At 32.3% G+C, this 139,200-nt stretch overlaps 1 protein-coding gene and 4 pseudogenes across 1 annotated transcript; 3 read left to right on the top strand and 2 right to left on the bottom strand.

Moving 5' to 3' along the window:
• Positions 1 to 48,294: 48,294 nt before the first annotated feature.
• Positions 48,295 to 124,650, top strand: VWDE (von Willebrand factor D and EGF domains). The gene is given in 43 exon segments (XM_039862057.1): positions 48,295 to 48,383; positions 58,010 to 58,419; positions 59,865 to 59,878; positions 67,050 to 67,092; positions 67,095 to 67,228; positions 69,892 to 70,123; positions 72,355 to 72,418; positions 75,178 to 75,430; positions 75,976 to 76,065; positions 77,588 to 77,710; positions 77,712 to 77,736; positions 80,271 to 80,488; positions 80,720 to 80,793; positions 82,164 to 82,434; positions 83,487 to 83,580; positions 83,583 to 83,685; positions 83,836 to 84,097; positions 84,099 to 84,230; positions 84,233 to 84,513; positions 84,515 to 84,616; positions 84,618 to 84,784; positions 87,188 to 87,324; positions 90,928 to 91,083; positions 91,223 to 91,277; positions 91,280 to 91,326; positions 92,832 to 92,946; positions 94,890 to 95,136; positions 96,157 to 96,250; positions 96,614 to 96,833; positions 100,715 to 100,732; positions 100,926 to 101,048; positions 106,840 to 106,888; positions 106,890 to 106,933; positions 107,014 to 107,109; positions 110,116 to 110,211; positions 110,792 to 110,870; positions 112,440 to 112,552; positions 115,755 to 115,810; positions 115,812 to 115,851; positions 115,939 to 116,031; positions 116,749 to 116,840; positions 121,943 to 122,050; positions 124,608 to 124,650. Coding segments are annotated over 43 exon segments (5,274 nt in total). The 3' UTR covers positions 124,623 to 124,650.
• LOC120602583 (uncharacterized) lies at positions 85,358 to 85,474 on the top strand (annotated as a pseudogene).
• On the top strand, positions 107,241 to 108,132 carry LOC120601987 (ER membrane protein complex subunit 3-like; annotated as a pseudogene).
• Positions 116,308 to 116,445, bottom strand: LOC120602606 (uncharacterized; annotated as a pseudogene).
• Positions 118,623 to 118,741, bottom strand: LOC120602506 (uncharacterized; annotated as a pseudogene).
• Positions 124,651 to 139,200: the final 14,550 nt, after the last annotated feature.

Raw genomic sequence — 139,200 nt, 5'->3', positions numbered from 1 at the left:
GCTTTCATCCGCGGAAGAGAGCTCTGTAAATCCCCAGGGGTTCAGGAGCTGTGGTTAAGCTCTTTGCCGCCTGCGACCTTTGGCCAAGAGTTTCCGAAAAAGCAACAGCTGTCCTTCCGAGGTGTTCTCAGGTTGGGCTTTTGGTGGCGGTGATATTATGCTCGGCTTGCCTTGTGTGTTACCTCTTACCTGGCTTCAATGTGCTAATTTTCTCACTGTTTTCTCTACCATTTTTACTTTTCCAGCAAGGACAAAGCACTGTAAAATACGGATGGAGGTTTACTCTTTATTTTGCATTCATTTAACTGAAACTGATATGGCAAAGAATTTTGCTGTTATTGAAAAAGCAAATCTCTCACGATGTATAGAGTGAGAAAGATGATTTTTATGTATGTACAGTTAATTTCTGTCACTATTTCCCAAATTACAAGAGTCTCTGGAAATCTCTAATAATGTATGGATCTAATTTTTCCTTAATTAATTTTTTAAATATATTGCATTGACTATGGTAAAAAAAAATATCGAAAGCACATGGTGTACAATAAAATTTATCTCCATTTCACTTGCCACTTAAGAAAAATCTAAAATTTTCCTGTTGTGTGTGTCATTTGTCATCGGTTGAGATCCTGATTGAGAACTACATTCTCTTTTTCCCTCCTCACCCAGACAATGAAAAGCAGATGTGTAAGGCTCATTTTACAGATGAGGAAACTGAGACATTGAAACTTGTCAGAGGTCACTCAACTGGTGAGTGATCAAAGTGGAAATCAAGCCCATTTGTGTCTAATGCAAAAGCACATGCTCTTTACAAAAACTTATAATTTCAATCCAAATTATTTAGCCAAGATTTGTTCACATAAGTGCACTTTATATTTTCATTTTCTTCCAACTTTTTCCTAGAGAAGCTTCTGATCTAGTGTGTTGCATGCAGCACCAAGAAGTTTAGTTTTAGCATTACCACTGAGTCAATATACATTTTGGTTTCCTCATCCATTAAGTGGAAATCGTTTGTTCTCTACCTTTCTCTAGGGAAAAAATATGAGAACTGATATTCTGGGCTTAAGATAATTTGAAAATCATAGTTACCACAAATTCATTTTTAGGGATAATTCTTTTCCTTTTAGTGGAGGAATTCCTTTTAGGAAAGAAATAAAAATGAAAAGGAACGATTTCATTTAAGTAAAGAAATGAAGGAACTTCAGTATAGATAAGTGAAATCTCCTCGTGTTTAGGCCAGGACTAAGCGAGGCACATGCTTAGGATGCACCAGAAAACTGGGTAATCACTATCAATACTATTTTGAGGCAGTATTTTTTTTTTAAATCAAAATTAATCTGATAAATTATGATAAAAACAGCAAAATTTTGAACAAAGGCGGAACTGTTAATAACGCTGTATGAGATCATATTGGAGGCTGAGGCCTTAAAGGAAAAATACTAATCTTCCTTTACTTAAAATTTTGATATTTGGTTCATAATTTTGGGCATTAATTTTGACATTTCAAAACATATTACATTACAATATTATTGATCTTGAGTTTTTTTGTTTTTTTTTTCTTGCCACCGCCCTTAAATTTTATGCCTGAGGCATGTGCCTCATTCCTATCACACTAGCTCTGTCTTGGCTAAGAAACCTCTGGACTCAAATTTGCATATCCCTGCAAATTCGATCCTGCCAAGGTCAGGTTCAGCATGCTCAAAACAATCTCAGCATTGCCTCCACACATGCTTCTCCTAGTCTTCCTACTACTAACAGCATGATTTAATTTAGACTCAGCACTCTCATTTTATCTCCATGTTCATTCAACTAAGATGTCCAAAATGTTTCTCAAATCCATCCCAGCTGCCATTCCCGTTATTTCTCTGATTCCCATCTTCAGGAGAGACATGCATTGGAGTGAAATGGCCTAGTTTACAGTACAGCCTTGACCTAGGTTGAATCCTAGGCACTATACTTTTCAGCTGATTGAGTGTGAACAATTTACCAAACATTATTGTGTCTCATTTTTTTTTTTTTAAATTGTGGAATGGGAACTGATAGAAATTACCTCATAGGACTGTTGTATTAACTAAGTAAATAAATATAAACCTGAAATGGTGCCTGTATATACTAAGTGACAATAAACAACGGAAATTGATGAGTGGTTAATTCACTTCTTCAAATCTAATTGTGTAAGAATAATGTTTCTAAGTCTAGTTCATTTAAGAACTGCTTATTTCCTATTTAAAAAAAAAAGTCTGTAAAGCTGGATGCCAATTTCCTTTCTATGCCTTTTTTCTCTCTTTCATCTCCTAGGTTCTTATAAATAGATCATTTTCTTTCCTTCATATTATTACCTTTCTTCCATTATCTATCTGTTGAAGTTTTACCAATTCTTTAAGGTTTAACTAAAGATACATATCTTTATCATCGTTATTCTCCTGGCTTCACTAAATTTCAGCATCTTCTGTGCTCCCAGTGCTTTTGATATGCTCTTGCTTTATAGCAATTACCACACTCTGATCTGTGTTTTCTCTCACAAGCTTGTAGGCTGACTCAGAGACTTCTGTCTAATTGTTTTATTCCCTAGCTTTATGGTAATACATGTTGAAAAGATGTGGTTAAATAGTTGATTTTGGATTAAATTACATTAAAACAATCAATTTACCAATCTTCTCTCAGTCCAGGTAGAAATAGCCAAGGTGAATAAGTCTTTTCCCATGAGTCAGGAGGTTTGAGGTGTGGGGCCTGTGGTTGAATTCAAGGTAGATGTTCTTCTAAGATGTGAAGGGAACCAAAATTTTGCCCCCCCGAAGTTGCCTTTTGGGGATATTGATTTTAACCTGTTTATTAAGAAAGAAGACTCAGAAGGAAACTGACCCACTGCCCTTTCCTGCAGAAGAGACTCAGACAGAAAAATCTGCTTCAGGAAGGAAATTTTAGAATATTGACTTTAGCCTAATTTGAATTAAGTATGGTAAATAAGAAGGCTTCAGGCAGGCAGCCTGTTAACTACATACCCTCTGTGTCCCATTGATTCTGGGTAGCCTAGCAAGAGTTTGCCTGCCATGTACGTTCTGCTCTTTTTCAGTTACCTGCAAATTGTCCATTTCACCTCTAAAATCTGACACAATTCCCCACTCCTCCTTTGCCCAAATGTCATATATAACCAACGTTGCCTCACGGTCTTTGTAATTCTCATGCTTATCTGAATTCTCCGTGTGCACTTATTAAAAATTTGATTTTCTCCTATTAATCTGTCTCTGTTAATTTGATTATTAGCCCAGCTTTAAGAACTTAGAAGGTTGAAGGAGAAGTATTATTATTAATTTTTTAGCCACCACATTCTGCTAACTTATATTTGATTTGCGAAATGATTTGAGGGTTTAAGCATGGAACCTGGAATCAGAAGACTTGAGTGCTTTGAGGATTAAAAGATTTAATGTATGTCAAAGCCCTTGGGAACACAATCAATAATCAGCAGGGTCCCTTAGCCCCAGTACTTATCAAAGCTAAGTGATGATTAAAAGTGAAAATACACTCTAAGTAAGTGTATTTTCATCCTTCCTGTCCCTACTGGACAAATAACACTTATTTTTTTAAATTCACCTATTGTTTTAAAAAGCTTCAATCAAGATCTAGAACTGTCTCTTTCACTAAAGAGAACGTTATTTTAAAATTACACATACTATAAGTGTAAAGGTATTGTCCCATATATGAGTGAAATCATATGGTTCTCAACTTTTTCTGTCTGATTTATTTTTGCTTAGCACAATAATCTCAAGATTCATCTATGTTGTTGCAAATGACAGTATTTTAGCTTTTCTTGTGATTAATATGTGGGATAGAAAACTGAAAGCAACAAATGAACAAGAAAAACAAACAAAAACCCATAGACACAGACAACAGTTAAGTGGTTACCAGAGGGAAAGCAGGGAGGTAGAAAAGGGTAACAGGGGTCGAATATATGGTGATGGAAGGAGATTAGAATTGTATATTGTATTGTGAACACACAATGCAATATACAGATGAATTATTACAGAATTGGACATTAAAACCTATATAATTTTATTAATGTCACCAATATAAATTTAATAAAAAATTAAAACTGAGAAAAATTAAAATATATATATTAATTTATTAAAAAATAAATCTATTACTAGTTAAAAAAAATAAAAATAAAGGCATTGTCAGTGTAAGAAGTGTTCAAAACTGTAGAAAATTCTTTTGAGTTTACTTGAGCCCAACTGACAAATGCTAAGAAGTAAGAGCTTAACAGATTGAGAAAATGCTCTGGAGAATGGCAGTTTTACAGCTTAATTTATACATTAGAATCGAAGGAGGAGATGTAAGGAGGGTTATATGAAATCCATTGGTGCCAAATCAAGGGGGTGAGAGAAGGCAAAGTGGATAAATCTCTGGGACTGGAAAAAAAATAGAGACATGTACTTTGTTTGCATTGAGGGGTACGGGATAGTTAATAATAAACTTTTACGGCACATAGAGATGGTATGTGGAAAACAAGGTAACAGTGGAAGATTCTGTGGTTTCGTGCTCTGGTGCAGGTGGTTGTTCCTGGAGGGGTCTGGAAAAGGGATTACTCTGACACTCCATGGGTATGTTATTTTAGGTGCAAAAAAGACAATTGACAGGCTCACTTAAGGAAAAGATTAACTTTTGTCGAGGAAGCTAAGGCCTATGACATGAGTACTTGCTATGACAAACTTTTAGTTAGGAATATTTATGTTCAGACCATCCTATATGGTTACTTTTGGTCCTTGAATTTGTAGGGCCCGCCACGCTGGCCTCCCCTGAGCTTGTCAGAGTTGGTATGTGACCACTTTTTCGTCCTTAGCTTAGTAATGGCACAATACTAAAGTGAAGCTTTTATTCATCTTGAATGTTTGCTGTTTTGATAAATAATCCATATTTTGTAAATCTGCTTACCATAACAAGTTAATTCAATACTTTCTTATTAATATTTTTATTATATGTAAAATATTTATTATTATTACTGCCACTATATTATTATTATTATTATTATTATTATTATTATTATATAGGAACTAGCTAACCCTTGTGAGATTATTGAGAGAATACATAACCATTACTTTAGGAGTTTACATATTAGAGAATGCTTTTGACCAAAAGAAAGGTTGAGAACTCAAGATCTCATAGAGATTTATGTTTTAAAATGTAAACTTTTGCTTTAAGCTTATGTTTATGCAAATAGAGATCTGAGAAAAAATTCTGATTTAAAAATATAAAATTGAGATTAAAGCTGTTTGAGACTATAGCAGCTTTTTTGGTTTAATTTTTCTAAATGTATCTGTTAATTAAAAATCACAGTTAACATTCAGTTTTGTTTGCAGCCCTGACTCTACTAGCTTGTTCTCGAGAAATAACTTCAGGTTTTCAAAGAATATGTCAACAATACTAAGGATATTTGAATGTCGGAACTATGTGATGGAAATCAGACATGATCAGATCATTTTGTTGTGCAAATACTTATAAAAATAAGGTTCATTAATTCACCTAAACCAAATGGCAGGTTGTTTGAAAGAACTAAGGCCTGAAGATTTCCTTCTTGCTGACCAGAAATTACTTCCTTAGCCAATTCTCTTCTTGATTCAGCATCTCCTTATATGAGTTTAAATTAAGCAATTTGACTGGACTGGTACTTCTTTCACTCTTAGCTTCCTCTTATCTCAGTATTTTGAGGCTTCCCTGAAATCGTAGGTTTCTATGAACAAGTCACATTGATTGGAAGGATATTTGAAGATATTTTATTTAATATATTTCAGAGAGCTCTATAGTCTGAATCTGGCATGGGGAGAAAACTAGATAAAAGGAAACTTTCTTAATATAATGACATAATAAATTATAGCAATGACATCAAGTGGAAACTAGAAGGATTTCATTTAAGATTAGAAAAAAAAAATAGAAAAAAACAATAGGAGTCCCACTATCTCACTACAGTTCAACAGGGTACTGAACGTCTTGGACAATACAATAAGATCAGAAAAAGTAGTAAAATATATTAGGAATTGCTAGAAAACAATCAAAACCCAATATTTGCATACGATAGTCTTAAAATGAAAAGTCTAAGAATCTACTAACAAACTAATAGAACTGATAAGAAAGTTGAACAAAATTATCCATTGATTAAAATAATATGACATAAAATAAAATTAAAATTCAAAAGAACTAAAATGTTTTAAATTGTATGTGTTTATGATTTCAGAGTAGAAGAAAAGATTTTAAAACAATACCCAAAATAGCATGAAATATAAAGGGAAAAAATTGATATCTTTGACTACATTGAACTAAAGATACGGCCTCAAAACAAGACAACACAGACAAAATTAAATCATAGGTGGTAGACTGCATGAAAATCTTTTCAATGTCCGTAAATAACTAAGGGTATTAAGAATCTATACAAATAAAAAGGATGTGGCAAGAATAAAGTCAAGGAACTTTATAGGAAAGTAGCGTAAATATATAGAGTAATCTAGCCAGTAAATATGTGAACAGTACTCATTGATTTAGGCCTTACTATACATAAAAAACCAATATTCGAATGCTTTCTATGGTTAGGTACTATTCTAAGTGCTTTTAAAATATAACCGTTATGATCCTTACATCAATTCTATAAACTAGGTATAATTATTGTCTCATTTTGCAGATTAGAAAACAGAAACAGAAAGTTACACAAGTGTTAAGTGGTAGAGCTGGAATTTGAATCCAAGTAGAATGGCTTTGAATCTACACACCTAACCACTCCACCACTACAACTCTACTGCTTTTGTTACACTATTTTATAGCCATCAGATTTTCAGAAATTAGAAAAATAACATCAAAGGCTGGTGAGGATGTGAAGAAATTAGAAATCTCATATAATAGTGAGAGCGGCAGCTCTCCAGATGTAGCCATTTGGAAAGCAATCTGGCAGTATTAAGTGAAAATTGCAGCCATGTACTTTGCGTCCCCAAATTCCACTTTTGTGTTTGTATTCCAGAGACGCTCTTCAGAGATGCACAAGGAGACATGTACAATGATGTTCACAAAAGCTTATCATAGTAGAAAGAATTTATGGGCAACTTAGAAGTATAAAAATAGATAAATGTATAAGTAACATGTGGTATATAGACATACATGAGAGGAATATTATACAGTATCAGAGCCAATAAACAATATGGAAGGAATAGAAGTGTAAGTAGATTTCAAAACTACAAAGTTGAATAAAATAGTAAGGCCAGAATATGATACCATTTTTACCATTAAAACTACACATATATTAATAAAAACAAATTTCCTGGATGCACATATTTGCAAATTACTGTGAACCATGTGGAATGTGGATTAGAAGAGTGTACATTAACTGCTAGGTAGGGTGAGAAGGGAATTGATGATGGAAGAATTAATAGAAAAAATCAAGAAATAAAACAAAATAGGGAAGGTTCACTGGTTAACAATGAAAATTTGCCATGAACCAAGTAGTACAATCCATTTGATTTTGTGCAACTGAGATTCAAAACCCAAAAGCAAAACAAAATAAAAATAGCAAAATAAAAGAAATAAATTAAAAATCTATTATCTTTCTATCTATATCATCTACCTATATTTAAGTGAGTTTTTTTTTAATGTTGGCATATCAATATATAAATCTTAGAACTATTATAATAAACGATTATGTAGGGATTTAACTAAATTTAGGGGCTTTAAAGAATAGCACAAAGAGAATTATTGGAGAAGAACATGGTTCTAATTTCATTTTTTTTTTCTGTAGTATACTCTTCTAGCTTATGTGACAGAAAAGAAAAATCTCGTTTTACATGACTTGTAAACTCAGGAAGTGTTTCACATGAATTTTAAAATCTGAGTTACTGATTTACTATATTATTACCATCCGGTTTAAGAATGTGTAGACAAATACTTGTTTCTATGACCTGAAATCTTGCAGCCTTACACACTATCTTTACAAAAACATTCAAATAATCATTAAAGATGATATGCTTTATGTTGTATTTATATTAGCCTTTCTTTTTGCCTAGTTTTAATGCTTATTATGACCCAGTAAACATATTTACTTATTGAATCAAGGCAACAGCAAGGAGGAAAAAGCTTGGAGAGTAGTGAATGTTAAGAGAAGGCAGAAAAAATGGAGAAACTGTTTATTCCCTTTAGTTATATTTTTTCCAATGGTCTTAGTTACTATCCTCTTGCATGTATGGCCTTTATTATGTGATTGCAATATTTTATTATTTTAATAATGATAAAAATGCAATGTATTTATTTCTTTAAAATAAGAGGTAAAAAAGATAAATGCATTTCATTCTCATTTAGAGATAAAATATTTATGAATAAAATGACACAATGTCTGGGATTTACTTTGAAATACCCCAGGAAGAAAGTCGAGGAGGAATAAATGAAACGAAGTCGGCAAAGTTATATGATTGATGTTAAATGATGGGCATATAGGGTTTCACTATTTTCTTAGGCCAACTTTTGTATAAGATTAAAATTTCCCATTGTCAAAAATTTTTCTTAAAAATCATTTTACTATAATTGCCTTCTGAAGTATTTATGAATGAATAAACTTCTTAGAGCTCCATGGCTGAATACATTTAAAGAGTAGGTGATATCAGACCAAAAGGCCAGTCACATTCAGGATGAGAGATGGCTTGATCCATGGAACCCATTTCCAAAACAACTGGCAGATGGGGGCTGCTTTTCCATGTGTGGTAATCCTTGGAGAGTTTTCTTCCTCTACAAGTTTGCGTCGGGCAGCTCCTGTCTGTCTGTTTATAAACATTGCTTTCCTTGTCATTGAGCAATTTCAAAATTAAACTGTCAAGTAATGAATATTTATTATAATCAAGTAACTACGTAAAGGAAGAGAAAAAAGTTTTTTTCAATTTCCAAAAGACAGCACAGAGAACAATTAGAGAGTGACATTGGTTAATGTTATTGATAGGGTATAAATGAGGGAGTCATTCATTTTAGGAAGAATTTTCTATATTAAAATACTAGTTGAAAATTAGTAACATTTATTTTGAAAGTTCATGATGATTAAACATTTTAAATTATAAGTACTAAAATCTGAAGGCGAATGTCAAGACGCTGAAGAGAACAGCTCTGGATGTCTCCGCAGAGCAGGCTTTCTAGTTAACAATATAACTAGTTGGCTTCTTTCTCTTGTCATATCGAGTAAATTAAGCTTGTTTTTAAGAGAAGGGTGACATCTCTCAAAAAGTCATCAGAAAGTTAATTTTTTTGGTCATTTGGATGACCAGGGCAGATTTGTACTTTACATGGTCTTCAATTTTTCCTTTTGTGATTATGAGACTCAAAATAATCCTTTTCTACAGAAAGCACTCTGCCCATTTGCTAAGAGAAGGTTAAAGGTTTAGTGATGAAATTGAAATAGAAAAAAGTTTACAGTTCTACCTCAATAAAGGAAGATAGTTTAAAATTTGAATATTTTAACTTTGTATTTCAACCAGTAAAAAAATGGAATGTTTCTTGACAATCATTAAAAAATATGGCTGTTATCTTTTTATTATCTTAAAAAGAAAACACTGAGAAAAGTATTCTTCGACTTAGCTTGTTTTTGCATGTCAAATTTTGTAGATAAATGAACATGTCAAATACTTTGTAGTTTAGGAAATACAGTTTAGCCAAGTTGGTTCCAGTGATAAAATTAGAGATGAAAAGACACTTGAAATCTGTTTCCTGCCCTTTGCATGCCTATAACTCTTAGAGGAACTGAGTGTAGTAGTTAGAAATCTGGACTTTGCCTTTGATAAAAACTACCTGGGTTTGACTTCCAGATGCTCCATTTATAAGTGTGTAGCCTTTGGTAAATTAGTAACCTCCTCGACCTCACCATCTGTAAAATGTGCACATTGTTGTAAAGGTTAAATTGGATTCTGTATAAAAGGACATAACAAATAACTAGAACATTTATAGAATGTGCTCGATAAACATTAGTTATTATTTGCTATGGGATAGCATTTACCTTTAATTTAAAACATATAGCAATGATATGTATGATTGGCAAAATACTTGTTTCGAAAAGAAGTTTTAAAAACATATTCGTTGTACAGAATGAGGTAAAAATACAGCATATATCTGCAGAGTTGAATAATTCTGAAAGTTATCCTGAAATTCCCCGAAAGAGGCAAAGTTTTCTCTTGGAAAACTACTTTGAGTTTTAAACTGCATCTGGTTTGAATTAGCTTTGGAAATCACTGTTCTTTTTTTTTTTTTTTTTTGTAAAATAAGTGCTTGATAATCTCCACATAACCCTGATGATATTATTTTATTTATTTACTGCTTTCAGTTCTTAGTTATTAATATTCTCACCAACCTCAAAATTAAATCGATGTGATTGTTGCACCAATAAAAAGCTTCTTGTCATTCATAAGTGTCAGTAGTTTCTCCACACATGTTATTTCTTATCTAAAAGGACCTTAATATTTTAAATTCACTGACTCTTCTTTGTATTCCTTAGAGGCATTAATTGAGAGATCAGAGACAAAATTCAGCCGCCTATTGTTGAAGAAAAAGAGACAAATCCTTCAAAACAACAACAACAACAACAACAACAACAAAAATATCTTCACAAGTGCTCTCAAAATGGTCACGGATGAATCAGAGGAGAGTCTAGGATTCATGGGATCTTGAGAGGTTGGCAACACTAATCAGGCTGTAGGGTCATTTTACAGCTTTGTTTTAGCACTTTAGATATTTAATCTTCATATAAGATACTCTTGCAAATGGTGATTGTAGTTCTACAGCTTTCTATTTATTTAATAGCCAATTTCCTCATAGCTAAATAAATATGAAATCAGAGAAATTAAGAGGTGATGGGACTTTATTCAGTCACATCTTGCTATTCAGACGACTAAGGCTCAAGAAAAGGAAATGATGTAATTAACCCCAGCATTTAGGGTAATTTGATTTGAATGTTAAGGTTTGATTTCTGGTCTGAAATTTCTTCATTTTGATCAGATCCTCTCTTGCCATGACATCTCATGGGTCTGTATTGAGCAATTTGGCTGGTTCTATTTTCATGCTTAGCTTCCCCTTCTAGATATTTTTGCCCTTCCCTGAAATCATAGGCCTTTATAGCTTTATTTCAAGATAGATAGGAATAAATTTAAAAATATTTTCCTTTTAAGATATATATTTTTCAAAGTTCTAACAGAAAGTTTCTTTAACTTCTGGTTTGGCACGACACTTCTTCTGAAAATAATAATGTTTAATATTGAATTTATAAATGTCTACTACACATGAAGATACTCAATTTTGTAGGCCAGGCTCAGGTAGGAAAATGTGCAATTTGGATTTAAAAATATATATTGACACTTGACAAAAATGTTAAAAGGATAATCTGTGGTATAAATTGTTTTTTGAGAGAAATCGTTTTTAATTCGGTTTTAATTTTTATCAGCATTATTTAGCAACATTTATTGTTTCTTTTCTATTTGCTAAATTAATACAGATAACTGAAGAAAATTTAGAAAATATATAAAATTAACAGAAAAAAATCTATTTTATAGATTTAAATCACTTTAAATATTTTCATATATATTTTCCAATCTTTATAAGTATGTATGTAATTTTTTAACAATATTAATACATTGAACATGATTTTTCTTATTGAAATTTACTTTTATTATGTAAGTAATAGTTGAAAATTATGAGATGTAATGTTAAAATCTGAGAAGACTGGTAGCAACAACAATTTATAATTTGTTGTTGCCATTGGGAAGAATATATACCTTTCATGTGATTTTAAGTTTTGAAACTTCTCTCAATTTTTATCCTTTCTACTTTGTTCCTCACTCTTTGAGAAAGCTAAGTGAGTATAATGGCCAAATTGCCAAAGAAACTCAGCACTCTAGAAAGGATGTGCAGTATTTTGTTTCAAGAGGAGACTGGGATAATAATAAATAAGCTATATAATGAATTCAAGTTTTTGAGCAAATTTTCCCTATGGATAGACAAGTATTTGAAAGAAATAAAGAACATCAGACCAGTGCAGCAAGTAGAACTAAGAAAATATAAAGAAACATTGCAGAATGTGTACTGCTTATTCTAAGAGATAATTCAAAGCTAATACAGCAATGAATAGAGGTAAATATATGGTTTTGTAAACATTATTTAGAAAATAAAAAAGAATATTAATTATCTATACCTTCAAATAAAAAAGGTAGAAAAAGATCGACAGAATAAACATCAAAACATGTAACAAGGAAATAAAGATGTAATTAAAATGAAATGCAAGAAAGAGTTATGATTTATAGAACTGAAAGCTGTCATTTTTAAAGATTAGAAAGCCAGACATACACTTGAAAAAATGGATCATCAGTAAAAGAGTGTATATACAAACAAACAAAACACAGAATGAAATAGGCAAAAAAACTAAAGATATAAAAGATATATTGAAACTTATCAAATTATATTGTAAATAATAATTTCACAGTACATTAGGAAACCAAATTAAATGAATAAAACACCTAAAAATGTGAAGTTACAAAATTAGTAAAAGATGAAAAAAAACAACTTAAGATTAATAGCCACTATATAACTATAGTTATATTAATAACTATATTGTATTACTAATTGAAAGTTTTCTCTTAAAAAGTACCATACTAGAAAATTATTATAAAGTACAGCATGGAGAATATAGTCAATAATATTGTAATAACTACATATATCAGTTGGGTACTAGATATACATCATAGTGATTACTTCATAAGTTATATAAATGTCTAATCACTATATTGTACACATGAAACTAATATAATAGTGTTTGTAATCATAATTGAAAAATTAAAAAAATAATTCTATATGTAATTCCTACCACATATAGGGAAAAGTGCTAATTCCTAGTTTATATAAGCTAGACCAAAAATAGAAAAAAAGGAAAAATGCCAAACTATTATTATGAGACCACATTTTATTTCCCTTGGCTGCATTTCCTCAAGAAGATTTCTGCCTTTTAAAATTATTAAGGAACAAACGTATCCTAGTTCCATTTCTATTTCAATTGTTTATTTCCATTTCAATTTAAGTCTTCAAAATTTTATTTTGTGATACTGAGAATCGGAATCTCTTCTGCTTTTTACCTATCAAATTACAGCAGCTTATGAGCCAAATTTATAAAGGACTGAGTTAAAACAAAAGCATTTAATTTTATTCCACTACAAAAATTTTTCTATGAATGGAAAGTGGAATTTTATTCCACTACGAAAATTTTCCCTTATACAATTTTTTATCTAATGAAAAAATAGCATGTTCCTACAGTTACTCATAAAAACAGGCTTTGGGAGGTACAGTTTCTTCCTACTCTTTCTTTGTAGGAAAAAGAAAAATAATTTTCCCAGTGTAAAGAAAGAATGATGTATCTTTAATTTTAATTTGCATAGCAAATGTTTAGCTATTTAATTAATATAGTTGGAAGGGTTAATTTCGGAGTCATTTCTTCATATAGCATAACGGTTAATAGCTCGGGCTTTGCAGTTAAGAAGCCTGGATTTTATTACAGGTCCACCTTACAAGCTGTGTCACCTTTGTTAAGTTATGTAAACTCTCTAAAAGTGTAATATTTAAAGATTTTTTTAATGAAAATTAAATTAGATGCTAAATATGAAGAGATTTAGAGTAGCTGGCTCAATGGCAATTCTTTGTGCATCTTAGTTATTATCTGTGGTGTGATAGATTTTGATAGACTAGTTCGATTACAATTTAAAATAAAGCATCCTGAGCTAACATTTCAAGCAACATAATATAAGTAATGGACAAAAATGTCTTAAAATGATAAATGATCTTTCACCATCTTCCTGGGTCATTATTTTAACAAGCTCATTCAATGGTTATTTAAAATGATTATCTAAAGCTATACTGTCTAATACAGTTATTGAGCACTTGAAATGTTGCTAGTTGGAATTAAGATGTGCTATAAGTGTAAAATGGACACCAGATCTTGAAGACTTAGCATGAAAAAAGAAAAAGTAAAATATCTCATTAATAATTGTTATATTACATGTTAAGTTGATAATATTGATATATTGGGTTAAAAAAGTTTATTATAATATTTGTTTTTACTTTTTGTTTTAGTGTACCTATTGGAAAATTTTGAATTATATATGTGGCTGGTGTTTTATTTCTATTGGATGGTACTGACCTAAAGAATGTAGCTTTGTACAACCCACTATTTACTGTTAACTAAGGCCCGGACTCTGAAGTTACATGTTAACTGGTAGATTTAGTTCCAGGAGGGATGAAAATGATTTCTCTCTGGTAGAAAAGATAACTTCACAGGTTATGATTTTATTTTCCTAAAGGACAACAAGCAGTTTTGTTAAAAGAAAAAAAAAATAAGAATCTTACTACATTTAAAAAAAATGTGTACGAACATACCCAGAATCTCAAAATGGGCTTTCAACCAACTTTGGCATCTTCTTGATTCCCTCATTAATGAGTTAGTAAACCTTTTCAAGTATTCACTTTAGTGCATTTAATAATATGGCTTAGAAGAACTCATTTCCAACTAATAATGATAATATACATGAAAGAAAATCTTTTTTTTTTTAACTTTCTGAAACTTAGACAGGAAAAAAAGTTATGTTGTAGAACCTTTGAATTAGCTTGGCTTTTACTACCCTTCTTCAGTAAACTGGCTGCATCATATTTTTCTTAAAATTCAGGCATGACATAATTAAATATTGTTCTGAAAGTCACTTTATAATTCATAATTCACAAACAACTCACGAAGAAAAATATTACCAGAAGTTTATAGAATAACCTTTATCCACTGTCTACAAGGGTGTAAACACAGATATCATAAAGGTTTATGTTAATTAGACCATTTCTGTCATGCAGCTTTGAGCAGTTAATCATTAATGTTCTCAGCAAACCTTGACATTAAGCCTTTATTTGTCTGGTACAGATAAAAAGACATAGCAGTCATTTAAGTGTACTTTCCCTAAAAGCTTCATTTCTTCGCCCATGGGATGGTGTTTCCATTTAAATTTTAATATTCCTGACAGATACAAAACAGTGTAAGTATACACTAAGAGCACAATACTCCATAAAGGTATTCATTTAGAATTTAAAGTTAGTTTTCACCTACCATAAGCTAGAAAAGATAAATGGAATATGTACATATCCCATTACTCTTAAACTGCTATTAGATCGCTTTAGTTTCATTGGCTCCTAAGAGTGAGAATCAATAACTAAATTCTCTATGCCTTATGTAGCTCTCAGGTTATTTCAGTGAAGTTGTTCATTCAACAAATATTTAATAAACACTTACTATGCATCAGCTACTCTACTTGGCACTGAGACCCAACAGTGAACACATAGACAAAGTCCTTGCCTTCATGAAGCTTTCCTGTTAATAAGAGGACCCCAAAGCTAGAGAAGAATATATAAGGAGAGTAGCAGGAGATGAGCACAGAGAAGTAACCAGGACCAGATAGCAAAGGATCATATAGGTTATTGAAAGAACTTTGGCTTAAGATGTTAAGACACTGGAACAGAGGAATAACATAATAGGAACTGCATTTTATAAGAGTTAAACAACTCTGCTGTTTCATTGATAATAATAGACTGAGGTGGGTGGGGGTGAGCATCCAGGGGACCTCCGGATTGGAAGGTATTTCAATAATTCAGGCAAGAGAGGATGGAGATTTTGACTAGTGTAACTACAAGAAGTGATTAAATGTCGTTGGGTTCATGGTACAATGTGAAGGAAAAGGGGCAAGATTTGCTGATATAGGATATAAAATAAAGAATAAAAACAAAGATGATTCCAGTTTATTTTCATTTTTTATCTGAGGAAATGGAAGAATAGAGTTGCTCTTTAATAAGACAGGCAAGACTATGAGAGGCTTGGGGAAGATCATCAGCACTAAGTTTTGGATAAAGTTTGAGAGGACTGGTAAGGGTCGTGAGGTGAAGTCAAGTAAGTTGTCATACATAAGCCCCTAAGGGTCTGAAGTTCAGGAGAGATGCCAGGACTAGAAATATAAGGGAGTCTAAAGCATGTCGATGGCATTTAAAGCAACAAGAATGAGGGAGATCGCCAGTGGAGTGTGTATAGATAGGAAAGAGATGAGGGCCAAAAACTGAGTCCTGGAGCATTCCAACCTTTCTACTCATATGTCCTGAGTAAATTCACTTGTCTAATGTATTTAATCCAGGATTTGTTACATTTGTTTTTCTAAAGAATACATTTCTTTTTCATGGCTCACCTATTAAAATTCCAAAGAACCTGAGTTATGTAGAACATCCTTTGGAAAATGAGATAACTCATTGCCTCATCTTCCATTTAATGTTGCTTATGTAAACAGGGCTATTGAATTCTTATTTGACTTTATTCCAATTAGTTTTCATCACAAAATTGGAGAGAAGACAGGAAAATTCATTTGATAAAAATGTCACTGGCATGAGGTTCTAACTCCTTTTTGTTTTTTATTTAAAATGATAATGATCGAATCTTGATCAAAAATAAGAAATTTCAAGTCATTTATTTTCTTTCCCACAAGATTTTTAAACAAAATTTTAGAAAATTGTTTTAATATGTTCAAAGAAATACTTTTTCCCCTCTGGAACTATAAATTCTCCAAGCATCTGATGATTTTCACAAAGGACATGTTTTGTCTCTGTTAGTTGGAGATGTTCTCTCTTTTAATATATTACAGTGTTTCCAATAAGCTTTAAAAATGTATTGGAAAAAACTGAAAATAAAGACTAAGATTTTTGATTCAATATGCGGTAAACATACAAAACAAATTTTGATTGTTTTAGCTCATGTCACCTTGTAAATACAAACATAAAGTTCATACATATAATTCTTGAATTTTTTTGAGATATAAATACTATCCTAAGATCCCTGAAATAAAATTTACTTCTGGGAACAATTTAAACTTTAAGAAACAATGCTGAACCACAAATTAAACTTTCCTTTTTTTGCCTTTGGATAATACTGCCCCTCCCCCCTCCCCCGCCCCCGGAAAAGTGCCCTATTAGTATACTTAAACTTGGGTTGCTACATTGTTCTCTTTTTGAGGTCAAAATTTTTGACCTTTAACCAACTATATCCCTCCAAATAATATATTATTTGTCCTTTAATATATGTTATGTATGGGGGATTCCTCTTGTCACTATGAAGAATGAAAACAAATAAAATTTGCAATGCCTGCCTTGGAGAAGTTTGGCGGTCAAAATTAGTAAGCATTATTCTTATTCGCCTGCCTCTTCTCAGCTTAACCTGAGACTAGAGCATCATTTTAACTATGGGCATTAACAGAAAGTTCAAGTTTTATCGGCATATCTACTTGTAGTTGAAAGATGTTCCACAAACTAAATCAAACCCCTGATAACAGTATTCTTATCACTGTTACAACAAGAGAATTTCCATTTAGGCAACTTTAGTTTGAAAAGTTTGTTGTTTTAGAATTTGTTTGTGCCTCTGGGAGAGTGTGAATATTTCCCTAGAATCCAGGACAATGCCGAAATCCAAAATGTCAAAATGTTTTCTTAGGGAAATGCACACAAGATGAACATTCAGGAAAGATTTTTGGGAAGCCCTGTGTTGTTTTGGTCTGTCAGCTATCTAAATGAACAAAAGAGAAATGTGAGACTTGAATTTCCTGAGTCAACTTCTATAAAGGGTGGTGCTTACCTGATGTGTAACTTCTGGAACCAGAAACTTGACTGCAAAAGTTAGATATCATCTGCTCAGTCCTCTTATTTCATTATAAAGATATTCATCTAAAACTAAGCACGATAACAAAAACAGTCGAGCATAACCACAACTATGATATGCAATGAGAACTATATCATATTAGCCAAACACATTTTTTTGGTTATTTATCAGAAAGTATGCATATGCCACTGCAATCTGCAGCTCATTCGAGTGTTTTGGAATGTCATCCTGAATAAATGCTCTGAACATTAAATTTCTAATGAGGACTTCAGTTTCCTAGTTTGTAAAATTGTAATAATAATAATTATGATGGTAATAATAATCATGATGGTAATAGTAATACCTAACTAAACATCACATGCTCTGTAAAGAATTGAGTGAAGTTATGTCTGTGAAAATTATTTCACGCTGCTGAGTTTGATTTGTAAAGGACAGTTGAAGGATATAAAAATCAGACTCCTAAATACATTGTGTCACATATTTAAAATCTTATCCATCATTGACAGTAGGATGGAAGTGCTGAGGAGTGTTACAATGGACCATTTTATGTTCAATTGTACAGAAAGAGAAAAAAGGAAGATGATGCTTCCTTCCCCACTGTAAATCTCTTAGCTGCAGGGCAGGCTTTTGTTGAGTAGAGCAAAGAAATTTTGAAGTTAAAGTTTTAATTTAGAATGAGTGAGGCTTTCTTTTTCTTTCCTCCTTCCTTCTTCCCTCTCACCTCCCTCCCTCCCTCCCTCCCTCCCTTCCTTCCTTCCTTCCTTCCTTCCTTCTTCTTTCCTCATTCACGTTGTTGTATATACCAATACTTTGTTCATTTTCTTTTCTGTATAGTAATCCATTGTGTAAATATACCATACTTTTTTTCTCCAGTCTATTTATTGGAATTGGATTTGTTTCTGGTTTGAAGGTTACCACACATAATTCTATGATTAATATTCCTGTACATACTTTACAGTACATGTGTACATATCTTAGCTAAATATACTTAAGAATGGAATTCTGTATCATAAGCTATATACACACATTTGATTTTCATAAATTGCCAATGGTTTTCAAGTTACTTGTCCCAATTTATGCTCCTTCAAGCGGTGTATAGGAGTTCTAATTGCTTCATACCTTTATCAGTGCTTTTTGTTTCTATCTTTGTATTTTTTTTTATTTTAGCCATTCTGGTAGGTGTGCAATAGTATTCCATTGTGTAGCTCATTGCCTTTCCCTGATGACTTATGAAGGTGAGCACATTTTCGTAAGTTTGGTCATTTAGATATCCTTTTTTGTATGTAAAATCTGATATTTTTTATTAGATTGCTTGCCTATTCCTTATTTATTTGCATGAGTTCATAATATATTATTAATACATACCTTTTTCCCCCTCTGGTTATATGACTAGCAAATATTTTCTCTGAGCTCTGTGGCTGTCTTTTCACTTTCTTAATGATATCTTTTGAGGATTAGAAGATTGGATTTTTAATGCTTAAGTAGAACATTTGATAATTTTTTCTACGTGGATACTGCTTTCTGGGGGGGGAGGGAGGGTCCTAAGATCTCATTAATTTCCCAAATTTATTCTAGAAGCTTGATTTTTTCTTTCATATTAAATCTATAATCCATGTACATTGATTTCTTTATGCATGATGTGAGGTCAGACTCATGTATTTTTTATTCTAGCTTGAACTTTTCATGGTTGAATGTGAGTTTAAATTACAGAAATGACACCGCTAGTACAAGTGAAATTGTTAAAAAGCTATGAGATCTGTCAAAGATGTCCTCAAGCTGAGGGAAGAAAGACAACACAGCACATTTGAAAGTCATTGTTGGAGAAAATGTAAAGCCATTTTATTTGAACCTCATTTTATGTAGTATATTAAATATTTGTAAAAAGAAAAAAAGGAAACTGTGACTTTTGATTAAAACATTATTATTTTTAGAAGCCTGTGATATGAAGGTAGATTTTCTTTTGAAATAAATTGAAGAAGATGCTTCCCAGTGACTGCTAGGAAGGATAAGGCTCTGGCAGAGGCTGGAGGCCCTGAATTCATAGTGCTACTGTCAACAGTAGTTTATGATGTTCTGTAAGTACTTTAAGAAACTTGGTGATGGGTTATCATGTTATTTCCTTTGTAGTTGTAGTCTGTGGTCAGCTACTAGATAGTAGCATTTAGCCCCTGATTACTAAGCTCAAGTACAATATCATCTATAGAGGAGAAAATCCTGCTTTTGCTGTAGCAACCAAGAATTTCTCATATGTACAACAGGATCTTTGCAATTTGAAATGACCGTGCTGTAAATATTTTAAGGGTAAGTCTACATCCTAAGTCATTAGTGGAGTGACTTCATAACTATCACTTGTAAATATAAAATTAATTTCTGTCCATTTGAAGGCAGTTTCTGGTCATCTCTTTATTTATTCATTTGTAATTTCGTCCTCTTAGAGAGCTGTCTGCTGAAGGCTCACTTTCTGGATTCCCCTTATTTACACAAATCTGTAGACTAATCTTATTAAACACTCTCTCACACACACACACACACACACACACACACACACACACAAACATCTTTAGTCAATTCAACTTGGCTAGTCCTTGGACATTGTATATATTCATTTGAATGAATCATTTTTGAATTCTTATTTGTGAAATATACCAATACTGTCATGTGCTATGTTACAAGTGTCTTACAAATACAAATTTTTGGTGTTTCATAACAACTCTATGAGGTTGATACTATAATTATGGTCATTTTACAGATGAGAAAATTTGAGCCACAGAAAATTAAGTAACTTTTCTTTAATCTTGTGAAGCCATATCTCTATATTATTGTTAATAATAATAATCAATAACAAGTGAATCCAGAAGACGTAAGGGGCTTTGCTAGCAATTTATATACGCTATTACATTTAAATCTCCTAAAATCTGAGAAAGACTGGTTCAGACTACTTAAGTAAACATCTAAGATTATACAGTTATAGATAGTTTGGTTAGGATTTGAATCTATTTTGGCCAAACCCAAAGCCCAAAATCTATCCATTATATTAATCTGCCCTTCTACCCTCTTCCCATAGATGACATTTACTAGTGAATAAAGACAGGTAAGGGCAGTTATAAGACATATTGTGACTCAGATCCTCCTGTCTGTGTCAAAGTATAGTACACATTATTCTCATCTTACAGGTGGAGAACTGAGGAAGAGTTTGGTTAAACAATCTGCCCAGGATTGCAAGATAAACTGGGATTTGAAGCCAGGCTTCCTGCCTTCTAATATCATTATACTGCCTCCTGGTTCTCCAGAAGTGGACACTTAGGGATTCTAGTGAAACCAGAGGTGATCCCAAAAATGGAGATAAGAATGTGGGCAAGTGAGACAGAAAAAGAAAGAAAGTCAAAAAAGTGCAAATACCACTGGGGTAACTGGAGTTTAACTCCCATGGGGAGCCCCTGGAGAACACTGCAAAACAATCCCCTCAGTTATTGCTTGAGAACTGTTGCTGGGCAATGTTAAAACCTCGGCACTTCTGACTTTCTGTAGGCAGCACTAGCAGCCAGAGAAAGCTCTCGGGCAAGGAAAGAAAGTTAGGCATCAATGCTCTGGAATGATAAAGACTAAGGGGATGTGGGTGGCACCAACAGTGTCTGCCAAACCTAGAACTGGGACGTCATTACTGGTACTTTTCCAGAATATCACTGAAACCAAGAAAAAATAATAATTATCTGATCAAGAGACTGGTTTCTTTCCAACTCCACTAAAAATGGTGTAAGTGCCGTGCAAATACTTTATTTGCAGTTCTCACAACAGTAGAGTTTCTATAGAATAAAGTACATATTATTGAAAACATTTGAATAGTAATCTGAACAAGTTAATATAAGTGTTCAATAATGAATCTTAAAATTTTTGTCCACCTGTTCTTGCGTGTCTCGGAAAACTTTTACACTCTTCATAAATGCTCTATACACATCTCCTTTCCTCCTGTGTCTCTTAAAGAAGATGGTACAAAGGAAGTTAGTGAAAGCAAACACGTATTAACTTTAATTGTTGCTTATCTTTTTAAAATTGCTATTTAATAATCTTTACTTTAAAAGCTTGCTCTGAAGCCAGATAGAAAAAGTTTAAAATCATATGATATCACTTATATGTGGGATATAAACTTAAAAGCAATAAATGAATAGGACAAACAAACAGAGACTCATGGACATGGACTACAGACTAGTGGTTACCATGGGGTAGGGAGTGGGGGAGGAAAGGAGAGGTAGACGGTTAAAAGGAGTCAAATATAGAGGGTTAGGGGGAAGGTAAAGTGGGTAAAGGGGATCAAATATATGGTAGCTGAAGGAAACGACTTTGGGTGGTAAACACACAATAGAATATACAGATATCAAATTATAATGTACACCTGAAAATTATATAATTGTATTAACCAATGTAACCCCAATAAACTTAATTAAAAAAGCTTGCTCTGTATGCCAAATGCCAATCTTGGTCTGCTTGGACATACAAGGCTAGAAAGTAACCTTGTTAGTCCAGGGTAGCATTTGAACCATGGTAAAAGTATGTTTTTCAATATATTTTTACGAATGTACAACAGAGTCTCTTTGTTAGGCTTTCTTACTGAAGTGCAGTTCACTCAAAATGGGCTGCTCCAAATGAGGCTGGAGTAAATTTGGAGAAAATTCCTCACAATATTAAAGCTTTCATCCACCATACCAAGTATCTTTGTAATGAGAAAAGAAAATTCAGGATCTTCCAGTCAAGATGGCAGAGTAAGTAAAGGCTGTGCTTTCCTCTTCTCATGGCTACTACTAAACTACAGATCATCCATCATTGACAATCGTCTAGAGACTAGCTGAATAGAAGTCCTCTAACTAAGGACATATAGAAGACAACTTGAGACTTGTAGGAGGGGCAGAGACGCTAAATGGGCTGGTCCCACACTCACATGTAATAATTAAAAATCAAGAGAGGTATTGTGGCTGTAGAGGTACCCCAAGGAACAAGGGGTTCTATCCCCACTCGAGCTCCCCAGCCTAGGGTTCCAGTTCTGGGAAGAAAAGTCTTCACAACTTCCATCTGTGAAAACCATTGGAGATTGTGGTTGAGTGAGATGGAGGGCAGCTGGGGTCCCAGGAATCCTCTTAAAGGGCTTGCACGTGAATTTACTTGCTGATGAACTCACTCACTCTGATCTCCAGAGCTGGGGCAGCAGCTTGAAAGGTGCCAGGAACATACAGGGAGGAAATGAGATGTCTGGCTTTGGGGCAATAACTTAGATATCTGGCTTCAATGGCTTTCTCCCAAGGCAAAAGTGCTGGCAGAATCCATCATTTCTTTGTTGAGCCCTCCCCCGCCTGAATGCAGACACAGGTGGCTGCTGATTCTGAGTCTTCATCAACCTGGGTAACACAGACCCCCCACACACCCACCCAACTTTTGGGCTCACCCAAGCTGCTTCCAATGCCTTTTTCATTCAAATAGCCTGTCTTGGCTCATGCTGCAGACTTTCCTAACATTTCTCAAATGTTCACAAAAGCCAAACAAGCAGCATTTGGCCTCTGCATGCCCTGTATTTCTTGCCGAACAGCTCTAAGCCTGTCACTAGCAACAGCTGGCCTCGTTTTGTGGCTTGGCCTCTTGAAGCACCTAAAAGCCCAGTCAGTGCAGGTGGCGGCTCATGCCAGGTGGCCCTAGTCAGGGCACAGGTGGCAGTTGAACTTGACTTGAAGCAGGGCCCCTCCCAGAAGGCCCCGGGCTGGTATGTCCAAACCAGAATACTACCCAGGGCCAGGTCCAAGGATGACACATCCAAAGGGCAGACAGGGCAGGCACAAGAGCCCTGCTAAAGCGAATCTTGATCTGTAGGGTCAGCCCCTGTACAACAACCCCTCCACTGTAGTCACCAGCCAGTCTTCACAACCTATCAGCCCAAGGGTCAATCCCTCCTACTAACATGCAAATCTCAACCACAACAGGAGGGCACACACAACCCACACAAAGACGCACTACTCAGGTGACCTGGGAGATTGCACCACTGTGCCCCAGAGGATATCTACTACAGAAGACCACCTAATACCCAATATATAGAAACAAACATAGCGAGGTAGCCAAAATGGGGAGACAAAAAATATGTCCCGAATAAAAGAACAGAACAAAGCTCCAGAAAAAGAAGTAAACAAAATGGAGACAAGCAATCTACCCAATGGAAAGTTCGAAAAACTGGCTATAAGGATACTCAATGAATTTAAGGGAAAAGTAGACGAACTCAGTGATAACTTTAACAAAGAGATAGAAAACATAAAAATGGAGAGAGAAAACATAAAAAAGAACCAGTGAGAAATGAAGACTACAATAACTGAAATGAAAAATACATTATAGAGAATCAACAGTAGATCAGACAAAATAGAAGATCAAATCAGTGATTTAGAAGATAAGGTAGCAGAAAACACCCAATCAGAATAGCGACAAGAAAAAAGAATCCCCCCAAATGAGGATAGTTTAAGAGGCCTCTGGGACAACATCGAGCTTACCAACATTCTCATACCAGGGATGCCTGGAGGAGAAGAGAAAGGAATTGAAAACCTATTTGAAGAAATAATGATAGAAAACTTTACTAACCTAGCAAAGAAAATACACATACAAGCCCAGAAAGCAGAAAGAGTCCCAAACAAGATGAACCCAAAGAGGCTCACAGCAAGACACACCATCATTAAAATGCTAAAGGTTAAAGGCAAAGAGGAAATTTTAAAAGCAGCAAGAGAAAAGCAGTTACCTGCGACAGAGCTCCCATAAAACTTTTGATTTCTTAACAAAAACGTTGCTGGCCAGAAGTTAAATCGGGCTCACTCCTTAGTGAATGACTGTAGGTCTTGCCACAAGCCAATAGGAAGATATTAAGTCCCAAAAAAGGAAACTCTAATACAGGATTTTTTACTCCTTAAATACAATGTAAGGCCAAGTTAGTTTCAAGAGTCTTCAGTTAAGGTTCAATTTGTAACTATACTGACACCTGGTGGTTGTACAATTTATATCACGCTGTGTCCAATTCAAATAGAAAAAAATTAATTCAACTAAAATGTCCTCATTTCCTTGAACTTTTTTCACCCAAATCTTGTAATTCTACCTGTAACTAGGGAAATATTTAACTAAACTAATGACATCTGATATTTAATTGACCTCCCCTTATCTCCAAAAGGTAACGTATTTTATTTACCATAAATAGAAGTGATTAGATGCCCTGAACAAGTAAAGAAGATTATGGACTGAGGCTTTCTGTATTTTGCCTTTTATCCTAATAGCTCATAAGAGTTAATACTCACTAAATACCTTGATATTTTAGACCCTGTTGTAAGCACTTTGTATATAAGTGTCTCTTTCATTACCTAAAATAATCATATAAGTAGTATTGCTATGCCATGTTATCAATAAGGAAAGAGGTTTAATAACTTGTCCAAAATTATTAGAGTAAGAGAAAAGGGATCATCTGATTCCAGAGGCCACACTCTTAACCAATTTCTTATATTTTCCCATTATAATAAATTTATTCTTTTTTCTAGCTTTTCTTTTTGGTATTATCATTCCTATTGCTTTTCTCTTTACTTAGCAAGAGGCATATTTATGTGTTGAATTATGGGTCTAAGCATAGGATATATTCATTCAGAATTGCATAACAAATCTCCATTTTATATTTAAAAATGATAAATTTTTAGCCTGAATTCTTTAAATATACCTCTAACTTATCTCCCTCCATTCTTAATATTATTTTAATGCAGCATATCATTTTATCAGTAATTATTTTAAAATTTCCCCCTAAAAGATAAAAACACTTTTATTTTTAAACCATAAGCACAGCACCACTGTGACATCTAAAACAAATGAACATCAATTCATTGACATTCAGTATCCAGGCAAAATTTAAGTTTCCAGCTATTTGATAAATGTCATAAATAATTTTGTTCTTTTTTTTAATTTACAGTTTGATTTGGGCGAGTTATTTACTTTCATTTGTTCAAAATCTTCTACGACTTGAATATGAACTTCTCTTTTCCTCATATTTTTCTAATAGGGTACAAAAGTTTCTGAAAAAGATTTCTAATGGCTAGAGTCTTTTGACTGTTTTAACTATTATTTTATTTAAAAGGAAAGTTTGCCACTGGGTGGCAGTGCATTACTTATAATTTTATCCCAGTTTATAAGGTGAGACATGAAGATAAATTTGCCTGTATTGGTTCTTCTAGTGTTTGATTTTATTGTATTTTTTCCTCATGGAAATGATAGTAGAGTTGAGCTTACTCAATTTCTTACAGTTTTGGAAATAAAATTAATCTATCTTTATGCTCTCTGATCTCTCTCTCTCTCTCTCTCTCTCTCTCCCTTTCTCTCTCTCCGCCCCCCTCACCCCTCATAGAATTCATGTGATTTTTTTTCTCAAAAGCCTATGCTCAAGTGTCTATTAATGGTGAGTTCACTAATATTTAGTTGATTGGAATGTCAAAATACATATAACATAGTCCCAGATTTTAAGAAAATTATAAATAATTGTCTAGAAAACATACAAATCTATAAGAATACATCACAAAACGAGGTACTGAATGCCAAGTGATCAGTCCTGACAATTTCTTTCATGAGAAATTAAAGATCCCTGAAGTTCAAAAACATCTCTGAAGATTTCTTAAAGCAAATGAGATCAATTCTGATCCTTGACAATAGCGGAGTTCTTAACAAAAAGGAGGAGGGAAGGTGGTTTTGCTGGGTGAACAGCATAAAAATATCAGAATTCTTTTTAACACTTTCATGACTGCCTTTCCAGAATTTTATTATAGGGAAATATTATTTCATGGTAAAATGACTCAAGTTCTACATAGAACCATCCAAAAATCTACCCTCGGGTGATTTGACGAAGTATCTATGAGATAAGCAAGGATCTGATACTCAGTTTCCACAAATTTGGGAAGGTAATGTCTTATGGCAAATAAAAACCTCAACACTCTGAATTTTATATTTTCAGGTAATAAGGGATATGTACACTTTTGAAAAAGCTACTTGAATAACATATTTATACAAATAAATTAACTTAAAATTCATTGTAGCAACAATCTTATCATATGACCAGTAACTGTAGTTTGTAACACTCTATAAATTAATAATGAAGTAAAATCTGTTTTAAATTATGCCCAGAATAAGAAAAAAAGAACAAGAAAGTTTCTTTACTTGAACAGAAGGAATAACAGATGCCATAATGTAGCTAAAAAGCTTAGTTTCTATTTTATGTCCTTTTTTATGAAAGGGAACCATTTGCAAACTGAAAATAACAAAGATGATTACAAATGAATTGAAGCTTGAGATAAATGAGGAGATAATAAAACAACAGTTATTTTACATGAATTTAGTTCCATAAAACCGTATGAATTACATTTCAGAACAATGAGAAGACTGGCAGTGGGAAATGAGGTGGTACCTTCTAAAAACTTGTTGAAATGACAAAGCTGTAATATCTGGTAGCACATAATTGCTTTTCCTTTATGTAATTTTATGATGAAAATTATTACAGAAACTTTAACATTACATTGCACTTGGGAATACTGGTAGAACTACAGAAATTCTTATAAAACTTTTGAAAAGCAAAAACAAAATCTATTAATGATTTTAAGATGATTTAAAGAAAAAAATGGTTATTTTATTATACTATTATGAAACTAGGTGTTGAAAAACTTATAGTAGACCATATGGGGAAGTAAGATTTTTTAAAAGGGATATAAGCATAGAATAATTTAGAGATTTGTGAATTATTTCTTAGTCGACTTTCTAGGAACATAGAGGAAAAAGGTCACAGGATATCATAGGTCATAGGTTGAACGTCATTTTTGTCATGACTTTTAGAATCCAAAGTTGCTGTAAAGAATAATGGAAACAAACAAACAAACAGAGAAGATATTGGCTTTGGAGACAGAAGACTCAGATTTGAGTTCCAATTATACCACAGTGTAGCTGAGTGACGTTAGCCATGGATAATGACCTTTCCAAATCTGACTTTTCAACTGTAAAGTTGAGATAATTCTACTGCCTGCTTTATGAAATGTTCTGACAATGGGATACATACATACATGTGTGTGAAAATATTTTATAAAGTAAAAAAAAAGATCACACATACATGAACACACACACATCTAGTTTCTTTTTTCATTCTGGCAACTTCTAATCCACTGTAATTACAATTTATTTACAATTAAAATAACTACACATCTTTTTGTTTTGCTTAAGAGCCAATGGGAATTTCACAGATTCAAATACATATCCTGAGATGTGAAATATTGCAAAAAATATTTTTCTTCCCCAAAGCAAGACTATTCAAGATCTGTAAACAGGAGAAACCATTAAAATATAGCAACAAATGTCAAAGTTTTTCCCTAGATCTGTAAGTCATTTGCTGCTGTCAAGCTCCAGACAAGATTCCCAGTTGGAGGGAATTCAGACACCAGTTAAGAGGTTAAGACAACAGTTAAATGTTTTCCTGCTGGGTCTTCATTGTCAGCAACCTCCCTCAATTCTCTTTGGGCATGAGTTTAACACTGCATGGGGTTGAAAAATATGTCTTCATCTCATAAAGAATGGATTGTGTGTATATGCATATATACAGCTCTATTTGCACTTTAGCATTCTCCAAGCTAAACTTGTAATAAATCAAAAGCAAAATAAGACACCACCCTGTATATCTGGGCACATTGCCTTGACACACTCTTTCAACACATAATTTGCATTTTAATAATAATTACACTAATGACTCTTTGAAAAAGTTTCCAAAAAAATTTCAAAATTTTTTTGAAAATAGCCATATTATTTTATTGTTCCAAATAGCCATATTATTTTATTGTTCCAAGTCTTAGACTAAATCAATATGATTTTCCTCATCCCTAAACCAGAGAATTCTGTTAGCTGGGGAGACATAACAGAACTACATTGGTCAGCCAAATGAAGTCTTTGTATTTTATTATGATTTCTAACACAACTGCTGCTCCAATGAAAGTACTAGTTATATAAATGTGCTACCATCTTAATATTTTTAAGTACACAAGCCCTAGGAAACGAGATAGCCTAGCTATTCAACATAAAAATGAGTGTGTCACATGTCCTGGGGTGGAAGAAGGGCAGGACATTTCCAGAGAGAGACACATAAAATACATATAAAGTAAATAAAACTACATGTGAAGAAAATAAAAGTATTTTACGTTGGTCCTCCTTTTTTATTGATTCTTTTTGAGGCAGAGAAGTTTCCTGAATGGTTGTCGGAATTTAGAACTACTCAAGATTATTATAACAGAATGGCCAGAGGGATGAGCTGTCATTATGTCCTTCACCACAAAGAAGCGCTGACTTCTGCAAGGAATAGTGAATGTCGTTATTTGTTGTGAAGGTGGCAAAATAAGAAATAAAGAAGAAAAAGAATGTTACCATTGTTCTTAAGGCGTTTATATGGACATCTGTGCTGGTATTTCTAAAACCAAATCCGTTTTGCATACTAAGTATGTGCTTCTAGAGGGAAATGAGTAACATAAAAGTTCACATTGCAAATATGGCTAGAGGAAATACAAGTGTCAAGGTGACAAGAAGCACTTCGTTAATGGGCCTTATCTTGATTTTAGTCATTAGCATGGCATTTCTGAGGACATCATCTTCTTCGTTTTTAGGGTAATCTACGTAGAGACACAGAGCTGCAGTGCTCACGGAGGCCAGCAGGCTTCCCAGAAGCATCCAAGGCATTAACGCTGAGATCCTGTATTTCGGTCAAAGAAAATAGGACTGGGTGAAGCCTGAAATCTTGAGACAATAAAATACAGAAAGGCAGGTGGCAAACCAGAGACTGATAGAACTAAAAAAATCATCCAGAGGAATATCATTGCTGCATCATAAATTTTTGTCAGATAAAAGACTGGAAAAAACACAGAGAAAAAGCTTTGTACCATGAATACCACCTGCAGACAAAATCTAGACATCCCGATACATATTAAAGGGAGTTGTATTGGCGTTAGCCTTCTGTTTTTGATCAATTCATTCCAGTCGATGATTATAAGAAATCCATTTACTGTAATCCGTGTAATAAATTCTGCTGACATGATGGTAGCATGAGGAACAGCTGATAAAGAGAGGTTATATTTCCTACCACAAAGCTTAGAATTTCCTTGTGGATGGTGTTAAATACTTCCTCCAGATGATTTTGCAGATAGGAACATGTACTGAGAAATTTGATCTTTTGCAAAGTCTTGGATCATAAATAGAGTCTTACACTAGATTTTTCCCCTAAGGAAGAAAATCGGAGGTACTACTTTTCTAATCTGGTGTCCTTCAAATGAAACTGTGGGAATGCAAAGCCAAAGATTTGAATGATGGTTAGGTCTTCCAATTACATCCTAAGAAAACTTGCCTCATTGGCATTATTCAGTTCACTCTCTTATTCAGTTTTGCCAAAAATCTGATTATAAATCTGTATTAGGTTACTACTATTTCCTTTTTCTTTTTTTTTCTAATGGCAAAAGTCACATCCTTGCGACAGACAACTATGTTCTATTGTTGCCACAAATATCCAACCTCAGCTGTGGCTCTTTCCTCAGTACACTTCTTTCCTGATAATAATTCCAAGATACTTTAAAAATATCTTCCCTTCCTTCTTTATTACCACCCTCCCACCCCGAAGCCCCATTGAAGTCAATTTCTTTAGACTTGAACGTCATTTCCTGTGAACTAACTTTGTATAACCTTTATTCTCTAAGTGATCTCATATTTCCAAAGCCTTCTTGGTAGAATTCTGACCTGAGGGTCAGGAAATCACAGTGATAAAAGCAGTGCATAATTAATCCACATGTTTACATCATCGCTTCAAAAGGTGGGTGGTAAAGAAACTTCTAACCACCAGCAGAGGGCATAATTACCTATGTGTTAAAACGAGCTTCCTTTATTACAGAGAAATGTTCTCATAACCTTGCTGAACTTTAGTTACATCACAGGTAAATGTAAATAAATTGTTACTACTTCATAAATTAGATATGGTGCTCAAAGTGCTTAACTCAATGGTTAGGTTGCACTAAGCACTCAACAAATGTTGACTACTCTTATAACTATTAAATGTATGTCTTCATACTGTGTGTACCCCAGCAAGTAAGTAATGATTCTACTTAGACATATCTTCAATAGACTGTTGCAGTATTTTGAATAAGAAATAAGATTGTAAGAGTATTGAAAATAGAAAAAGCAAAGAACTAGATTTGCCATCCACTGTCCACACCATTCATAGTTTTTAAAGCCTCCAGCGTCATCTACAATCACTAGGCCATGAAAGCCAATGTCAGTGCTACCTGTGTGGCATTCCCCTGCCAGCTTCATCACCCTCCCACTCATCTTTTGCACATCACAGGTATCTAAATGCACGAGATTTATCCCATTTCCATCGCTTCTAAAATACTAGTTTTTTGACCTGCACATCAATTTTGCCTTTGGCTTCTGGAATTGTCACCTCTTTTGTGTATAACACATGACTTTGCCCAGTAAATGGACTTTGCTCCATGGCTTCTAAGAGACTATTTCCGTTCTAGGTACTGGTGAAGAAGCTTTGTCTCAATTCTAAATGCCATAAGCCAGTGCCATGACTCTGAGTGAGGGGAAAGAAAATGAGATTTGTACAGTTTATAGTTTAGTGTCTCAAGTTACCTCTCTGAGACTGAGTTATATATATTGAACGATGACATTTAAAAGGATCTGATAACTGAGTTTCCAAATACTGTAGACCTCTACAGAATCTGATTCTTAAAATAAAATTCAATTAGTCATAGTGTTCATTTTCCAAAAATTCTGTTTTAATAAATATTTTGTCATGATTGTGTTTCTCTGAATGAGCTTGTTGAATTAAAGATGCTTGAACAAATAATAGACAATAATTTGGCATACACATAACCAGCAAGATTATATTTACATGACAAATTTAATTGTGTAATGATAGACTAAAAATATTAAAAAGTATAATGACAATCATTTTTTTGTATTATCATAGATACTTATTGTTTTTTGCCTATGGTCTTGCAAAGGATGTATGAATATGCCCAAAATATATTCTGTTCTAGTGCAGCAATATGGATCTTTTTATATTTCAAATATTTTCACCATGATAACCAGTATTTGGGGAGACACATTCATATTATCTTCTTCATTCTCCATTATTCCTTTGCTACGGTCCTTTCTCTCAATTTTCCATGGTAAACTAGGGTAATAAACAATTGACCAATATATAAAAACTCTTGATGGCCAAAAAATTTTTTAATTGATTATAATCTAGATTAATTTCTCTGACCATTATATTTAATAAAAAACACTTCTCCTTATAAAATTGCATATTTATAACAGCTACCTCAGAAGGTGCATATGCTGTGGATACATAAAACATTAAGAAAATATAAAATCATATAAAACATTTTATAAGCAGTTATTTTGAATATCATTTGTTAGATAAAAGCAATTTATAAGCTGGAATCTATTCCCATCAAGTGTCCAAGAGCTTTAAAATTTTTTTGTTGAGTTAGTTTTAAACAACCTTGCATTTGTCACATTCATACAGGTGCTACTGGCAGCATGGTCCATGGATTATATGATTCTGCTATGAAATTTGTATTTATTCAGAACTGATTTCATTCTGAAATCCTGCATTCCAGCTCTCCTTTGCCCTCCCTTAGCACATCAATTAATTGAAGAGAAAGCCTGACCTTTCTAAGAACTATTCTAAAGGTGTTCATCTGCAATTCAGCTGGTTCATATTTGCATTTGTGATTTTCCTGTCATATATGAACTGTTTTGCATTTGCCTTTATTGAATCCCATTTTGAAAAAGGAATTTTAGTGAAGAGCACTTTCTCAGAGCTGGGAAAAGTTAACGGAGAGTGAGACAGTCTTGAAATTAACAATTCATAGGTTTGTTTAGAGATCTGGGAAAGGCAATTGTCAAAGGGAGAGATGATTTACAAATTAAATACTCTCTGAAAGCTTTACTAAAAATTAATTTCTTTTTAAAAAGAAATAACAGTTATCTACTAAGAGACATTGGATATTTATGATTCCATAAGCAAATTTCAGTTTAGTCATCTTTCAACCAATATATATTCTTCTAAATGCTCACATGAACTGAAAAGTAGCATACCCCCAGTGGTTTCTTGTTTGTTTTGTTTTTGCTTTGAACGATGTGGTTAGAGTTGCCTGATTCTAAGATGATGTTCATAAATTGCTCCAAAAATTAGAATGAGCTTTAAATATTGATATTATGACCAGGTGTTTTCCATGCATGGAGGTTAGCTTATTTGTCATTGGTTATAACTGTACAAATGGCTGAATTTTTAAAAGAAGCACACTGAATTGCTACTACTTTCTAGTGCTTCAGTACTTTATAAATCACAAAGAAGACTGAAGCTTGTTTTCCTTGTTTCTGCTGAAAATATTTTTTATTGCAATTTTTCCACTACTCTTGCTTTGGTATTGAAGTTTTGAAAAGAATTGACTCTAAAGACTGAATCTTTTATTGGTCCAAATTAATCCATCAGAATAGCTTATTTCTGTGATGAAAAAGCTCAAAATATTTGTTGGCTTTCTGTAAAGAGTTGACTCAAAAGTTTACTTATAATCTGTTTTGTCATTATATGGTTATAGGAGGTGAAAGAGATCCTGAAGCAGCTGAGTTGCCTTTGCTTGAGTTATGTCTTATCTAGGACAGATAAAGAACAGGATTTAATGAACCATCGATTAATATATTGGATTAATGTCCTGCTTACAAGCCACTCTTCTCAACTCCCCCAAACCCAGTTGATATCATAATGTTTATTATAATTCTACTTTGAAGGCCTTCCTATGTGCATATTTTAATTTGTATCTCAGAAAATCAGTGAATGGGAGGAGAGAGAAGAGCTGTTTCTCAGAGATTTTTTAATTAAGGACTTCATTATCTCCTTATAATATCACTAAAATTCAAATTTCATTATTCTATGAGACAGTTTAAACCAACAGGAAATTAAGGATGCAATACTTTGAAAATTACATAAAGATGCAAAATATAAATTATTGCTATGAGCTAGCTGAATATGACAGACGTGTATCTAAGATAACAGAAGAGAAGCAAATTTGGGGAAAGAACATTTTAATTTTTTCATTGTGATTGAGTAAATGTTAAATAATATAACAGAAGTAGATGAAAGACAAAAGGCTTAGTCCAAGAGTCAGAAGTATTTAGAATGATGTACTAACAAAGATAAAACATGCATCCTATTACATCTCCACAATGAATTGGACTGTAGCACCTTAGATGGATAGCATCCCTAAGTACAATGTATGTAATCAGAAAAAGTAGCTGACAGCAGAAAACGTGGTAATTAGTATAAGTGTACTCCCCCAATACAGACTTCATAAAATAATTTGTAGAAGAATAAGTAAATGGGGAATAATGAAATGATACATCCTCTACCCACATATCGAGTGTGAAAATCTCACTTAACTTTTAAAATTTTTCTGGTGTTTGTTGAAGACTTAACTCTTTTGTAGAGATTGGAAATTGTAGTCTTGAGATATTAGATGACTTGCCTACATTTAACTAGACAATTCATGACAAAAGTAGAATAAGTTTTGATCTCCATATATACAAACTGATACTTTTCGGGTACACAGTCACATTTTCTCCATAGTTGAGCTACTTCATATTTTGAAATATAAAAAAGTATGTAACTCCAAATCAGGGTTCAAAATATACATAATAACAATAAAAAAAAATCTTGAAAGGCTGCTATTATCTAGCCCGTTTTGAAGACCAAATTGTTTTAATAAATTTAAGTAAACATAAAATGTTTAGATATTTTCATAGTCATCTGTTTCTTCTTCAATGTGGCTTTTTTTTTTTTCCCACTATCCATTCCTTATATGAAGTGAATATATTCCAACATAAGACCCTGCTGTACCTTTAAATTTCTAGAGATGCCCTGGACTTGAAATAAAAAGAGAAAAATTTGTTGGAGAATGGTATATTTTTTACTGTTTTCCTAATCTGCTCAAAGATATATTCTTAGAAGGAAAGATTTGTAGCAGTTAGAAACCAATCAGCAACGAGTTAAAACTCCAACGCCATCATTTATCTTCTTTCGCTTTAGTATGATAGTTTGAGCTATCCATAATTCAAGATCAGTTTCTGTCCTTTATTTCCTATGTCTTTTGTTTTTGAGAGATTTAGAAAGCTTAATTAAACAATATTTTCCCTTGGCTAAGATACAGGTGATGTTACCTTAATGCAACATTTATGGAAATCAAAAAATTTCAGGCCCAGTTTTGGTGATACTGACATTTCAGAAGAAATCCTAATGAATTGAAGTGGTGATATATGAACCTGTCAGAAGATCTTCTAAAGCCATCCATCCACAAATGGAGATAAAGTGTACAATCCTTCTTTGATTTACATATGGATGTGGTCAGGTGGGCCTTCTGTGCTAACTCAGAGGGAAAAAAGATTATGTTCATAGCAGTGTGTGTAAATTGAGCTCAAAATGTATCCACATATAAAAAATGTATCCACATATAAAAAAATGCCAACACTTGTAGGAGACATAGTTCTTTTGAACCTTCTGAAATTTCAAGTGAGTATATTTATGACGGTGACAACTAAAAACTAGTGAATAGAGTAAAAATTTTTTCCTCTTTCAAGATTACATTTTTACACATGTGCAACAATATGTGTGCTTAGTACCATTCTGCCAATTTTGCCCTGGGAGATATTATATGGATTCTAGGGAATAGGTTAAATTTTGAGGATTGGATTTTTGGAATTCAATTTTTCATTTGGGTTAGATGTGGGTTATTATTTGAAATGTATATATTCTCATTCTCTTAACATTTTGCCTTTACTGGTAATAAGTAGAGGAAAATGGAGAAATTCTTGAGAAATTTTCCTTTATGTATTTGTGCTAGAGCAGTTCTGTCTCCAAGTGAAGAACAGTATGTGTCCATTCACTGCAAACTTTGCAAAATAACATACCCATGACTGCTGTATCAAATCACTCAATAGTTGTCAGTGATCGGTTAAATAAATATGACTCAAATTACAAGTGAACCTATTCTTCATTGGAAGTTTAAAAACATACGTTAAAAGGTAACTTAATATAACCATGGGTTTTGTTACACAGATTCCTCTACAAAAGTGAAAGCAAAGTCTATGGCTAGTGTCTCTTTCTCTATCATTTTCATTAAGAACATGGTCATTTGTATTTTAAATTTCATCCCTGAAGTTGCATCACAGCTTTGAAAATGTCTGCATCCAATCATTACATTTTGGGTTAAGGTCAGCACCACATTAGCTTAGGAAATAAACACCTAAACCTGGTTGTATCCATTATGTAGGTCAGCAGGTATCAGCATGTGAACTGGTATCGGCATGTTCTACTGCGTTCTGACTTCAAATTAGATTGTCTTCTAATCTGCTCTGTCTCCTCAATGATCAAAGGCATTGACAAGTTACTTATGAATAAATCTCAGTAGTGGTTAAGAGAACGCTTTTTTATTTTTCCAGCTGACAGTATCTCAAATAAAAAACTAAAATCTTTAGTCAAGTCTAATAATAGTTCTAAGAATGTAAGCCCTAATATTATTAAATATTTTTTGGTCAAATATAAATTAGTGATTAATCTGGGTCTAGAATCACAATTGCATGAACTTTCAATAATTTTACATTATTTTTCTTTTGAAAAGAATAAAGTTGTTATAATCATTCTATATATACTTGCTATAAAAGAGATTCCATGTGTATACATAGCACGTTAATCAACAATTTAACTCTTTGATGCAGCAGCGTATTCTTTTCCCATTATATTGTATTTTCTCATATTGTAAAATAATCTCATATTGTAAAATAATCCAAATTATTATCTCTAATAGGTAAATAAAATTCATAATATAGTCATACAATAATTGATTATTGTTAACTTGTTAGATATTTAAGTTGTTCTCAATTTTTAATAATGTAAATAATATTAAATAGAACATCTTTGCATATGATTGTTTAACTTTATTTCTGATTCCTTAGACTGGGACATAAAAATGGAATAAAGTCTATGACTATTTTTAAGTATAGAAAATACATTGCCATATTGTTTCTAGAGAAATTGAACCACTTTACATCCCATCAGTAGAACATGAGTTTCTGTTTACTGTACATCTGGCAGAATATGACCTTATTGCATCATTTGTAAACGCAGTTCTAATGGGAACTCTTTAATGAAGCTATTATGCTTTGGTTTTTAAAGTTGTTTCAATACCTTTTAATACACTGTCTGTAGATGGAGCTCGGGATATATTGGAAATCTGGTAAGTATGACAGAGGCACTTAATATTGGCAACATATTCTGCCAAGAGTTTAAGCTCCTCTTGCCTATTTGGTATACATTTATACAGAATATTGTAGACTGATGATGTGAGCAGTGCTTCATTCAGTTCTCTCAAGCTCATTTAACTGTTTGTTAATATCTCTACTATAAAATAGAGATTTTTTTTTAAAAGGTGGTATTTCAAACAATTCATTACATTTCCCTGTAATGTTATATTATTAGTTCCTTAGGTTAGGAGATATCTTCAAATTAGTATCTAAAATTAAGTTTCTTGAATTATCTATAGATTTCAATAAATTTCTTTTATTAAATCAAAAATTTATCATTGCTAAGTGAAAAAATACATTTAATAAACCAACATTTTTTAAATGCATCGATTTTTCTACTTCTCTTGAATTGTAAAAAGAGATACAACTTTGTACAAGGGGCCTTTCGGTGTTTAGTGTGTGTTTTATGGTGGGTAAAAGATTGGACTACTCCTGTCGAACTGCAAAACTGAAACCCTGGATTTCAAGGGAAGATGCCCTTCTGGTGATGTTACTCGAGATAATTTCCTTCCGAGGATTAATTTGCTTTACAGAAATCATGCTGAATGTCCATCAGAATGAGATCAATTTTGGTATACGTGCTGCCGAAGCAAGCACTCAGAATGAAGATCAAATTACAATCTTAGGAGGGGCAGTGAAGCCATTGGGCAAGCTCATGTCAAATATACTCTTGTTTTTCTGTGGATTTTATTAATAAGAAGGTGCAGGAACTCTTTTCAAGCTGATCTTTTGAAACATCTTACAGTAGGAACTTATTGAATTAAGTCATTGCAATATCCTCTACTCATTTCAAGCAGTGGATAATGAAGAAGTTACAGAGAAGTTATAAAATGCTCTTAGGTATTTCACGTGGTTTTAATCAGTCTTCTCATATAGCAGAGTTCAGACAATTTTTCAACATTAAAATCATGTATTGTTCAACACAATAAAAAAATGGACATACATTTTTCTCCCACTAAAACTACTTTTTAATAGGTTCTTCTTGGTTAAAGTATATACATATTTCATGAAGGGCAAAATTGCCAAACAAACTTGAAAGACTATCTTGAACTGCTGTTGGTGTTAAACATCTGAGACTTTCCATTGTTTTCCTGTGGATGTTTCAGTGTTTCAGTTTCCTGTGATGATTTTTCCAGGACTTATAATGTGGTCAATAATGTTTCTAAAAGCTTTATTTTTTATGTCCCAAATGAATTAATTCAGAAAATGAGTGGCTGATGAACAAAACCATCTGATAAGGATAGTATTACTAGAAAAGAACGACCTAGTAGGCACAACAAACTATTCTGTTGTTCATAAACAAAAAGATTTTGTCTACTTTGTACCCAATTCTGGCTATTTTAATTTAATTTTAAAAAATAGAGATATAATAAAATACATATATTTATGTTCTTAAGAAACTATATATATATATATATATATATATATATATAATGTATGTATAAACACACATACATACACACTCAACTCTGGATCCTATACCAAACTATTTGGAAGCCATTTAGAAAGCAAAACAAAGCAAAATAAAATAATAATTAAGGGCAATATCCTCTTCAATTAGGGAAATTAAAATGCAACACAGAAAGTTTTTGTTTTTAAAATAAATTTCTAAAAATAATATCTTAAAAGATGAAAACCTCCTTGTATATACAGGTGGTTTCCCAATCGTCAGTTTTAACAAGTTAATTATCAGTTGGACACCAACAATTAGTGTGCTGAAAACAGGATGAAAAGCAAATTATAATAGCTTTTTAAAAAGTGGGTAACGAAGTGATGAAATAGACTATGTAGTTACATAGGCTTTTCTCCGGCAAATGACATACACACATATACCTCACAGAAACAAAAAGTTGTGTTTATGTCACATTTTTTAAGTAGCCACTTATATTAATAATAAAATGAGTGAACCATTTTGGGATTCTTATTATTTACTTCGAACAGAAATTATAGTTCTTGTTATACAGTTATTTGGAACTGAAAAACATGTAGCTCTAGATGTTAGTAATTTTTACAAACAGCATGTGAAAGATTTCTGTAACACTTCATTTAAGTATTATCTGTAATGTGTGACTGGTTTGCAGTGAAAGAAGAGGGAAATCTATTTTGAGTGAAACAAATAATAGCTATACAGAAAATTAACTTACCGATATGAAAATTCAGTTGGATACAAACACTCAAACATAGTCTCTTGAGGGCTCCGATGACTTTCTGAGTTTCTAATTTTTCATTCTCTTACATCCCAGATGACAGTGATATCAATTAGGTATTAAGATCCTATGAATCACCAAGTATTTTAAGAGTCTGAAGAACATTATGAACCACTTTTCTTTAACGATTACTCCCAAAACACTCAAAATATGTATATAATTTCAGAAGTTTCACAGAATCTGAGGTTGATTCACAAATAATAGACCCAGATTAAGGTTTGTCCTAAGAAAACAAAGATTTATGTATTGAGGTTCCAGTCAAGATGGCAGAGTAGGTAATTGCTGTGTTTGCCTCCTCTCATGATTTCATCAAAATTACAACTGAAAAACAGGACAATCATCATTGAGAATCACCTGAAGTCTAGCTAAACAGAAGTCCTACAATTGGGGGCATGCAGAAGAGGCCACCTCAAGACTGATATGAGGAGACGAGACATGAAATGAGTTGATCCTCATGACACTCAATCTGAATTGCAACAAGAAAAAAGAATCCAAAAAACTGAGGCCAGTTTAAGGGACTTCTGGGACAACATGAAGTGTACCAACATTCTCATCACAGGGGTACCAGGAGGAGAGGAGAGAGAGCAAGAAATTGAAAACCTATTTGAAAAAATAATGACAGAAAACTTTCCTAACCTGGCAAAGGAAATAGACATATAAGCCCAGGAAGCACAGAGGCCTTCGCCAAGACACACCATCTTTTAATGCCAAAGGTTAAAGACAAAGAGAGAATCTTAAAAGCAGCAAAACAAAAGCAATTAGTTACCTACAAGCTCTCATAAGATTGTCAGCTGATTTCTTGACAAAAAATTTGCAGGCCAGAAGGGATTGGCATGAAATATCTAAAGTGATGAAGAACAAGGACCTACAAACAAAATTATTCTACCTAGTAGTGTTAGAGATTTAGAATCAAAGGCGAGATAAAGAGTTTCTCAGATAAAGAAAAGCTAAAGAAGTTCATCAGCACCAAGTCAGTGTTATAAAAAATTAGAGGGACTTCTTTAAGAAAAAGAAAAAAAAGATTAAAAATATGAATAATAAAATGGCAATAACTACATACCTATCAATAATTATTTTAATGCAAATGGATTAAATGTTTCAATCAAAAAAATAGGATGACTGAAAGGATAGGAAAACAAGATTCTTACATATGCTGCATGTAAAAGACTCACTTTATATCGAAAGACACACACACAGACTGAAAGTAAAAGGATGAAAAATTTAACTTCATGAAAATAGAAACAGCAAAAAAAGCTGGGGTAGCAATACTTATAACAGACAAAATAGACTTTAAAACAGAGGCTATAACAAGAGACAAAGAAGGACCCAGTAATTCCACTTCTGGTATTTATCCAAAGAAACTCAAAACACTACTTTGAAGGAACATGTGAATTCATGTGTTCATTGCAGCATTATTTACAAAAGCCAAGATATGGAGGCAACCTGGGTGTCCATCAATGGATAAAGAGGTGGTATGTATACATAATGGAATATTACTCAGTTATAAAAAACAATGAAATCTTGCTATCTGTAACAACATGAATGGACCTAGAGAGTATTATGCTGAATGGAGTAAGACAGAGAAAGACAAATGCCATATGATTTCATTTACATGTGAAATCTAAAAAAACAAAACAAACAAAACAGAAACAAACTTACAGATACAGGGAACACTTTTATGGTTGCCAGATAGGGGTGAGGGGAGGTTGGGGTATGCGTACACAAGGGGAAGGGATTAAAAGTACAAATTGGTAATACAAAATAGTCATGGGGATATAAAGTACAGCTTAGGAAATTTAGTCAATAATATTGCAATAACTATGTATGATGTCAGATGGGTACTAGACATATCAGGGTGATCACTTCATAAGTTATATAAATGTCTAATCACTATGTTGTACTTCTAAAACTAATATATTGTATGTTAATTAAAATTAAAAAAATAAAAAAATATTAAAAAAGAGTCATGTATTGAGAGGTCATAATAGCTAATTTTTAATAGAACTAGATTTTAATATGTTGGGCTTGGTAATAAAGAGATCTTTGGTAATTTATCTGTAAATTTTATCTTTTTATAAATTATAATAAATAAAATTCAGTGAAAATTTGAGTTAAAATCAGTGGTCAGAAGTGTATTTACTTATTTTCATGTTTAATTTTAAATCAAATAAGGTTGTGAGACTACTTAATTTAGTATTATTTGAATGAGATGTGATTGTGGCATTTTCTTTAGTGTATTAAAAAAAGGCATCAGTTGTGAATAGCAAGGCTGATTTCTATAGAATACCTTCTCAGATCAATTTTTATACAGGAAATCACCCAGAAACAATCATGTCCACTATTTGATTACAAAAAATAGCATTTTGGTGTCATATAATGTAGGTTCAGAATTTATCATGTTCTACAATCAGTATGAGATAGCTGATTTATTGTTCCCCAGTTAAAGTTAAAGCGGTATTCTGTTTTCTTTTTCTGGTTAACCAACACAGTAGTGATGTACATAAATAAAAATCGGAATGCTTACTGTATGTTTTACTTACAACAAATCTTATTTTCATTTTTCTTATATTTGTTACTTGAAAGAAAATTTTCTAATTGTAATAGTTTCTAGAATACAAATAAAAGGACAAAATATACATTTTCTTACCATTGAACTCTCTTTTTGATCATAATCCATTGTCATCAAAATATAGGCATTTTTATAATGAATTACTGTATTGTTCTTCCTAATACAAGAATATTATTTTAATTTTTATCATTAGCAATTGGGTCATAAAAATAATTAAATCTGTGATGTAATAAAAGAGATTACTACTTTTTAGTTCTCAAAATAATTCTTGAAATTGCAGCAATAACATATTTATAAAGATAAAATTATGCACTATGGCTTTTAATCTCAGTTATCTAACCTTTATTTTGTTGTAGAAGTACTTTGTATATACAGAATGACATATATTTACATGGGGGAGGGTTATGGTTACTGTGCTGTCTGTTTACACATTAAATCATCATCCTGCAGGTAAATGCAGGTTTTCTTCTATGTGAATAAGTGAAATTATGGGTCTTTTTACTAATCCTTATTAACATGTATTATCTGGAATTTTACTAGTGACAGTGAATCTAGTTAATAGCCATAGTGCTTTATGGAAATGTACGTTGAAACGTTAATGTCAGATGTAGCTTGAATTTCGACATTTTAGATGAGTTCAACTCAGTTCAAATAATATTTATTATCAATATTAAACACTGAATTAGGCACTGGACGTTCATAGATAAATAAGCAAGGCTTTATTCTCCAAGAAATAGTAGGTGAGCTAAACCTAGAAACAGATGAAATTTCAATACCATGAGATAAAAGAAAATGTGCATGAGACAAAAGCAGAATTCAGTTTTAATGTATACATGTAAAGCAGGAATTGTGAGTAGAGGCTGAGGACTTAGACACAGACCAGAAAATGGAAAATTGTGTGTTTTAAGGCAGAAAAAATATTTAATGTAAATTAATATAACATCAATGTATTTGTGTGTGTTGTGAGTGACATACAACTAGTTAAGTCTTGGATATGTTAGAAGATGTTGATTATATGTATCTGGAGCTCAGACGAAAGTTCAGGACTGGAGATTTACATTTATGAGTTGCTAGATATGAATAATAGATAAACCATGACAGAGAATGGATTATAAAATAATGCTATAGAGACAAATTGAGAAGAACAATGGGCAAAGAAGGGGATGAACACATTTTTAAGAGTTAGAAGAGAAAGAAATCTACCAGGAGATAGTTTATAATGGTGAAACCAAGAGACGCATAGGGCACTAAAAAAAGTTTAAAAATATTTTTTCTATGTCACAGGATTCTAAAAAAAATGTTTGATAAAAACCTGTGGATGCTTGTTCAATAAAATCAGAGTAAACCAACATTAAATAGAATATATAATGTTAACTAATAGCAATTAGTATAACCGATATAATCAATATTAATTTATGTAACTTAATATATTTCATACAATCAATTATAGAATATAAACCAATACTAATCAATAGATACATCCTTGTCCCTCTATTATTGTATTTCAAATATAGAAATAAAACATGGAAGTAAAGAAAAGCATTTTTTAGTGGAAAGGATGTTATTATTTGAGTTTCAATTTGCAAAGTCGACTTTCATACATGAAATATTTATATGTAGTATTAAATTAATATTTTAATTTTAATGATAACAAGTGCTGAAAATTTAAAATCATGAAATCATAGCTACATATAGGAAATAAACTATGAAGCCAGAATAAATTATACTTTGCCAGAAAAGTGTAGACATATGTAACGTAACATCGGATTTTTCCTAGACTCGGCATTGAATTCATTTCACATCATTGCCTTTGTCCTCAGATCAATGGTATAATCTTTGGCAAAGTCTGTCCTACTAAGAATATGTACTTGCCAGTTGGCAGCTGTTCTTACATCTAAGGGAGAAACTCCAAGACTCCTACTGCATCAATTTTTTAAAAATATCTGTTTGTCTTTAAAAATCTTGAAAACCACCGCTGATTTTTTTAAGTCTAAAAAGTTATTTTTTATTTAGATGTCATTAGAATATCTTGTTTTTCTAAAACACCCTATGTCAAATACACACACACACACACACACACACACACACACACACTCACACGCTCACGTTTTCGTTTTACTGATGGTATATTTCCTCATTTAGCCCACCCCACCCCCCATCATTTTATGACTTATTAGAAATTAGGTCATGGTATCACATCTCTTTGTCATTTTAGGCAAGAAATAATATGTCAATATTTCAGTTGCTGCTCTTTTACTGAATTTACTGAATTTTTACTGAATTCTGTGAGCTACTCAAAATTTACAGAATTATCTTAGAATTTGCTGTTTATTTGCTCAATATTTTACTAAACTTGGGTGTATTTTTCATAAGTTAATATTAAAGAATGAGATTAGTTTTTTTAAATTTTTAATGTCACATATAATGCACATACATAAAAATAAATAAAGCAGAAGCATCCAGTTACTTTTTGTGAGTAAAAAGTAATCTCTCTGTTAGAGCAGGGAATGAGCACTGGCAGCAAGTCCCCTCAATCTGTTTACCCCTTGAAGAGCTGTAAAGCTTAGCCACAGATAAGATTTTGGTTTATGAGTCTGAATCACCCATGTAGCTGCTACCCAATTTTTTTTCTTTTAAAATAACATAATTTCTATGCACTAAATGTACCCTCTGTGTAAACAGCGCTCAGAATTTTTGTAAACATAATTGGTGTGCCCCTACCTCTGTAAACAAGATATGGAATAGATATCTCTCCCCAAAATGTACCTCCTTGTCCACTTGAAATCAGCAACTGTCTCACCTGCAGCTCCTGGCAACTACTCTGTTCTCTGACCAGACAGTATTGCCTTACAGTAATGACATTTAAATGGAATCAATAGTATGTAGTCACTTAAGTCTGCCTACCTTTCACATAGCATAGTGCAACTGAGATTGATCTTTATAAACGTGCCATATTTGCTTTACAGCTCAAATATCACCTGTTCAGCAAAATTTTTTTTCCCTAAACACAACCTGCCAATGTCGCTTACTTACAAGAAATAAATTATTTTTAATGTTGAGGAGAGATATATAAAGTTTTTTTTTAAAATACAGCTTGACAATTACAATGCAGGTATAAATGAAGATTGATGAGTGCCGCAAGGAGGTGACATAGAGAGCAATGAATGCGAGTCTGGACGCGACTTACTTTTCTTAGCATGGAATTTATAACTCCTTTATCACTGGATTTATTGCAGCTAAATCATGAAGAGGATCTTTCTAGTATGAAATAGTGAGAAAGATAGTTTAGGCAAAGTGAACAGTGTGAACAAGGGTATGGTGTCGTGAGAGCATGTGGTACATTTTGATCACACCGTGTGAAACAGTGTAGTTACAGAAAGGAGTGTGTATCAATCTCAATTTCCTAATCCAACTACAAGACATCTTTATTCTGTAGTCTTGATATATACCACCAAGTTGTGTCATGCTCAGCAAGTGTAACTGTAATAGATTATATTGTGACTTAAAAAACAATACTAGGCAGATTCTTGAGCTATGAGTAATTGCTGAGCATTTTGTTGACCTGGTAGGCAACTAGAGGCAATTGGCAATGACTGTACATTAACTTAGGTTTGTATTTTACATATCTGAGGGGAAAAAAAATAGAGGACAAAGCAGTTGTTTTTAAGCGGGTTATTTGGTGCCCTCATGTATCAAAACAGGTCTCTGCTGGGGTTGCAGAAGCAACTCTGTCTTTCGATACCAATAAAGAAAGGGCTTTATGCCTAACTTCCTCATGAATGTACTGAATAACTCTGTCCACTCAAACCCTTGGCATACTTTTCCTTGTCAGCACAATTCATATTCTTACTATATTTAATTTAATCAGGCAAGTACTTTTTGAGTGTTATCAGTGTCTCAGTGAGACATCCTCTAGGGATAACGTGTTGATCCAGACAATCTTTACTTTCAAGGACTTCAGTCTGATGGGGTAGACAGGTGGGGAAATGGGAAATTCTATTCAGTGGGTAGGAAAGAGCAGTGAGAATGCTAAGTATATGGAGCTATGGGAATTCTTCTTGGTGCAGGAGCAACCTGCACCAACCTGATGCCAGTGCTGGAAACACTGCAGGAAGGAACGGGCACATGGGCATGGCTTCCAAGACCTGTGGATCTAGGTGGCAGGGAGCATTCACAAAGGAGTAGGACATGGACCGACATCTCTGTCCACAAGAAAAGCTGGCTGAGCCATGAGCGAGGACCCATAGCCAGCTCGAACGTGTAGCAGAAACAGGGACGTGCAGGGATGGCCCCATCCTCCCTGTCCCTACTGAGGGAGCTCTGTGACATCTTTGACTCCTACTGGCATCAGTAGTGGTGGCTAGCAGAGCCAGGACACTGGCTCTGATGCTTCTGGCCACCAGGAAAGTCAGAGATGAAGGAGGCTGGCGAGTGGGGGGAAGTGCGGAGATGAGAAGCTCTGACTCAGGTGACAAGAAAAGTGTCACTGAGCATTTTATGACTGGCCCTGACCGATGGCCACCCGGTCGGTCTCCTGCTTTTGCAGTGGTCACTTTGCTTCCAGTGGTTCTAGTTTTCCTTTTCGTAGTGGCAATTGTTGCCTCCACTCGGAGGTCCTATTTTCCTGCTGATAGCCTGCTCCTTAAAGTCCCTTTAATAGGCTCTAAGAAACTTCTACTAGATTCTGCTAGTCATCCTAGCAGGAAGGAAATTCTAATTAGCAAAAGGGATAATCAGACACTGATTTTGTAATAATCTCTTTCGCTATGGTAAATTAGATATCTATTAAGGAAGACCCTCCTGCCCCAACTCCTTTAATCTAGGCAAATAAAACACGGCTTAATATACAGTGCAGCCCAAAACAAACAAACAAACAAAACAGACAATAATAGCATTCATTAGTCATTTTTCTTTACTGTTCAGTATTCATACAGACAGGAATATTAAAGGAAAGGTAGTTTGTCCTTACTTTCCAAGAACCCTTATGTTTTACAGAAACCAAATGTCTTCATTTTTTACTATAAACTATGTATCTCCTTTTTAGCCTTCACATAAATAGCATTGGCATCTCTCTATGACAAATATTGTCACTTACCAGATTCTAAGCACCTATAAAAGTAAAGTGGATAATATCTTTATGTTTCGACAAGTACAGATACAGGGAGCAGTGAGAGGAAATTAATGTTTATTGAGCATCTTTTATATTTAGCAAACATTATAGGGGCATAAAATATTTAATTAAATAATCCTCATTAAATTGGAAGATAGTTTCAGTTGAAGTATGGTAGAATTATTTACAAGTCACTAGCACTGGAAATATAGATTTACCGGTAAGATATATTATTAGAGAATAACTTTGTTTTAGAGTGTATGCAACTAATAATGGAGTTAATGAATTTTAATACTGCAATAGTTACTTGCTAAACTATTATCATAAAATTATTACTATTTTAATATTAAAATAATAAAAATAATAGGGTCAATTTTCATTTGTGTGGGGAATAAGATATCTTATATCTGGTTCTGAAGAAGCTGTATAGAAGAATTAACAATAAGCCAAAATGGGAGGAGTCAATTTAAAATAGTTGACATATTTTTAAAATTGAGACATATTCAGAATACATACAGCAGGCACTGAGAAAAAATTTTCTTATACACTTAAGATTTTGTTTATTTTTTCACATGTAGGAGATAATAATGTCCTTTCTTTATTATGCATTTCTAATGTTTTTTTAAAGCACATAGCTGAACAATAATATACACCATTATTAAGTATTCACAATCTTCCAAACCTCTTAGCTTACACCACAAAACTACTCTAGAGCTTGTTCAAACATAGACAGAAAATAGACTTGAAAATAATCTTTGTTTTCCTCTACTCTATTCCATATCTACCATAACTAAGGTGCAGTTAAATATCACATATCTGATGCTTTACACTGGAACGTGAATGAAATTAGCACAAAGATATTAAGTAACAAAAGTCTTTTTTGCTCATCTGTTTTTAAAATAGTCTAGGTTACTTTGTACTATCAACAACAAAATATTCATCTCTCCCCCAATCTTTCATGTTTACACTTGGATGTTATTTATAATAGAATAAGAATTTATTGCCTTCAGTGAAAAGAGGAAGAGTAAAGGAGTGAGCTGCTGATACCAGAGATATTTCTTTCCTTGCTGCACCGAAAATATGTGTATATGTATATGCATATCTGTATCGTTTTTTCCTTCTTTGGAGCTTGGTGTTATGACTGCTCTTGATACATGTTTTTTGTTTTTTTGTTTTTTAATATATGAAATAGCTTATATCAAACATTCCCATAAAGAACATTATAATATAAAAGCTGAAAAAGTAGCTGCTTAAAGGCATCAGAGTACACGAAAGCAGTCGGAACATGAGGGACCAGGATCCCAAAGAGAAGGAAAGTGTATTGATAGGAACCCTGCATTCACAGCAGCTTTTCCATTCAAGGCAATACAACCGGTAATTGACCTTCCAATAGACATGATGAAAGCAAGTGACAACAAACAGTATCTTAAAAGTATTGAAAAAAACCCTGCATATATCAAGTGAAAATATCCTTCATAAATGAAGGCAAAACAAAATAATTTTAGTTGAACAAAATCTCAGAGAATTTTTCACCATTCAATACTTAGTGTAAGAAAAAAAAGGCAGAAAAGAAATGATTTTCCACGGAAGCATGAAATGTAAGAACAAATGAAGAGCTCAAAAAATAAGATCTATGAGGCCAAATATTAATACATGTAAAATGAAAATACTAAACAACAATAAAAAATGTAGGAATGAGAATAAGGAGTAAAAGTATTATAAGGTCCAAAAAATGATAAAATACAATTTAATGTAAAGCTTATTATGTTAAGGAATTATGCTGTAATTACTAAGACTACCATTAAAGGAATAAAAAAAGTCTGTATAATCCCAAAGTAATAAAGAGGGAAAGAATTTTAAAAAGTACAAAACAAAACATGACACTCAACAAACTAAAACAAAGAAGCAAACCAAAAACTGAATTAACTCAAAAGAAACCAAAAAAAAGTGCAAAAACCAAGATATAGTAACAGATAAAAAAATAGAAAACAAATTATAATTTGGTAGATTTAAACAAAGAATTCTTTGGGTAGTTGTCTGACAACAAACTAAATACCCATCAATAGAAGGATGGATAATTAAATTATGTTTAATTTACACGATAGAATTATGTCCTGCTAATATATTACCATGGATAAAGTTCACCAATATAATGTTGAGAGAAACAAGACTGAAGTCTGTACATAATGAGTGAGTTCATTTGAATAAAGTTAAAATTCAGAAAATAAATAATGCATAGTAAAATAAATCAGAAATCATTTAACTTTGCAGGGTAAGGACTGAGAGGAGGAGGCATGAGGGAGCTTTCTGGGAGGTGATAATGTAAATTTTGAACCGAGTGGTTGTTATGCAGGTATGTTTACTTTGAAAAAACTCATAAAGCTGCACATTCGAGATTTGTATTCTTCATGTATGCTTAATAGAAATGTTTATAAAAATAGAAATTATCAGCATAGGCCAACAAGAAAGTTTTTTGTTTTGCATTGTTTTGGTTCAAACAGTAGCAGAGTATGGTGTTGTAGAAAATACTTTGAATTAGGGAGCCAACAATCTTGTGTTCTAGTATTCATTCTGTCACTTATTGAATATTCTTCTTGGACATGTCACTTAACCTCCAAGAGTTCCAATATCTGCATCTATAAAATGAGTAATATATCCTTGATGATACATCTGTACCTGCCCTCACTTCCTGGTTGTAGGAATTAAATAAGAACATATTTGATAAAGTACTTACTCCTGAGGCTACGGTACTCCTTGCAAATTACTATTTGGGATCTCCAGAGAAACAGAACCAGAATAGAACAAATTTGATTGTTCTATTATTTACTAAACATTAGTTTAGTAAAAATCTAATGTATTTTGAGGAAAAAAGAGCTAGCTAGCCAAAAGATTTTCTGCCCAAGTTGAAGGATACGGCAATGTCAGTGAGATACAGTAGATCTTGAAAGAGAACAGAAGGGTGAGTCCTCTGAAATTTTATTTAATGGAATGTTGATGGCTCATTTTAGAGTACAGATATAATCTCTCAAAAAGGCATCAACATTCTTTCATTTGCAAGTGATTGGGGCCAAAAATATCTTAAAGGTATCTCAAGAACAGGAGATACTTGTTCAGTCCAGGTAATTCTAAGCTTCTTATTGTTCCTGGAAAGCTATAATATGGTATGATACTGAAGAGAAAGAAGGCTGGAGTTCCCCAACCTTGAAGAGTCCTGCAGATTAGTTTATGGACAAATGTAACTGGGAACCATTTTAAAGAGTTTAAAGAGGCACAGGAGTATGAATGAAGACCAAGAGGTGTTTTATTGTCCTCATCAACCTAATTTTTTTCTCAGCCCTTGCAATGATTTTATGAACATCCAATTCCTCCAGTAAATCCCTTTCTAATTTACATGTCACAATGTCATTTATTTTTAGCATCGCAACTTGACCGACACAGCTTTCTCACTATTTTCGAGGGACCTATTATTTAGAGTTGTTTCAGCTACAATACCCAGCAAATCATGGCCCACATAAATATTTATTTAAATAAAAAAATACAATAAATATTACCACTTCAATTTTTTTTATGACTATTTAGTGCAATTAGGAGATTTTAAAACACAATCATGCTGCCAGTTTGATACTCTATTGTTTTCAGAGATTATCATTAAGAATAAGTTATGCTGATTCATTCAAATAAGTTAATCAGTTTTAATAATGAGGTTTAAAGAGATCCATACAAAAGATTTTTCTGCAAAGACTTCCAGGAATCTTCTGGTTTTCCATCTTCCTGCTAATGGCAAGCTATGCACTTGATTTTAAGAAATGAAATCTGAATATAGTGATTTGTTTTTTAAAACCTTTATTTAATCAGATATTGTTCTCTATCATCTACAAAATTCTTTTATTACAGTGCTTTCATGTTACATGCCTATTTTATTCCTGCCTGGAGTCGAAACTGCCACTCATAGAAACAACTTGTGGCTCAAAGAAATAACAGACAGGAAATCCAGTTCCCTAAAGCAAGACTGGGGATTTTCTTTGGTACTTAAAGGGGAAGAAAGAAGTCTCTTTAAAGGCTTCATTTTATTGGAAATTTCTCATTAAAACCATTGTTCAACATGACGTAATTTATGAGAGGCCACATGTTTCCTCAACATGACAATTTTTGTCTCCTTTTGTGACTGTTTGTTTTGCTTATTCATTCGTTTGTTTATTTTGAGATGTAATTTCTTTCTCATCCAGATTAAATGTCACAAAATCAAGGGTAAAACTGAGATACATAATGTTTCGCTGTCACCTAGCAGATAGGCTCCCCTACATGACTTGTCAGTTACAAATGTGGAGAACTACGGTCTCATCCCATCCCTCCTTGCAAATTTCCATAGTCACTCACATTGTTCTTTCTTGATTGAACACTAATGTAACTAAAAATTTCTGACTTGTATAATAATTTTTAGAGATATTTATTCTATAGACCCCAAAAGACAAAAATACATATATGTGTCACACTTATCCAATGGCCTTCATTTGACCTGTGTTTTCTTAATACCACATATCGAAATTTTCATTACAACCTAAAATTGCATAATAGCTCAATTTCTCAAGTGATTACTATATGTCAGGAATGGGCTAAATGTTTTCTATTCACTATCCCATTTAATCCTTACCACTACCTTATGAGGTATGCATTTATACCCTCATGTTACAAATGAGGAAGCTGTGACAAAATAGGGTCCACAGGTGGGATTTCTAAAATAGATCAGCCCAACCATAAAGTTTGTACTCTTATCTGCTGCATGATCAGCCTAGTTGTCTTCTCAAATTAAAGATAATGTATTAGTAAAAAGTACATTTGGACACCGAAGTCAAAGAATGTATGCCAGCCCTACCCCCATCATAATTTGTTCTTCCATTCTCTTATCCATAAAATGAGGATCTTGATTCTCAGCAAAGGTTGTTGATTGGCAACTGTCCCCTAGAGTTGTTTTTTTGATCCGATGAGAAACATTTCTTTTTTGTTTGTTTTAAAATTGTAGTATTTTAATAAAATAAAAAAATAAAAAGAATAAAATAAGAAAGAATATTTGGCTTTTTTTAAATAAAGAAATCATCTGGCAAATTAGGCCCAAATTCTGTTAGTACAACAAGCAGCTACTTCCTCTATATGATCAATGCATTCTTTACACCGTTGTCCTACCTCTCCTGTTGTCTTGCACTAAACCATTGTCATATCTATACATGTCCTGATCTGTGATGTCCTCTGTGGACATCTGAGTCTGTACCCTGCCCTCAAGCGATAAGCCCCCAAACTATATGCCTCAGAGCCTGCAGGTGGGGCTCCGGGACTTCCACTCCATCGTCAATCAAAGCCTAATATAAAATATTATATTTTTTGAATGAATTGTTTGTCTTAAAATAAGCCTAAATACTCTTGATCAAAATTTTGGAAATGTTGGCAATATTTTCTGGTGCAATATTTATAAGAGTTTGAGAACCTTTTAGAAATGGACTTCAAAACTTGTCATCTCCATTTTAAACAAACATATCTTTTAGACTTTTCCAGTTCTAAAATTGGGTAACTTTTATTCAGATATAAGTAGAATATCTTTTTCATTATTTTTGTTATTATGCAGGTAAGAAAATACAGACATTCTAAGGTAGGTTTAAATTGTTTCAATAAAACATAAAGTAAAATTGTTTATTTAAAAATTAGGAAGAAAGAGATTCACTATGTGCAAGGCAAGTAGATGATAGTACATGTAATCTTTTAATTATCTGTGAAATATCTACAAACCATGGCCCACAGGTCAAATCTGACTGCAGTCTATTTTGGAGGATAGTTTCATTTGTAACACAGCCATACCCAATCATTTACGTATTGTTTATAATTATTTTTACTCTACGAAGTACACTAAAGCTTTTTTTTTTTAACGTTCTAAGCAGCATTTGGGGTCAAAGAGTTGCTAAGACAAATCGTTCGTTAAGAAAAGCTGCAGAAATTTTCAGAAATGTTGGCAACATTTTCAGATGCAATATTCATAAGAATTTGAGAAGCTTTTAGAGATGGACTTCGAAACCTGTCACTTCAATTTTAAACAAACAGATCTTTAAGAGTTTTTACTTTATTTCATCTAATATCAAATAAAATGCATTGCTCTATTTGAGGTAGTTTTCTAAAAATCATGACTTAAGGTATTTTAAAATTTTGCCAATAGAGTTTCAAAATTAAATCATGAAAATAAACAAGAGATCTAATTTTTTGATCAAATAATTTCTGAGGGATTTTTATTTTAGAGAAAAATAAATACATTCTAACAACACACTTATATACAAATTTACTTTCCTTCTTAAAGTAAGTTTGTTTGGAAAATAATACTGACATGTCTTTAAAAATGAAACATAGACATATATGGCCCAATAACTTTACTCCTAGCACTGTACTCCAAATAATGGAACATGCATGTACACACAAAATTTACACTTGAATGTTCGTGATAACGTTACTCACAATGACCAAACAGTGGAAACAACCCAAAATGTTCATTAACTGATGAATGGATAAAGTATGGTATATCCATACAATGAGATGTTATTTGCCAATCAAAAGGAATAAAGTACTGATAAAGTTACAATGTGGATGATTTCAAAAAGTAAATGAAGACTGTCACAAAAGAACACACGATTCTATTTTTATGAAATGTCCAAAAAAGCAAATATATAGAGACATAAAAAAGATTATTTGTTGCTTAAGATTGGAGATTGGAACGGAAAGCCACTATAAATTGGCATGATGAAAATGTTCTAAAATTAGATTGTGGTAATGACTGAAAACAGGTGAATTTTATGTTATGTAAATTACATCTCAATAAAGCTATTTTAAAAAATGACTGCATCTGGTAAAATTCTGACTTATTTCAAATTGAATTAGGGTGGGTTTTGGGGACAGTTGGACAAAAACTAAATTTACTGACATCTATTAGATCATTTTTTAAATCTAACTATTAATGTTATTGCTCCAAAATCATCAAACATTCCTTTATAGTCATAGAATTTAACTAATTATATATTACAAGTTATACTTGTGAGGCTCAAATACTTCATGATTTAGAAAAGGATGGTAACATAAATCATATAAACAAAAACAGAAATGTTGCACAGCTTTACCACCTGCTACAACATTTTATTGAAGGCTTCTAGAAGAATCTAAATAACATTCAGGTGTAATCATGATTCTAACTAGCTTAACATTTCAGTTATAAAGGTATTTTATAATATATACTTTAAATGCAAACAGTATCGCTTATGTCTATAGAGGGCCGATGAAAGGGAAAATACACATCTTTTCCAAATCCATTCAAAGGAACTTGAATATTCCAATCTCATTTTAAATCATATTGTGGAAAATATTAAGTTGAAACAAGTTAATTTCTTTATTAAAATGACTATCTTTAAATGTTGCTTTTATTGTATAAAAATAAAAACAAAATCTTCAAAAAGTTATTTCTCAGTCTTCTGTAAAATATTCTGATCTCTAAGACAGGAAAACTGCTTAGTTGGTAAAGTTTATATCACCATGTTGCAATCTATGTGGTTTGGCATGGCTAATTGATATATAATCAGTTTGTCATCTCTATAATTAGGAATTTATGTCCAAAAGTAAACTTAATCAGAGATCAAACTATTTCTACTCTACTGAACAGTTCCAAGAGACCTCTTTGGAGTCAACGATGTTGAGATTTGTTTATATAAAGGGCTTGCTTTCTGGCTCATGTGTGAAAGATTTATTTAAAAAATTATTTTTTCTATTGTGGCAAACTATACAAAACGTAAATTTACCATTTTAAGCATTTTAAAATTTACACTTCAGTAGCAATAATTACATTCACATTGTTGTGCAAACATTACCACCATCCATGTTCAGAACTTTTTTATCTTCCCCAAATGGAACTCTTTACCTAGTAAACAATAACTCACCATGGCCCTCACCCCATAGCCCCTGGCAACCACCATTCTACTTCCTATCTCTACAAACTTGAATGCTCTAAGTACTACATATAAGTAAAATCATATAGTATTTGTCCTTTTGTGACTGGCTTATTTTACTTAGCATAATGTCTTCGAGTTTATTCCACATTGTAGCTTGTGTCAGAATTTTCCTTCCTTTTTAAAGCTGAATAATATTCCATTATATGGATATATCACATTTTGTTTACCATTCATGTGTTAATGGACACATGGGTTTATTCCACATTTTAACTATTGTGAATAGCACTGCTACGGAAATGGATGTAGAAACGTTTATTTTTATAACCAGCTTCTTGCCAGTCATCCAGCTACCCTCTCCCACTTTATCCACATTGTTAGAGGCATTCCACAATAGACATTATAAAATTAACAGTTAATGAATATTCTCACTGAATATTCTTTACTATATCGAGTCTCTCGTTGACTCCTTATTAATAAAAGATAATTTGCAGTTGGGAGTAAAATGTCTGTTCCATTTAGTGTCTCTGTCTGGGAGCGATGATATTCTGAATATAAACTCAGAGCCAATACATTAATCTGTGAAGCTCAAGTATTGATTTGGTGACACCATCTTCTTCCCTGATAGTATTTCTATCAATCCTCCCTTCAAAAAAAAAAAAAAAAGATGTGTCAAAGAAATTTATATAAATCTGTTTTTCAATTAAGGTACTCCAAATTATACTGCACACTGTAGTAGGATCATGCTGAAAAATGATATACCTTTATATAAAAATGTTATAAAAAAGCATAATTATATAGTATTGCACCTTTGTTTTTCTAACAGTAAATTATTATATACGTTCATGTTATGTATTCTGTGCCAGACACTTATCTAAGTGCTCTTTCTGCAGACCTCTCCTCTGTACTCGCCCCCACCATACACGCACCTTTGTTTCTTAAACTATTGAGTAGTTATTATTACCATCATTCTCACTGTAAGAAAAATGAGGTTAAGAGGGGTTAAGTGTGCCATCTAAGGTTACACAGCTAGTAAAGAGGTAGCAGACCTAAGATTAGAACCCAGGTGTCTTGACCTCAGGATTTGTGCACTTAAGCACTATGTTTTTCTTGCCTTGAAATTGGGGTATTCACCCAGACAAGTTCACCATCACTTCAAAAATGGATCTGATAAGAGCTGAGTTATTTCCTTATACAAGGAAATCATCATTTGAAATCTTCTTTTGACAGGCTTTTCTTTTCATTCAACTTATATTGTACTCTTTTCATCTTCCCTCAGACCATCTATGTTATTTCTCTCTTGTCGATATTTACTGCATTTCACAAGAATCATTGGTATTCATAATTAGAATACTATGCATCTATTGTTTTTCTCCTTTTCAAAAATAAAAGTTAAAAATTTTGAATTATATACCAATTTTTCACGAACCTCATTAGATATGCTAAAACATCATTTAAATTACTTTTTGCTTTTCACACTGTCCTATAACTAATTTTTAATCAGTATATTCTTGCAGACCCAAAACTAGTTTACATAAAATTTCCACTGAGATTTGAAAAACAATTTCTTAATTTTGTTTTTTAAGTTTTTTTTTCCGGCTCAACTCACTTTTATGGAGGAAAACTGGTTCTTTGTTACAAGTCTATTGTAACCTCATTAACTGATATTCATCAATCAAAAATGGAAGGGAAAAATGAGACCTACTATAATTTAAACTGCATGCTCATCTTTTGTTAGAAGTTAGGTAAGTGATGTCCTCCAAGAAAATATAAAAGTTGATGGCATTTTTACAGATATTATTGAACAATGAATTTACAAACAACCCGTTAAGATTTAATCCTGATTATAGCCATTACTTTATTTCAAATAGGCTTTATAAGCTGAAGCAAAAGACATACACTAAAAATCTCTGTGATTTCATCCTGTTTATATTAAATTGTTCTTCCACAATTAGACTTTAAGATGAATACCAACTGCCCGCTCCCACCAAAGTTTTAATTCATTTTTGTTCTAGAAGATTGGGTGCCTCCTCTGCATATTAAAGGGGACTCTATACCAGTTTTGTACCACAAATGATTTTTTTACTTTTGAATACAGGTTTTGAATGGTAATTTCTCTTTCAAATAACAAAAATTATAAATGAATTTTAAAAGATCTTTTTTATGCGTTTGGGCACCTCCTGTCTTTATCAACATGCCTAGTCCAAGCCTCAGTCTTCCAAATCTATAGGTGGAACTGTGTCCTGAACCCTGGCACCCAGGAGGACTGCCTTCTGTTGATCAGTTTCTTCTTTCTCCTCAGGAATAGGTTTTGAGCGCAAAGTCCAGCATGATGGATAAGGGGACTCGAGAACTGAGACTGCCAAAGAAAAACTAGAAAAGTGAGGTTTCATTTAATAACATAAAAAAAGGTGGTAGAATAGGTTTTTTAAAAAAGTATGTGGGGGGTTGTGGGGTGGGGATTCCTTCTGCAGAGGCAATCTCACATCTGAAGATAACTTCTGATTGGAGACCATCCCCAGAGCAACCTTGGGAGTCATGTAACCATGTGCTGAAGAATCCTGGGTAACTGGGCCACTACTAGACAGCAAAGCTCTGGGAATCATCAGCAAATATGCAATGACCGACCTCATGTGTTTGGACAAAGTCTAATGTCCCCCCATTCACTTTTGAAAACATGTCATAGAGATAGAGGAAGAGAATGACTACCATTTCAACATTAATCTCTTCTCCCTCCTCCCATCCTTCGTCTCTAAGGCCTGAGGTGGCAGGAGCAACTTCTGAGAAGCATGTGATCCTTGGGGGAGCAAGCAAGCAACTCCGGTTATTGGGTTAAAAATCTATCTGCAGTTATGATCAGGGCACTGCCACTTTCAACAGAACTTTTCAAGGCTTCTTTATTGAGAGTGCATGTAAACAGTTTCTGGGATCATTACGTTTTCTTAAAGACTTTGTTAGAACATTGAGACTCAAGGTGCCAAGCTGTATCTGGGCACTTGATCCCTGGATGTGCGACTGCTGCTGACATCAAAGGTGCCACAACAGGACCTGCAGAGAGTACTGCCCTCTCCTGGGACAAGGTGGGCATGGCCTCCTTGCAAGCAGGCGGAGGGTTGGGAGGGCGGAGTCACCAGACTTGTGTCGCTGTCCCTGGAAAGGACCACTGCGCTGCGTCCAAGAGCGAGAACAGGCAGCGACCTTGAAAATCAGCGGGAGTGGATTGAGAAAGTCCTGTGATTCGAGGGCTGAGAGGCTGCGGTGGCCCTATCTTCCTTGCACCCATGGGCCAGGCTCAGCGACGCCTTCATTCCCTCCTGTGACAGCAGCGATGCCTGACAAAGTTTGTGCGCTGGCACTGGCACTGATGCTGCTGGCCCCAGGGAGAGATCGGCGAGGTAGGGCGCTAGCGGACGAGAGTGCAGAGGCGTCACCTGGGACTTTGGGTAAAGGGGGCTGACGTCCGGGATGACACGTAGAGAGTCCCTACTGTATGGCCGCATCTGATATTTGTCCCTCACTGGCCTCTGTGTCCTACTGCTGTCTTTGAATGGTCACTTTACAGCCTTGGTGCTCTTTAGTTTTCCTTAGCTCACAAGCGATTGTTGCCTCCTTTTCTTCTGCTTTAAGACTCTGTCCTGTTTTTGTTCCCTTTCCTGCTGATATCCTGCTCTTTAAGGTCCCTGTAATTTACCATAAGAACGTTTGCTGAATATGTCAGGTATCCTAGCCGCAGTGGAGCCGAATTACTCTAAGACTTCAGTTCCGAACTGCACGGTTTCTACCCCATTCCCACCCTACTGCCAGAAATGATTGATGAACATTTTATTCTTACAATAAATCAATGTTAAGTTTTGTGAATTTTTTTTTTGGTATATCTGTTAGAATTCATTTTCCTACTACAAAAGAGATCTCTATGGAGAGAACAGCGCCCCTCTCACTTCTTTAATCCACGACAAAAAAAGTTTAAAATACAATGAAGTTAGAACAAAATAACATTCATTAGCTCTTTCTGACTGTTTTTGTCTCATACATGTGAGAACATTAAATGAAAGATGATTTGTTCTTATACTGTAAGTTTCCTATATTTTTCGGAAATAAATCTGATCTGTGTACCACTACCTGCAACTTGAAAAAATATGTGCAACATTTATAACTGCTTATGTTATAATTTTATTTTATCATCCTGCTGATTCAATCTATTACTAAGGTAAACTTACCGTATTTTAAGGTAAACTTAAAAGATTGAAAACTAATTTATCATTTCCTGAAATGATACACCTTAACAGGTTTCATTAGTCTGTGCTTTCTTTGATTTACTTAAAGATTTACTAGATCTTCACAAAGAACTGTTAAAAGTACATGTGATAATATTAAATACACATTTATTACAATTAAATTATTCCAAGAAAAAATAACCAATATTTATAAAGGGCTTTGCTTCAATGTTTACTATAAATCACATGAGCCCTTCCTGCCTCTATATGATAGTCTTGTACTCTCCCTATGGCAGGCGAATATTAACCCTTACCAGGTTCTAAACTCATATCATGGTAAAGTTCATAACTTCTAATCACTAATCTACTTTCTACTCTATAGATTTGCCTATTCTGGATATTTTATATAAATGAAATCATGTAATAGATTTTCTTTTGTGACTAACTTCACTTAGCATAATGTTTTCAAGGTTCATCCATACTGTAGCATGTATTAGTACTTCTTCTCATTTCATGATGGAATAATCTCCCATTGTTAGTATATACCATGTTTTGTATTTACATTCATCAGTTGATGAACATTTGGGTTGTTTCCACCTTTTGGCTATTATAAATAATGCTGGTCTAAACAGCTGGGTACAGTTTTGTTATGAACTTGTTTTCATTTCTCTTAGGTATATACTTAGGAGTAAGTTACTGGATCATAGAGTTAACTGTTTAAATATTTGAGGAACAGCTAGAATATCTTCCACAGTGGCTGTAATGCTTTATACTCCAGTAGTATATGACTGTTGCAATTTATCCACATCCATGTCAACATTTATTATTTGAGATTTTGATTCTAGCCATTCTAGTCGATATGAAGTGACATCTCATTGTGGATTGATTGCATTTGCCTGGTGGCTAATGATGTCAAGGTTTTTTCATGTTTTTTTTATCAAATATATGTATATCTTCTTTGGGGAAATATCTACTCAGATCCTTTAACAATTTTTGAATTGGGTTGTTGGCCTTTTTGTTTTTGAGTTACATGAGTTATTTGTGTATTCTACATATACTTCTCTTATCGGGTATGTGATTTGCAGTTATTTTCTCCCATTATGTGGGGTTTCTTCTCACTTTCTACATAATGTTCTTTGAAGCTCAGAAGTTTTTAATTTTGATGAAGTCCAATTTACTTTTTATTTTGTTGCTAATGTTTGTTGTCATATCCTGAAATCTTGCCAAATTTAAAATTATGAAAATTTATCCCAGTATTTTTTCTAAGAGTTTTATAGTTTTAGCTCTTATATTTTGACCTTAGATCCATTTTGAGTAAATTTTTATATATGGCATAATGTAAGGGTCCAACTTCATTTATTTTTACGTGTTGATATGCAGTTTCCCTAGCATCATTTGCTGAATGGACTGTCCTTCTCCCATAAATGGTCTTGGCACCTATGTCAAAAATCAGTTGAAAAACCATTTCTGGACTCTCAATTTTATTCATCAATCTGTGTCCATTCTTAAGCTGGAATACACTGTCTTGATTACAGCTGCTTTGTAGTAAATTTTGAAATGGAAAAAGTAAGTTCTCTAATTTTCTTCTTTTTCAAGATCGGTTTAGCTATTCTGGGTTCCTTAAAATTCCATGCAAATTTTAGAATTAGCTTGTCATTTTCTACAAAAGAGTCAGATGATAATCTGGTGAGGATTGTGATGAATTTGCATGTCAATCTGGGAAGTATTGCCATCTTAACATTAAGTCTTCCTATCCATGAACATGGATATAGTTCCATTTACTTAGATCTTGAATTTCTTTCAACAATGTTTGTTATATTCAGAGTATACGTTTTGGGCTAATTTTGTGAATTTATTCTAAGTATTTTGCTCTCTTGAAGTTATTGTAAATGGAATTGTTCTCTTAATTTTATTTTTAGGCTATTCATTCCATATGCATAAGAATATAACCCTAAGACTCAAAAACCTTGGGCAGCTCCCAGTTTCTTCATCTGTGAAATAGGAAAGGTAATAATTTTGCAAGATTATTTTAAGATAACAAATATATAAAGCACTATGTGCAGGATATTATTTTAAGCACTTTAAAATGCATTATATACATTAAATCATTTAATTCTCACAATAATCCCACAAGATAAATACTATTATTACCCTAATTTTACAAGTGAGGAAACTGAGTCTCATATATTGTAGGCCATTTGCCCAAAGTCATACATTATTACTGGCAGAGCAGGACTTTAACCCATGTAAGATGGCTCTAGATCAAATGGGCTACCTCTACCACCTCTGGTGAATGAGATAACATATGTTCAAACAAACATGTATACATGAAAGTCCATTGCAGCGTTGTTCATAGTAGCCAAATTATAAAAACAACACAAATGCTCATCAAATGATGAATGGATAAGCAAACTCTGGCATATCCACTAGACTACGATTTGACCAAAAGGACTAAGTACTACAACATGGATAAACCTTGAAAATGTGGTAAAACCAGACACAAAATGCCACATACTATATGATTCCATTTAGACCAAACGTCTAGACTAGGCAAATCCATAGAGACAGAAAGATCAGTGGTTGCCAGTGGTGGAGGCAGAGGGAAATATGAAGTGACTGCTAATCACACAGGTGCTACTGAGCGGTGATGAAAATATCTTAAATTGATTGTGGTGTTGGTTGTTCAACATTATAAATATGCTAAAAACCACTAACTTCTATACTTAGAAATGGTGAATTGTATGGTATGCAAGTTAAAAAAAGAATCGAACTAAATTTTGTATCCCGATTTTATATCCTGAAATCTTGCTAAATCTGTTTATTAGTTCTAATATTTTGTTGTTTTTTTAGTGGATTCCTTAATATTTTACACATAAAAAAATTATGTCACCTGTAAATAAAGATAATCTTACTTCTTTTCCAATCTGTATAGCTTTTATTTATTTATCTTGTCTAGTTGTCCTGGTTAGAATCTGCAGTACAATGTTAAATAGAAGTGAGCGTGAACATCCTTGTCTCTCATTCCTGATCTTATGTGAGAGCATCTAGTATTTCTTCATCAAGTATGATGCAGCTTCTTTTACAGATTCCTCTTATCAGATTGAGGAAGTTCTCTTCTATTCCTGGTTTGTTGAGTATTTCTTATCTTAAAAAGGATGTTTCAAGTGATTTTTTCTTGTGTATTGAGAAGCACATGTGGATTTTGTTTTTTTTTATTTTATTAATGCAGTATATTACATTAATTCATTTTGGGATGTTAAACCAACCTTGCATGAATGAGATAAATCCTACTGGGTCTTGGTTCATAATTCTTCAGCTTTATTTCTAGATTTGGTTTGCTAGTATTTTGCTGAAGACTTTTGTGTCTATATTCAAAAGATAGATTGGCCTGTAGTCTTTTTTCTTGTGATATCTTTTTCTGGCTTTGGTATCAGGGTAATACTGAGCTCAGAATAAATCTGGAAGTTTTTCCTCTTCTTTTCTATGTTTTTGGAAGTGTTTATAAAGAATTAGTATTATTCTTTATATGTTTGGTAGAATGCAGCTTAGATGCCATCTAAACCTGATCTTATCTGTTTGAGTGTTGTTTGTTTTATTTTGTTTTGTTACTGATTTGATCTTTTTATGTGATATAAATCTATTTAGATTGTTTTTCTTGAGTCAGTTTTATAGTTTGTGTCTTTTTAACGAATTTTTTAATCTCATTTAAGATATTGGCATATAACTATAATTGTATTCCTTAATAAGATCTGTAATGGTGTCCCCTATTTCATTTCTGACTCTAGTGAGTCTTCTCTCTTTTTTCCTTAGTAAATCTTATAGTCAGAGGTATAACCATTTTGTTGACTTTTTTTTTCAAAGAATCAGCTTTTTGTTTCATTGATTTTCTCTATTGTGTTTCTGTTCTCAATTTCATTAATTTCGTCTATAATCTTTAAAATTTCTATTCTGCTGCTGCTTTTAGGTATAGTATATTCTTCTTTTTCCAGTGTCTTATGGTACAAGGTTTATTATACTGAGATCTTTTTCTTTTTTAATATAGGCATATATATCTTTATGCACTACTTTAGCAGTATGCCATAAATTTTGGTGTTTTACCTTTATTTTAATTCTTCTCAAAGTATAGTCTCATTTCTTTTTTTTTTTTTCCTTCATTATTAGGCTGTTTAATTTCCACATATTTGTGAATTTCTTAAATTTCTTTCTGCTGTTGATTTATAATTTCATTCCATTGTGGTCAGAAAATATACTTTGTATGATTTCTATCTTTTTAAATTTATCGAGGTTTGTCCTATGATCCAGTGTATTGTTTATCCTGAAGAATGCTCCAAGTACACTTTAAAAGCATTTATATCCCGCTGTTGTTGGGAGAAGTGCTCTGTAGATATCCGTTAGTTTACGGTGGTTTAAAGTGTTGTTTCAGCTCTATTTCCTTTTCATACTGAAAGCAGAGTATTGACGTCCCCAACTATTACTGCTGAAATATGAATTCGCCTTTGCTTCTGTCAAATTTTGCTTGATATATTTTGATGCTTTGTTATTAAGTGCATATATGTTTATAATTTAATATCTTCCTAATGGATTGAAACCTTTATTATTATAAAATCTCTTCTTATCTCCAGTAATAGTTTTTGTCTTACATTTTTTTTGTCTGTTATTAGTATAGCCAATCCCATTTTCTTGTGATTGCTGTTTGCATATTTTATTTTTCTTCTATTTTACATTCAATTAATTTGTATTCTCTTCAAAAGGAATTCAGTTTGTGACTCTTGATACATAAAAGAGGGCAAAGTAAAGAGATTTAACCAACCAATCACTTTCTATGTGACCTTGCTTTTCAGCCTTTTGTATTGTTGCAGAACACATAATTCTGTTTTAAATGTCAGAAGTTTAATTTTTTTTTTTTTTTTAGGCGAGGCAACTCTTGATTGACCTCATAGATTGTAAGGACCTTGTCAGCTTGTCAGCTTACAATCCCTTATTTTTTATTTTTTATGCCTACAGCACCTACTCCTCCTAGGTGGTCTTCCATCCAAGTACTAACCAGGTGCTACCCTGCTTAGCTTCTGAGATCAGACAGGATTGGGCTTGTTCAGGGGTGGCATGGCTGTAGAAAGCTTAATTATTAATTACTTATTTATCCTTGAATTTGGAACTCAAAGGTGGTTTTTCTTTTTCCTACATCTTTGGAGAAGTTGTAAGATTTTTAAAATTCACAAGTATCTGAAATTCCCATAGAGCAATATACCAAAAGTTTTATCATTACAAACTCAGATATAAAGTTCCTATATTCAGGTGTTAAGCATATTTATCTCTTAAAATTACAATGATTTATTTAGTTTAACACATTTGTTTGTCAACCATTTATGACTCTTAAAGAATGTTAGTCTTGGCCATTGCATTAAACCAGAAAGCAATCTAATACAAACTACCTAATATCTACAAACAAAACTAGAAAACCATTTGTATATTGTTTTCCATTACGTATCTATTATATTCATAACTTGACACATTCTCTCAAAGTATTTAAAATCCAAGTATTGCAGACTCTATTATATATTACTTAGCTGCTTTAAGTTTTCTTGGGAAGCAGAACAAATAGAAATGTAAATTTTAATGTATATTTTACATATACTTTTATTTTGAGGGAAAGTTAGATTAGGAGTTTGCTAGAAAGCTCTGCACACTATTCATACTATGAAATTGAGTGACAGGTGAGATGGGCCTGTAAACCTATTCTTTTAACTACTCGAGGAGCCAAACCCTTAAATTTTCAAATGGGAGCCCAAATCATCCTTATAATTCTCATTTAGTTACCTATAGCATACATTTTAGAATTAAGATTATAATGAGGTTTTTAAGAGTGTGCCTTATTTGTACTAGTAAAATTTTTAAATTTTTCTCCACAGACCATGAATATTTTAAGAGACAAATTTGAGGAAGGAGGAATTAAGACATAACTAATATAAAATATGATCTATTATTAAGTATATGAATTAAGAATTTTCCTCTAAAATAAACATTAAATAAAAATAAATAAAAATTCCTGTTTAAATATTATGCACTTCTGTAGTATTATTGATGTCACACTGTGATTACTACATTTGTTATATCTGTAGCTTTGGATTAGAAAATAATTCTTCAAAGCAGCAAAATCAGAAGACATGTGAGAACTATAGAAGCACTTAGGAAGGAGAAATACTGCACAGAATAAAAAAGAAGTTATTAACTTTTTTCCCTGATATAAAATTCTATTCAAAGAAGAGATTAAAAAAAACAACAACATTTCGATAATTCATGTAAACCTCGCTAGTAATCTTTTTAAAAATATTTTGCTTATTTTCTAGCCAGGTACAATGTTCTGATATTGACAAGATCTTTGAGTTACCTAAAAATTAGATGAAATGACAGCACATCCCTGATTTCTATCCACACACAAAATATTTATTGTTGATAGATTGAGACTTTTAGGATAAATTCTTCTTGGGAAATTTAAATCTGGTGGACCAAGAGATAAAAGGAAGAAGGGCCTTTTAAAAATATTTTACTAAAAAAGTTCTTTAGGGAGATCTTTTATCTTGCAAAACAATGTCTTTTGTACAGTTTAATTGCTATAATTACAAGCAATAAAATAAAAAGCTAAAGAAATGATGACAATTTTATAAGCTACACTTGTGAAAAAGGCTTACAAATTAATATCTCTAGTTTTTTTTTGTGCTCCTTATTAAGTTCAGAAATTGATTTTGGTTTATAAACACTTTTTTTAACCTAAAATTATGTAATAAATGTTTTAATTTTTTTCAGTTAAATTTTTTTTTCACAGTGAGGTACTTTAGTAATGATTGAATTTTTTATTTCACATTTCTATTTTATAGATATTATCTTATTATTAGTGTTTTTTTCAACAAATATAATATTTAGAGATTGTTTATCTACTGCGTCAACAAGATACTGTGGTATTCGAATAAGGACACTGCCTTGTGTTTCTTGTTTTGCGAGTCAGGAGCCTCAAACAAGAGCTGTATTTCTAAGATCATTTTGTTTTCACTGCCTCCCTTATGCTAGGAAAAGGAGCTTTATGTTCTGCCTCTATGGATTTGACAGAGAAAGTATCTTCTAGGCCAACTGCTGCTCAGAAAGTGGTTTCCCTAAAAAAACTACAGAACTCTCTCCTTCTCTCTGGTCTTCTTTTGGTTCTCCTTCCAAACTATTCCCCTCCTCCCCAATCCTTTTCCTGTGCTTACTAATAAAAATGAATTTCAATACTTTACCTTAAAAAAAAAAGTTGTATTTAAAAACTTTATATTCTTTCCTGTACTAAAGAATGCAGGGAACTTCAGTAGGAGGGTATTTTACAAAAATTAGATTGGAATTAAGATATCGGTTTAATGTGTTGTACTCTAGGACTTGGAAGAGTTGGGATTATAGCGGGACATGTGGCTACTGTAGAGGAAAGTAGGTCATAGAGGATCAATAATGGCATTCAAATCTGGAAGACCATTCTCAAGAGGAATCTTTGTAGGGCCTGTGACTTTAGATGGTAGGACTAAACACATCCTAACTCAGTGTCAATCAGCAATATTGCTTTGTCCAAATTAAATGAAAATAAAGTTCTCGAAGCTTAGGCACCTCGAAAATACATTCTAAAGAGTTTATTGATTGGTTTACTGTATTTATGAACAGTGCAAGCTAAGTCATCTTTGACTTACTAAGAGACACTGACATTTCAAGTGGTCTTTATGTGCCATTGTGGGTGGATGTGATTTATTTGTTTTGGAAATCAATTTTAATTGAGTACTAAACTATCTGAACAAAGAAAGTGCATATATAAAGACACCTATCTTTTCATTCTACCTCAGGAGTGCTCTCCTGGGGGACACCAGTTACTTCAGAGCCCTTATCGAATATCCATTTCGACTCATTGTACCTCCAGCAGTCAGCCATTCAAGACCTGATATATGACCATTCCCTAGCTCCTGGATGATTTCAATTTCTCATCTTTGACAGACCTGCCGAGATGCCAACCAAATGTGTCGAGGTATTTCAACTCACTAAGAACTACATGTACTTTTTTCTTATGTATTTTTTCATATAAAGATTGAGACTTGTTACAACCAATTTATTTCCCACACTGAAATATTATTTTGATATTGTTATCAAGATTAAATTAATCTAAAGGAGTATTCTCATGTATTATATAATAATAATAGTAATAGTTAATGTTATGCTCATGCAGTCCACCAAGCGCTTTTACATATAGTATCTTATATAATTTTTACAACTCTAGAATCCAGTCTTTCATCATTTACTTCCAACATACAGTGCAGGAAACATATCTAGAGTCACCCAGCTAGCAGGTCAACCAACCCAAGTTTTTATCACAGCTGTCATTCTCCAGGGCTCATGTACTTAACCACAAGTAACCTGAAAACCTGCTTCAGTTTTTGCCAGTCATAAATAGAAGTCTCATTTTCCTTATCGTTACCCACATTTTGAGGATTATGTAGAAGCAGAAATTATGTTCCCTTTTAAACATGTAACTAAAAAAAACTCAAGAAAAATATCCTAATTTTAAGTGTTTAATTTTTAAGTTGTGACATGGTAGCTGTCTTTTTTTCTCTTTGTGGTTTATTTGCTTATCACTCTTATGACATTTCTTTTGTAATAAACTTTTAAAAAATCAGAGTTTAAAAGTAAAATTTGAGAAAATTAGAAGTAATTCACTATGTCCTTAAACATTTGTGGGGTTTATTTATTTATTTATTTAGGCTAAATTAACTATATTTGATTCTAGAACCTCATAAAAATGTAAACGTAAAGTGGTAAACTGGCTTTTTTCCCTGGCTCTTTTCCTAGAGGTCAGATAATACATGGTTATTTTGTTCTCCCTGGAGAAGTATTCCCTGTTCCCATTCTATCATGCCCTCTTGAAACGAAGCTTTTACCATTCAGCTGGAGAATTGATAGAATTTTCTTTTAGTCCACAAGATAATACAAAATGTGTATAAATAAATTTCTATTTATAATGTTTAAAGTAATTCATGTGCATTATAGAAAACTTAGAAAAGAACAGGTAATAGCATAACATTCATTCATAATCCACCCATACACTCACACTACCATTAACATTTTGCTATTGTGCCCTCTTATTTATATTGTTTTGTAAGATTCATGCTATATGTTCACTTGCATAACATGTTTTCTTCAGTTATAGTTATAGCATTAACATTTTTCTATCAAAAATTTTTTTTGATATCTGTTTGAAAATAATATTTTGTCATATGTATATACCATATTTATTTAAATCCTACCATATGTGTGCACATTCAAGCTTTTACTATAAGTAATTCTGCAATTAGCAAATACGCATATAAGTCATTGTTATATTTTAGTGTATTTGGTAATATTAATTTTTATAAGTAAAATTAGTGAAGGTTCATGTCTTTTTGAGAATTTTAATATACACAGTTAAGTTGTTTCTTAAAAATATAATGCTAAAAAATGTCCAGTAGCAATGGATAAAAATACCTCTTCTAATATTGACTATTTTCATGTATTCTTTGAACTATATGTCCGTCTATTTTTTCTATTTGTGATCTTAGAATTATTAAATGGATATTATTACTGGCTAAAATGAAATAAAAAATATAATAATGCGACAATAAATATATAATGTAATATATTAAGTATAATGCTATTTGTTTTCTTCTTATTTAACTTTTATTTGTCTTATTTTTAAATTATTATTTAATCATAACTATCTTTTTCTATTTTCTTTGTTTATAAGCATGAAAATATTAAGTTTAATATTAACCATTATTATATAATAGAAACATTATGTAATTATATATCAATCATATAATGTAATTATATAACATATATAATTATATATCATATTATTTATTATAATTGATATTAATATAATATTCATAATTATAATCTGGTTTACAATGATTGAGTCATTGCCATGTAGAAGTTGTATAAGTTCTTTTATTTATACTTCACTACAGCACTATGAGGTGGATACTACAATCCACCTAATAAAAAAGCAAAACATGTTGAGTGCCTTGCCCCGGGTTATGCATTTAGTAAGTGTCTCGATCCTTCTTAAATCATATATAGTCTCTTCTTATTTTTCTGGGTTACTTTTCTATTGTCCATCTGGAAATGATTCGGATAATTGGCCTTAAGTGAGGCTTTAACTTCATTACTCCCAAATTGCCAACCTATTATTTTCTCTAGATTTTGAACAATTGTTTCCTTCTCTCCTGATTTTTTGATACCTCCTGAACTTTATATTAACTTCTTACATATACTATTTTCAGCAATTTTTCAAGAAATCTCCAGGATCAGTTTATCTTTATATTATATGTTAAAATGACTTCAGATTGATTTGTCTTAGAATGTATCAGCTATTTCAGTTTGTTATCTAATACTGAATTTCTCCTGTTCACAATACAAATGTAACAAATGGGAAAAAGTATTTAAATTGAATAAGATTATATTAATTATGAAAAATATACCCTTAAATTTACTATTCCATAGTTACTTTTTCTTTTATAACACAGGTACGAGTTAATGAATTTTTTTAAATGATTAATAATTTAATATTTTAAAGATTATTTAGAAGAAAATGCAAAATTGATTATTTACCACGTACGAAAATAATTGGATTTTTAACTTTTCTTTCTGATGCAAAAGATGAACCACTGCGGAACACAAGCCCCCATATGGCTGTCTCTGAGAGGTTCAGAAACAGTGCCTTCACTTGGGGCGATCAAGCAACTGACAGCTTGTGCCGCATGGCAGGTTTTGCTTAGCATTACAGAAGACTGCTGTCTTTTTCAAATCCCAGTGTCTGTAAGAAACTGTGGACAATTTTTTGGATACTTACTACAACCTAGTCAGGGATGTATGGAGCATTGTGCAGAAGGTAAGAAAACATAAGTAATACACATGAACAGCTAATCATAGAACTATGTGTGTTGGTGTATTTGTGTGATTCTCTGGATAGTTTGTATTTAGCTAATATAAATATCAGTAAGAGATTTGGTTTACTATTATAGCTAGGGTAAAGCTAAATTTATGATTTAAATTGGCCAGATTTCTTTAGGATTCTTTGCCAAGATCTTAAAGTCCTCAAAAATATTTGTTGATGTGAAAGTATCGAAGGTTAACATAATGTATATTGATGTCATTTATCTACTGATAATATACAATAACAAGGGCACTTTTCCTTAGTGGTATTCTTCCTCAAAAGCTATAAAGCCAGTCTAAACTCAGACAAATTCATAAAAATCCAAATTAAGAAACAGTCTATGAAATACCTGAATAGTATTCTTCAAAAATGTCAAAATCATGGAAAACCATAAAAGATTGAGAAACTGTCACATATTGGAAAAGACTAAGGAAGCATTGTGATGATATCCTGGATTGGATACTGGAACAGAAAAGAACTTTAGTGGAAAATTGGTAAAATCTAAATAGAGTTTTCAATTTATTTTAGAGTATTAAGGTCAATTTCTTAGTTTTGATGAAAGTTCCCATAACATACCATGATGGATATCGCAATAAATAATTAATTTTAAACTTTTTTGTTTCTTTTTCTCTGTACTCAATTATGACTTAACTCTTTGAAACATATAGACTCTCTTTTTACTAGGGTGTCAGGACCTCATGTTCTGAACAAGGTAGAGACTCAACAAGCACATATTTAATGGCAGTGTTCAATAGAACTAGTGAACTAAATCTTCAGATGCAAGGAGCTCAAAATAGAACTACATAATGGTGATTTTTTTTTTACTTGGACTGCTTAGACATGAATAAAGCTGATAAATGAGGTATTTATTTGTTTTAGGGAGGTGGAGTGTGCAAATATGTGACTAGGTTATTGGAAAAAAACAAACCCCCCTCTTGTAGATTATCTGGGCTCATTTATATATACAGAAGACTGAAAATACTGAGAAATACTGTTATGGACCAGTGTTATTAAACTAGGCAAACACTGCAAATAATAATTATTATATGAGTAACACTTATAAATATTTCCATCCTGAGGTCATTAGACTCTTCAAACTAGAAAATCTCAAACAACATAGGTACAGCTAAACAGTGGCAAGAAATATAGAAGCAATTATAAACTGCAATTAATAGTATGAATGAAAAGATTATATTACTGTAGATGAAAATACTGGAGGTGAATGAAGGATAAAATTTATAATGAGGTGTCACCAGAGAAAGCCTCTTCTGAGAACAGGAGATTGACATTGCAAGTTTGAGGGTAAACAGTCCTTGGTCAGATAAAGATCGAGGGCAAAAACACCCCAGACAGCAACAACAGCTTATGAAAGGCCTTAAGGCTAAGAGTATGGTGTTCTCACAAGAGTGAAAGCAGGACAGAGATGGTATATCTCACAGAGTAAGGGAGAGCATAACAAGACAAGGATTAGGATGAGCAGCAGGGCCTGATGTTTAGGGAACTCTGCATTTTATTTTCTGTGCATTGAGAAGTCTTCTGTCCAGCTAAATGTAGCTGAAAGCAGTATATTTAGTAAGGACATTCAACAACAGATCAGTTAATAGAGTATCATTGGCAAGGAGAAAATCCAGAGAGATGGATCAGCTTCATTGGGTGGCCAAGATGAGAATTATGAAAAATGTCTTTTTGGTATTTCTCAGTACTCTTGCCATTGAAAAAATAGCTAATTTTTTTAAAATTTCAAACAATATTTCCAAATATTTGTGGAAAGTTCTGTAGGTGTTTTAATGGAAAAAAACAATTTACCTATATTCATTTAAGAAACATTGACAACTATTAAAAAATAAAAACAAAACTTTCACATCAGAGAATACCATAAAATACAAATAATCACCTCAACAGAAATGTTTACACTGAATTTTAACTCAATATTTAAAAATTTGCATTTTTACTACGATTTTAAAACTCAAAAAAAATTTCGTTTTGTTAATGTCACTACCACCCACTCAGTTTCAAAGTTTGACTATTCAAAATTGTTTCTCTCTTTTACCATATTCAAGTTCTCAGATAGATTGTCATCTCAGATAGATTGATCAATCGATCAATCGACTGATAGACAGACATAGAGATATATAGAAATCTTTATGCTCAATTGAATAAATACAATTTATCCTTAACCTTTGCAGCTATATCTGATGCAAAATTATACCCATGTGATCCTGACAAAATTGAAATTGGAGATGACTGTGTTTGTAAGTATCAAATTTTATTCTTAACAATGTATTTATAAACTAATAATGTCAAAAGGTTTTTATGTTCCGTGCCTTAGTTTAGATAGGATTATGCTAATATTTGATAATGCCCCAGTCTAGTGGATATCAAAAATATCACTTTATCGTGCTTTTAAAAAATAACAATGGAGTTGACAAAGATACAAAGAGTTGGGCATGTTAACCCTACAGACGTGTGTGTATATTTATTGAATCTTTTTATAAGAAAATTTGGCAATTTATCTCAATAATCTTAAAAATCCACGTGTATTTTTTCCTAGCAATTCCATTTCCAAAAATTTAGCTTAGAGAAATATTTAAAGAAGCATGTGAATACAAGATTTATGACAGCATTTTTCTAACAATATGAAAAAAATTGCAAATAACCAAAAACTACTGGTTGAATCAATATCTATAAAGATAAAATGTTCTATAAGCAATATTAAAATGCAGTAATACATTCTTTAACATTAGTAGATATTCATGGTATATTGTAGCTAAGAAATCAGATTATGTACCACAATCTCATTTTTGTCTTTCAGGAATGATTGCATTTGTATCAAATAAGTCTTAAAAGATAAACGCCAAAAGTGTAAATTGTGGTCACATTTTTTTCTCTTTTCAATCTGTATTTCTTAAAATAAAGTTTTTAAAGTTATTTCAAATATTAACAAATTCCCCTATTGTAATATTCCTTAACAGATCACTCTAAGTAGATTGTCTAATAAAATTTATGATGTCTGCTTAAAAGATGGGCAGAAATCTAAATTATTTATTGAAACAGCCTTTTCCTGGGGCCTGTTAGCCAATGAGATATTCTAAATGAATGAGGGATTGTTGACAGTTTTTATGGTAAAATAAACCCTACTGACATAAAGCAAATCAGGATAGATCATATGATATTCAGATACCAGCCTTAAAAATTAATGTTTTGTCTTAAAAAGTACGATTTTATAATAATCCTCAAAATAAATACTTTGAGTTGCTTTTCTATGCCTTATTTCAGTTGTAAATGGATTTTCGTCCCCTTTTCTAGCATTTTTTAAACAAGCTTTTATTTTATCTGAAAGTGTCAGTTTAATTAGACCCTGTGATTTGTTTTTAAGAAAATAAAAAAATCCCTAACAATAGTAACATTAACCATGAAGTATAAACATTTGATTATATTGCATAATATGTTTGGATTATATTTATCATATACATGTATTATAGTAAAATCACTTTTCTCCCTTGAATAAACAATACATTTAAACTAACTTGTTATGTTATTCAGAATATTTATGCAATTAACTGGAAAAAATTGCTATTCAAAATCATACACAATTTGGATAAGTAACATTTGAATGAAAATATTGAGTCAAATCTAACTGATAAAGCTTCATAATAAAATAGAGAATATATTAACATATTCAGCACATGCTAATATTAGAATTGACAAACCCATAATAATTGTGCTTTCAAGCAGAAACAATGTGTCATTCTTGAAAACTTGAAGTATCTTTTAATAAATTGTCTCTGATCTACATTGTTGTGAGCAATGATCAGCTCACCTAGTTGATGCTATTTAAAATATTGATTCAAAAATTTTAATTTTCATGAATTATTTACTTTTAAGTTTTCATCTTTTATTCTTAAAAATTATTTCCATAGTTATTCTGTTTAAAAATAAATTTGACTTTTTTCTACTTTAAGGAGGAATTTTTACTCATATACATAATTTTTAAAAATCAATACATACTCAAAAGTGTCTATTATTTTCTTCAAATCTAAATATGGTAGTGATTTGGCCCAATGTTTAAAATGTTTGACAAAATATTTATTATTTAGATTAATTTGAAAACCGTTTATTAGGATTTTGTAATCTGATATCCAATGAAATAACATTTACAAATATTTGAAAGTGCATAAGATTTTCCCCTCACATTTAGATTGTTTCTCAGAATTTTCCAAAATCTACATTAAAAGACTAAAAAATTAATATTGTGATTATCATAAAATTACCACACATATATAGTAGAAATTTTAGGACATTATAAAACTCCTACTTATAAAATTTGTCACTCAGATATTTTTCTCTTCTCTAAATCAGAACAAAACTAATTAAAAACTCATTTGGAAGCATTCGAGATTCCCAGATTTAATCTTGCAACTGCCCAGAGATAAAATCTCTCTGAGTTCCTAGAGGGATCTTTAAACATTTTTAATCTCAGAAAAAATGAAAAGAATAAGACTATTGTTTAACACTGGGTATATTTCGCTAATACAGCATAATCACTCTTTTATGAAATAGCTTTTTCAAGAAAGCAAGAGTAATGATGAGTTGAGTTATAAGAGTAAATTATGAGAGTAAAATAGTTGTCATTTGATTTTACATTATAGTGACTTTTTCTTTAGAACAAGAAATTATAATGTAGAAAACCTGAATTTTATTTGTTGTATCTTTTAGAAAAGGTAGTAGCTTAAAAGAAGGTAAATTATGTTTGTGTTCAAGAGCTAGACTTTTCAAGGATAGATGTATTCAACAAGCACCGATACAAGCTTGATAAGCTGATAAATTTATCTGCTGTCAATTTTTATGTGATTGTGGGTCAATAGAAGAATGTACTACTTTGCTGATAGAGAATAATTATTTTTCTAAATGTATTAAAATTCCCTGAGTTACAGTCTTCGTGAGCTTTTCCCATAAGCCAGTACTATCTCTTAAGATGCCCAACTACAAATTATGCATTTTCTCCCACCAAATCAGCTGTCTGCTTCATTGCCACCACCACTTCCAGGAAGACCAGAGGTTGTGATGGAGCCAATTATGTCCAGGGTTTTCTTTAGGTGTGCTTTTGATGTTTCCCCTACAAACAACTCAGTGGGATTTCTCATAGCTTGGTCTAGGCTTTCTTCTCAAGAAATCAAAGAGGAGCTGAAGCAGGAGACCACAGTTCAGGCATTCTCTTTTTTAGAAATGGATGGCATAAATCTCAGACTTGGAGATAGATACGTTTTTTGTTTTTTTTTTTCATGAATGCATTGTTAAAAATGAATTTTTAAATCATTTTCTAAAAGTAGTTTTTGTCCCCATAACATAAAGCACTGTGTTTTTCTTTTTCTTTTTTTTTTCCTTGGCAATTGTGTCAACTACAATGATAACTGGACGACTCATTAATCTTGACTATGAGTATCTGCTTCTCACAATTTGTTGATTATTATCAGTGAAGTCTTGTAATTTTATGTCTCTTTTGGGTTTTAAAATGATATACTTTCAGTCTAGGAAAAACATTTTCATTTTTTCGATGATGATATCACATCCTTTTTGAATACATCTTCAAGACAAAGTCTACAACACTTAATTTTGTTGAGGATTGAATAATTAATATTTTATAAAGATGGAATTTTTCTCATTTTTAAGCGTTTTAAAATTACTTATTTTTGTTATCTCATGTGCTATCTACTAAAAATTAAAATTAAGTACTTACATATAATAACTTATACATATTTCCTCCATAATTTTATTGCTAAATGATTATTTGTTAACTATATTTATAGATATTCTGTACTGTTTTCATCTTTTTCTTGGAGAAACCACATGTACAAAGATTAGCCATCAAAAGCCAAGAAATTTTTGCAGGTATTAAGGTATGTAGCAGTGGGGATGGATCAGAAAGATTACTCCTCTGGAACTGTGTTTTCTATACTGTGATTTGTGGATGCTGGTTCCAAGACCTCATCACAGACTGAATGTTGGGACCAAAGAGTCTGTATTTTTGAAAAATAACCTAAATAATTCTAATATATAACAAAATTTGAGGGCCCCTGTTAATGAACTAAAGTTAAAATATACTTGCATTTTTTTTTTCAGAAATAGCTCAAATTAGAATAAAGCACAAGTTCTATTCCCATAATTTATTCCATAATGCAAGTAACAATTAGAGTACCAATATTTAGTTATCAAGCATTTTGAAAGACAGGTAGCAGGTCAAGTACTAGAGCCTCTGACTAAAGTAGAATTGGCTCAGAAATCTGGACTTTATGAATTGCAAAGATTGAGCTAATTAAACAAGACAGTACCCGTGGTCACTGTGGGTAGTGCTGAGGTCTAAGAACTGATGAGCTATTTCAGCAGATGAGCAGAGATGACAAGAAATCCAGAGTGGTGGAAGGAGTGGGGCAGTACCAAGAGGTCTAAGGAGGCAAGTACTGTGCACCCTTTGGTCTTAGCCAGGGGACTGAGGTTTGACCTTGACTCATCTCTAGTTCATGAACAAAATAAGATCATTGATAGATTGTGAAAATAAGACTCAGAACCAAGACAAAGTCTGTTCCTGAATAAAGACCATTTATACTCAGCAGGGACCAGGAAAAGGAGGGAAAAGAGTAACCTATGTTGTCAGAATAGCATAGACCTTGGGAACACAGACTCTTTGGATCTACATTGGTGAGAGAACTCAGTACAACATTAGGGCCAGTGCGGTTTCTGATTAGGCTAACAGGGAGACTATTCCCTACTGAGTCATCTGTTTGGGGAGCTAGCAAAGAACTGAGATTGCGTAAAAACTCTCTGCCTCAAGAAAAGATTGGCCTGTGAACTAGGCTAGGACCAGTACTAGAGTTCAGTAGTCATGAATCCAACTGTGAAAGAAGAAGCTGAGAAATAAGCTGAAGGTTAACATATTTCGGGTGGTAATAATGTTTTAATTTATGTGTTAAAAAATATTTAGATTTGTAACTTATATTAGGGATGATATTAATTTTTAAGGATAAATAGACTTTTTCACTGGTATGTCAGTAAACATTACCAAACAAATGAAAGGAGGTGGGAATCTTTCTGTTTCCTCTATTTCCTAGTGCCCACTACTTAGTACCAGAATCACTAAGGCAGGCTCCAACCAGACTGCTATTATGTGTTGGGGAACGAAACTGTGCCCAAAGTCAGAGCAGTACAGTGACTCCAGGTACTCTTCTGTGCATTGCTGATGTTTTTAAGGGTTTGGTTTTAATTGATCTTGTGTAGTTCAAAAATTCAAGTGCTTAAATTATTACAACTAGCTAGCTCATTTAGCAAAATATGAGCTATTGAGGAAAAAGTGCCCTTTCAAAATTATTGAGTCTTAGAAACAAATTTTATTTTTATATGACCACCCTATATATTTTCCTATAGCAATTACCACCTGAATTGAGCACTATATCAGAAGATGGAAAAGAATACCAGTTGAGAATAGAGAGCACGATTCCTGTCGTTTGTTCTGAATTCAGTGAGCTTGATCAGGAATGCAAAATATCAACTAAAACTGAAAACTGTTGATCAAGGTAATGGATGCTAAATTCATTTAATTTTATTATTAGATTTCAAATAATAACTAATGCTTTTTTTTTCCTAGAGAAAGTCACTGTAGTGTACTCACACAATTAATTATGTTGCATGTATATATCAAATTACACTTCAATCATATTAGTAATACTGGGCCAAATTTTTGATTGCCAGAGCAATCCACATTTATCCCTCCTGGGCTCAGAGTATAAATAAACAAAAATAAATAAATAATGAACAATATCCTCTTCCTTCTCCTCTCCTTTCTTTTTCTGTCTCCCACTCCTTTTCTCCACCTTCTCATCTTCTCGCTTATTCTTCTCTTTGCTTTGTTTTCAGAGACCGAGGGACAAACTGCTCTTTTAAGATTTTCCAAATTATCCTTTCGAGTGTGATAAATGATGCTAAAAGTTCAAGCTTATGCACCATGGATCTCATAACGCATTCTGCGCACTTTTCTCCCTAATGTAAGTTTATGTTTGGGAGCTTTTGTTTTAAAACTCTTCTATTTAAATTATTAATTATATAGATTGTATCATATATGGCCTCATATATGCCACTGTCACAGTCATGTAGAAAGTTGAAATTCTCCTAAAGAATGAAAAAATATGCGGAGACAAACCATATACTCCAGTGATAGGAGTTTTTTTTTTTGTTCTTAAGCCTCTGAAGCAGAGACCAAAGTATGTAAGAGATACATAAATTAAGATATATATAACCTTTAGGAGAGACTACAATTCTGTTTGCATACCTTTTCACCATAGGATATAAAATTCTGTTTTGTAAATACACCAAATACTATGTATCTAGGTCTTCATATCTATATTATTTCTACTTAAATCAGAGAAACAAAAGGATAAAAATGCTAGTAGAAGAAGTCTCATGGGAATGATATGCCAGGAAAAGAGGTAATACGGAGGTAGAAAGCGGAATCAAGAAAGGCAATCCTAAAATGCTTGACAATAAACAGACTTAGTAGATAATACCCACCTACTTAATCAAATTTCAGGAGCATCATGAGCAACACTATATTTTGAAATCTAGCCCAGAAACATGAAATTAAGCCCTCTGTCTCAAACTGACACAATTCTACTTCAAACTACCTCTGAAAAAGCATATGATGCAAATTTTACTACAGTTGATGAGAGGGAAAAAGAAGAGGATGATATTATTGATATTTTCCAAAACTGTATTAGGCAAAGATTTCCTTCAGTTACAAATGTACTTTAAACTATACTTGCATGCTCTCGATTCTTTCAACAAGACTAGCATTGCTATAGTGATATAAAAACAGCCTAAATGTATTCCTACATTTTAGAAGTTTGCACGTTCTTATTCTTTGTCAATTAAAAATAATTTTCATACTCTTCTAGAAAGAAATTTCTGGATTTTATTCTGTATATTCCTCATCTCATCTTTAAGTGTATTTCCATTACATCTCCACTTTCATAGAGAACAAGTTAGTGTCCCCTACTGTTCTTCTACAAAGATAGGCTGTTTTTTCACAGGCTTAATGAGACACAATACTTGGCCTTCATACCATAGACCAGGGAAAATGATGTCAGGGGCTATATCTAAACCAGATAGAATTCCATATTCACCATAGGGAGCTGGTTAAAGTTTGGATGTTTCTATTGCCTTTAACGTGCATTGGAAAAGTACATATTAGAAACAAAATGCATGAAGAGAAGCTTTTTCAGAAATTTTGAATCTACTACAAATATAATTTTATAACTGAAAATGATGTGTGAAAGAAAGTTTTTAACAACTTTTTCTTCCTCTTTGATTCTCAGAAGGACTTTGTAATTATTAGTTGGAATATGTGTAAACTTCCTTTGTAGACAGTTTCTGCAGGAATCTACCCTTTTTATTTAGTTACAAATTCCTGGAGTTCCTTCCTTTCCTTCTGTTACCACCTTCTTTCCAAATTATTTTGTCTTGTTCTTTGTTCCATACGCAAGGGAGCATCTTGAGGTTCTAAATATATTGGGACATTTGGGAGATATAGAGTTTATTACAGACAGATACGCTACCTTAATTTGTTTTGACTTTTTATTTTTTCAGATGATAAACCCTGTATCAATAATTAAACCTATATGATGAACTCTGTATCAATAATCACTGTTATCACTTGACAATGGACAGAATATAAGTGAAAGCCCTAAGAAATATTACAGACATATCTGGACACAAGGCACAGTTCTTACGCAGAAAAAAATTTCAAATTTTGTTACTCAGTGCTAGAATTATATATTTTTTTTTACAGAAACAAAGGTGATGTTTATATACTTTCTTTGAATTTTATCCAGGTGCATATGAATTTATTATCTTATTGTAAATAGTAATATACATCTATACATTGAAGTTGATTAACTATTTGTAAAGATCAGGTAGAGTTCAATAGCATTGGTTTTATTTAGACAAAAAAAATAAGAATAATCTATCGATGTTTCATGTTAATCAAGTTATTATATGTTCTGATTGGAATATTCCCTTAGAAAATTTTTCAATGTATTTTTTTCCCATAAAATAGGTAAAGAACATCTAGGCTTAAATTTGGCATTGTCTTCCTGTCATGTGGACCTTCACTGGACATCATCCTATGCTAATGGAACCTACAGTCATGCTTTTGAGTACTTCACTGCTGTAGTAGATGTTTCTCTAGATGGAAATAGATTTATAGACATTATAGTGAAACCTATAGTTAATGAAGATTTCCTGTGGAACAGCTACATTCTAGACAGCATCCAGGTTGACAAATAACAAAAATAGTTTCACAATAGAAGCTTTAAAAAAGACTTGTGTATTTTATCACTATACCTTATAAACTTTTCAATTCAAAATTATTTAATGATTTCAATTTTTAAATGATTTCATTTTTCAATAATTAATTTAAAAATCATTGAGATTACTAAGCAATTTATTGTATATCATTAATTAACAATTGATAATATTTACTGCAAATATATCTTTGCTTTTAAGATCAGAGTAAAGGATGTCCCAACTGCTTACTGCTATTTATTTACTGAACCACGTATAATTGTATTCAATGGCAGGTAATTTCCTGAAAGTTTTTCTTTTAGTAATTTGTGTTTCTTTTGGATTTTGTTGTTGTTGTTTTTAACATCATACTACTTATTATTTCTTAGTCTTATCCAGTGAAAGGTTAGAAAGAAAAGCATTTATAGACATCACTGGCTTATTTCAAAATACTAATTTATTTGTGTGGAATATTTTTTTCTTTAAAATATAATTTTAGTAAATATGTGGATTAGTTGTGAGGCTGAATTTGTGAAAATGAAGATTCTTACACATACAATCATTTTAGCTTGACTATTTTTAATAGTGCTTAAATTGTTTGCTCTAGAGATTACTGTCATTGCATTTTTCCATACTGAAAAAATCTTAAAGGTTTAAGGCAAAAAGATTAAACTAACCCATTATAATTATTTTTATAAAATTAATCACTTCTAATTCATGGAAAGGATACTCAGGGGAAAAACTACTGTAGCCATAATGAATATTTGGATAGCTGCCTCTGGAATGTGAAGTAAAATGGGCAAAATGACGAAAAAGCAATCTAAGCTATCTTACTATTAATATATGCAGAGAAGGATTTAAATTCAGTTATACTGAATTCATGATTTTGGAATGTCTCTAAAGAAAATGACAAGAACACCTCATTGTTGAGTCAAAATTTTCTTCATGATACAAAGTAATTTATTCTCTTTAAAAAATTGTAATGTGATTATTATTAGTAAAATTATTCAATATTAGAGAAAGATATATATTCTCTCCAATGACAAATGATACTGCAGAAGTTTGAATAAGTGTGAAAAGTTGTGGGAACTGGTCCTACATGCAAGAATCCTTTATGGTTATAATTAAAGTCTTAGAAGTTTTAGTGGAAAAACCTCGAGAAAGCAGAATAGTGATTAATTTAATCCATTATAACACAACAAGATGAATTGTGCAACAACTAAGTGACAAACCATGTTCTAAGTGCTGAGGGTATGGCAGTGAACAAAACAGACAGATACTCTACTCTCATAGAACTTAACTTTGTAGAGGTAAAGAGATATACACACAATTAATAAAGGAAATATATCGTGCATCTGAGGAAGATAGGTGCTATGAAGAAAACTAAAGCAGGGGTAGAAAAAAAGACTGGAAATAGGAATTGTTTGAAATGGTGAAACAAAAGTTAGTGAGGAAGATTTAGGTGTTTATTACTACTTTGTTTTATTCAGTGCTCTATAAATAAATGCTCAGGATATATAAAGCTATTATAAATATTGATTTTTCATTTTTGTATCAAAATATACTGAATGCATAGAAATAAATTTAATACACATTTCTGACTAACCACATACTATTGTGATATTTCATACCAATTCTTAATGCAACTTACTTTTTTTAATGATAGGGTATACAATAATTTCAATACTGGAATGTTTGTGCTTTATAAGAGAATGTCACGTGATTTTGAAGTTCATGTATGTCAGTGGGACTGTGGAAGCTTTCACTATCCTGTGTCATGTAACTGCGGATTCGTTGCCAAAGAAGAAGGTGATGTAGTTACTTTCGATATGTGCGGTGGCCAGCTACCTGAATCACAGCCGTATTTATCTATAAAGAGCAAGGATGAAATCAGCAATATCAAGATAAGTGAATCTTACTTAGAAAGAAAAGTCACAGTATGTATGATTCTTTACTGTTAAAAGTTATCATTCTCAGCATTATTTATTTATATATTTTTTTAAGAAAATAGCATGTAGATTAACACTAACTTTAGGAGTAAAATTTTTTTCACTTACTACATACAAAAAGACAGAACATAGTTATAACTTTGTCAAATTTAAACTTCCTTATTTAAAATTTCAATATGATAACATGGTGGGTTATTCATAAAAATATTTGACAGTGCCTAATAAATGGTATATTTGACAGACATGAAATATATATAACTAAAAATAAATACTCAGGAATAGCTAAACAAGTTTTGAAATGACTACAGATGGTTCTGTCTTAGGAATAGGCTGGTAGATACATGGAAGAGATTAGAAAAAGAGGGAAAAGAGCCAAGATTATAAAGTAATTAATAGTTTTAAATAAAATTTTATATCTGTGAGATATTTGTATTTTTAAAGTCATCTTCCTTTCATATTCCAAAAAAGTAAATTCCATCTGGATAAAAATTAAATTTAAATGAAAGTGATAGGTGACCATTTCTATAACATTGAGATGAACAAGAATTTTTAGCATAACTTTACATATTTGAATTTTATCATCAAAAAACAAAATGTAAATAAAAAAATCGGGAAAATATTTGCTGCATATAAAACATACAAGTTATAGAGAACTACTCATATATCACCAATGTATAATAAGCACTCCAATTAAAATGAGCAATATAAAAAGGTAATTCACAAAAGAAATAAAACTGGTAAATATGTCCAAAAGTACAAATAACCAACAAAAATATAAAAACTACTATCTTAGTAATCAAAGAAATTCAAATCAAAGATCTCTCACACAATATTGGCAAGAGTAGAAACAGTAGTTACAGTCTCTCCAGAGGACATATATATTATTGACATAAATATGTATACATAAATTGGACCTATGCCTGTCATTTTCTTTATATATTGAGAGAATAAATAAATTTGCTTTTATTTTCTTCAGTAATAGCTTTTTTTCTTAATCCATATTGAATATTGCTTAAACAACTTTTATTTCTGTATTTTAGTTTCGGTTTTCTTCTGGAGCATTCATCCGTGCTGACCTTAGTGAATGGGGCATGAGTCTCACAATCAGAGCTCCTAGTTTAGATTACAGAAATATTTTGGGACCTATGATGAAAACTCAGAAAATGATTTCCATGACAAAAATGGAATCAAAATTGATCAAACTTTTAATAATTGTTTTGTTGTTATTAATGAATGGAGGTAAGAAAGAGAATGATTTTTATTTGTTATTGTATTAATATTTAACTTAAAAGGAGTGGTGACACAACACTCTGCTTTTTTTGAAACATCTAATTGGAAAAAAAATGTTCATGTCAAAATTACTATTCTTTTCTGTTTTCCTTGTGGAAAAATTTTACCAGGAAAAAGCATGTTTGACACCATGCCAATCTCTCTGCGATCTCCTGAAAAACTGTCTTATTGTAGCTGCTCCTTGGACACCACTTCATTGTATTCATCTTCTAATCACCTGGACAGTGTTTCTCAATCAGATATTGTTTCAGATTGCAAAGACCTCAAAGATATCAAATTCTCTTCCTTACTACCAGAACTAGATATCACCTCTAAATATATTAATTTAGAAGCTCTTGTCAGAAGGAAAAACAAGCATATTTTCTAGAGAAGAAAATAATTTGAATTTCTTTCCTCAAGAAACAAAGGACATGAACCTAATCAAACTGGATTTAAATTTACAAAAACTTCCTGAAAATGGGAAACAAGATGCACTAAAAACTTTGGGCAATGAGACACACACACACAGAACCCGCTTAACCACAGTCAAGAAACAGGGTGGCATCGACAAAACAGGTGGAAACAGAAAAATGTTTATGAGTTTCTTCCTTTGTTTGCCTTCCAAAGTCTCAACCAGAGTGACCTGGGAGAATTTACTTATTTTTTCCCTGAGGAACATACAGAGGATATCCACCAAGAGTTTGTCCCCATGTGGCCCACACCCTCTGGCTGCACAGAATACAGCACGTTGGTATTGTGTCAACAGACTCTAGCCAACTCCAGCATAGAAAAGCACTGCCTTTCTTGGGAAGAGACTAGACAGTGTTAAGGATGTTCTCCTAAAATATGGTCTTAGCTGGGCAGAAGCAGGTGTGGCCCTTTTAGAAAATAAATGTGAAAGGATTTTTGGAAGAGGGGAAATAAAACACAAAAGAACATGGCAAATTGATTGAAAATATTCTCTTGGTACTGAAATGCCCTAATTGATGCTGTGGTGATGGGCAGTGTATGCAATAGGCATGCACATGTTCCCCAGGCTTTAGTTCCTATGATTGCAGTGATTCACATGGTAAGAACTCATTACTTTGATATTGTGAATGTTACATCTTTGTTCTTTTTTACCTTCAGGATTTTAACAGGGTTTGTTCAGATAATACAGGGGGAGAAAACAAATTATATTAACTAATATAGTAATAATTTTTCAAAAGTGTCACATTTTATTTAAAGTAAAAGCTGAAGTATAAGGCACAATGTGATCTACCACAATATCTGTCAACGGTCATATTCTACTACTATCGCTCTCACTCTTATCACTCCTCCCACTTTGGTCTCTGTGCTATTTGTTGAAAATTCCTGGTTATCTTGACCTAGGGGCCTTGGCACACAGCTGGTGCCTCTACTGGCAGAAAATAAGTTTTTCTAGAACCCAAATTTAGTATTTTTAAAGCATTGTTTATAATATTTCACTAATTATACTAATTTTTTAAATTTTTCTCTATAACCCATTTATATGGGACAGACTTTGTCTCAATATATTAAAGAAAGACATTTTCCTCCTACCATGTTTTCCAACTGCAGACTTTTCCATCTCAGTAAATGCACAGTTCATTCCTCTAATTGCTCACATTAAAAATGTATAGTCGTCTACAGCCATGCCACCCTGATCAAGCCGATCCCATCTGATCTCGGAAGCTAAGCAGTGTTGGGCCTGGTTAGTACTGGATAGGAGACCACTTAGGAAGACCAGGTGATGTAGGCGTAAAAAAAATAAAAAATAAGGGATTGTAAGCTGACAAGATCCTTGCAATCTGTGAGGTCAACCAAGAGTTGCCTCGCCTATTAAAAAAATGTATAGTCATTTTGACTTTTCTTTTTTTCCTCATGCCTCATGTCTAATTCATTAGTAAATCCATTAATACGTTAGGAAATACGTTAGAAAATCCAGCTCTAGCTTCAAATAATTTTATTTTTTTTCCTGCTACAGTCTACGCCACCATTATCTATTACCTGAATTATTATAGATTCTCTCGATTTTATACTCTATGTGCAGCTAAAATGATCCTTTTGAAATGTAAATCAGACCATATTACTCCTCTACTTAAAACCTTATAATGACTCTCCATCTCCTTCCAAGTAAAATGCACAGTCCCTACCATGGCCTGGAAAACCCTATGTAACCTGAAGCTCCTCTCTCATTGAATTCATCTACCATTCTCTCCGCAATTCACTGTTCTCCAGTGTTCTCAAGTGGCTGCTGGCTGTCCTCACAGAGGCCAAGCCTTCTCCTAACTCAGGACCTTAGTTCCCTCCACTGGAGCATTCTTCCACCACAACCTTCATGACTGACTTCCTTTTCATCTCTGTTCAAATATCATATTACAAGATAATCCTTTCAGGTCATTTAAAATGAAATACTTTTTCTCACACAACCCTATAGTCTTTATCATACTTAATATAGTTAATATACTTTTTTCTCCATAGACTTGAAAATACTTATATACTTTATATTCATTTTTCATTTGTTTATTTTTTGTCTTCACATTATTAGTATGCAAGTTACGTGAAGTTAGGAATTTTGTTGTATTCATTACTGTATTCCCAGTACTTAGAATAATACCAGAAAAATAGAAGTTGCTCAATAATCATTTGTTAAATATACAAAGAAATAAACTAACATTTTTTAAAAATTTTTTGTAGATGTTTTTAGGGTTCTGGGTACACCTACATAATGGTTTTGTATCCTATTGCTAGTAAAGTTATACTCACTTAAATTTTGCCAGTACTTAGACAAAATTACTTTTATGTATTTCATTGATCTATTTTGACAACCAGATCTTGCTTATGTAATATGTGATCTTACTAAGACTGGAGATATAACCAAGTGAAGGTCAGTTAGCTCTGATGGCTAGAAGAAATTTTTCTTCTATGACTGAGAAGTACACCTAAGATTATGGTAGCATGCACAATAGCAATAATACATAAAAACATCACCAATATTAGAATGATAGCATACATGAATTTTGATAACTCTTTTCTAAAGTTTAGATTAAAGATTTAAAAAAAGTTTAATACATTACATTGTTAACTACACTATTTTATTACAAAAATATTTTTCTTATAACCCATATATTGGACATAAACCAAAATTCCAAAACCAAAATGTAAGCTATCATAGTAGTAATTTCTTAATATTTGTCCTTAATTGATATCAACATTAATTAAAACATTAATTAAACCTGTATATTTAGGCACTGGTAGTATCTGTAATACTATTTTTATTAGTTTGATGATAGATAACATCTCTTTTCATATAAGATTACTCTTAACATTTAATGGTTTAATTACTGTATTAATATGTGGGATAGACTTTGAAATATTATTTTACATGTTTTTAATTTGGCCCTTGAAAATAATTATTTTTTGCTGAAATTAAAGAACATATGTCTTATTTTGTTATCATTTTTTTCCAAAGACAAGACTCCTGAAATTATAGAGCTTGAGTATGCTGGATTCTGTAATGTTTGAAAATATAATTGTATGATGGCGAGAGTTTTTAGTCAAGGCTTCAAAGAATCACTTTCATTTAAATGTGAAGTTACTAAACTGCAGGTATGTTCATTACAGAGTTGAAAAACAATTAAGTTTATGAGTTATTCAGATTAATTTTATTTTGGATTAGTTTGGTGTATCAATTAGTAACATAATCCCAAAAGGTATTATAGCCACAGAGAGGTGAACAGAAAAATGATTAAATTGATTAACCTTTAAGCTTTCCTATTTGTTAACTCTAGTAAACTATCACAGATGTGACTACTCATTTTGAACATACCTTATTTTTGGTGATTATTAATACAGTCTTATTTTTCTTATTTTTTTTTATTCAAGTAGAATTTTATTTTAAAGAAAGCTCTTTGAATTTAGAACGTTTTTACATGGGTAAATTAAAAACAAAACAGCAAATCATATTTTAACGTTCTTTTTATTTTTCTCTAAATCGATAAAACCAAATGTAATCCTCAGACTGAAAATTTACAGGAGGAAATAACTTTTGTATATGTTTTTGTCAAGTAGTTATACTAAAGATGTATGTTTACTTCAGGATTTTATGAGTACAATCTTTCTGAGTCATGAAATATTTTAAAGTCAATGAAATAATAAGTTACACAATAGAAAATGTAATATATGTATAAATTTATTTGCTTCAATGTCACTCAGGAGAGTAGATTCTTTATTTTTCTTGGCAGAATAAATTATATGACATTACTCTACTATTAAATGATTTGCCAAGAGAGAATTTTATAGCTTATATTCTCTTGGAAAGTACATTTTGTACTTACTTTTAGGCATATTACTGGCTGTAATATTTATTCTCAAACAGTTTCCCTCCTCCAAAGAGCTGATAAATAGAGTACATTCTGGAATTCTCTAACACACTATATTGAGCTATAGAAAAAAAAATATATGTTTACTAGCCAAAACCAAATTTACTTAGATTAGCTATTTTATTTTTCCATCCTGTTCGGTGTTTATGAATTTCATTTGTAATCCAATTAGGTTTATTTTTAAATACCTGTACTCCATTGTGAATTTCCTGCACACTCTGGTTGATTTTTGTTATTTACTTATTTGGAAGGTATGCAAAATATTGTCATGGTTCCAAGAGCTGACTCCATTCAAAAGGTATACACAGAGAAATGTCACTGTCTTCTCATCCCTATCTCCATCCCCTGAAGGTGTCCGCTCTAATTATTTTCTGGTATAATCTTAATGTATTTCTTTTGTACAAAAGAAAAGGTACATCCCTCTCTTTTACATGAAGGGCAACCTATTATAGATGCTCTTTTCTACCTTGGAAGTAATAATTTTAAATGTTTGTAGCTAGAGATCAAACTACCAATGTTTTTCTTCACTCCCTCCTGAAAAAGCAACCTCCACAGAATTTCTACAGAATCTCATTTTTAAACTTAATTATAGGATTAAATTTAAGTTGTTATCCTAGAAATGAATGACCCTTCATGATCTGGCTCTCGCCTGTTTTTGGAGACATGAACATCCTTCATGTGCTGTACTAAAATACCATGCTGTTCCATGCATCCCTGTCTTTTCATATGCTATTCCCTTCAGCCAAGCTGAAAAGCATTCTCTCCATTTCTGCTCCCAGTGTCAGGAAGAGAAATGTCATTTTTTTTTTGAAGCCTTCCTTGACTATGCTAGTTAGGCTTAATATCTTCTTTCTCTCTCACTATACCTTATTTGAATCTTGGTTATAGCAATAATAAAAATATGTTTTATTTGTCTTTTCCTGTTATCTCTCTTCATCAGCACATGTAGATACTCTCAAATACTGATGAATGGCAAAGAAATAGAACCCTATTCATTGCTCATTTTGGGTAGGGCCCTCCAAACAGAGGGATGGAAATGACCCTTATATTCCCAGTCATTGGTTGCAGTCTTGTTTTAACACATGAAACCAAGAGACACTGTATTCCTCTAAGTGTCAATATCATGACTACCCTGAGACATTGTTGTCAAGCTCCTCTGCTAGAGGGGAATCACTGACAAATCTGCTAGACTAGACTGTATAATCCTCTTAAATATGGAGATTCATACTGAGGCCCACTCTCAATTATCAAATCTTTAGCAAGATAGTTTCTACTAGCTGCAGATTAGCATGTTCTTGCCTTCCTTTCCTTTTCCTACTGATTTTCAATATCGAAGTATCAGCAAGCTCCATGACCATTTTTTGAATGATTAAAAGCATTCTACAGTACAAATTTTCAAAATATCTAAATCTAAATTTTGGCAATGAAATATATCCTTTCAGTTTTCTATGTGGTTACCAGTACCCAGAAAATTATTCTGTTTTTTTTTTCTCTTTAGATCCCAATCCGTTTTCAATACTGAAAAATACTTAATGTATAGGTTAAGCATGACATACCAGTGAATTAATATTTTTTATAAATTTATTTTAATTAGTCGCAAGTATACAGTACATTAGACATTTATATAGTTTATAAAATGATCCCCCTAATTGCTCCTTCTCTCCTCTGGTTTTCCACCTAGCCAATATATTAATGCTAACTGCATTCCCTAAGCTGTGCTCCTCATCCCTGTGATCATCTATCAACTACTAATTTGTACTTTTTTAACCCTTCATCCATTCTCCCAGCCCTCAACTGCCTCCCCCATCCATCACTAAAATTGACCACTATATTTGTGAGTCTGTTTTTGATTAGTTTGGGGTTTTTTTGTTCCTTATATTCTATATATTAGTGAAATGATATGGTATTTATCTTTGTCTGACTTATTTCACTCAGCATAATTATTAAATACAGTGAACTGACTAGGATTTATTTTGTTTCAAGTTACATAAATTAATTTGAACTATCTTGAGTAAAAATTATATTTATCATGAGGACCGTATGTTTCTCACAGAATCAAGGATAAAAATGTAGCTCAATTCTCAGAGAAAAACACTGTGGAGACTCAGTATGTATGCATTTAAAATGTGTGTGATGTATCTGTCTGTCTCAGTTCTGTTTTTCTGAGTTTGTGGGCTTCATTTTTCCCTTTCACTAGATACTGGCTTTGGCCACATAGTAAAAAACATAGCTGCCAACAGCTCCATAGTTTTGTTTCTTGCTACTCAAGACATCAGAGGCAGAATTGCCCAATATCCCCTCCAGTACAAAGTTAATATCTCAAGTAATCTAAGCATTGGATCAGCTTAAGTCTACCCTTGGACCAATCAAGTGTAGTCAAGGAAGTGGATCATATAAAAGGCTCTGTGGGAACATATGAAGGGAGGGCAGAATAGACAGTTTTAAGTAGAAGTAGAAAGTGGGAGCTTTTTCAGGAGAAGTTACAAAGTTTGTGGGCAGAAAATCAATGCACTCTGTGTCATCTACTTAATCAAGCATGTTTCCTCTTGCTACAAAAGTCATTACATAGTGACCCATTGTATATATGGCCAATATTGGTAACTTCTTTGATTTGAACTGCAAGAAATGTGTGAGTCATTAGGAGCAGTTTACATCAGATAAAGATGTATACATTTTTCATTATTCTGAATGAAACTCACTTTTGTTAATTCATTATATATTTCATAATACCAGGTATTTTCAAATTTGTATGTTGATCAAATTTGTATGTAATTCACTAGCAAAATATTCCTATACTTTAACAGAGTTTGTTTTCTCATTATGCTTTCAGTAAAATAGCAGTAAATGGGTCCTTGGAGAAGCTGTCTATGCACATACTGTTTTTCAAAACAGCAGAACTGTTGATTGTCAGCTGCCTATTGATATTCATCAGTCTGGTATCATGGATCTCATGGGTGAAAAATCAATTATGAAGTGGCAATTAAAGGTGAAAAATCAATTATGAAGTGGCAATTAAAGGTAAAAAAGTCTTTATATTTACACATAAAGACTTATGTATTAAAATTTCATAATTTATGAAGCTACATTTAGAACAAATTATCTTATGACAGAACTACATCTCACAGGTATCTAATGATGGTCACAGCTTCAGTAATCCCAAAATAATGATCATATATGATGGGCTTGTGAAATTTGTGGTCTCTATGAAAAGAACTCATGCACTACAAAGGTATGTATTTTTTCACTTATTTTTACACTTTCATCATGGACATTTTCATTTTCCATGTCAACATATTAATGTAGTTTTAAAACCTTCATATCTGAAACACTAATACAGAAAATTCTTCCTTAAATTTATACACGGTTAATTGAAATTGTTACTCTGTCCCTAACTCTTGTTCCAAATGGCAAGGAAGAGATTTCTACCCTTAACATTTTGAAATGTTACATACCTTGTTTTTTAAATTGTTATAATCATTTTCCAAAAGATATCTCTTTGTGGTTACCTAATCTCTTTGTGGCAAGTGACATGCATTTGCGTAGGGTCTGTAAAAAGTATAGGACTAGCATTTTTAGGACTAGCATTTATAGGACTAGAGAATTTTGTGTGTCAACTAAATTCATTGAACCATGTAAATACCTACCACTTTAGAGGTACAGAACAACACAGCCTGAGCTGAATCCTCATAGCCACACCCTTTTATCTATATCCACTCTACTGGGTTTATAAACAAGTCTCTCTCACATGGCAGGTGCATATTTCACAGATGCTATGGATCTAATATCACTCGGCTCTTTAAAACTTAAGGATACATCAAATAATATTTACATGTATAAAAAATTTAAAATATTATTTTGAAATTTTAAATGTTTTTTCTTTAAGATTAGCAATCAGAATCTATCAATAAGAATGTTTTTGTTTTTGAATTGTTTTCTATTTTCCCCGAAATATTTTATTTCTACTTGTCCTTCAATAAGTACTTTAAAATTATGTTATTCATGGTTATTTTATCCTCTTGAGCTATTTTGTTCTAATTTTTATGCAATGTTCCAAGTAATGTCAAAGGAAATTTTATAAAGTGAACTAAATTTATATACCCTTAACAAAATTTAGTCTTCTTCCTAGGTTAGAAATAATTGTTACATTTAATATTTCTGTCCATGTCAGCATTTCTTTCCACTATTTTGTATAATGATATTCATTGGCATGTGTAGATAATTATGCCATGGATCTAGTTTAGTTTTGCTATATTCACAGCACATAGTGGACTCCTAGAAGAAGAGAGGATAACTATAAACTAATGTGATTCTATAAGATGTGCTGGGAATAAAGATCTGTTTCACTTTTTTTAATATATATATTAATAAAACACTTTCAACGTGAGTTTAGTAGTAAAAAGGATGGAAAGAAAAAAATTTTCTTCCATGTTATTTATAAGCTATAAATTATAATTCTGCTCAGAGATCCAACTATATGTATTTTCTTATTTTCTCCATACTGATCTGTTCCATGAGCATTTATACATAAAGGAAATTATTTGTTTCCTAACACGCATTTATGACTAGAAGATATGAAAAAATTTGTCCTAACCAAAAGAGATTTATGATATACTTTCATTGGAATCATTGATATATATGCTGCTCTTCTTCTTTGTAAATTTTTTTTTTCAGAACACTAACTATATCTCGATTGGTGTTTTTCTGTTTTAAAAATTATTTTTAATTTTTTATTAGGAAAATATTTGCATTATTGATGGCCTCTGCTACACTGAAGGAGATAAAGGTCCTACCAGCCCTTGTTTGATTTGTAGACCTAAGATTTAAAAATTTATGTGGTAATTTTTAGACAGTTATTCTTTATTAATTTAAATATTTCTTATAGAACATAATTTTAAGTGATTTTTAAACCACAAGTTACATAAATGTGTTTAACATGAACACTGTATTTAGTTTCATAACTGCATAATTTACTCTACTGGAAGGAAATATAATATGAAATGTTTTTATTTTATATAATCTCTATGATTATACTACATTAGGGTATGGGATTTGTATTTTAATATTTGATAAGGAAAGCAAATGTGAATTATTAATGAAAGAAATGGGAATTGTTAATTCAACTACACACAATTTGTGCAAGTCATATTGCTACTAGCAAAATGGCCTCTCAAACACCACTTAAGTAGTCGAAATGTCTATCAGTAAAGATTGGTGGGTTTTGTGGAGAGAGAACATTACTTTGACACCAAAAGTCTAAATCCTATTGTTAGCCTCGCCTCTTTTCAGTTTTGTGACAAGGCATTTAAAACCATTTAAGTGCCAGAAGCCACATATTTATCACTTGTTAAATAAGATTATCTGGACTTGATAATGTATAGCATGCCTTCCAGCTCCATCATTCTGTGACTCTGTGAGTATAATATTGGTACAATGTCTGGATACTTCATCACACTAAAAAAAAAAAACAAAAACAAAAACAAAAACAAATTAGAGTCACATACCATACAATTTCTTCACTTCCCTAAATACAACTATGTATAATTCCACATGGGTATTCCTCACATTCTCTTTCAGTAGTCAAAAGACCAGGCATCATAAGATACAAGATATAATTACTAATAATTACTCCCTGGTCCAATGTAATTTTATCTAAGGGAGTCCTAAAACCTTATATTTATATAGTACTTTGTAATATCACTATATATGTTATTGTATGTGCAAATTTAATTACTGTGCCAAACCATATGTCAGATGATTCATTGCTCAGATGCAAGACTTATGAAATATTATGGGAACACAATGGAAATTCGGGGGAGAATTTAGTGCAAGAGATAAGGGAAACCACAATATAACTTCTGAATTGGTATCTATGTTTTTAATGGCTTTGGTATTCTTCAAAGACTCACAATGTTCAAACATATAATGGGTCTTGAAATATGTGTTCCAAACCCCTCATATTGAGGTTGAGGAAGTTAAAATCAGTAAATCATGTAAATATATTTATATATACAGAGGAAGAATGGGAGCTAAAACTACTGTCTCTTAGCATCAGTGCTTTCTTGATGGAAGCAGAGTGTTTGTACCTAGTGTAATGAAATAAAGCTATTCTTTTTATCTACTAAGCACATGGGCAAGAAAAATGGACATTTTAAAATATAATACAATATAAAATATGTTTTAAATCTTTTCATGAGCACAAAGATAACGCTCTGTGCCCTAAAATGACCACCATTGCAGTGTGTGAGCTCAGCCACCACAAGGACTTCTGAGGAGCAGATGATTTGCAATGACTAATGGCTTCCAATTATTGTAATTGGTGCAGCAGATACATCAAGGAAAGTTCAGGAGAGCCAAATGAATCATCCACTCGTGGAGAGGAAGCGACAAATAGAGAAGGTGGGTGGGTGGGGAGTGTAGAGAAAGAAAATAAAGCTGAAAAGGACAGAGGGCAAATAGAGAATGAAAGCAAACAGTGAGACTGCCAACACTATTTCAGACAGAAGAGACAGTACATCCAATCTGGGCAATGCAAATGCATTTTATGCTATATTCAAAGTGTTTTCACATTCTCATAACAAAGCTTGAAGTTTGTACCTGTCATTTATGTTTACATTTTCTAAGAATGGGGTTGAATTTATTTGAAATGTTTTAGAAAAAGTGAAGACAGGTAATAGAAATTTTAGCAAATTTCAAACTTTATCAAAAGTCTGTCTCAATGGGAACTCTCTGTATCAAACTTTTCCTCTTCCTTTTCTAAACAGATACAAAAAGTAAATGTTTTCTCTGTTACAGACAACCAACCCCCTGTAATTCAAATACAGCAAGACAAATTACAGACATTTTATGGAGAAAACTTTGTGTACCAGTTCATGGTTTTTGATCCAAAAGGCTCTGACATTCATTTTACCTTGTTCTCTTGTCCTGAAGAAGCAAATGTTTCCACTGCAGGACTTCTTATGTAGAAAGCGTCTCAAACTCCCCAGCAACTCACTCTCCCCATTAGCAATGACTGCAACACTGAAACTAAGTCACAATTGAGGTATTATTTACAATTACATAAATGCCACTCAATTAATAACTATTTTAAATTTAAAATAAAATTTATATTCTGAATTAATGAATAAGAACTAAACTATTAAATATTTCATGGAAAATTAAACTGCCAAAATTTTGCCTATTTCTGTAAGAATTTAAAACCTTACAGAGAGGTTTAAGTCTAGAGCACAGAGCTGAATTACTAAATCCTAGACCATTTTCCTCTGGACTTAATTATGACAAGGATAGAAAACTCATTCATGTCATTAAATATGAAAGATCTATGATTAATCTAAGATTGATATCTGTCAATAAAATGTCACTGGCATCAATCTAAAGCCCACAAGAGTCCCCAGTCTTGGTGAGGTAAAAGGGTAAATTTTACTCATATAAACAGTTTGCAAGCCAGGAAGACAGAGCCTCCTGAAGACATCAAAAGCACATTCTGCTGCAATAAGCGGGAAGGCCACTTTTATAAGTTCCCACCCTAGTCCCTGATTGGTGCATTTATATGCAAATTAGGATTCCAAATTTACACACTCCGATTGGTCCAAATAGCATTGTCCTGATTGGTTGGAGTTGTGCATTTTAATTGGTCATTATGGAGCTGCTCTGATTGGTCAGTAAAGATGCAAATGAGGATATAACCATGCAGTTCTGATTGGACAGGGCCTGTCTCAGCCTAGTAATGGAAAGACAATCTCAGGAATTCCCTTTTAAGGGTCAGCTCAGATGGCAGGAACAAAGAGCAGGAGGCAAGCAACTCAGTCTGTCTTTTTTCTTGAAATGTATTCATGTGAGGCATCTGCCAGCAATAGCTTCTAGACTCTGGTTAAGCATTTCAGCCTCATTAACCACAAGGATCTCTTCTTGGCAGGTTATTTCTTTTCAGAGTCAACATGCTTTTATCTTTCAAGTGAAGGAATTTTAGATGTTGAATTATAAAATCAAGAATATAAATACAAGATTTGAAATAACTGAACTATGTCTTCTTTTTTAAATTGACTGTTTTGATTTTTGTCAGCTTCGAGCTCCCAATACTGTTCTTTTGTGCCCTATATTCACTTGAAACTTGGGAAACACTTTCACACGGAGGTAATATTATGAAGGGCAGTTATGTACTATGTTGTGGTATCATGATAACCAAGTGACTGTTTACTATCTAGATTGGTGATTAACTTCTGTCCACCTTAAAGAATTTTTTTCTTGTGTTCTGCTTGCATTACAGAAATTGATTATCATATAGTATTTAAAAAAATTATTTCTAGCATTTATATTTTGGATTGCTCTTGAGAGTAAACATAATTGTCTTATCAAACTATTTTTATATACTATTTTATATTAAATATACATATTTTTGCAAAAAATGTGTGATCTGGTCCTACTTGTACATAAACATACATGTCTATCATGACTTCTGGGCATAAACTGAAGATGATTTTATCGCAAAATAAAGCATTTATTTTTTGTTTCTTTTTCAGTTGACTGTGAAATCTTGTAATTGCTTAAATGGTGGATCATGTGTGTCTGATATTAAATTTCCTCCAAGAAATGGAGCATACCTGTGTGTCTGCTTTCCTGGCTTCCAGGGCAATCTTTGTGAAGTAGATGCCATTGAGTGCCAGTTGAACCCCTGTGGCCTTGGCAGGTGTATCGGTAGATTTCATAATTATTCCTGTGATTGTCCACCTGAGCTAAAAGGTAAGTTTTGGTTCCTCATGAACAAAATTATTATGTGAACAAATTAGAAAGGAAAGCTCCTTAGAACCTTCATCTTTAGATTACCCAAGCAAATGGATGGTCTTAAAATTTTTAACACACATTTAAAAATTATAGTAAAAGTCATCACAAATATATTTGCTACCCATATCCCTTTTTTTAATTGTAAATTTCTTGCATATATGTATTCTTACAATTTTTTTTCATTTTTATAATTTTAATAGAAACATTCTATGTGTATATTGTGTTTTTCAGGTTTCTAAACATTTCTATCTATATTTGGTAGGTAAAATATATATTAAAATATAATATGGAATAAAGAAAATGGCCATAGAAAATATTAAAAAGTCATCATTTAAGAGCGGTTTTATTAATTCATTAACAGAAATATCATGTTATAAAGTTAGATTTGAAATCATAAAAAATGTTCACATATTTGTTAACTCTTAATTGTCCTAAAATGTCTGATTCCAGAAATCTCAAATATATAAATGACAACCTTTAATTTCCCAGAGCTTTTAAAAAACTCATGCTAATATTTTAGTTAATCTAAATAGATGTAAATATTAAATAAGAAAATATGCAGCTATTGATCTGATATCTCTATTTAAGGCATTTATTTTAACATTATAATAGAACTAAGAAGAATATTTAGTTGTTCTCTAATTTTCTTCAGCATTTTAAAATAACAATTTTTTCATTTAGGACTATTATGCTACAGAATACGTTTGGAAGAATTCAAATGTTGATGACTTCATGGATTTTACTATAATGAGTTACCATCCATTTATGACTATGAATTTATTCAATCAAAAGAGTTGTTAAACATTTCAAAGTACAACACTTCATCTCAAAAATTTTATTGAGGAAAGACTGATTGTCCCAGCACATTGAGATTTTCATGGATTTTCACAGCCAATGAAATACTAGACTGAATAAGTAGTTCTTAAGTTAAGCAGGAAACCATTCTAATAAGTTAAAAATATATATGTTACTGAATTTTTAAACAAAGTTCAAATCACTACTGTAATATAGTAATTTTTTGCCCTAAAATATTAATGGACTTCTGAAGTCTTCTTATGTATAGGGAAATTCTTATGCAATTGAAGATCTGGTTTAATGTTAAATAGAATCTAATTAATTATTTTATATTCAATTACATAATAAGTTTTAAAAACAGTATAACAACTTTTTTTGGGAGTTAGGAGGACATACGTAAACAGCAAAAGAAACCAAATAATGAGCACTTGATTGGACATATATTGTTTTTCAATCTAAATTATTTGAACACTCAATCTATATTTTATTTAGGCAAAAATTGCCAGGAAGATGTTGATGAGTGTGAATCCAAGCCTTGCTTTCCAGGAATAGAATGCCTCGATACCTTTGCTTCCTACCATTGTGGTTCATATCCAAAAGGATTTTATGGAGATGGAAAAATGTGTCATGGTAAAAGTCCTTATTTTCTTACATAAAATGTTTTTTTTTTCTGAATTTAATTAATTTAGATCACTCGTTTCTGTTTTCTCTTTTACTCATGCATTCATTCAGTATGTATGCATTAAGTGTCATGCATTAAGCTAGACGCAGAGAATGTCAAAATATATATGTCCTTTGACTTAATATCTTTGCATATAATAGCAGGGAATATGACATGTAATCACCTAGTTCAATATGATGGTCTATGTTTTTTATAGAAATGCCTAGGGAGAATAGTAGGAATACTATATAGGGAATCTATGTCTACCAGGAGGAGTAAGGAAAAGTTTTCAAAAGGAAGTGTCACTACAGCTAAATCTGATATATTTGATCAAGAGAGAAAGGCATTCTAGACAAAAGAAACAGCAAGAGCAAAGGTACAGAGGCGTCACACACACAAACATCACAGCACATCTTGGGCACGTGAAGCATAGCGGGAAGGAGGACTGCTACAGGAGTTGAAACAAGAGAGGTAGCCAGTGTCCAGACTACCAAGAAACTGTGAGAAACAGGATAAGGTTTATATTTGAAGAAGTCTATATAAAAGCAGCATAAAAGATGGACTACTTGTGGTTAAAAGACTATGTAAGTCTGAAAATAGGAAGAAGAGTTAAGACAATATCATAGGAAAGACATGAAGATATTCTGACCTAAGTTGAGGAGATAATTTATGACAGAGACACTAAAGATGCAAGTTGATAACACTTGGTCAGTAATTGGGATCAGCATGGTGAAGGAAAGTTATTAAATTTCAAGTATTTGGTTTAGGCAAATGAGTTTGTAGAATTGGCATTCATATTGTTACCGAAGCCCTAACCCTAGTGTGGCTATATTTGAAGTAAGGAAGTAATTAAGGTTAAATGAGATCAGAAAGGAAGAGTCCTGATTCAATAGGATTAGTGTCCTTACAAAAGGAGACACCAGAGAGCTTGCTCACCCTCTGCCATGTGAGGACACAGAGAGATGACCATCTGGGAAGAGAGCTCTTACCAGGAATCCAATGGTCCTGTACCTTGATCTTGGACTTCCCACCCTCCAGAATGGTAAGAAAATAAACTCCTATTGTTTAAGCCACTCAGTCTATGGTATTTTGTTATGGCAGCCCAAGCTGACTAAGACACATATGAAATATAAGGAAGAAGTAGTTTTGGAGGGGAAAAATAATGAATTCCATTTGGATAGATAGAGATTGAGGTGAGTATGGAATTCCAAGTGGAGCTCAAGAGGGAAGATTACTTAGTTACAATTTTTTGAAACATCAGTCATGGATAAAATTGCCCGGGGATAATACTTAGAAAAGAGGGGACAAAAAAATGATGGAAACCCACATTTAAAAACTTAATAGAAAAAAGTAAATTATAGAAGACAGTGTCAAAGAACTATATCTTTGGTATCATCTTGAATGAGATCCTATTTAGATTTTTAAAAACTATACATAATAATATAATATCACCTTGTGCTTCAAATTGGGGTGGGCCTGTCCAGCACTGGACGTAACAGATTTGAGGAACCTGGTGCAAGATGATAAGGGGAATTCCCTACTAGTTCAGCTACTCACATTTCCCCCACAATACCCAGGCCTGAGTACTCACATCTTCTACTCTATGTACTAAAGTGATCTAACAGCTATCTCTTCCAAACAGAAGCCCATTTGCTCAATAAATCCTTTATCAAGTGGAATTTAAGAGGAAAGCAAGTTGAATCAAATCCCATTTACATGAGTAATTAAGTTTCTCAACTCTGTCAAAGGCATTTGTATATTTTAGGAAGATGCTTGTTAATACAAAATATTTTCTTATTGTTGGTAGTGTTTACTTAGTTTTATAATAGTTATTGAATATAAAAGTAAATACAGCATATTCTTATTCTTGAGGTTGAATATAAAAGTAAATATAGCATATTCTTGAATATAAAAGTAAATACAGCATATTCTTATTCTTGAGGTTGCCAGCTAGTGCAAGAAAGAGATACATAAGAGTCAGTTTCATGAAAGACAATATTCTGAAGAAGAACACAGAGGGAAGAAATAGATTAGGTGGATGAGTGGAACTATAGGAAGATGTATTAACTCAGACTGGCATAACAGAAGACCACAACTGGGTGCTTAAACAACAGAAATTTGTTTTCTTACAGTTCCGGAGGCTGGAAGTTCAAAATGAAAGTGTTAGCAGGGTTAGCTTACGGCTTCTCTCCTTGGCTTGGAGATGGTTGTCTTCTCACTGTGTTCTCACATGGCCTTTTATCTGTGTACACACCCTCCTTGTGTCTCTTCCTCTTCTTATAAAGACTTTAATCCTATTGGATTAAAGCCCCACTCTATGACTTCATTTAACCCTAATCACCTCCTAAAAGTCTCTATCTTCAAATATAGTCACATTTAGGAGTAGAACTTCAATATATAAATTTGGAGAACACAACTCAGTCCATAACAGTAGGATTTGCAGAAGAGGTGACATTTAAGCTAGTTCTCTTATCTAATTTGCAGAGTTCAAACCAAGTAACATTTTTATTGTATATTTTTATCCACAGTGCTATGGTTTTATAATAGTTTGATCTGTTTTTCATGTAGATATTTACAGTTAAAGTAGTTTTTACATTCATTTACTACACCTACTGTGGTTCTCACACAATTTGACAAAAGTATAACAAAGGAGGAGGATAATAAAAATGCCAGACATAGAGAGAGGAGTGTTAAGCCAACAATCGGAAATGCTTCTAGTAAGTAAAGTCTTAGTTAAAATCTAATGACAAGCAACACCTCCCATGTGTTTTCCAGAAAGACCAATATATTTATTCTTAAAATATTATATAAAGTATTAGGTAATTAGATCGCCTAATATTACATAATACAGTATACAAATTACTCTTTTTATTGCTAATCTATTGAATTCTCCGGCTCATATTTTAGAAAAAAATGATTCCTGTGGTATAATAGACAAATGATATAATTATTTAAGGTGTTTCAAAGAAGCTTATAGTTGGAACTAACCATTTCAAACTTACATTTGACATACCTCTGGTCATTCAACATCTGCTCAAACCCTAACAGAAATAAGAAGCTCATTATTTCACAAAGCCTTTTCCTTTTTATAGTGCTTTTTTTATAATTCTCATTTTATTCAATAACATTCTACGATTGTCTTCATAAAAATCTTGCACATTTCACATTAGCTTTCTCTAAGCCTTTGCATTTTGTAACTTTAACTGTTTGTCTTGCAAGATATTATTGCAATTGTTCATTTGCAAGACATTGTTGATCACTGCAATATAGGAAAAGCTATCTTGATTTTAAGGTTATTCATGCATCCAGTTGCCTGACTCAACATTATTTACTCTGTTTTTATAGTTTATTTTCTTTCTTGATTCTATAGCTAGGCAATATATTTGCAAATAGTGGCTTTGTCTCTTTTACTTTCTTATCATAATAGTGACTAAGATTTGGTTTATATTCATGATGTTTTAGCACTGGGCAAATATTTTTTATATATTTTCTCATTCGATTATCATAATAGTTATATACAGTAACATTATTTCTGTTTTACAGATGAGTAAAAAGAGGCATAGATGTGTTATCTGTTCAGATTTATAGTGTTCATAAATTACAGAAGAAAGATTTAAAATAGCTATCAAATTGTAGAGCCTTAGCTCTCAGACTTAGGATCTCATTGTAGTGGTTGAGCTCTCCAGTGTAAGGATGAATTAGCATTATTTCTTAATGATTTTGATGGAAATTCTTCTCATGTTTCCTCGTTGAGTACAATATCACTATATGTTTCTGCTAGATACCCTTCATCCAGTTAAGGGATTTCTCTTTGTCACTTTCTTAGAATTCTCTTTGGTTTTAAATCAGGAAAGGTTTTAAATTTTATCAAATGCTTTTTCAGTATATTTATTACTTGCTATAATTTCTGTTAACTTTAGACTAATTCAGAATGTTTTCAATCAAAAATTGATGTTTCAAATTATATTTTCAATATTATTCTATATTATTTTCTTCATTAATAAATTAATTTTGTAATGTAATTATGTTAATAGAGATACAAGTTATTTAATCATAATGTAGTAATATACAACCACAGTGCTGCATTTAGTTTGTTAGTTTTATTTAAACTTTTTAATACATATTCATAAATAATATTAACTATAGAATTATGCCACTCTGATCAAATATTTATAAAACTTTTCATCTCTCTCTGTGTATTGCAACGGTTTTGTAAAATATTCTTTCCTTGATTATTTGGCAAAAGTTTTTCCATTAGATAGTCTTTCCAGGCATCATTTTGGGAGGTAGTTTAGATTTTCTTTTTCTCTCATGGTAATTATTCTATCAACTACTCTACCACTTCTTCAATCCATTTAATCATCTAGATTTTGTAAAAAATACCATGTGTCTCATCATGATTTCAAATTCTTACTTTAAAATTATATCTAGTATTCTTGTATAATTTAAAATTATCTTCATATATGTAACTTTTTCTCTTTTCTCATCTCCAAAGTTGTTTAGTTGTATCCTTTTGTTTTTACTAGCTAGAACTTCCTGAAGGTTATCTATTTTTTTTTTTTTCAAATAATCATTTACACTTGTTTTTCTGTTAACTGTCTGTTGGTAATTTCTGTAACACCTTGTTGATTTGTAAGAGTACTTTACATTATATGCACTTGAAATTATCTTCTTTATCTCAGTGGTTTCCCTTTATCTATGTTGTCTTTTTATGCAGAAATATTATAAATTTTATATAGTCAAATATAGGCATCTTTTATGACAGCTTTTATTTATAGCTTCCATTTTCAAGGATTTCCAAACTTTTCATGCACAGCTCTTCTCAGAACCCTTACAACGGGGAAAATAAAAAACTTTACAATATGAAAAATTAAGAGATAGAAGTTATGCATATCTCTTAATTTTTTTATAGATTATCTATTATTTTATATTTACTTTTTAATCCGTCTAGAATTTATTTTATGCCATGAGTTAGAAGCCCAACACTTTTTTCCTCCGAATGAATAAACATGATGTATTGAGCTATATTTCTGAGCTTCCTATTATGTTTTTATTATTTAATAGTCTTTTTCTATGACAATAATGCATTGTTTTGATCAGTTAGGCTTTATAATACACTTTAATATCGGTAAGGTAAATCCCCTCACAATTCTTCTATTTTGTAATTTTTAAGGTATTTCTGATGCATACTTTAATATGAACATTAAAGTCATTATATAAAATTTTAGAAGAAAACTTATTTTACTAATATGCGTTTGTTAATATATACTTCTTCCTTTTTTCTGCTTTATTTTTTTTGTAATCCAAAACTCCAATTCTTCCTATTTATTCCTCCAATTCTAATACCAAAAACTCTCCTAGAGAGATGATTCATTTGAAGCAGTGTGGGGTGGGAGGAAGCAGTCCTTCAGCATAGAGAGGCTGGGGAAAAGGACATTGACTTGCCCCAGACATTCTAGAGCAGGGCATTTAGTCAGTTCACCCAAGGATTGATCCAGAGTCCTCTTGCTTTTTATATTGTGATTACTGCTTTTTTCTTATTTCTGTTAGGGCTATATTTGGTCCACTCTTGCTTTGCTATTAATCTGAACCTGAATGCTTTCTGTGATTTATGAAGTCCTCAGAATTACCAAAAATTTTATTGTCTTTGTTTCTGTTTGTCAATTATGTTAAGTACTATTTTTTTATTGTTGTTTTTCATTTGTTTTCTTCTGTCTTTTCTGGTTTTAATTTGGTCTGGTCTTCTGTTTTTTCACATTGTAAGGGTTTTGAGAAGAGCTGTGCATGAAAACAATGCAAAATGAAACTGTAAATTGACAGAAGAAAGTATAAAAGGGAAACATGTCTAATCACTTCTATGCTAAAAAAAAGTGTTTTAAAGAGTTATTATATAAAGAAAGTAAAACATCCTGGAAGAAAGAAAAATGTGACCCTCCTTCACCGCCCAAAAATCTACAATGTTTAATTCCACTTTAGCTATCAAGAAAGACAGGGATATAAAATTCCATTTTGTCACATTGGTACAATGATTAGAGCTACAGTTCTTTGCCTCTAATACAAAATAGCATTTATATAATTTACCAATTAATTTTCATTTAAGCATTTAATTTCTGTCCTTCTCTTTCCAGGCAAAATTACTTACTCACTCGCTTACACTCCTATAAGTTTCATAGCTGTCACTCTTATAGTAGTGATCACAGATTGTTAAAAAGAGTTGCTCATGTGTCTGTATCCCTGACAACACTGTTTCTCAAGGATGGGGCTGCGCTTTCTTTTGCTTTGAGCCTAATAAATATTCGTTGGCTATTTCTAACTTTACTAAAATTATTACTTATTGTTTAAATTTTGTACTGTTTAACATTCTGTGTTATTTTGTGTATCCAAATAGATTATAAGTTCCTTGAAAATAGGAAAGTGTGTGATGATTCTTCATTACTGCACAGCTCCTAGAATAATGTTATACATGTAATAGATAATCAATGAAAGAATAAATTACTTAATGTTAAATATTGTAGGTAGAGCAGAACATTTATAAATGTTACTAACATTTCTTCTTTTCTGGTTGCTTAGATATAAATTTTCAGTCATCATCAACAGAGCATTCACTAGTTGGTGCAAGCTTTTTCCACAGTCCTGCTACTATCAAAAAGTGCTTGGACACAACCAACATCTCACACTTCTTACTAAAATCAGCTACAACTCAAATGATTGATTCTATGAAGGCTACTTCCCATAAGATACCAGGTTTTGAATATGCAGATCATACTCTAAGTACAAATCTTAGCCTGGGGGCGTTGGAAGTTTCAATGAACAACCATAGTTCTTTAAGCATTAACACAAACCGTTTCCATGGCGAAGTAAAGGGTATTACCCAGGGCGCCATCCAAACAGAGGCAAGAAGGTATAATTCTCAAATTAACTAACAAGTCTCCCCAAGGTTACACACAGCATAAGGATGGGTTTGCATCATCAGTTACTAGAGCCATCACTATTTTGCCAGAAAAACCTGGATTGACTAAAATATCAACTTGTGCTGAATTGTCTTGTTTTCTTGGTGTTTCCTGTGTGCCAACCACAGCTAATCCCTTCCGATGTGGACGCTACCCACTTGGGTATTATGGAGATGGCATCAATTGCAGAGGTAGTATGAAACTCTTCAGAAGATACAAATAAAATTATCTAGTTCACATAATTAAGAAGATATTTTTCTATTTATTAATTTCTATTTACTCCTTTTAGTTCACTAATTTCTATTCATTTTATTTATTTGTCTGTATTCTCTTCACATTTTAAAAAATTAACATGGATGTTTCTGAGTTATTTTTTTAAATGTTAATATTAAGTAATATTATAACTATATGATGTATTATACATATATTTATTATCTACTGTATTTTAGTCTCTTTGGAAAAATCCTATATCAATTATGTCATATAATTCACAGGAACTCCACATACTGGGTATAATTTTTGTCATTATACAGATGAGAAAGCAGAGCCTTAGAGAGCTAACTGAGTTTTCTGGCATTAAGCAGCTGAAGAGATAAACTAGAGATGTGAATAAGATTGTAGTCTGGGTTCTTTTAAGTTCAAAGTGGACATTTAGAACTATAAATTACTAATTCTGGCATATGTGCTTATTCGCATAAACCAGGCCTCTCTGTAATTCCTCCAGCTCTTGAGAATATAACAAGTTGGGCATCATGTTAATTTTGAAAAAAAAAAGTGTTTACTTCTTTTCATAATCATCAGCATTGTTTTCTCTGATGCAAATCAAATTTTTGGCTTTGACAAAACAGAAGCTATTTTTTTATTGTTGTTTTGTTTTGTTTGAATTTTGATTTGTTTGAGACCAACTTAAGCAATAGAGTTGTTGGCATATTCTTTTGTTCTCGGTATTACCTAGAGAAACTCTTGTTTTATTTTATTTTATTTTTTTCTGTAGGAATAATGATAATAATAACCTTCAATACTTACATGTTTATAATATAAAATTCCTTATTATTAACAAATAAAACACCTTTGTGTGTTTCAGTTACCTCAGAAGTGTTAAATGCCTAATAGAATATATCAGGTAGTTAGAAAAGCTTAAAGAATACAAATCAATAAACTTATATGTTCCCGGCATCTTGCTCTTTAAAATTCTGATTATTTCTGCCATTTATCAACATTTACCTGACTAGTATCTGAAACTTCATTGTTCTCCAAAAATGATTAATCCCATTAATGGTTAGCAGCCATCTCCAACATAGATTTTGTTATGGGAGTAAGTAATTAGCACATATAGTACTTTCTTACCCTGTTACTAATTTTCTTGTCGTGCTAGTAGAAAAACAAATACAAGGAGAAAAATAATTTATAGATAAATATAGTGGTTACTGTTTAATAACAGTACCAAATTTTTAAAGTTTCAGATAATTTTACTTTTATTATAACTAAGGTTATGGGCAACATGTACATACTGTATTAACAATTTTTTTTCTTGATTTTTTTTTCTGGATTTTTGCAGCCATTTGTAGACACCCATGTGGAAAAAGCAGGGAATGTGTTGCCCCAAACATGCAAATGTAAACCTGGTTGCACTGGTTCTAATTATCAAACTGGTAGGTGTAGCACCTGTTAGTTTGTAAAATTAATTTAATTGATAATTGATATTTCTAACCATGAGCTTTATTTTATACAGCTATGTGTCACCCTGATTGCAAAAATAATGGAAAATGTATTAAGCCTAACATTTGTGAATGTCTCCCAGGACATGGTGGAGCAACTTGTGATGAAGGTAATAATTCAAATTAAATCATATAATAGAGCCAAAACAAAACAGTATTTTTTTAAAAACCTTTTTAAAAAATAATTCAGTTTTACTGTATACATACTAATATATATTCATTAATGCTGGTGAGGGAGTCAACAATTTTTAATCTTTATTAAAAATAATTTATTGGGGCATGAGAAGGCCTAGAGGCAAACTTGAAGGAGAGAAGAGAAACACAGCTACACCTGGCAGAAAGACGGTGCCCTGTGAAGATGGTGGGCAGGAGCTGCTGCACAACTCCAACATCCGCCTCTGTGGGTGGTCCTACCCATCTGATCATCACCTTCTTTGTAGGCATGATCCTCCATTAAGTAAGTGTTCATCCTGCTGCAGAGTGACAAGAAGCTAACCCAGAAACAAGTTTCTGACAGTCAAGCTGTAATTCAAAGCAGAGTCCTCAGGGAAAATGGAAAATACATTCCCAAATAGTCTTTCTTGACACGAAATACTACTCTAACAACCCAAAGTATAGATTTTTCAAAAAAAATAAATAAAAGAAAGGTAGTACTTTTTCTTTCTTCTATGACTGACCCTACTGTGCTCACAGATGTGATGAAAGGCAACGTAACAAATGTTCTCCTTATGATTCCTATTGGTGGATGGAATGACATGATATTGTCAGGCTTTGTCACAACCAAGGTCCCATTTCCATTGTCCTTCAGTTATAAGCTTATGTTACATCAAGGAATCTAACTACTCATATTAGATGATTAGGTGAGTTCTCCATCCTGGTACTTCCTCAATGTCTTTGAGCTTTAGAGAATTTACTCTCTGATTCTGGGCCAAGATAATGCCATTGACCAATTACAGATGATGCAGGAGCAGCTGACTAGAGCTGCCATTGACATGCCCTCCGATACCAACAAAGCTTTCAAGACAGAGTGGGAAGCTTTGGAGCTGACAGATCACCAGTGGGCAATAGATGATATTGAAGAGGAGCTTAGGGCCAAAAATCTCCACTTTGAAGGTTTGTTCAAAGGGAATTAAAGACAGATCTCTGTTTTTTGAAAACCAAGCAGGAATTAGCTGTGTCAGGAACTCCAAATTGTGATTAACTTTGTAACTTTTGTTCAAGCAGGAGCCTCTTGAAATAAAAAGGAGGATGTATGAGTTGGCAGGTGTGCAGCAAAGATCATTCTTGTCTGAACTGTTCCTCTTTATGTTTGAAACTAGCGGAAATATGTGGAATGGATGGCGACTTACTCCAAAACAGTTATTTTTAAAATGTTTAAAATTTTTCATCTGGTGACTCTAGTAATGAAAGAGAAAGGCAAGAAAACTCAAACTAGTGATAATATATAAAACTTGGGCAAAATCGTCTTTGCAAAAGGTGTTATCAATTATACTCAATTGTTAAGTGTTGCCAGCCTGACTTCTAACCACAGTAGACTACTGTTTTCTTGGTATCCAAACACCCTGTGTTTTACTTATTATTATTTTTATTATTTATTTATTTTTATTTTGTTAGTATTTTTTTATAACTTTCTTTACACAAATAATACATTTTCATTATAGAAAATTTAGGAAATATGGATGAGCAAACTGAAGCTCCTGTGTTGTTTATTTTGAGCCTACAGAATAACATAAAGAGCAAATGTGTCAAGACCTTATTCAAATAAACTATTTCAGAGTGAATGCTCAGGGCCAGGAAAGACTTAGCAAACCTTCTCTATCTCATAATACTGTCCAGCAAAAATCGGTGATGGCGAGACACTGCCAGATTCTCAAGTGACTTTGGGATCATCAGAAACAGGCTAAATAATATGAGATCTTCATCTGGAGTTCAAAATATATCAAATCCATTGACAAATCAATGGTGCTGTACTGTATATAGCTACTGAGTTGAGCGAAAAACTACCATTTTCCAATTTTCTGCATAATAGAGAGTTTATATATCACTGTAATAAGGGAAAGGGCGATTACTGGTAGACACGTAGGTAAGGATTGTCCAGGAATAATTCTGTCTGAATTAACTCCCAGGGAAGTGGCAGGATGCCATTATTTTACCAAGAGGTGAATGTAATTTGTATGTTGAATGCTGTAATCGAGAATAAACAACTTGACTCTACAAATTAAATAGAACTGTTTTCGTTTAAAAACATTAATTTATTTGAAGATTTAAAAATTTTTTCTAAAATCGGAGTTCCAAAGAGCAATAGTTTATTTGTCTTTGATAAAATTATCTTCAGAAATAATTTTTTTTAGATTTAGTTATAAGGTGCCATATCCCTACCAATATTCAAGCAAAGGACAACTGATTATTGAATAACTTGTCAAACATGGTTTCAAAAAACTGTGAAATACCAACAAATAGAAGATATCATGAAGTAAGAAGAAACCTGAAAAGTAATTTTTAAAAACATGTCTATAAGCATATAATCTTGTTTTGGTTGAAATCTTCAGTAGAGAGTTTATAAAATCGTATTCCTTAAATGGATATTTTAAAAAACAAATGAGTTATTTTTTTTAATAATGTTTTAAAAAATATGTTGATATAATAAGTAATGTAATTAATGTACAGTTCCTTGGAAGCACAGAATAAGTATATATGTAATATAATTATTAATAAACAGAGCCACATTAAATGCTTTCTTGATAAGATACAAATTAACAAAGTAAATCTAGAGTGAACTAACAGAAACATTCAAATAATAGCATACTAAAATAATTATGAAATATAAAAGTGTTGTAATTCATAGGGCAAGAACGCATAAGTCTAAGTTTCTCTTTTCAGAAGAAACCTAAGATCATATATTTCCATCCAGTTAACCCCAAGTTTAATAAACTAAACCATGCTGATGATTTGTAGGTGTTTTCAGAGTGTGAACTCAATCAATCTCACAGAACTAAATATCATAGTAAAAGAGAACTGAGCTTACTGTAATTTGCTCTTATGAGAAGCTTTCATAAACATAAACTGACTTTTTTTTAAATTAAGAGCTGAGTTAATAAGATAATTTGTGTCTGCAGAACATTGCAGCCCACCTTGTCAACATGGTGGCATCTGCTTGGATGGAAATCTCTGTACGTGTCCTTATGGTTTTGTGGGACCAAGGTGTGAAATAAGTAAACAAAGCTCTCTTGCAGTCTAATACAATGAAATTGCTCCTTCGAATAGTTAATGGTTTTAGTGCTAACTGATATAAACCTAACCCCTAAGTAAAAAACATAAATTTGTGATTTATTACAACAGTTAGCATTCTGCATACAACTGGAACTCTGGGTGCCAATGCTAAGACAAAAAAGTTTGTTCTTAGAAGTAACTGTGTTCTTGACCCTATCATGACTACTTCTTTGAGATAAAAGAATTCAGATTTGTTAAATTGCATATAAATTTATCTCATTTATATCTGCGATTACTTTCATCAGTAACTAATAAGTTTCCCAAATGGCCATTTCTTGTTTACTATTCAGTTCAATGGTTTTCTACTTTTCCTTATCTCCATTAGCTAAAAACAAATAAATAAATAACAGAATGTGAGAACTGGAGACCATTTAAAGCCAAAGGATAAATTATTTTTATCTTTCTCTCTAATCTTATTAATGTGAGGATATGATTGGCAGCTATTTTCTAGGTAGGTAAAAGCTAGTAATATGACCAATTCTGTTTAATTTACCTTTCTTTAATTTTATTCTATGACCTTAGTGGTTTGTAACAAGCATTGTGAAAATGGAGGTGAATGTCTTACACCAGATGTTTGCCAGTGCAAGCCTGGCTGGTATGGATCCCACCTGTAGTATAGGTAAAATCAGAAATGTTTTTAATAAATTTGTCAAGTAAAAGAAATTTAAAATGAGCCAATGTTGTAAAGACTTGTACCCCCCAAAACACAAAACTAATCTGACAAGATTGGTATAAATTTTTTATTTCATGTAAATCTATCTTTCATTTTCATTATTTTTCTTCTTGTATTAGACCCTAGAATATATTTCAGCTATAATGTTATCCAACCCAACCAATATATTTTTTTAAAATATTTTCTTCATCTATTTGCCTAGTGGTGGAAAGAAATGTAGCTGTGTTGCATTTCCAGAACTCTTTCAAGTTTTTTTAAAAATTATAACACAGGTATTATATTTATTAACTATCCAAGCAATTCTGAGTTAAGTGGACACCATCATGTTATTCCATTTATTTATCATGTATAAGACTTACTTTTTTGGCATCTAGTAACTTTTCTCAATATAGATTTAATTCAACATTTATAGCTTGCCTCTATGCATGAAGCATGATGCAAAGGAAAAAAGATTTATTTGATTTTGCCCTAATTTTAAGTAGCGTATCATTAGTTAAAGAGACACAGGATACAATTATTAAAAAGAGTATGATAAAAGTTGGGTTATAACAAGTAATGTAATTAATGTACAGTTCCTTGGTAGCACAGAAGAGGAAAATTAGTTTTGGTAAGTACAGTTTAGAAGAAAAAATATTAAAGTGAATGGGTAAAAACTGGGTTGCTAGCTAGATAATAGCTGAAAATATGAACGATTCCAATTTACCTTTATTTTTATTCTATGATCTTAGTGGTTTGCAATAGGCATGGCGAAAATGGAGATGAATGGGTAAAACTGGGTTGAAAAATAGGACATAAAACAAAAATCAACAAATGAACAAACAAAACAAACATACGGACGACAGAATGGTGGTTATCAAAGAAGGAGGTTGGGGAGAAGATGAAGATGAAGAGGGTCAAATATATGGTGAAAAAGAAGACTAGATTTTGGGTGGTGATTACGCAAAAGAGTATACAGATGTTGTATTATGTGGATGTACACCTGAAATCTATATAATGTTATTAAACAATGTTACTCCAATATATTTAATTTTAAAAAAGGAAAATGGAATTAGGGGTGACTTTCAAGATGCAACAAAGGTAAATAAGCAAAAATAATTTTTTTGAGTGTGCTAGGACTTGAGTGCAGCGTTCCTTTTTGAATCAGAAAGGAGACTTAAAGAGGAACACGTGACCACACATATTTGAGCAGATTACAGACCATTCTGTTTGTGCTGTTGAATTGTCCTCTCCTAACTTCTAGTCATTTGTTCAGCTTACTGATGGCAGTCTGAATTCTAATCACAGCCTCCACATTCTAAGCTTGGTATTATTTGTAAGCTTAATGAACAGACTTACAAAGCTATTACCCAGTTATTTCATTCCTCTTATGTTTGGCAAAGTCTAATTAATTATAGGTTATGGGTTTTACTTGCAGTAAAAATAAAATATTTCATTATGCACCATTTGTACTTCCGTGCAGCTTTCATTTTTTAAATAATAAAACTTTTATGGTCTCTCTCCCTTCTGTTCATTAGCTTTGTGTGACCCCGTTTGCCTCAATGGTGGTTCCTGTAATAAACAAAACACTTGCCTCTGTCCAAATAGATACTTTGGCGCACGGTGTCGGAATGGTAATTATTTTTTCTTTATAAATAAAAAGGCAAAAGAAAAGTTAGACATAAACAGAGCTCTGACTAAATACAAAAAAAAAAAAAAAACAAGTTCCAAAGGGAAAGATGTTATTTAGTTTTTTTCTTTCTTGTGATGTTGCAGGTTTGGCCACCAAATGATGAATTCACAAAAACATATCAGCATTATTTTGAAAAAAGATTATATTTATAACACATATATTAGACTTACAGCCTTGGCAGTTGTCAAACCTTGAAGTTTTGTAGGACCAAGGTATAAACAAAAAAGCGAGGTTCCCTTCCAATCAATTGTAACGAAATTGTCATTTGTGTTGCCTTCACAGCAAAAATGTTTGGTTTGTGGTCAATCTAATATCCATTATTATCTCATGATCTCTCTTTATTTTAGCTTCATTAAACATTTACGAACAGCCAGCTGTGCACAGCACTATACAAGGTATTATGGGAACATAAAGATGCATCATTACCCCGATCATGGCCTTTTATTATAACACTTTCCCTCATGTAGTGAATACTACAGATTTTTCTGTTTTTTGTTTGTTTGTTTTTCCAGAATAATGGGCATGTCCTGAAGCTGTCAGTGTAGGCATGAATTAATGTCAATAAATGAAATTTAAAGTGTATTTTCTGCATCTTCATATTTTTGAGTTTATGTAGGGTAGATTTTTAGTAAAAGCATGTCAAAACATGTCATAATTTAATTCCTGGAATCTATACTTTTCTTGACATGTTACACTTTAATTTGATCCCTTTTTTTTTTTTTTTTTGAAGGTTGGCCAGGAGTCTTAGATTGTAATTGAAGCAGAGAAAAAAAACATCATTCTACTACTAGATATGTGAGCATAGGAAATAAGTCTCTCTAATTTAGATTTCCTTTAAGTAACCAGTCTGCAAAATGGAAGGAAGCAAATATAAAGTTAAAGCAAATCTTGAAAACTAGGAGACTATGCTGAAACCCATATTTACAAGTTATAGATATAGTGTTGGGTAGAGAATGTAAGAAAGGAAATTAAAAGCTTATACATTGCTTATATTATACTTACAGCAGATGTAAGATACAGTAAGAAAAGTTCTTTAAAATTTATATGCCAGTTGTATAACTGGAAAAGGAGGGAAATCTCTAAATTACCAAGTTGAACTAAAAATTATTTTTTGAACATATGTCATGTTAACAGCTTTCGAAATTAGCTAGTCTACAAATTTCTAGCTGGCATAGATTTTGGAAATTTACTTAGTTTACAGGCCTCAGGAATCTTGGTTTTCAAGTTTGAATCAGACAGTTGCTATGAGATACAAGTGAGACATGTAGTCGACTGCCTACACATAAAATCAGCACATGGCAAGCTACCATTAAGTAACAGTATTATTGTCATTAAGACATGTTACAGAAGATACAAAAGAAATAAAAACATGGTCTTTATTATTATTAGATCACATCCATTTGTGAGCCTGATGTAACCCAAATGGTGGGAAAGGAAGACGGCGCATGCATTGAAAGCAATTGAATAAATTAAGACAGAGTATGGTTAAAAGTAAATTATGAGGATCACACACTGTATATTCTATAAGATTTAAAAAGAGGAAGATAGAAATTGAGCTAGAGACATCATGAAAGAGTTAAAAACTACATTATTAATAAGTGAGGCCTAAAAAGTGTGACTGGAGAGATAGTTAAATACATCTTCCAACTTCCTTTATTCCTTGAATGCCATGAGCCTGTTCTTCACAGAACGTGAGGCCAGATTTCTTGGCTCACTTTGGAGTCTGATGGATTTATCTGAAGTCTAGAGATCTCTTAAATATATATGAGAAGGTGGATTTTCTCCTAAACCTCCTTTTCCTAAAATGGAATTAGGGATGGGCATTACCAAGCCTAAGTTTTATGCCATTTCTCTATATTACTTTTATTACATATACTTTCTTGTATAAATGTATTTATCTCTATACTCAAGTTTTGTGGAATAGATGAGTATTGGTTATAGCAAGGCTATATATTTTTCTTAATAAATAGAAATAATCTTAAATTGTATAAAAATTAAAAGCAGAAAATGTTAAAGCATTTTTCTATATTAAAAAATAGCAATAAAAACACCAGAAAAAGTAGGCTCAAGTGTTAGCCAGAAAAGGCTCAGTCTAAAATAGTGACAATTATCCATATGTGAAAATCATTTAGTTATATTGTTTTTATATATAAAGTGCTCTATTATTTTTATTTATAAATCAATTTGAAGTCAGTTGTATTTTCCTTACCATGTCTGGAAATAAAGCAAGCAGCTTTAATAAATATTAAATGTATATTTAATTAAAAAATGAAGTCAGTCTACAATGGCCCTATTACCAAAACCAGTTAATTTGACATTCATTTTTAAGACACAAACTAAAATACATTTATTTATCATTTTGAAAAATTAAATTTAAAAATTACCTATGAATTATTAATTTTAAAATAGTGGCATTTAATTTTCAAATCTGGGAGAAAATATGAAGCAATAATAATCCTCTCATAAAAGATGATAAATATCAACTTCTACACTTCATAGAGCAGAATAATACACATATATATATTCTGTAGTATCATACGTAGATATATCAGGTACTACAACATACTCAAGATTATTCAATAAATATTCTTAACAAAGAGAATTTATGTTTAAAAATATTTTTACCAAGCAGTCACAGAGATGTCACATATAGTGTTCTGCATATATCACCTCAGTAGATATTTAAACATTAAAAGTATTTAAAAGTTAAAAGTATTTTCTAAATATTATGTGACAGTTCAGATTTTTCTGATTTTCACAGGAACAATTCATTGTTATTTCGAGCTAGGTTTTGACTTATTTTACTGGTTTTGACCAGATTATTACACTCTTTACTTCAAAGTATGATGAAACATTAAAACAAGTTTCCTAATATATGCACTATAATACCGAAGACCCCATTAATTGTGAACACTTCACCAATAAATTTCAAATTGTGCTAACTCATTAGCAGCCGATAGCTCTAAGCATTGTATTTTATGATTTAGAAAGGATAGTTATAATGACTTGCAGTTCTGATCTTTTATTTTAATAGCGCATCTCTCTGCCTTATGCCCCTGTAGATAACAAGCACAGAATGCAATACGTAGTATACAATAATTGAATGTGTAATATTCACAGATTCCTGCCATGTATTCTTTTAGCTATCTGTCACTCTCCCTGTAAGAATGGTGGCCACTGCATAAGAAATAATGTGTGCCACCTGTCATGAAGGATACACTGGTAGGAGGTGCCAAAAAGGTAAGACAACACTATGTGTAAAGCAAACACATTAAGTAGCAACAATATGGCTATTTAAGGGCTGATATTTCATTCTTTCACCTTAAGATATCTGTGATCTCATGTGCATGAACGGAAGAAAATATGTAGGACCAAACATTTGCTATTGTCCTGGTTGGAGAGGGAAACAATGCAGCAGACATAAGAGAAATACTCTTAAAATGCTTAAACCTATATTATCTTAACATAAATCAGAATTTAAAACAAATAGTATTTTCCTTGTTTTTTGTTTGTTTTTATTTTTGCTTATTTTTTTTTATTTTAGGAAACATCTTTTTGAAATGTTTGTTTGTATTTATTTATTTATTTATTTATTTACTTATCTTTATTTAATTTTTTTAGGTGAGGCAACCCTTGGTTGACCTCACAAATTGCAAGGACCTTGTCAGCTTACAATCTCTTTTTTAAAATTTTTTACTCCTACAGCACCTGGTCTTCCTAGGTGGTCTCCCATCCAAGTACTAACCAGGCCCAACCCTGCTTAGCTTCTGAGATCAAATGGGATCGGACTTGTTCAAGGGGATCGAGCTTGTTCAAGGTGGCATGGCCATCGACAAATTTTTGAAATAGAGAGTAAAATGCCAAGTCTTTTCAACTCATACTTTTAAGTTAGCAGAGAAAGATGGTACACTGTATTTTCCAGTGATTTCTATTAGTGGAACATTACACAACTATTAAAATCATGTTTTTCAAGAATAAATAGTGACATTGAAAAAGTTCTTGATAAAATATTAAGGGAAAAGATCCTTTAATATTTAACTTTTAACTGTCTCTTTTTTCTTTAATGAAATTTTTCGTAGTTTGTGATGTTATGACTAGTAAATTATATTTTTAACTTGTTTATAATTCTATTTGCAGCTATCTGCTTTCAGAAATGTAAAAACAGTGGTGAATGTATTGCTTCTAACATATGTTATTGTCCTACTACGGGGGAAGGAATGCGTTGTCAAATATGTAAGCCTACGAATTTGTTTTCTACTTTATGATCTGAACCCAAATCTGTTATAATTATTAAAGAAAGTATAGCATTAGGAGAAACCCATATGGGGGAAAAAAATCACAGCATGCTGATCCATGAACAAAATGATTTTAGAAATAAAAGGAAATCTTATCCATTTTTATATCCATTTAATAGAAATAAAGTATGGTATAATATATTAATATTTTGTGCAACATAAATTATGGTCTATGAGTTGCCAGGGAAGTTCTCTCAGGTACAACAAAGAAGGTTTTTAATATATGGTTTAAATATTTTTTCATATCATAAGATAAATGCATATTTATCATGGAAATCATAGAAAATATGAGGTTTTTAAAATTAATCACTATATTCCACCACCCAAAACTAATTTATGTTATAATTTTAGTATTTTAATATATTTCCATTTAGTTTTAGTCATACATTTTTACATAGATGTGATCTCAGGGTATAGAGGAAAATCAAATTTTATGTAATTTTTAAATTTATGAAAACTTGAAATAACATGTTAAAATATTAACAAAGATTAACTTAATGAGAAAACTAGAAATCCCCCAAAATATTTTCAAATGATCAATAATTACATAATTTTAAAACTGTTGATTCAAGTGTATAGTAAACTGAAATCGCAGTTATAAAATGACCATGCCTTTTTATTAGAAATGCTGCCCTGCTTTTCAACAGCTTATGAACCATACTTGTTTCCATGTATCAGAGATGCTACATGTTATTTTCATGACTCTTAGACTTTATTTTAATAGTAATTACTATTATAATTTATACATTTCTCATCCTAGAAAAATATCAAAGAATTTATTAAATGCTAGTAACATAAGAAATTTGTGCTCAGAAATCAATAATTCTCACTGGAATTTACATTGGAAGTTATTTGTGATAAAATGCTTGGGTCAAAAAAAGCTGTCACCCTAAATTTGGGCTACTCATTCTGGAGAGAAGTCTATGTGACCGTGAGAAAGAATGACGAGATGTTAAAAATATATTAATGTGGAAATATGCTCCAATGGCTATGAATGGAGGTACTCTAAACACAGCCTGAAGATATGCACACTGTTTTTGCACGTTGCAGCACCTTTAGGTATATTTTTAAAACTTTTCTTACTTTTTAGTTACAACTGACATTCAATATTATGTTAGTTTCAGGTGTATAATAGCATAGTGGTTAGACATTTATATAACTGACAAAGTGATCTCTCCAATAAGTCTAGTACTCACCTGACATCACAGTTATTACAATATTATTGACTATATCTCTTATACTGTACTTCAGATCTCCATGACTATTTGTAACAGCCAATTTGCACTTCACCTTTTTTACCCAGTCCCCTGATGCCCCTCCCATCTGGCAACCATCAGTTTATAATCTATGTCTAAGAGTTTGTTTCTGTTTTGTTCATTCATTTATTTTGAATGGATTCTCAGTTCAATATCATCCATAGGTACACAGGGGTCATCACTGTTTTGGGATAGCTGTCTGCTGGGAGCTTGCTGTGATAGGAAGCACTTACCAACTTGGCATTTTCTTGAAGCAACTCTATCAAACCTTGGCAATAGTGTAAGATGTCTTCTTTCAATAATGTCAGCTCATAAGTTCCTTTCTTCATCTAAGTGCAGCTTAAATGCACTGAGATGGATGAAGGAATGCCAAAACTAAAAAATGGGAAGCCGGGGAGCAAGAAAGAGCCAAGTGGCCATCTTGGGTTTTCCATAGCCCCAACTATTTTTTTTTTTTAAATGTCTACAGCACCTGGTCTTCCTAGGTGGTCTCCCATCCAAGTAGTAACCAGGCCCGACCCTGCTTAGCTTCTGAGATGAGACAGGATCAGGCACGTTCAGGGTGGCATGGCCACAGACTCCAACTAATTTTTTTATTTACAACTATTGTTTACCTATATAATATACCATGGAAGTTTTCATCGCTTATTTTATAATCCTTCCCATGCAATTTAAAATCTTTTGGGTATTCCAGAGGCTCTTCTGAAACACTACAAAGTTATTCCTACATATACTGAAAATTTAATCCTTCTTAAAACCTCATTTTCTAATAAAAATTAAAAAGTAGCAAATAGCATTCTTCAGCTTGGACATTTTATAACCCCTAGAAACATTTTTTATAGAAAAAAGTCAGTTATTAACATGGACTTATATTTGTAAAACCCAGGCAAAATAAAGATATGTCTATTTTACCTAAACCAACAAACTTAAGCTAGCTTTTATTTACTAAGGATTAATTTCATATCACATGAACATGAAAAACATTTCAGTGAGTTTCTATATTTCTGAGAATTTTAGAATACCAATTCTTATAAGCGATTGCCTTTAAATTAATTTTAACAATATCATTTGGAGGTAGAAAATTAACTCACATTTACAACATACATATATATACACACATGTACAGACAGACACAGAGACCTTTCAGCCACGATAAAAACTCACTAGTTTGTAAAAGAACAATTGGCTCAAAATCTTGCCCTGGAGGCATTTATAATTTATATCTGTCCTTGACAAGTCAAGTTCCAAAAGACCTTTCCCTTTTAAAATAAGGACAACCATTTCTAATACCTCAAAGAATCGAATTGACGCATAAACAATATCATAGGTTGATCTATTTATCTGTCATCCTTTTAAACTTTGAGAGACCAATTAAATATATTTTCTACTTATTCTGCCTAATTTTATAGCTGGCTTTTTCTAACTGTGCATGCAAAAATTAATTAAAAATTTTTTTAGGGACTAGATTTGCAATTCTATTTATTTATTTATTTATTTATTTATTTATTTATTTATTTTATTATGATGATATTGGCAAGTTTCAGGTGTACAATTCAACAGTAAGGCATATATATATTGCATTGTGTGTTCACCACCCATAGTTAGAGGTCTTTCTGTCACCACATGTTTGACCCCTTGTACTTCATCTATCTCCCCCGTCTCCTCTCCTCCCCTGCAAAAATTAATTTAGAAGTATCAAAGAATCTTCATTTTGGTCATCTGAGTTAATGGGAGGTTGATCGTCGTGGAACTTGTCAGCCTCTGGGGCATGATTTCCCATGTTAATTTTGAGATCCATAGTCTGAACAAACTTCTAGAGAAAACCAATGTCTTCGTATGAACCAAATATGGTGGATGTCCTTATAGGACCACTTTATGACCTAGGGGAAATTTTTCCTCAGACAATACTACAAAGGTTCTTAGTCACCTAAGAGTACCTTAGCAATGACCAGAGAGATCTCACCAGACTCCACCAGAAACACGAGGCTTTCAAAGGCACAGGTCTCTTTCTCTCTCTCTCCCTACCTCCTTCCTTCCCTCCCCTTCTCTGTTTCAGCTAACCATTCCAGGATGTCCTGCCCTTCTCCCTTGGGTTCTCAAGAGCTTCTCTAGATCCGTGGTGTTACCATACTGCACACCTTGCCGTGCCTATTTCTGCCACTCTGGACTCGGGGGTCTGAAACAACTGTCATCACCCTATTGGTTATTCAGTCTGGGAAAGCAAATGTCTATTTCTTTTCAGAGCAAAAGAGACTTCAGTCTCTCATTTAACCAGCAAAGATTTTGTTCAAACTCTCAGTAAGCAATTCAATTAAAAAGCCAAAATTAAAAGAGACCACACACTTATTTTTTTCTTTCCCTGGGTTATCTCAACCCTTATCCACCTCAAGAGTTTTCTTAGAACAGTTCAAAGTCATGGCCTGCTACTTATAGCAAAGAAGCCTAGAATTCAAAGAGAAACTCATCCAAGTTTACCTGATGCAAGGTGGGGAGCCAGTGCGGCATAATGAGCCCTGCTTAGACCTAGCACAGATGTGGTTTCACAGAGTAATCCTGGGTGGGCTTCTTTGGAATCCTGACTCACTACACCAAGTAAATGCCAACATAAGAAACATCCAGACTTGTAGAGAATATTTATGAGTTTATTTGTGTCAAACTGAAGAGATATGCCAGGAAGAAAGATCTCAAATGCTCTCCCCTTTATGTGTATTCCCAACTATCCAGAAACTGTCTAAATATTGATGACATTATTTGAACAAGATGTCTTACTGCTATCTTCTGAAAAATTGTTTAATAAATATTTAAATCTATGAAGTCTGTGATGTGAATAGTGCTTCCATAGCTGTGGAGCTTTGTGCATTACATGACCCACCCGAGCACAACAGTACTAATGAAAATGTAACCTTTCAATGTTGCATTTATACCAAAGAGAATATTATCTTGAATTATGTCAGTTTCCAATGTGAGCTATTGAAGCAGATACCCCTCCATGAAAAATAACTGTGTTGTATATAATTTCACATTATGCTTAATTTCACATAGTATTTCTTAAAAATACTTCCGTGTCCTTAAAAACATAATTTTAAGTGATATGTTAAGTTCCACAATACAAACACTATAATTCATTTGACCTTTCTCCTCCTATGTGGAAAATTTTAGTTATTTAGAAGTTATTGCTATTATGAGAATTTTCTATTGATAGGTGGGTATGTAGATAGACAATAGCTAAATGAGAGAGAGAAAAAGAGAGAGAGGGGGGAGAGAGAGAGATTGAAATAGAAGTATTTTTAAATTTCATTAGGAGAGATTTTAAGGAAAAAATTTCTAGTACAAATAATGTGAAAATCTTTAGGAGTTTTCAACAGAGTTGTTATACTTTAAACTTCTAATTATGGTATATAAAATTATCTATTTTTTCATATACTGGCCAATACTAAATTTTTGCTAAATTGTTAAGAAGCAAATTATGAACGCTATCTTGTTACTGGTTTGAATCACCTCTCTAAAGAAAACAAAGATATATTTTAAATACTTTAAAATGTAGCCAGTGAAAATTTTGTTTACCTTAAAATGTCTTTATAGAATTATAAAACTGTTGTGTTGAGTTTGGGGTGTTTTATTTTTGGATGTGTGTGTGTCAGTGTGTGTGTACGCACACACCCTGGTTGCAGGAAGATGGCAGTGCAATTGGTCATTCATAGATTCTTATGATTATTTTTATAGTGCAGTTGTTGAATGGCTTAAGACCCCTGGAATAGAACGTGTCAATAGATGGTAATCATAAAAATCTGCAATCAAAAGTGTCTTTACGGAGGCAGATGTGTATTTTACAATGTGTGTTCTTGCCACACTGGATATTCTGGAGTCAAATGTGAAAATAAAATACAGGTATTTTATTTATTATTTGTCTTTAAAACTAAAAATAAAATCATATTATTGAGTTATCTTACTATTCAAAATTTTGATGTACACTTAAGAAATTTTGATGTGTAGATATGACCATCAAATGTAGCCTTTCATGGCACTAAAGCTGAAAGAGAGCAAATATTCCACAATATGGATTTAAGATGCCATTAATTTATATTTTGGTAAAATGTTAGATTAAAAGGCAACCCTCACTCCTCTAAAAAAAAATCTACCACTTTAAAATTCATGAATCACTACTTCATTGATTTGGGGGTTCCCTAAACATTTTTAGTGGATCATGTGCCACTAAAGCCTTTCTATACTCATTTTTTACCCTGACAGTAGTTCTTTCTCTTCATTTTCTCCCCATTAAAATACATTTCAGGAAAGGCAAGAAAAAACTCTTCACATCATTAGAATTCAGATTTCTTTGTATTTCAGAAATCAAGAAAGCAAAGGAAAAACAGAAGCTTTCTTAGAGTTTCTGAAATTGCTCCACACTTACTTGTAAGGCCAGTGCTACATAAACATCTATTTTAAACATTTCTGTGATCATATCTCTGCTTATAAGGTTATTTGGTGTCCAATCTTAAATTTCTAAATATTAACAGCTGAGATTATTTTTTTCAGTCCTAATTCTTATACATATCAGGATGGCTCTAATAAACATAAAAAATGTAGCGGAACTCTCAAAAATTGCTTAAAGATCATCTGTATTAGTTTTAATTGAAAAAGCAGTTATATGATATTTAGCACTTCAAAAAGCCCAAGGGTCACAAATATCAACGTGCGCTAGAGTACTATAAGTTGAAAAATGATAAGAAATTTTCTTCTTTAAGTATGATACTGGATTAGACTTGCTTAGAGGTAAAGTGAAGATATGTGTGTTTTTCTCTTAGCACTGGTGTTCAACCTGGAAGTAAATGGCCCCCCATTTTGAAGAAAAAAAGAGATCGTAATACTACTATGGTTTGAAAACTAGAAAACAAAAATTATTTGATCAGCTATTGTTGAGAAAAATAAATTTAAAAACCTTAAGTTCTCGGTTCGAAGGCAGCCTAAATATATTTATTATTTTATTTTATTTGAGATTTTTATGGCATAGAATATCCAGTGACCTCAAAATTTTCAACTTCATTTAGACATACTAAACTAAGTTACTTCTCTATATTTTATTTTTATACATCTCTTTATCATCCAAATCCTTTCTTATAAAGTCAATGGCATATTATCTCCATCCCCATTAATGTTGCTTCTGAACGGCATCTAGAACCATATTAAGGAAAGAAAGAAGAGAAGGTTATGGGGGAACAAAAGAAAACAGAAAACAAAAAGACTAGCACACAAGGACCACATGTCTTACTTCACTACAACCTGCTCTACCAAGTTCTTTACCTCACTTCTCACTCTAACTTTATTCTGTTGCTCATTGGTGTCATCATTTTCATTTGTTTTTAATATTTCTTTGGCTTCTAAACATAAGATTAAAAAATGAATTTCTCTTTAGTAGTGAAAATACCAACTGCCACTTATGGGTATTTATAGACTCTTCCCTAACTCCTCCCAGCTCCTCTCTCTGCCACCATTCCTAAGAAGAGTTAACACTGGCTAAATCACCTCCTGGCTCTTCTTCCAGCATCCTGAGGTAGAGGGTAAAAAAAAAAAGAAAAGAAAAAAGAAACAAAAATGGAGGATACTGATTGGATTGTTAGAATTTCAATTAAAAAAAAAAAAAAACAGAATTACAGGCTAGAATAAAAAATGACACAGGAAAGGAAAAGTCAGCAAGGGAGGAAAGAGGCACTGAACATAGTGGGGTGATAAACAGCTTTGAGAGGTTTCATAGCCTGCTGCCTAGCTGCTTAGAGCACTTTTGAGGTCATTAGATTTTCTGTTATAAAAATCTCAAAAAAAAAATAATAATAAATATATTTAAGCTGCCTTCAAACCATTGGCCCTGGCACTTGTTCTCTCTTTGACCTTGTTAGGCAAGATATTGGACCCCTCTGCGCCTCAGTTTCCTCATCTGTAATATGGGGCTAATAATAAACCTAATCATAAGGTCAGTATAAGAATTAAATATGTCAATATATGTGAAGTGCCTGGTATGTAGAAAACACTGTGTAAGTTTATATTTGTTATTACATGAATGGAGGAATAGAGAGAAGTAGTGAAGGGACAGGATTGGAAAAGAGATTTGAGAGAAATGTTACAATTCATTGTGAATATCAACAGTTTTTCCCTGAGGGTATCAGAAAAAAATTATTCAGATTTATTGAGCACAAATGTTTTTTGAATGTAACCTTTTGCCACGATGGAGTCATCTACTATCCAAGCTCCATTCAGTCACAACGGCTTTGATCTTTAAATATGATCTTGATTACATCTCAGTGTTTTGAAAGCAGTACTTAGTCTCCAGTAGCAAACAAAACCTAAAGAGCTTTACATATCATGTCAGAGGAAAAGAGGCAGCAAATGAGTAATGGTTAAACAGGTTTCTAATATTCACTGAAAGTTGATTTATCTCTTCCTTCCACAGATAAAATACCATTGAATAACGTCAAGTATATGAATTACACGTCTATCTCTTAAGAACAGAAATTTTATTCAGAAAAAGTTGAAGATAATTACTTAAAGTTTAATTGAACATCATTTTTAAAACTATTTAAGAACTAAAGAAATTAATAAAATATAAAATCGTCCTAGTTGCCGCTGTTAGAAAAAAGCAAAGAAAAAATCCAGGTAATCTAAATTTGACTTAGAAATGTGATTTGATATTTACATATGAAGGTGATGTATCTGATAGTCCCAGACACTCATAATATTTAATAAATTGAATATTTTTTTCAACCTTTATTGTGACAGTATCTTTATCATTAGGGAACAGTAGCATAACAGAAACCATTCGATCTATTCAGATATAAAGTATTTAAAGCAGAATTAGGAATTCACAGGAATGTTGGAAAAGTTGGGGGCAAGGATAGGGGGAATTGAGGCATGGGGGCAAAGGAGCAGGGAAGGGAGAGGCCAAGAAAGCAGCTGTTGAAAGTCAAGGAGATTGGTACTGAAGATATTAGATTATAGCATCAAGCAAGTGCTTTTTCAGAAGCTTTCCTGAAGCTGCTACAATACTTGAGAATCTTCAAAAAATACTACAAACTATCTCAGGAAAAGTGGGTTATGATGAAAAAAAAAAAAACTGCTGAAAAGCCACAGTCAATTTTTCATCTACCCAAATATGTAGCTACAAATATCTCTGAAAAAAATTAATTGCTTCCTATTCATTTTCATCTTCTAACTCTCTGGAAAGCTTTTCTCATTGGCAAACTCTAACCCAGAACCACACAGAGAAGGGGATTCTGGAAAATACAGTTCTTAGCCTTAGAAGGAAGTGACAGTGATGTCAAGGGGACAATAGTGAGCTAAGACAAAACATACTAAATATTATGCATCTTATTGCTTTGTACTATATTCCTGAGAAAAGCCATCACTTTTCAGTGATAAAAACACCATATTTAGTTTTGTCTGTTCGTTTCTCCCCTCCAGTCTTTCTATTGCTTTCACCTGCGCAGCTTCTGACAAGGGAGAAAAAGTAATGAATTTTGTGGTTTCAAAAGACTTTCTTGGTTGTTGTATTTACATGTAAAAAGAACCTGAATATATCTATTTCATCTTTTCATTATTTGAATACCTTGATCTATTTTGGTGTAGAAGCAAAAGAGAAATTATCACAAAATCAAATCCTTCTGCAGATATCAAAAGAGAAGTGTATGCTTAGTCAAAGCAAAATTAAATGGCATGAATTGTTACAGAAGCGAGTAATACAGCAATATATTTGTCTCAAAAATGCAATAATTAATGATTATTTGCATAGTTATAAATTTTTCCCCTATGATCTCACATTTGATTTCAAACTTTTCATTTGTCTTTCAAAACCCATTTTATTTTAATTTGAACATACCTATTTTTTAAACACACCTATTTTAAATCATGTGTTTCCAAACTTCATTTTAAGTAGAGTGAGCATTCCTAAATCATGTCTAAACTAAAAGATAAAATAAGACATTATTAAAATAAAATTATTAGTAACTTTAATAATCTTTTAAGTAATAGCATTTAATGTCAGATTTTAATTTATCCTTTTTTCTAAAAGGTAGTTTTTAAAAATTATTTAAGAGAACATAACATTTCACAATGTTTTATTTTATCAAAATATAGAAATATAAATGCAAAATAAACCTTTGATAATTAGTGTATACTTAAAATTTTAAGCTCTTGTGAAAATATTAGTACTAGAAAGGAAAAATTACTCTGGATAAAAAGTAATTTTTTAAAGTAATAATTGGGATTGAAATTCCTACTAAGAAAATAGATGTAACTTTTATATTTCTCTCTTTGCCACCTTTGCTTGATATACAACATAGCAATTGTATTAACAGCCTTATTTAATTGATTTTCAATGAATACTTTTTATAGTTAAAATGTTATAATTGCTCAGGAATTGATTCTGAAATATCTGAACCAGTACTTTAAATCTTTCACAAACATCTCCTAGATCCATACCAAGAACCCCATGCTACAATTAAAATATTAACAAGTAGACTATCCATTTATAATAGATTTAATGGGCCTGTACATGCTAATAATAAAGGAATGCTATGGTTTACAGACTTTATAAAAAAGCACTCCTTATGAAAAAGGTAATGACTCATGCAAATGAAAGTAATGTTTTAGAAATATGTGAGTTTAGAAAAGCAAGAAATATAATAAACTTATGGAGAAGAAATTTAAGTTTTTGCTTATTTCTTGGTGATATTTTCATATCTATTAATAAAGAATGTTTACTCAAAATCTATTTGGAAAATACTTTGCATATAAAGATTGAGAATTTAAGCAAAAGCGCTTTAAAATATGTAACATTCAATGTTTACCTTATAAATCATTTTCCAAAAAGAATTTAGATCATAGATATTGTTTATGCTTGACTATATTATGTTTATTAATATTAAGATTTATATAAAATGTTTCTGTTATCAAATATTCCTATCCTTTCTTTGAAATACAACACCTCTATTTAAAATATAGCACTTCTCTAAACTATAAAATATGCCTAATAGTCCTTATTCCAAAATATTCAAGTATCATAATCTTTTAGATAAAATTATAAATGTATTTTATTTTTTATATTCACTAATTATAAAACTTGTCCAAACTGCAATATACATAAGATTTTAAATTTCAGATTAGAACTATTTGGGGGATATTTGGAGCCCTTAATGGAAACATATACATATTCTATATATTATATCCATTTTATAAATACTATGTAATTGTTTTTAAAGTATTTATGGACTAGAGTTTAAACCATATATATTTATAATAATCAAATTAATATAGTATTGTGCTTTTCTTGATGAAACTTAATAATTTATTCCTTCTGATATACATGCCAGTAACTTCTAAAATTAGATGAAGTGGCCTAAAAATTAAACAACATGTTAAGTAGGGGAATGAACACAGTAAATACAGAAAATTTAAAAGGAGAAACACTATATTGCATATTTACAATGTTATAAACTATAAATAAGAAATAAAAATAGGCAGAGTTTTAAGATTCTTTTTTTTAAAGAAAGGAATAGACATTTGTTCTTAGAAAGCAAAATTGGTGATATAAGTGGAATTTATTAATTATTTTAATTTTTTTTATTTGCAAGGACAACCTTCTCCATCATCTGGAAACAATTTTAACCTCACTTTTATAAAAAGTAAAACTTTTGTAAAAAGCTTTTTACTGCCAAATGAAATTAGCAGATTTTTGCCTGTAGATAGTGCTAGATGCTCAGTTCCCGGGTAACTTGCCAGAGTAAGAAAGCATTTTAAATATTTAATCCAAACATGACTTTTTTCTAAAATAAAATTTTTCGGTAACACATTTTTCCTGTGAGCCTAGAAGTCTCTTTACACCTGCTGATTAATCAATAATTATGGCCACTTGGCTGAATGCAGTTAACAATTTCCATTTGCTAGTAAGGAATATTACTTTCATTTAAAGATTTGGTGCCTTACTTGATATATATGAGATTAAAATTGTTGTGAGTGGTATTAAAGTAGGCAGAAAACCTTTTATTTTTCATTTGTACATTGAGCTTGGAAAATATTAGCAATTAAAAATAGCCAATACTTCAGGTATTTCAAAATCATACCTCCCCCCCGCCATCACTGACAAATATTCATTAAGTCAGCATGTAGCACACCTGTGAGAAAAAGGCCTTTGTAAAGGATAATGCTTTCCTGAACATGCTCCTCCTTGGCACCATAATTTTGTCTAAAGTGAGTAGGGTTCCCCTAGCTATTGTCTTGTACATGACAATACCTGGAGAACCTTTGACTTGAGACACTATGAAATTGAAAAAAAATAAAAAGACTTACTGGACACAAACATTATAGTGAAAATAATTCAATTTTTTTAATTTTATTCTCCAGTTCCCTCAGATAGGCAGATAGTTAGATAGCCATAGGTAGATATACAGATATAGATATAAATATATAAATATAGATTAGATATATAGATCTAGACAAAGGTATAGATATGGATAGACAGATCAAACATATGTAGAATGGATTCTGATATACAGTTTCAATCTTCCTCACTGAGGAATTGATGGTAATCCTTGCTAATGTGGCTAAAAGACGTTATGGTCTAGCTGGGATTCTCATTCTAGGACCTCAGGATGTTTATCCACATTTCCTTCACTGCCTAGATTCTGTGCTGCCTGAACTGAGAAACTTCTCTCTTGGTTGAGAGCTCTGATTATGAGTCAAAGGGAAGTCTTAGAGTTTGCTTTTAACAGGGCTCCAAGTTGTATTTTTAGCCACTAACTTTGATGATACCTCCTATGTTAGTTAATAGATATGGCAGCTGCTGGATGCCTCATCCCCCTACTCTGGTTTTCATCCTGTTTGTGTTTACTGATACATTCTCACTGATTGACAGTTTCTGAAGACCGTGGAAATGGACAAGATTTTTAAAATTCTTTCTTGTGATAATAGTTAATTCTTTCTTTTGAGTTGACCTGAAACTTATCTCTTTATATCAAAGAATCCAGCCATTTCCAATACAATGCCATAAGCATACACTGCTAGTATTATAAGTGAAATAAATAAAGTATTAGAGATGACATGTGTAGTCTGACTACTTCATTTCCTACATAGCAGCTGACAGAAAAGTAGAATGGTTCAATCCCGGAAAAAATTAAAAAGTAGCAGCAGAGCTTGCTGAAAAATGTGGGCACCACCACAGAGAAAATGCATCACATCTCACATAAGTCAGAAAGATATTTTGAAAAAAAAGGTTTTTTGTTTTCTTTTTATCCTCATGAAAAATTAAATAGCTGTAGGAAATGGAACTTTACATTACTGGAACATAAAACCTGAATTGCTCATTTTGAGGGTTGGCATATGGCTGTATGCCTGGCTCTGCAGAGCCAAAGAGATTTTTCTAGAGCCATATGGTTGAATCAAGAAGGGCAATGGGCTAGAGTGGACAGAAGGCAGTTACAGTTAATGATAAACTCCTGATGCATAATGTATTCAAAAAAGCTTCCTATCTTACATTCACATTACAAAGGAGAAGGGTGCCAAGAAATACATTGTTTTTTGCTCCTGCAATGAGAAAACAAAGATGCCAGGCAGAGCACTGTCAGCTCTGCTTAGAAGACCTAACCTCCCAATCACTCTGAAACCAAACTAAAAAGAAAATTTCTGTTTCTAATTGTTTTAAACACCATTGTAGTCTTTCCAGTGGGTAAATATCGAGTTTCCATGAAAACACAGAAACCCTTTACCAACCCGTGCAGGCAGGCAGATTACAGGCTCTGCCGGTGCATATTACTAAAAAATAGTGAGACAATTTGCTAGAGAGAGTTGTTAGGTTCTTCATCCCTCAGGTAATACTAAAATAACAAGCATGGTTGACACCAATATGAATAATCAGTTTCTAACTTCTGATAGAATACTCATGCTGAAAATATTACTCATGAGATTTTAACTAATTAGGTCCCAAGCTCTTTGTGAAAGCTGCATTACAATTAATTAAGATGATTGCTACTCATTACTTTTTTTAAAAGCAAATACTTTATTATAGGTACAAAACTGTCAGAGATGAGTAAATGCTCTTACACAACAACTTTACAGTTTCTATGCTAAAACAGATCAAATATTTAAAATTAATTTTATTTTTAGGCTGTTCATTTGAGTTGAAATTAGCATACTATTATGAATACTTTAGCTAATATCTAATAATAATTGAATTAGCAAATGAAAATTAAAAGCAAGATTTGTAACCACTTATTGAGGCCAAATTTAAAGCATTATCACATCCACTGTTAAGAGCAGTACTATGAAATGGGAACTGTCAGTGGAGATTTTGAGAGATACAGCAATTTACAAGAGGACATCAAAATTTAAATAATACCCTCTGATATATTACTTTTCTAATAATTTATTTTAATTATTAGAATAAGAATTCCAGTCTTTAAAAATGTTTATTGTGGTACAGTTTTCAATACTAAAAAATAAAAATTAATGAAAAATAAAATATTTAAGTGACATCAATGAGAAATTAGTTAAATTATTATACATACAGATGTGGAATTACTATATAGACAATAAAACAAAGATTCATTAAGAATTATACCTATTAACTGATAAGGATGCCTGTTATAGTAAATAAAAAAAGATGAAAAGGTAAATTACAAGATAATTGTAGTACATTCTCATTTTAAAATGTGTATATGTTTGATTTGCATAAACACACATGTTTTTAATAACAGAAAATTTCTAAAAAAATCAAATTTGGGGGAAGTAGGATTAGGACCTGAAGTGTGATTTAGGTTGATTTTACTTATTACTTCATATATATGTGAACTGCTTAAACTTTTAGAATAATCTTAGATTATTTATGTAATTTATATTTTGCAGAATCCCCAATTTGCCTCAAACAATGAAGTTTTCTCGAAATATCAATTAAGAGACATTCAAAATAATATGAGTTGAAAATCAAAGAACTACAGTATAGTTTTTCTTAACTGAAACGGGGCACTAAAAATCAATTAAAAATTAAGTATGTTACTTGTATAAAATTTTAGTTCCAGTACTTATACTCTTTTCAGAGTAAAAGATTTTACTAACGCATTATTGCATATGTATTTAAGCTGGAAATTGTTCTGTTTAAATTAAGAATAGTTTATAGTCCCATGAGTATAATCATAAGATTAAAATTAATTGCTCAGAATTTTCATATGGAGCCAAATTGGACAGGTAATCAGTCATAGACTAATGTTATTAGCTTGATTCATGTTATCAAACTGTATTTCTGATAATAACAGGCAATGGGGTGGGCAGGAGGGAAATATAATATATTATCAAAATGAGGGAACCAAGTTCTTTTGTTTGCCTTAGTTTTCAAGCAAAAGCTCAAATTTGCTAAATTTATGAAAGCAAATACACCATAAAATAATTTTTCTACTCATAGGTCTGTAGAATGCCTTTTATATAAAAATTTGGAACTTTTAAAGGACTGAATTAATGATACTTTTAAATGAATTAATGAACATTTACTTTAAAGATAGAATTAAAATGCACTATTCATTTTATGTGTATAATCTGAAGTGTACAAAGATGAAGTAAGTTTCCCAAAGCTTCATAAATCAGATGAAATGTAATGGTTAATTTTCATTAGAAACTGAAATGATCAACTTCCAGTAAAAATGATATAGTAGGTAGACACTGTGCTTGCCTACTCTCATGACCACATCAAAATTACAATTAAACCACAAAAAAATCATCATTGGGAATCGCCTGATGTCTGGCTGAACAGAGTCCTACAACTGGAGACATACAGAAGAACCCACCTCTAGTAGGACGGGAGGAGATGTGAAACAGGCTGGTCCCACTACTGCTTGTGGTAGTTGAGATTCAAAAGTGATATTGGCTGCAGAGGTTCCCCCAGTGGAGTGAGGAGTCCTAGACCCATAATGGGCTCCCCAGTCCAGGGTTCCAGTACTGGGAAGTCCCCACAACCTCTGGCTGTGAAAACCAGGGGAGATTGTGGCTGCATGAGAAAAAGGGCTGCAGGAATCATAGACCTTCCTCTTAAAGGGCACCTGCATGGATTTAGTCGCTGACGGACTCACTTGCTCTGAGCTCCAGTGCTGGGGCAGCTGCTTGAAAAGCACCAGGTACATCCGGGGAGGAATGAAATTGTCTAGCTTCAGGGTGAGGGCTGGAGGAGCAACTTTCACGCAGACAGAACTGCTGGCAAAATCTATTGTTCCTTTGTTGAGCCCTCCCCATTCCTGGTGTTCAAGAGGCTGCCATTTCTCATTCACTATCGACTTGGCTAATACAAGTCATCCCGCCCAAGGTATTCATTAAGACCCCATCCCACTCAATGTGTGGGCTTACCCAAGCCACTTCCAGAGCCTTCTTCATACAAATGGTCTGTCTTGGCTCAAGATGCAGACTTTTCTAAAATCTCTCAAAGCTTCAAAAAACCCAAACAAGTAGCATCTGTCCTTGTCATACCCCGTACCTCTTGCTGAACAGTCCCAAGCCCAGAACTAACAGCAGTCTTCCTTGGTTCATAGATTGGCTTCTCAAGGAACGTCTTAGCCCAGCACAGGTGGTGGCCATCTGCAGATTCCTTGGTGACTCTTACCAGGTGGCTCTAGGCAGTGCACAGGCTACAGCTGAACTTGGCTTGCTGTTGGACCCCTCCCAGGAGGCCCTTGAGCAGCGGCCAGCTTCAATCAAGCTGGAGCACAATCCAGGGCTGTATGCAAAGATGACATACTGAAAGGGCAGACTAGGCAGGCTCCAGAACCCTGCTAAGTGAATCCTGATCCATAGGATCAGCTCTTCATCAGATAGTTTTCACAACCAATCAGCCCAAGGTTCAATCCCTTCCAATGACATGCAAATGGCAACCAAGGCTCAACTACATTAGGAGGGCATACACAACTCATACAGAGGACACGCCTGGAGCACCTGGCTCAGATGACCATGGGAAACTGTGCCACTGGGCCCCACAGGACACCTACCATAGAAGGCCACTCTATAAGACTGGGAGATTTAGATGCCCTACCTAATACACAGACATAAACACAGGGAGGCAGCCCAAAAGGGGAGTCAAAGAAACATGTCCCAAATGGAAGAACAGAACAAAGTTCCAGAAAAAGAACTAAACAGAATGGAGACAAGCAATCTACCAGATGCAGAATTCAAAACACTATTTAAGGATACTCAATGAACTTAAGGGAAGAGTAGATGAACTCAGTAAGAACTTTAACAAAGAGATAGAAAACATAAAAATAGAGATAGAAAATATAAAAAAGAACCAGTCAGAAATGAAGAATACAATAATTAAAATAAAGAGTACATTCCAAGGAATCAATAGTAGATTACATGAAGCAGAGGCTCGAATCAGTGATTTAGAAAATAAGGTAGCAAAAACACCCAATCTGAACAGCAACAAGAAAAAAAATCCAAAAAAAGGATAGTTTAAGGGGCTTCTGGGACAACATCAAGCACACCAACATTCACATTATAGGGGAACCAGAGGAGAAGAGAAAGAGCAAGGAATTGAAAACCTCTTTGAAGAAATAATGATGGAAAACTTCCCTAACTTGTGAAAGAAATAGACAAGCCTAGGAAGTGCAAAGTCCCAAGCGAAATGAACCTAAAGAGTCCCACACCAAGACACATCATAATTCAAACACCAAAGCTTAAAGACAAAGAGAAAACCTTAGTTGCAGCAAAAAAAAAAAAGCAATTAGTTATCTACAAAGGAGCTTCCATAAGACTGTCAGCTGATTTCTCAACAGAAACCTTGCAGGCCAGAAGAGATTAGCATGAAATAGTCAAAGTGATATAAAGCAAGGACCTACAACCATGATTACTCTTCCTAGCAAAGTTATTATTTAAAATGGAAGGACAGATAAAAAGCTTTCCAAACAAGAAAAAGCTAAAGCAGTTCAACATTAAATCAGTATTATAAGGAATATTGGAGGGACTTTTTTAAGAAGAAGAAGAAAAAAAAGATAAAATTATAAATAATAAAATGGCAATAACTACATATCTATCAAAAATTACTTCAAATGTAAATGGATTAAATGCTTCAATCAAAAGAGAGGGTGGCTGAATGGATAAGATAATAAGACCCTTACATATGCTGCCAAGAGACTTTTTTCTGATCAAAATACACACAGACTAAAAGTAAAGAGATGGAAAAAAGATGTTTCATGAAAATGTAAACGAACAAACAAAAAAAGGAGTATAAATACTTATGACAGACAAAATAGACTTTACACAAAGGTTATAACAAAAGACAAGGACCTAGTAATCTCAATTCTGTGTTTGAAGAAACTTCAAATACTACTTTAAACAGACATGCGCATGCATATGTTCATTTCAGCATTATTTACAATAGCCACAATTTGGAGGCAATCTGGCTGTCCATCAATGGATGAATGCATAAAGAGGTGGTACATATATACAATGGAATATTACACAATCATAAAAAAAATTTTAAAAGGATGAAATCTTGCCATCTACAATGACATGGATGAGGGTATCGTGCTGAGTAGAGTACATCGAAAACAAATGCCATTTGATTTCATTTACATCTGGAATCTAAAGAAGAAAATAAAGAAACAAACAGAAACAAACTCACAGATACAGAGAACATTTTGAGGCTTCATCATCAGAAAGGGGTTGAGAGGATAGGTGAAAAAAAGGAAAGGATTAAGAAGTACAAATTGATAGTTACAAAATAGTCATGAGGATATAAAGTACAGCATAGGAAATATAGTCAATAATACTGTAAATATCATGTATGGTGTCAGATGGTTACTAGACTTATCGGAGTGATTACTTTTTAAGACATAGATGTCTAATCACTGTGTTGTATACCTGAAACTAATATTATACTGTATGCCAATTATAATTGAAAAAAAATTATTTTAAATAAAGTAAAGTTATCAAGGGTCAGTCTTAAATAGGTAGAGATTTGTTTTGTTTCAGAAGATGAACACTTTCTTTTTGAAAATAAATGATATTTTATACATACAAAAGAAAAAAGTACTAAATTTCTAAAGTTATAAAGCATACCAAAATGGACACCCACAATTTAATCATCCTATTTATAAATATGCCAGTGTCAACATGGTTGTACCCACTTCTAGACTTCTCTTATAATCCTGCTTGTCCCCACCCCAAACTATTGTCCTATATTTTGTGTTTATTACCAATGCTAGGCAACCTCTAAGATGGTCTCCAATGACTACCACTTTCCGATATTCACACCTTTATGTAATCTCCTTCCTTTGAGGGTAGGCTGGACTTAGTGACTCATTTCTAACAATTAGAATATGGTAGAAGTAATGGCTGTCACTTCTAGAATTAGGTTATAAAATAACAATAACTTCTCTCTCTCTCTCACCACACACCCCTTTTCACTCCTCTCACTCTCATTCTCCCTTTCTCCCCGTCACTTGCTCTGGGGAAAACCAGTTGCCATACTGTCAATTTACTTATAAAAAGGCCTGTATCCCAAGGAACTGAGAGAAGCCTCCAGCCAACAACCAGAAAGAACGCAGACCCTCAGTCCAACAGCCATGGAGGAATTAAATCTTGACAACAATCACAGGAGTGATTTTGGAGTGGGCCATCCAAGTCAAGCCTTAAGATAAGACCAGAACCCGAAGCATCATTCTGACAGAAACCTCAGAGACCACGAGCCAGAGGCACTCAGTTAAAACATACTTAAATTTCTGACCCACAGGAAATGTAATATAATACATGTATGTTATTTTGAGCCTCTGTGTTTTGATATAATTGGGTTAGTCAGCAGTAGGTAACCAATATCTTTGCCTTTTACAAAGTTTTGATAGAGTATAGTGTATTAATTTCTGTTAAATCAAGCTTAATTTGTGTATTTAATTCTTCATGTTGTAATTTTTCATCCTCTTAATCTTCTAATAATTTAGAAAGGTATTGAGATCTCTTTTTTTTTTATCATTTTTGTATTTGTCTATTTCTCACTGTAGTTTTATCAAATTTTACTTTATATATGTGAGGACATTAAATTAGATGCCGACAAGTTTCTAGTGTTCTAAGCCCTCTATCAGGCAGCATAATATAGTGATTAAGTGCATGGGCCCTGGGGACAGAATACCTTCTGGATTTGAATTCTAACTTTATTCCTTACTAGTTATGTGACCTCAAGCAAATATTTAACCTCCATCTCTTCATTTCCTCACATGAAAAATGGAAATAGAAATAATGCCTACCTGATAGAATTAAAGCGACGTTTAAATAAGTTAATATTTTAAGCCTACAATAGCAGTCGACATACATCTATTGGTAAATCAATATTCTGACTTCTTTAATAATGCTTTTTGCTTAAAGATTATTAAAGGTTACTTAAAGGTTATTTCAAACACTACCCCATCTTCAAGAAAATATTTTCCTGCAAAAGTATATTTTCCTGATTAATCTTGTTAGACTATATTTTCAAACTTTCTGTCCCCTCAGGTATTATGTGTACTTCTTGAATTCCATGTATAGCTCAATTTCTTTTCTTTTTTTTAAAAAATACAATTAGCCATTCTGCCTTTCCACTGGGAAGAATTAAATGTATTGTGGTTATAAATATTTTGACTTATTTCTACCATTTTGTTTTTTTCTAGTCATCCCATTTTTGCTATTTTTTTCCTTTCTAGCTTTCTTTTGGATTGAGATGTAATATTTGTTTGACTCTTGGTTCATCTTTTCCCTTTAACTGGCTTAGGAGTAATATGCATTGTATTTTGATATTTGCCTTTGAAATTCTCAACTAAATGAACAAATATAAATCACTCTTCATTCTCATTTCAAAAAATATAAGAATTTTTAACAGCTTAACTCCTGTCAACTTTCTTCCAAGCTACATTCTATTGTTGTATTTTAATTGTATCCTCTTTAATACTCTAAATTAGAAATTACTATTACTTTATAAAAAATATTTGCTTAAATTTAATTAAATGTTTATCAATTTGCTCTCCACTATTGCTTGCCTCTTGACTTTTCCTTTCGGAATCAATTTTCTTCCTTCTTAAGTACATTCATTTTGAAGCTCCTTTAATGAAAGTCTGTTGATGGTAAACATTCTGTTCTTATCTTAAAGTATCACTATGATTCCCTGATACTTGAAAATAGTTTTGCTGGATACCTGATTCTAAGTTTATAGTTATTTTCTTTCGATATATTAAAGCTATTATGCTACTGTTCTTAAAATTAATATTATCAACCTGATTATTCTTATTTTATTTTGGCTCTTTTTTTATTCTCTTTTTAATTGGTGTTCTGTAGTTTGACTATAAGCTGTCTGAATGTCTCTTTTTTATTTATACTGCTTGACATTTATTGTTTCTTCTATTGATGGAATCATGCTATACATACCTACTCATAGGTTGTTATATGGAAAAAAGTAGCTAATAAATATCAAGTGCTGGGAACAGTACCTGGCATATGGTAAATGCTATGTATGTGCTTTCTATTATTACTGAATAATGATTACTTTTATCATCTTTTTAAATATTGCCCCTCCCCCATTATTTGTATTCTTTCCTCTAGGATGTATACTAGAAACATAAAACTCTTGTTCATTCAAATCTTCATGCCAATTAACTAATCTTTCTATTTTTCAAATCCTTCAAATCTAACTCTAAATCACTAATTACCTTTTAAATTTTGTCTAATCTGCTATTTAACTCATCTGTGCTGGTGGTTAGACATTTGCTGCCTGACACTGTGCCCTGCATATTGATCTCTAAAGAGAGTCTCATCAAGATTCCTTGCCCTATAACTTCTGATGGCCCAAAATAATATGACTCATCAGCAGCATATGACTCCTAAGCTCAGAAGAAGGAAAATGTCAGAACACTTAGATGTCTTCTTTCTCTCCGTGTTATCATAACACTTACATTTTAATAGAGTTAACATTTTACTTTTAGGTAAAGCTGGAATTTATTCTTTGATACATGAAAGACACCAAAACACGAGTATTTTTTCTCAAGACTGTACTGAATTTTTCAGAATCATGAACAATTTCTAAATAAATCAGAAAAAAAATCATTTTTTGCTTCACCTGAATATTGCCATGCCCATCATCACTGAGTGTTTTATGTGAAATTGCTTCAAGAATGTTAAAGATAAGTAAGCAAATCTTTTTCCACTCTAAATAAAAGAGGCAGAGCAATTCCCTTTAGATGTAGTACATCTGGTAACAGAATGGGCATTGTTGAATGAAGATGGGGAATCTGATTACAAAAAAAGAAGAAAAAAATGAAAATGTTTAGAGATTTGGCATAATGTGATCAAAAGCTTTCAGAAAATAAAAAATAAAGACTACAGAAAAGTGAATTTATGAGTTAAAATGATTTTTTTTTCTTGCTGACATAAAAGATGGATGCTAATCATAAAAATGTTTTGCTACTTTTCTATATAGTTTTATTATTTATACAAAATTACTACAATATTAATGGTATATATAAAGTAGAAAGTTTGTGAGTTCACCTCTAAATTTAAGAAGGAAGAATAAAATTTAATAAGTTGAAGAAACTACCATACCATAAAGGAAAACTGCTACATTCACACAAAACTTCTTTGATATTGTCTATATTTTATAAACATTCCCCCATGACCTATATTTAACACATGTGAGAATGGGCACTGCCAGTTCAGGTTCATTTTTAGTTTCTCTGAAAAGTTCAAAAAATCCTGAAGCATATGTGCATCATTTCCAGAGCTTCTTTTCTCATTCTTAACACTCCTACTGTAAGTTAGTAACAGGAAGGCTTCACCAACTCCCCTGTTCTGCCCAATGATCATCTTACCATTTTAACCTGTCAGAGTCTCGGCAAGGTTTTTGAGATGAGAAATAATTAGGTCAACTTGTTCACTCCAAAGCACCTCTAACCAGCCCCTCCTTCTGAGCTTTCCTTCTGACCTAACTGTGCTTTTAACTATCCTACAATGGCGGAAATAAAATAGTAATAAACGTTAGTATGACAACTGTTGGCTTGATATGCATG

Source organism: Pteropus medius, unplaced genomic scaffold (genome assembly GCF_902729225.1).
Source record: "Pteropus medius unplaced genomic scaffold, Ma_sr-lr_union100, whole genome shotgun sequence".
In the NCBI taxonomy this organism is placed as follows: Eukaryota; Metazoa; Chordata; class Mammalia; order Chiroptera; family Pteropodidae; genus Pteropus; species Pteropus medius.
The sequence above is the reverse complement of the archived record's forward strand: the minus strand, read 5'-3'. Positions and strand labels throughout refer to the sequence as shown.